This window comes from Strongylocentrotus purpuratus, unplaced genomic scaffold (assembly GCF_000002235.5).
Source record: "Strongylocentrotus purpuratus isolate Spur 01 unplaced genomic scaffold, Spur_5.0 spur5_scaffold_7, whole genome shotgun sequence".
Classification (NCBI taxonomy): domain Eukaryota; kingdom Metazoa; phylum Echinodermata; class Echinoidea; order Camarodonta; family Strongylocentrotidae; genus Strongylocentrotus; species Strongylocentrotus purpuratus.
Window position 1 is genome coordinate 28,360,944 of NW_022145613.1, and position 121,043 is coordinate 28,481,986.

At 37.7% G+C, this 121,043-nt stretch overlaps 2 protein-coding genes and 1 long non-coding RNA gene across 4 annotated transcripts; all 3 read left to right on the forward strand.

Moving 5' to 3' along the window:
- Nucleotides 1-1,837: 1,837 nt before the first annotated feature.
- LOC590403 (sorting nexin-17) lies at nucleotides 1,838-19,267 on the forward strand. The gene is made up of 12 exons (XM_030974220.1): nucleotides 1,838-2,024; nucleotides 3,485-3,683; nucleotides 4,315-4,490; nucleotides 9,038-9,131; nucleotides 9,786-9,870; nucleotides 10,642-10,711; nucleotides 12,069-12,161; nucleotides 12,742-12,945; nucleotides 14,576-14,800; nucleotides 16,013-16,129; nucleotides 16,754-16,813; nucleotides 17,449-19,267. The coding sequence occupies exons 1-12, from the start codon at nucleotides 1,965-1,967 to the stop codon at nucleotides 17,539-17,541; spliced, it is 1,476 nt and encodes a 491-aa protein (XP_030830080.1). The 5' UTR covers nucleotides 1,838-1,964; the 3' UTR covers nucleotides 17,542-19,267.
- A 533-nt stretch (nucleotides 19,268-19,800) lies between these two features.
- On the forward strand, nucleotides 19,801-22,699 carry LOC115919826. Its single transcript, XR_004062029.1, has 2 exons — nucleotides 19,801-20,828; nucleotides 21,199-22,699. It is a non-coding gene; the product is annotated as an uncharacterized LOC115919826 (long non-coding RNA).
- Nucleotides 22,700-48,735: 26,036 nt separating this feature from the next.
- On the forward strand, nucleotides 48,736-119,097 carry LOC585768 (mucin-5AC). 2 transcript variants are annotated; one of them, XM_030974082.1, is made up of 58 exons: nucleotides 48,736-48,978; nucleotides 53,368-53,423; nucleotides 56,173-56,271; nucleotides 57,358-57,547; nucleotides 59,226-59,575; nucleotides 59,914-60,062; nucleotides 60,875-61,052; nucleotides 61,527-61,773; nucleotides 62,201-62,247; nucleotides 62,510-62,823; nucleotides 63,209-63,353; nucleotides 63,828-63,995; nucleotides 64,637-64,804; nucleotides 65,740-65,983; nucleotides 66,415-66,702; nucleotides 67,404-67,450; nucleotides 68,261-68,461; nucleotides 69,149-69,333; nucleotides 70,224-70,331; nucleotides 70,743-71,028; nucleotides 71,917-72,336; nucleotides 73,162-73,400; nucleotides 73,614-73,815; nucleotides 74,165-74,488; nucleotides 74,836-75,009; nucleotides 75,593-77,425; nucleotides 79,962-80,021; nucleotides 90,598-90,958; nucleotides 91,998-92,020; nucleotides 92,355-93,023; nucleotides 93,358-93,942; nucleotides 94,277-94,721; nucleotides 94,839-94,861; nucleotides 95,195-95,639; nucleotides 95,841-95,863; nucleotides 96,197-96,865; nucleotides 97,199-97,867; nucleotides 98,201-98,869; nucleotides 99,203-99,787; nucleotides 100,120-100,788; nucleotides 101,123-101,791; nucleotides 102,126-102,794; nucleotides 103,127-103,795; nucleotides 104,128-104,796; nucleotides 105,131-105,799; nucleotides 106,134-106,886; nucleotides 107,220-107,888; nucleotides 108,223-108,807; nucleotides 109,142-109,726; nucleotides 110,539-110,541; nucleotides 111,101-111,505; nucleotides 111,578-111,715; nucleotides 112,401-112,418; nucleotides 113,136-113,531; nucleotides 114,150-114,429; nucleotides 115,160-115,299; nucleotides 116,794-116,948; nucleotides 117,494-119,097. In XM_030974082.1, exons 1-58 carry the CDS (start codon nucleotides 48,899-48,901, stop codon nucleotides 117,659-117,661), a joined length of 20,277 nt encoding a protein of 6,758 aa, XP_030829942.1. In that variant the 5' UTR covers nucleotides 48,736-48,898; the 3' UTR covers nucleotides 117,662-119,097. The 2 variants fall into 2 exon arrangements, with proteins under 2 accessions (XP_030829942.1, XP_030829943.1); XM_030974083.1 differs by lacking the exon at nucleotides 75,593-77,425 and having other exon boundaries at nucleotides 48,737-48,978; nucleotides 111,101-111,715.
- Nucleotides 119,098-121,043: the final 1,946 nt, after the last annotated feature.

Here is a 121,043-nt window from a genome sequence, read left to right on the forward strand (position 1 = left end):
AAACACACAAATATATAAAAAAAAGTTTATAAAATAAGGGCACTTATATACGTAAGGAAGAGAACCCATTCAGACGGGAAAATGAGATGGCAGCCTTTCTGCTTATTCACATTTATACAAATCATTTTGTTGCAGTTTGATGTTAGTTCTTCATGATAAGCCAATTGCTCTTCTTCCGGTGGCTTCGTGAGTCCCTTAAATTATTTAGTGAAAACAAAGTACTCGAATGAAACGGAGTGTTTTGCACACTAACATATATATATTAAAGCTACATACACTTAACTAAAGGAAAGAAACCTTTAGAAAATGGACTGGATATTATTGGAAATATTATTCTAAACAAGAATGTACTACATGATTGTATTACTTTACGTTTCAATTTCACGAGAGAAATAGAACTCGAGAGGGGGAGCAGAGAAGAAGTGATGGAAATGAAAGAAGACTAATAGCATGAGAGGAAAGAAAAGAGCAAAGAAGACAAGAAAACGGTGTAAACAGGAAAAGGAGGAGCATGGGAGAGAGAGAAAGAGAGAGAGAGAGAGAGATAGCCTTGAGCTTTGGATCAGCTAATGAGTAATACATGAAGCAGATTTTGAGCGGAGTAATTATCTTTCGCCGGAGAACTTGCGTAAGGAGCTATAATTTTATTTTTTATTTTTTTAAATCAAACATTATGGGGAATAGCAAAAAACGGTTGTCTTTTTTGCTCTTTTCTTTCCTCTCATGTTATTAGTCTTCTTTCATTGAGGTAATTTCAGGTCTTGCATATTGATGAGCTGTTTGAAATTAACTAGGAGGTATGCGCGTATTGGGGAATGTGGCTTGCTGCTCTACTTTAAAAAAAAAAAACTTCCCATGACATGTAATGAGTGTTTAGTGTACATTATGTGGGACGTACAGTGATAGATGGAAAGTTATTTCAGTATATTCGAAATGACTTTTAGGCAACTGCTTTTTCCTCCCACATTATCAACATTCATTCATTTCATTTCATTTACATAATGTCATGAAATGCATTCAAAAAATGAAGAAAAAAAGAAAGAAACAAAAACAACCCGTGAAAAAAAAATATTGTCGGCGAAGCATTTGTCGTAGTACTAGTAGCATTTGTATTTAATGGGACACTTTTTGTCGGCGGAGCAAATGTCGTCGGAGCAAATGTCACCGGAGCAAGTGTCGCTTCATGCGGAGCAAATGTCGTCGGAGCAATTGTCGGTGGAGCAATTGACGGCGGAGCAAATGTCGGCGGAGCAAATGTCGGCGGAGCAAATGTCGGCGGAGCAAATGTCGGCGGAGCAAGTGTCGCTTCAGGCGGAGCAAATGTCGGCGGAGCAAATGTCGGCGGAGCAATTGTCGCGTTTTGCGGAGCAATTGACGGCGGAGCAATTGACGGCGGAGCAAATGTCGGCGGAGCAAATGTCGGCGGAGCAAATGTCGGCGGAGCAAGTGTCGCTTCAGGCGGAGCAAATGTCGGCGGAGCAAATGTCGGCGGAGCAATTGTCGCGTTTTGCGGAGCAATTGACGGCGGAGCAATTGTCGGCGGAGCAATTGTCGGAGGAGCAATTGTCGGCGGAGCATCTGTCGGCGGAGCAATTGTCGGCGGAGCAACTGTCGGCGGAGCAACTGTCGGCGGAACACCTGTCGGCGGAGCATTTGACGTCGGAGCAAATGTCGCGGAGCAAATGTCGCGGAGCAATTGTCGCGTTTTGCGGAGTAAATGTCGGCGGAGCAATCGTCGGCGGAGCATGTGTCATGGAACCCCCGCGTGTGTACTAGTAGTCCTGTCCTGCGATGGTATCCGGATTGGACGCATGCAAACTAAGCTCGCGCACAAATAGGTAGAAGTAAGCTATCTCTTCCTAATATATTCTGTAAGCAATCTATTATCATTGATGCTTTCCTGGAGTGCATAAAACCAGACACAGTTTTCGTCTTTATTTGTATGCAACAAACCTAAAGCAAAAATGCATTTCTCGATACCTGACACCCAAGAGTGCAAGGACGAGCAAGGATCAAGTTATAGGGTAAGAATGGTACAACGTGATTTATATCCCTTTCATGTATTTTTTTTTAGTGGGAGGTTTCCCATTTTTACTGTTCGGTCCCATTCCTTAAGTTTTGTGTTTCAGTTGAAGAAAAAAAAAAATGGGCATAGCCATAGAGAAAGACCGCCAAACTTCGGACACTCAAGACAAAACGGGGGAAAACATTAAATTCTTTTTTAATTATTGAAAGATCAAATATACTATTATTGTGCAAATACTGTTTATGTATGTCATGTAAAAGAAAATGAGTAAAGGAAATGGAAAACTAGAATTATTTACTTACCCACCGAACCTTTTTTCACGCCAAGCTTCGGACGCACTTGCCAAGCTTCGGACGTTCATGTGTAGCGCACGTATAGCGCACGTATATCGCACGTATAGCGCGCGCGCTAAAGTGCGCATTCATCAGGGGTTTGGAAACCGGATCGAAAATCGTAAGACGGGGGTAAGTTTAACTGCGTTGATTTCATGAAAAAAAACATTATTTTCTCGTTTTGGGTAGATTTAAGTTCGGTAGAACTATCAAAAAGGTGTTTTTCACAATACTCACACAATATTTTGGTGCTAAAATCTTACGAAAGCGCTATTTTTTGTAGTCATAATGACACTCAATGTTGCCTGTCCGAAGCTTGGAAGAGCGCCATCTTCCGGTAGGGGTACCTGTATACTACCCCTAGGTCCGTGGTAACGGCCGCCATTAGAAAATTTTCGCGATAGAGTGAAAAAGTATCTCATAAGCTCTTATAATTTTGGCAGAAACCACCTGAAATATGCCAAGGATTTGTTTGTAATCGATATATTGGAGGCTCTGCACCTTAACTCCCCTGTTAAGGGACTGTAAAAATCTAGGTAACCTGAAATCTGTCCCTGAATTTGATATTTTTTGTGAGTTTTGCAGATGGCTACCTGCCCTAACTTTCTGTACTAACGATATAGGTTAGTAGTAGTATCAAATGCATGCAAGTTACCCACCTGAGCTAGGCTCATATTTTGCGTTCGAGCCGTTAAAGTAATTTTTGTCCGAAGCTTGGCAACGTCCAAAGTTTGGCGGTCTTACTCTAAATCATTCGGATGGAATTTTTTCAGTGCCAGGTTTTCTATTATTGGGCAAAAGGCATGGATTCCAAAACAGTTACCGGTAAACATTCTCTCAAAGCGTTATAGGACCCTCACAACTATCTTTTTGATCATTATCAAGTTTGAGAAGGAAAAATATCATCTGTAATATTACAATCAATCGGGTTGCGTGAACTGTACAGATTCTCATAAAATGACATTTCTTCAAAATTATATCTATGGCATCAGTTTTATATAACATCTGTGTGAATGAGGTCACCCCCTGTTCTGCTGTTCCCTTCAATGTTGGTTCAAATATTTATGCGTGAAAAGGTCTTCCCCATGGTTACTTCCTACTCATATGTATATTTCTCTCTCCTCAGGTTTATAACGTCCATGTGAATGGGGTCTTCCACTGCTCAGTTCGCTACTCGCAGCTCCATGACTTCAACGAACAAGTCAAGAAGGAATTCAGCAACAGCTTCACAGGATACCAGAAGTTTCCCCCCAAGAAGTTCCTCTCCCTCACCCCGTCACAGAGAGAGGAGCGAAGGGAGAAGCTTGAGAAGTACATCCAGATTGGTAAGGAATAGTCTCTCTTGCATTTGTATTAAATTAAATAATAATAATAATAATATGGAGTATTTGTAACGCCCCAACTCCACATGAATAATCAGTTTGAGGCACAATGGAGGAGAAAAATTACACAAAAAAAAGAAAAAAAAAGAATAACAACAATGTTAAAGTAAATCTACTGGAATGCTGCTTGTTTATAGGAATTCTACAGTGCTTTCCCCAGTAAAAAATTGAGTGTTTACAGTTGGAAAGAGTCTCCTCCAAAGAGATTTTTCAACAAAAAAAATAAAATCAGGTTATAAAAATATTTTAAAAAACCCTGTAAAGGTACCTTATTATACCAGAGTGATTGAAGTTATATGCCATCTCCATATGTGTCATGTCAATATCATATCGAAACAAAACGATTGTATATGTGTCTATATATGTTTATATGTCATGCTTAAATTAAACAGCAGAATTTCACTATCCAGATTTCTCATTGCATAGCAGTTTGCTTGATGGTAATCTTGAATCTCTACAGAATACATTCTTTATAAAACGATTTCTTGCTACCTTGGGGATTTCATTTACCTCTAAAAAAAAAGGAGAAAATGTGAAAAAAATTATAATTTTGTTTATTATGTTTTTCATACAGTAAGCCAAGATCCGAGGATAGCGAACAGCGATATATTCAATGGCTTCCTCCTTACATCACAAAAAGAGACGAGACAAGAAGAACCTGTCGACGTTCAGCTTGAAGTCTACATGATGAATGGTAGTAGGGTCAAAGTGGACATCAAATCAACAGACCAAACAGATGATGTATTAGAGGTGCGTTGACTGTCTTTTCTTCTGATATACTGCGATTATTATTCGCTTCTACTTGTATACTGTAACCATTGCCTTTGGATTTGTGATAGAAATGAGAACATGTAAGGCTTACAGAAAGCTAAATATTGGGAGTGCCAATCGATTTGTGTATGCCCTGCATGCATGACATTGGCAAGACATTGATCTACATTTGCCACATTCAGCAACCCAGGTGATGTAAATGGGTACCTGGCAGGAATAAATTCTTTGGAAAGCTAGAGCGCCGTAATGGCAGCACAGCTAAAGCTGGGGTGATAATCTCCAAGTTTGGAAGCGCTTAGTGATTGTAATAAGCGCTATAAAAACTGAGTAGTATTATTATTATTGAAAATAATATCGCTAGTGTTATTTGTGTGTCTCGCAATGTTTGGTTAACAAGGGATCTAAAAGATCACACCGTTTTCGTGCGCCGCTGCAACACTTCGTCATGAAATTGAGCTTCAGACCTGCTTGAGAAATCCTGTAGTCTGAAAGGTGTGTCAGGAAAAAAAAATAATTTAACAACTTCGGGGGCTACTGTTCAAGCTTTTTTTCCATGAAAATAACACTTTTTAATTTGTTTTGCATTGAACTCTATGCAAATTTTTTTTGGCTCTTTTATGACTTTCGGGGGCTCTTTTTGGCATTTCGGAGGCTAATAACCACAAGCCCCCGTGTATTTTTTGCACTGAGGTGTGTAGATGGTATATACCTTGCCCTCGTAATCTAGGAGCCATGGCTTCATCCAGAAAATTATGTACATGTAGCTCTGAACAAATACACATCTATATTACTAATACGCAAAATCGCCGCGGGGGGTCCAACACGGGCCAAAACGGTTCCTCAAAAACGTCTTTCCTTGACCCCGCCCGCCTCCGCCGTGGCGCGGGGAGGGCGGCACAATTCCACGAGGCCTGTCTCCCGTAACCCGCGTGCCACGACGACCCCGCGATCGACGTCCATGCCGTTAAACGCGGTTTCGGGGCGGACGAGAGCACGGCGGGCGTCGCGGATTGCGAGGAGGCGACGAACCCGCGAGAGCGAGTCGGCAAGCGTGCACCCGCCCTCTGTCTAATTATCAAAGAGAGACGAAGAGACACACGATGGACGAGAATCCACTCGCGTCAACGGGTGTAGCAAGTCTCATTGTAAAGGCTGCGGCATATCCCGAGTAAGGCCTCTTGCTATAGGATTTGCTTTGTAGCATGTAAGAGAAATACACATCAACAGACGATTCACCCGGGTGAGGGGATGTAGCCAATATGTACGCTCAACGGGTTGAGCTTACCCGTGTTATGCGTCTTTCTTTAGGATATGCTTTGTAGGCCAGGCGGACCTGCTGTGTGTACGAACGTACGTGTATAATGTTTGCGATGATTCTACGCTCACCATCACACGCACAGCTCAGTCGGTTCGACTCTGATTCTATGATGATTGCCGTGATTTGTATATAGTTTACGTGAATAGAGGTATGCAGGGTTACTTTGGTATTATCTGTCCATGTTTACTGAATTGTGATAATCATTCTTCAAAGTAAAGTTTTCACAAGAAATTCATCGTAACTGACAGTTCAGTTGCAAGCTAGCTGCCGTGAGGCACGGGCGGTGCAGTGCGCCACTGCTGCCGAGCACTGTCGGAACTGTGACTGTGTGTGAGGTGAGGTGAGCTGAGCTGAGCTATTATAGAGTAGACTGGACAACATTTTGAAATTGCTGTTATTGCCGCTATTTCAATATAGTTTCGTGACTATAGAGGTATGAAACCTGAGCTTAGATTGTGATTATTCTGGCCATGTATAGTTGTATACTGAATTTCGATAATCATTTTTCAAAGTAAAGTTTTCACAAGCAAGGTAAAGTTTTCACAAGAAAATCAGACGGTCGTCATGGTCGTTTAAAAACATGATAATACTTTTAGTATGATACAGTTCTTGCATCAAATCAATTTTTAAAGTATGGGGGGGGGGGGTCAGGTAACTCAAAGCGATTTGAGTGCAGGCGTGGTGTCCACGGGTACAAAGGGCTGAACCCCCGAAAGCTCGGGGTTTTTCGGCATTTAATTACGGTCAGATGAGCATATTTTTAATACCTTATTTGTGACACAGCTGGCAGGTCATCACTAATTGGCGTGGGGTCTATAGTAGAGTTGCGTACCAACTACGCTGAGCTGAGAGTACGCTGGCCTACGTTACTATACCCTGAGGGACGCAAAAAAAGTACGCAAGATGGACACAAACAATTTAATATGTTTAACAAAATTCGCGCACTTTCGGCGTAGAAACTTGACGCGGAAAGTACGCCTTTTTTTACGTAACACTATGCTACTAAACTAAACAAACTGCATCTTTAAATGAATTAATGAAAAATTAGCCCAAGAAAAATGAGCCCCCGAAAGATAAAAAAGTAGCCCCCCAAAATTTTCCCAAAATTTGATATAGATCGAGTCCCCGAAAAAAAAAAATCTTTCACTGGATTCTACGCTCACAGTCCCACACACAGTCGAGTCAATTCATGCACAAACCGTTTGATTTTTTGCGTAAAATCTTTACTTTGAAAATAATTATACACATTTTGTGAACAATGCCAACATAATCATAATCCAAGCCTCTGCATATGTAGTCTTTTCATGAAACTACATTGAAATCACAACAATAATAATGCAAATAAATCGTAATTATCGAGATCCTTTCTGACATAGTTTGTTTTACGATGCGCCATTCATGGTCAAACAGCATATATTATAAAAATTCTCTATATAAAGATAATCTAATTTTTTTTTGGATAGCACATAGGCCTCTATCTATATATCTATTTGGCCCCCTCCCCTAGAATCCCGTGGATTTTCCACGGGTCCTGCTAGTACATGTACTAATATTCAAAGAGACAATTCACATATTCCTTCGATGTGAACAGTTGAGCTAGATATAATTGTTATCTGGAAGTACAAAAAGATTACCTACAGCCTGTAATGCTACCTGGACAGAGAAAAAATAATAGCATGATATATTCTTGTTCTTCCTTTTTTTGCGTAAAAGCATTTGATGGAAAAAAAGAAGTATCACAAATTCATCTAATGTTTGCGATATTTGTGCTGTAAATCACTCATAATGAAGCTAAAACGTTTGGGGGTAGAGTCACTGCCCGGCAAGCAGTAGTAATAAATAATAATAATAGGCATTCTATGGAGCCGTCTAGCAAGAAATTCTATTCTCAGGCGCACTGATTATTATCCCGGCTTCAGCCTAGCTGCCATTACAGCGCTCTAGAATTAATTCCTGCCAGGTACCCATTTACCTCACCTGGATTGAGTGTGGCAAATGAAGATTAATTCCTTGCCAAAGGACATTAGTACCACATCGGGACCAAATCACGACCTTTGAATTTCAAGTCAAGTACTTAAAACCACTCGACTATGACACTTCTACAATAGATGGCTCATTCAAATCCTGCTGGTTCCAAGATTTTTCTGACGCGATCAATTACAGATCAAGGACGCAATCTTTATTTACTGGATGTAAGCCAAAAATGTGTTTAAAACAATTAAAATGTTTTTGTATTACAAGTAGTTTAGGTATACCTGCATAAAGTAATTTAGGGATCATACTTGGAATCAGATACTGTAAGATATAACACATTTCCAAAACAAATCCCATTCCATGTAGTTAACAGGGGATCATTAGTGAATGTTCCCCTATCTGGGTTAGGGTTTGAATATCAGTGACCTCAATTGTCCAAAGTCTGTGTAAAATGGTGAACAAAAGTAGGTATCAGTGTCGCATATATATTTCACATCTTCTTTTCGTCTCACTGAATATACAGTGGAGTGCTATGTTCTCTTGACATCTATGTCTGGTACTTTTGTGCAAATTAATGGTTGATGTTAGCCAGGGCTTTTGCTTATCTTTGGTTTTGGTACATTAATTTATAGGTGTACAGGAGAAGGAGAGGTGCATTAGTTTTAAAATTAACAAAATGCTAGCAGTGAGACAATCTTTTTTCAGTTATGACTTGCATGAACATGTATGTCATGTTTGCAATGTACGATGTTTTGGTAACAAACTTATGCTTTCTCAAAAACAAACTGTAGAAATTGTGAAAAAGTGTTAATAATCAGCGATGGGAAAGTTGATAGTTGTACAAAAAACACAAGCCCCCTTGCGGAATTGTGTATGTATACCTACACTGTTGTTACCTATTGTTAACTGTAACTGTATAATTGTTTTAAATGGGGGCACGCTACAAGAGTCCTATCTCGCACCCCGGGGCAACGTGTCTGACACGGCCGGTTGTAGCAACTACTCCGAAGATCAAGATTACAGTAATCTTGATCTAAGGAGACACGAACGAACGAACCTACACTGTACATGTATATGTTTGGGTTACTGAATTTAACATCCGCTGGTGATTCAGATCGGAGTGCATAAAACACAGAAACATTGATAATTAATTTAATTTTGTTAGATTGTTATCGAGGTATTAAAAAAAATCATAATAATTGTTGTTTGTTTTTTTTTTTAAATTTAAATCCAGAGAGTGACATCAGAGATTGGTCTTCATGAACAGTTCACCTACTACTTTGCTCTCTTCCTTGTTATCAAAGACAAAGATGAGGAGGCAGGGACAAGTAAGAAGCCTTTAAATATTTCCTTTCAAGCATATAGGCCCGAATTCACAAAGGAGGTTTACCTCAACCCATGGTTTAAACCCTCATTCACATAACCCATCGTTTATAAGTTAGCGCAAAATAAGCTTACCTTGCCTTGCATGCATCTAATATTGGACCTCTAAGTGTGTCACGCTTATTTGCGCTAATTTTAGACCATGTGTTATGTAAATGAATATTTAAAACATGGGTTAAATTAAAATTTCTTTTGTGAATTCAGGCCAACTAGTGTGAACACAGAATCATGTCATTCGTAACCATAGTGCAGAGTTAAACCAATACAGACAATTTAGATTAACAGTAACATTGAGAAAGACAACATGATCAACAAAATAACTTAAAACAAGAATAAAAATTCTTCGGCCAAATCATATTTATAGGGAAAACTTTTGAGGCATTTTAGAAAGACATGCCCTAATCAACCAAAGTTCTATGTATAATTACTCAGCATTTTACCAGTTTTTCAGTTATCAGTACGGTAAGTGTAAGTTGTGCTTGATTTAGTAAGAATTGAACTTTTTCTTTAATTTAAAATGTTACTATAAAAGTTTAAGTATTTCTTTTTATGCTGTGATTATTATCAATATATGTTTTTTGAATTTTTAACTTTTTCAGTCATTAGGAGAATTCAAGATTTTGAATCACCCTACATCTCATTGAAAGCTGCCACAGGAACATGTAAAATAGTCCTGAGAAAAAAGTGAGTATTGATAAAATATTTTTTGCTTTGTCTACATTTAATGGTCTACCGTAAAAGCAGAACTTTCGCTTGCATGAAACATTCACATTTGCGAATTTCATGAGTGGTTCACATTCATAAAGTTTCATGCAGTACAAAAATTGAATCACAATGAACACAACGCTCACTTTTGCACACTGTATAATTTCCACTCATATCTGGATAATTTTTTAGGGAGGCGTAATTTGTTTGCAATCTAAATATTGGTCTACATGTACATGTATATGCCATGACCTCGTGTAGAAAGGGTAATTGATCCTTAAGATCTAAAACATCTTGAGATTTAAAGCCATTCCAGTAACGATGAAGCAAGCAAAGACCAAAGTCCACTTTAAACATTCCAGATATATACAATAAACATGGTTCTTTGAAGGCTAAATATTTACTTGTTGAGTTTTGTCTTCAATCAGGCTTCAAACCTGGAGATACATTGCATTTGCAAGCTACCACTAAAATTTATTGTGGAACAGTTGTTTACTAGTGTGGTTTATATTGAAAATGGTGATAACATTTACAGTGTACATTTATGCACATATTTATGTTTTTGCTTTCATGACAAAAGAAATGGTAAAAACAAACATAGTTAACAAAGATCAATATCATACTCTACCAGAAATCCTTTATAGTCTCTGTTATAAATACAAATCAGGCAAACCTTTGCAACTTTACAGCACTCCTTTTAAACCTTGGCGCTGATGTTTCACTGATCATCTTTCTTTTTTAATCTTTCAGTTACTGGGATCCAAGCTTTGATAGTGATCTTCTGGAGGATAGGGTCGCACTTCAATTACTATACGTACAAGTAAGAGATACACATAACTTGTCTACTCTGTCAGATCAAACCTTTTGTTCTCACTTACTTGTAATTTCCAGTTAAATTGTTATGTCTGCCTAGATATCTACATGAAAGTTTCAGGTGAACATTTACTGGTGGAGCCTGATGGCATAGCAATTACACACTGCTTGGCTTAACTTCATTACTATGTAAATGGAGAAAAAAATAGCAAGCAAGAGTACAAAATGTATTGATCATTGGACTTTTTCAGCGTGACAAAAACCTCAATTTTTGTATCTCAATATTTTGATCTTGCACATACCTGTAGTATTACTTGTCACCTCTTGAAATAGATGTAAAGTCTAGCATAGAGGTGATTAAATCATTACAAGGTACATGTATACGTAATCAGACAGATGGGAGGCAAGTGTTTTGGGATTAAAGATACTATGTCCCTTTTGCATCTATTTTATTCATTGAGTAAAAGAAAGCTAGTATAGCTTGCAAGAATAGAAAGCGAGTATCGGTGGATTGCAAGACAGAATGTCATGCAAGGTGTTACTTGGTAGAAGTCACCAAAAAAATCAACACAATTTAAAAAAAAAAAAAAATCATTTTTTCCTACATTTACCCTGAATGCCTGAAACTTTTGACAACCCCCCCCCCCTATTCTTTTGTTATTACTCTGGAATTGACGAATATAGATATTGTTCTATGGTGGATTATTTGCTCAGTTTATGAATTTCTCAATAATGAATCAATGTATGAATTTTCAATTCAACACTTTTTGAACTTCATACTGATGAATACCTAATATAATCACAAGTTTAGAATTCTGAAAGTAGAAAAGGAAATTTGACAGGAAGAGAGAACTGTCAGCATGGGCATGTTTGATGTTATTCTTGAACAGCACAGCAACAGGTTGCCAATTTTCTTAAAGTGACCTAGTTAGTGACATTGCCTCAGATTCTGAAACAAAATTCCTGGATTTAGCTCATGCTGCAATCATAATTATAAACTTTGGTAAGTCAGGAATCCCATGACTTTTACAAACCGATCGCCCGTCTGATTATCATGATATTTATGATTGGAAATCAAAATTTTCATTTTTATTTTCCCAAAGGTTTTTATAACACTACAGTCTTTTGGAGAAAATGAGTTTTGTAAAACAGGTCACTCAAAGATTTTTTACTTTTTTGAGGCACTTCATGATCATTTTGAAGCACAATTTTTTTAGGGCTTCAATATGACACCATATCACAGACACTTAACAAGTAGGGCCATGCATCTCAGATTTAACATTGTTAAATGATGCCTTTAAAGTCATGAGACCAAGACAGAACTGAAGATATGATGTTATTGTTTGGGTTTCTCCACACTGTAGACCTTGAGCGACGTGAGTAGAGGATGGGTTGTCGCTTCAGAAGATCAGATGGCAAGGTTACAATCTCTCAAGGCTAAGAATTCTAAGAAGGAGGTAGGTACTTGTACATACGATTAACAAATATATATTAATAATAATAATAATAATAATAGTTCAGTTCTTGTATAGCGCATAATAGGTTATGAAATAACATCTCTATGGGCTTCCAAAGAGCTTTGGAAATTATTACCATAGCTTTAGCTCCGGCAGCCGTTATCAGTGCACAGTGCATTTCAAGAAATAACCCTACCAGGTACCCATTTACCTCACCTGGGTTGAGTGTGGAAAATGTATATCCATGTCTTGCCAAAGAACATTAGTGCCGCAGCAGGACTCAAACCGCTGCCCCTAGTGATTGACAGTCCGGTGACGTATCCACTCGACCACAACAACTCTACAATTCATACCCTTACTAAGTTTTGTAATACTTGAAGTATGTGAAGAATTGATTTGTCCTGATATATGTTTCTTGAGAATGTGAAATATTATAGCTTACAGCTAAAAGTATTCAACAATTGACCTTATTCAATGAGTACACCTTCCATTTTTGAGTTACGAAAAACACAAAAATTGTCAAACTTACACAGAATATGAATAATTCAGTTAACTGTTCATGTTCTTTCTCTCTCTGTAGTATATCAAGTTTGCACAAACCCTGAAGTACTATGGAACGCTGCAGTTCAAGCAGTGCACGGTCAACTACCCCGAGCCGGAGACAAAGACAGTCATCAACACAGGCAACAAAGAGCTTTACTTCCGGGTCGAGCTCCCAGACAAGTCCACCAAAGAGGGCGTCTTCCGAATCACCAGAATGAGATGCTGGAGGATAACAAACAGTGTAAGTCATTAATATATTACTAACAGGCTGGTTCAGTGGTTGAGTGGATATGTCACCTGATTGTGGATCACAAGGTCCGCGGTTCAAGTCCGGCCGAGGCACTAATGTCCTTTGGCAAGACATTGATCTACCGCTCTCCACCCAGGTGTTAAACGGGTTCCTGGTAGGATGCCAAAGTTAATGTGGTTAGATTAGCAAGTGTGCGCTTGTAAAAAATGATGCCTAGCTGGAATGCTCCCCATGGAGTGGAGAATGTGCTTACATTGTGTGAGGGTAAGCCTGAATCCGATGGCCAGGGTCCTGAAATGCGCTATATAAGAACAAGCTATTATTATTAGTAACAGGTTGGTCCAGTGGTTGATCAGTGGTCCTGGTACCATGACGTCCTGGGTTCAAAATCAGGTCGATGTGTTTAGTGGTCTTTCTTGAGGCATTAAACTTTACTTACAAAGTCCTTCCGGTAGGATTTAGAGCTGTGGGTCTACTTGTTGCTTATCTACAAGCATTAACTTGCTTCTTTAGCAGTCAGGTAAAATGTTCCATCAGTCAATCACACAGACATGGTTTCTTAAGGTGCTATTTCACATTTGAAATCAATTTGAATGCAAAATAGGTCTAGGGTATCGTGCATGTAGAACAAAACAACAACAAACAAAATCAGGGATATAATTACAATTAGCAGGGAGCGTGGATGAGGTTATCTGGTGGCATAGATAGTTTTCATTATATCCCACATACAAAGAATCTTGCTCTACGATTGGTTAAAGGTAAATCACGTGAGGAAAGATAGTTCGCCCATTATTGATGGGAGAAGCAAAAAGATTGTTACACTGTGTAGATAGTACTACTATCTACACAGTGCAACGCACTTTTATTGAAGATAGAGGTACTATCTACAAAGGGCAACGCACTTTCACTGAAGATTATCCAAACGCGCACTAAAACAGGCGTAATTAAGTGCGCATTCCCAATGAGCGCAATTAAAGAAAACACATGCGCGCACCGTACCCTCAAGGGGTTGGGTTAAACTTCAACTTTTTTTTGTGTTAATTTGGGTCTAGGTGTCTTTTATGTAGATGCATACACGTCCTTTTCTTTTTGTAATTAAATTGTTTTAGATGTGGAATATAAAGCAAATAATCACCTTTTGGTTTTCAGGCGATGGCAAACTATTACTTCCTCGTCGATCAGAATGTATACGCTATCTTTCCTCAGCTTCGCTTCGGAAAGATAGCTACATCCAGATCGCCTCGGAAGTGATAGTTTGTCCCATCACCTTCACCAACGGTAATTATTTGCTTACTATCAAAAGAAGACATACAGTCAGATAGGACTTTTTATTGTGTAGATAGAGGCTTTAGAGGTTTTCCAAATTTCTAATGATAATCAGTATTGTGTTATTTTATGTCAATGAGGTAGACCGAGTCTGTGACATTTCTTGTACTAAGCTACTTGTGTTCGATTTTGATCATAATTGGCTACATCTTTCGCCTTTCTGAAAATATTTGTATTTATGACAGATATTTCTCCATTTGAAGCTTACACAGTTATGTATCTTACTACCCTTTGAATAGCAAATATTGACTGCTTTCCACTAGAATATTCTATCATTGAATTTTCTATTGTACAGGCTGATAAAGAGGCTAGGAGGTTGTCCGGTGCTGAACCCATTGTGGTTGATAACAGTCCAAAGAAGAAAGACAGTCAGCTAGAACTGTCCTTCGAGTACCTGGTGGCCAAGAACAAGCTGCAATGGGTGACCATTAGAAGTCAACAGGCCATTCTTATCAGTCTTTGTCTACAGAGCATGGTGGATGAACTGCTTCTGCAGAAGAAAGGAGGACACATCAAGAGGGTAGGTTTCTTCCAGAGAGAAAATGAAGGTCTATCATCCTCCCCAGAGCCATCTATACACAGAGTTCGGCCAACCCGGTTCGAGTTGGACACAATATGGCCACTACTGCTTTGTTGGGCAAGCACAAAACAAAAGTATATACGCCATGTTGTGACCCAGTAAAACCAAGTTGGCCAAACTCTGTATATACATGGCTCTGATCCTCCCCAGTAGCCCATTATGGCCTTGGAAATTGAGAGGTACATGTAATCAAGGGTAGTTCACATTACATGAGGCAGCCAATCTGAGCTTGTTGTAGTTGTGTGCTTTGCACCCCAGCGTTCCTGTTTATGTTGTTTGATTTTGACTTTTTACTGAATACATGTGTTATGTTCTAGTGAGTACATGATTAGAAACAGAAATATATTTGTATCTAAAGTTATTCTACAAAGTATATTTTGAGAAATGCTACAGCAATCTACCTTTAACATGTCAGGTCTGGTTTCTGGGTGTGAGTTCGGCTGCTTGTAGTATTAAAAAGGGACGAACTGAACATGTCTGTTTTTATTCCTTTGTTCCTTAGTGCTTATAGGCAATATGCAATTTGCAGTATAGAAATATCTTATTATTATTATTATTATTATTGCAATAATGATATTTTGATGCAAGTGTGCCAGTTAATTGCTGAAAGGGATTACATGAAGAGCTATTTGAGCATTAGGGATGTATTGGATTAAAATTCTTTTTTGTTGTTGGTTGTATTGCTCTTTGATCGCTAACTGGTAGCAACGTAGGGATGGCTGACTGCCACTTCAGAGGTGTCGTGGTTGAGTGGATATGTCACCGGACTGTGGATCACAAGGTCCGTGATTCAAGTCCCGCGGCGGGACTAATGTCATTTGGCAAGACATTGATCTACATTTGCCACTCTCCACCCATGTGTTAAATGGGTACCCGGTAGGATGCGAAAGTTAATGTGGTTGGATTAGCAAGTGTGCGCTTGTAAAATGGCCACTGGCTGGAATGCTCCCCAGGGAGTGAAAAATGTGCATACATTGTGTTGCGGGTAAGTCTGAATCCGATGACCGGGGTATTGATATGTGCTGCGCCTAGAAACAAAGTATTAGGCACATTATAAATGTGAGCTATTATTATTATCATTCAGGGATGACATGAACCAATCACATGCCTTGACGATCGTTGACCAATGTCTCTTCTTGTTTTTCTCCTCAGCCACATGACAGGGTCAAGGGTCCCACAAGGCAGTTCAAAGGTCGTGACGGTCAGGTGATCACATCCATCTCTACGTCGAGTCCTGTAGTCAGGCCGGAGCTACCCAACGGCGCACCGGTCAGTACATGTATATCTTGATTGAACTATCAAAATAACATACAACTATAGAAACAAAGTAATATAAATATACTCACTGGATGATTAACAGTATTACCCCCCCCCCCCTCCCCCAAATATTTCAGTAAAAGTCATGTCGTAATCTGCAATGTATCTACTGCTTGCCCTCTGAGCAATATAAAACAATTAGACAGTTAGGCAGGCAAGAAAGCAAGACTTTGTTCTCATACGGTCCCAATGGAAATCAGTCTTGTATTAAACTGTTTGGGCTTGTTTAACCGTGTATAAATACAGTTATCAATTCAATTCAATTCATTTTAAGACAACAAAAGATTTAGAATGACAAGGAAATGGTCGAATGAGTAGATGTTCTGATTGAAAAACAAGTAAGGAATGCATACATTTCTGTTGATAAAGATAGAGTTTAAACTTTTAAAACCCATATATTGTCAGTACTTTGATAAACACAACTGAATTTAGTGAAGAATACGTTTATGTACAAGAGAAGGAAGTATGAGTGTAATAACAGGGTGGTCAGAGTGTACATAACGTGAAACTCGGAATTTACCCTGTACATAGATGTACATGTATAACAAGAGCTGTGTATTGTTTTGTTGTTCACAGAGCCCGACAGAAGAAAACAAAACAGCATCTAAGGCGATAGACTCTGTCAAAAAGATATCGGTGAGTGGTCATTTTTCCTATTGAAGTGATAACTACTATAATTCTAAATCTCCCACCAAAAGCTGATACCTTAAGACAACGTTTCAGATATTTTCCAGTCAATTAGAGGACCCTACCCCATGCATAATTTATCCCTAAAAAAACTATTTCCTGCTCAACTACCCCGGGACATTTAACCCTCAACTACTACCCGTTTAACTATTATAGATATATTGACTGCTATGAGAGGCATGGATATTTCTATAGGCTCAAGGGGATGTTAAATCCTGCTATGACCTTGAGGCGCTCCAGGAATTCTTTTTAGATTTTGTTGTGAATTCGGTATACAAAAGATATATGGACTGCTTTAAATGGTCGAGCATCAATTAGCAGTAGTTTAAACCCCATCACACCAAACTAGTTCTCACTACTTTCTGGAACCGCCCTAGAAAATCGTAAAACGGGTTATGGTCGGGGTAGAATGTGTGGATAATGTCAATAATACGATTCCAGTTCGTTCATAAACAGTCCTCAATACATCCATCTCGTCTGTATCCCGTCCAGAGTCACTTCATATCATACTCAAGCTATATATTGTTTTTTAAATGTCTGAATTGGGATTTAATGTATTGAATTTCTTTCCATTTCACTTATAGGACAAAATTCATAGTGCGAGTGCAAAGGCACAAGGCCCATCAGCTGTTGTGGAGAATGAAATCTTTGAAGGCATCGGTGAAGAAGACCTTTGAACCTTGGGTGCCCTTTGAACTCTCTTCATTTTCTTTGTAAATGCTCTGATATATCATAGCATTAAAAAACACCTTATAGTTTTGAAACAGAGAATGACGTGTATGGATCGCTGGATCACTGTAAGACTGCAGAGAATCTGAAACAGGTTGTAAAAAGACCATGTCTATGTTTATTAATTCAAAAAAAAAATCTTTCTTTGAGCTTTGTACACATGTACATGAATATATGCAAACTTAACACTGTCTTGGCAAATTGTGCTCTCTACTGCTTTGAAAAAAAGTTTTATATTATTATATACAAATTATTGTCAGATTTTAAAGGTTTTAGACTTTACAATAGATACTGTAATTAGAAAGAAAAAAAGTTTTGTTGTTGTTGAAAAGTGCACAATACAAAGGAGAGGATATAGCATACAACTCCTAACTTACAGTCTGTAGTCTGTGATATTCTTTATGATAACTGTTGCATGTTTTTATTGACATGAACATTCAGGCATGAAAGCAATACAAAAGTATCATACTAAAGGCCGGCTCACATAGTAGCGGCAAACGACGGAATCACAACAAATTTTTTTGCCGCCACAAAATTTTCAACATGCTGAAAATTTGCTGATGAACGCGACTGATAACTTCGGCCGTCTGCAGTCGCAGGCGGATTCGTCAGCGACAATTGGAGGCAACACATGATGATTGGCGGAAAATTCAATATTGCAATTCGCAGCTTAACGTAGCTTGCGGTACCCCTCTATTTGTCATAGTGTGAGCCGGCCTTAAAGAAGATTATGGTACATGTAATTGAATTCATTGAATAATTTAATTAGAGGCACATGGTGTCATATATATAAAAACATAATGCACATTTACAGAAAATTTCATATTATTATTCTTCTTGACCTGTTTTCTTCAATCTTTCATTTTGCTAAGAATATATTCTTTCCATAAATCATTTCATATTGTTTTTCTTTCATCAAATATATCACTTTATATGAGTCTCTTTGTAATTATGTACAGTTTATCACCATTTCAAAAGTATTTGAGGCTTATTTGTACATTATATTATCGAAGTCGAAATCATCAAATTACTTGTATTTAATAATCAAATTATAAAAGAGCGACTCCTTCTTTGAGTGTACTTGTGCTTGTTCCAAAGCATGATGATTTCAGTACCCTAAAAATGACTTCTGTGAGGTTAAATTCCTTCAAATTTTGCCTAAGGTATGCAATTACACTATATTACTCACTGTAATTTCTTTGGAGATGGAAGTAGATTCTGATTTATTTTTAAAAATATTTTTATTTAATTTTATTTTTTTCAAATGGTGCACCCGCAAGCCTACTGCATATATTTTTTTCTTTTAATTTTTTTTTCTTCTTTTAATTTTTTTTTAGGGAGGGGGGAGGGTTAAGAGACCCAACAGACTTTTGCTCTATATGTTTGTGGTATCCTATATTCAGAGTACTGTTCACCTGTAGATATTACTACTGGATAGAGATTGCACAAGTTCACACGCCAAAAATAAAGGTGAACTGACTAGTCGATGCACTGGAACAAAGTTTAGATACCCTGAAGTTAATTCCAAGGTCGACTTCTGTGTGCTCATTAATACACTTTTTACAGGAGCGGGTTGGCTCCTGTATTAAACCTTGAAATGATATCCCTTTCAGCAGCTCCTAGAAGCCATCACAGGGACCTGTTTCACATGGCCTTTTTTAAAATGACAAATGACCAAAATCAATGACAAATCTGCTGATAACCAATCAGAAGCAAGAATTTCAGTAGCTTATAACAAAGACTGTCATTTGTCACTGATGACAAGTTTTGTGAAATGGGGCCCAGGATAATGATATGCTGTGCGTCGGTGTGAGATGCCACACTGCAGTAAACGATTTTGTCATCTGTACAATCAAAGGTGAGTGTGCTCTACAAATTCAAACATGCCCCTGTGTTAGTAGCATACAAGATCCCAACCAGAGGGCTGCATCACAGAATGACTGGTAGTACAGCCTCTCTAGGTTGGGGATTTTGACAACTGAGGGATGTTTCACAAAGATCCTAAGTTGCACTTATCTCTAAGTTGGACTTAACAATCATGGAAAGCCGTCAGCCTCTATGAAAAATATTTTGTAAAAGTTATTTTAAAAGGCATAAAATGTTGATTCAAATCATTCATATTTTTTTATTATCGAGGAGATTTCATGTTCTTGATGTGGATTTTATAAAAAGTCTAAAATACTTGAATTTTTGGCTTTTGAATATATTTTATTTTAAGGCTACAAACGGCTCTCCATAATTTTGAAGTCCAACTTAGAGTTAAGTTTGACTTATGATCTTTGTGAGACACGCCCCCAGGTCCTGGTAGATGGTTCCAGGGTCTAACAGTGCGTGGAAAGAAAGAGTCAACGAATTCAGTAGTCAATGGGTTGATAGAGAACATTTGGTTTTCCATTTGTGATCTTTCATCTTTGTCCATATGCATGTCTCTTTTTACAATGCACAAAGTTTAGTTTAAGATAATTAGTCACCTTTTAGAATTCTCTTTCGTTCATCTCACTTCAACTCATTGTGTGAATATACATATTTTTGTGATGTGTTACTTTCAGATTTTACTTAAAATTATAGAAGAGAGAAAAACAAACAAACAGCCTGGCAGCCTTAGATATTTTCAACTGCTTGTAGAAGTTTTAAACTCCTCTTCCTATTTATATTTTAAAATTCATGTTTGTATATCACTGCAGGTCAGTATATTTATGTCATTCCTAAAGACTTGTTTGCACGCAATGCTGCAGTAAGTCAACCCAGCAGACTGCCGCAGTAAATTATAAATCTGTTTAACGTTTTAATGATTGTCAACTGGGGTGTGGAAAATCATCTGTTACACAGGCCCCTAAGCGTACTTCTCTTTGTGCTGGAAGATATATTAAGTGCTATGCCAGTGTTAATTTACTTTGCCTTCTCAGTTTTGACAGTTAACCTTATCTGCCGAGGCTTCATCTTAATCCAATGTACTTCCAAAATCAGTATAAAATCATGCCAATGAAAAATAAGAAATAGAAATGACGTGCCTAGAATATTTAGCAAAGCTTCATACTAAAATAGTCTTTTTGATGAATGAAAATGAAAATACTGTATTTTGCAAAGGGAAAGCACCATACAAAATTTTGCATCATAGATATATTTTCTGTCAGCAAATACCACATGTATTTTTGCTTCAATATAAACATGTACATGCAGTGCCAAATGTGTGATAAGTACTTCACTGTACCATGCCAGTTACATGATTTTAAAGGTAAAGACCAGTTATGGTCATGCGATTGCATTGTGAAAGAAACGTTGTGGAATCGATCAGAAAAGGTTGATCATCTAGCATCTAGCATCTGCAAGGTTCTGGAATCATCAAAATGATAAGAAATTTGGCCCATTCTTCGTAAAGTTACAAGCACTATACACAGAAAGATGTGTATGGGACTACCCTATATCTCTCACAGACCATGAGAGAAACAAATTTACCAAATATATGAATTAGTAGGCGGTTTCCCGGCAAATTTGTTATCATCATGTATTAGTCAAAACATATTCTTTCACATGATTGGTAATGAGAGCTTCCATTTCATTTTTTGAAATTGGGGCATTTCCAATACTGGTCTTTACCTTTAAAGGCCTGTATAAGAAATCATTTAGTATGTATAGAATAACACATGTTTTATTTCATACCCCTCAGAAATTAAAAAAGGTTTTTGGACCTATATGTAACTCTATTGTCATTTTAAGGTAAGTGCAGACATGTACTTGTATGTCATCCACTTTTTATTCAATGCTGTGTTAAAGACATATATAGTGTATTTCGGAGTAAAAAATTGTATGCAGTTCCATCTTAAGATGTATATTTCATATATATATATATATATATGAAAGAAAAATGCTCAGTATTACATTGTATTATAAATGTAGATAAATTCATGTTAATGATTGTATCTTAAGCACAGGTGAATGGGTTACAATGTAGATAGAAAGTTGTATGAAATCGCTTTAAGTCGGGGTGAAATTTGTATAGATAATTAAATGAAAATATATGCCTAAAATTGCCAATCAGTTTAAAACAAAATGAGTTAGTGATATTCTGTGTAATCTAAATATGTATTTGGGCCCCTTCAAGCACAGCTAACTTTTGGACCATGCTATACATGTATATGAAAATGTCAGAATTTATCATTTAACACCAGTATACCTGCCTTTTTTAGTCCACATCATGTGTTTTAATATAATTTATTTTAGACAATGTGTATTGTTATAATAGACTTTTCTCCTGTATGATATGCTACTGTTAAGTTGAAAAATTAGCCAGAGTCTTAAAATGCGTTCTTATATAGATCATTATTTAGATTTTTTTTGTTAATAACTGTAAAGTAAAATATACTTAACGTTAGACTTTTCTCCCATCCATATCTTGTTTCATAATTATCATCCCCAAGTCTTCCATTACATTACTTGTAGCATCATTTTACAGGGTCAAAATACATATTTATGCAGAAATTTGCTTTTTTTTGTAATGCAGAAGTTTTTCTGACCAAAGTGAAATCAAGACAACTTTTTTAATATGACGTACAAATGGTCTCTCTCTCTATTACTCTTTCTCTGCTCTCTCTCATTATATTGCATTTAAGACTTGGGATCTTGCAGAAACCATGTTAAATAGGAGTATTTAACAAGTCTTAGTAATGGTGTACTCACCTCTTGGTTAAACATATATATTGAACTGCAAGGGAAACAATGAATACATTGCAATAGGCCTTAATGAAGTTGCCCCCTTAAACAAAATGACGATTAACAGTAACACCAGTTAGAATTAGTGTAGTTTATGTAGATTAGAGAGTTCATACTTCCCTGGATGAGAATTGTAAATATGCCGCATTTATTTTATTTTCCATCATATTATAGTGACAGACCACCTGTTTTAGCATAACTGTAATTTTTAATTTTTTATTTTGTTCTTTGTATCATTGTTATGAAGGAGACACTAAGCAGCAAGCCTCTTGTTTATCCCTCACCAATTGTGTAAATGCCATCATTATACTAATATATCATGTCAAATTGCAAGTTAATGTACCGAATTATATATATTCACAGATGATATTGAAATAAATGGACTATTTTATAGAACTGGGATGACTGACAATAGTTCTCTTTTCTATCCGTATGTATGAAGGTTAGATGCTGCTTGTAAGTGTCGGCTTGCATGGTAATATAGATATACAGTAGGCTTGCGGGTGCACCATGTGCTATAGTTCTCCTTAGAACTATAAGCTAAGAAAGATAACCAACAGTCTTTTTCAAGACTATACCAAACAGTCCTTTTCAGGACTACAAAACCCTCAAGAAAGATTACCGAGAGTCCTTCTCAGGACTCCTCAATCCTCCCTCTCTATGTATGTGTACGAAGGTTGGCAAAGGATGACGATAGACATCGAGTATTTTGACATTTGATTTGCTGGGTGGCGGCGGGGGGGGGGGGGGGGGTGATTGTCCAGGGGGTAATTGTCCTAGAACCAGCAACTTTGCCAATTTCTTAAATTTTGGAAAGGTTCCTAACACAGTTAATTCGAATGATTTTGTGTTTTTTCAGAGAGAAAAAGATGCCCGTACACCTATGAATGTAATACATTCCAGCATTGGTAAAGAGGTCCACATTGAGTCCTACACTGATGTAATAGCACATGATAGCTGAAAAATTATCTCATCTTACTTAATACTAAAAGGACCTTTAATCAACCTTGCTTTTAAATTTAAACATATCAAAGAGGAATACTGACGAACCACGACATCTTCAACTTTAACGCGCTCTTTAATCTTCTTATTGCATCGATGTTCGCTCGCTACATTATGCCCAGATACATTAAAGGATTTTTATTCGCATAAAGGTGCGGATGTAATTTCGAATCTTTGATGCTTGCACTTGCAAATGGCGCAATCCTTTTCAGAAACCGGAGACAGAATTATGTCGACGGTAGGCATCAAAAGGATTTGTTCAATATAAGTCCAACGTTCGTATCAATTTTGTAATATAGTCCTATTGATCCCGAATAGAACAAATAAAACGTCTGCTAGTCATATTGACATTTCCATCTTCGAATCCATCGTTGACAAGTTATCTATAGTAAAACTTTGCGAGCAAAAAGCTTTCGGTGACAAGCATTTTATCATCACGGTTCTGCCCATTAATTAAAGCGTCGGCAACCATGTAGCAAATAATGTATTATAGAAAATTCTCTCAGAAATTGCACGTTTTCAAACTCTATCTTAATCAGACAATTTAAATCTCACGATGCTTTCAGAAAATGACCTATTCATTTCTTTCTTTAATCAAAGAGAGCATTTCTCTCTGTTAATATAGATTTATGTCATAAAGTCATAAACTTGGTCCTTTGAAAGAAAAGAAAATATGATTTGAAAAAATACATCGATCTGGCTCCTAAAACGGGTACTTTACATTAAAAAAAAATATATTTACAATGATGCAAAGACTATACAAACACGTTTTCTTTCAAAGACATATCTTAGGTCATTTTATAATAGTATTACCTAATCGTCCTGTGAATTTCAAAATACTTAAAGCATGAATAACAAGTTATGATCATTTTGGTAAAACCTAGCATTTTCAAATGTTACAAGAAAGTGCTTTAAATAGCTTCAGTGCACAATATACGTATGCCTAGCGCCTGAAAATTTCGTGGCAAGCCCTTAAAGTATCAATTATTAAGACAAAAGGGGGTTATAAATTAAGATTCATATGATTTAGGTAATTCAGCGTCTTAGGTATGTCTTTTATAAAGGCATAGCGACCGTATCAATACAAAATTCGAAAACATTCTGGAGAAACCTATAGGGCATGTTAAGCAATGTTCATAAATCTTCTGAGAATGGATATCATAAAGTCGTTATTGCATATCTTGAGGTGAATATTTGAGTTGAAAAGGTAATACATTTGTTATTTCCACTTAAAACAATAATTCGTGTTTCCTACAGTATATTGCTCTTCTCTTCTTCGAAACCTACTTAATCATTTAGGTTGCTTCTTGTTCTCGAAAAACATTTTGAAAACATGTTCATGAGTGACATTTAACAAATGTCAGCGATGATTTTACCAAGATATTATGGGTAAGAATGGAAATTGAATGTTGCGAAATGTCAACAGGTATACGCTCATTGTGCATTGATGCTTTTCAACGCGCGCTCCTTGCACAATTTGAAAAGTGATTCATTTTACACAAAGCGATCATTACTCAAGATACTGTCAAAATCTCGTTGCATTTTTTTCCTCGAGACACCCCATATATATATATATATATATATATATATATATATATATACAAAGAGGGAGAGAGAAAGAGAGAAAGAGAGAGAGAGAGAGAGAGAGAGAGGGAGGGAGTGTGTGTGTGTGTGTGTGTGTGTGCGTGAGTGCGTGAGTGTGCGTGTGTGTGTGTGTGTCTGTCTGTCTGTCTGACTGTCTTTGTTCAACGCACTGTTTTATTCCCCACCCAGTAACGTGGCGCAAGTGAGATCTGGCAGTCTTGTAAAGATTGTCTGATGTTCAGTCCTGCATGCAGAGATTCAAATGAAAATGGTGCCTACATGTACTGGGAGGATCTATCAAGACATATTATGAAACCCATGATTCAATATTGATACTTCAAACAATACAACTTTTAAAAAGTGGGACATTTTTTCTGACTCACTCTGTATAATCATCATCTATTCAATAAGCCATGTCATGAACAACTCGATTAGTTTAATTGTTGAAAAACGAATTTAATTCTACTATGAGTAGGATAATGGGGGTGTTCATAAACGGATGAATGCAGTTGTGAGATAGCGCAAGCAAATGAAAATGTAGGCATAGAGATGTGTTTTAATTATTCAAAAACAATTTCCGCCAATAATTTATGTCAAAATGCAAAGAAAGAAAGAAAGAAGAAAATGGCCTTAGTTGAGTTCTTGTTTAAAACCACAAATGCCTGAAATTATTTAAAAAATACTCTAACTTCATTAAACATCAACCTAAGACCCTTACAGGGGATGAATTTCAAAATGTTAGGCCTACCATGATATTTCAATGTACTGTCTTTATTAAGTATAATAAGATACACCTATCCACATATCCCTCACGGCATCCATATATTATCTCTCTGGTTATCCCCCCTCTCTCTCTCTCTCTTTCTCTCTTTCCGTCTCATTGTCTCTGTCTATCTGTCCCTCTTTCTTTATGCCTTCTCTCTTTCTTTCTGTCTCTCCCCTCTCTCTGTATGTCTGTCTCAGTGTCTCTTTTGCGCTTCCACCTACGAATCCCTTCCTCCCTCCTTCGAATTCCCTCTCGTCATGTTCCTCCCCGCATCATGCTCTCCCATCTTCACCCTTGGTCTTTTATTCTTTATCTATATATTATCATTCATTATCTTGTTTTATTTTCTTCAACCTTTTCTCTTTTTTAATAATCTCGGTCTTTTTTTCCTTCTCTTTCTTCTTCTTCTTCTCTAGGGTCTTCCTCTAATTGGAGGCCATTCTCCCCCTTTTTTTCATTTCAAGTTCATGTCTATTTATAAACTTAAATAAAGTGATATTTGATATTAGTATTAGGTTGGACATAAATGGAGCTTTTTAATGAAATAGTGACGTCGTCAACTATAGAGGCCATTTTTTTGTAGATTTGGTGTCCTCTCTTTTTTTAATTTACGCATTACATTTTGCTCTCGAATGGCAAAAATTGTTTTTTGAATAATTAATACACATCAATATGCCTACATTTTCAATTGCTTGCGCTATCTCAAAACTGCATTCATCCATTTATGAACACCTACTTATCCTAATCATAGTAGAATTATATTCGGTTTTCAACAATAAACTAATCGAGGTACTCATGACATGGCTTATTGAATAGATGATGATTATAATATGTCATGCACGATGCATTGCACTTCAGGTCGCCATGGCGATCATTCTTCTCATCTCATTTCCATTTGTTTCTTACCAATGCTAGGAAATAATCATTTCATTTTGGCAGGTTTTGTAGTTTAGTAAAAAAAAAAAAAAAAAAGATTATGGGTATTGTATGTCTTTCCTTTTCTTGGGGGGGGGGGGGGGGTAGCCGTAAGTAAAACAAGATTAATCATATTATTTGTATACGATAGTGGATTCAGTGGAAATTATCACAAACCAAATACTTTGATGGTCATACAATATTTAGAGTTGCACTGTTTGCCTAAATATGTCATAGGATGAATCCCCCGAACATAATGTCGATAATCAGAGAACATTGGTGAGCATTTATCATCTCGCGCTATCAATATTTTTGATTTATTTAGGGTGTATTTCGGTATCTACATTTACAATATTTCTTCACAGAAAAAACATTAAAAGTTCATCAAATATTGTACAGCCATGAACCCATAAACATATGGAACAAAGTACTGTTTGGAAATCATTCCTCCTTGCTAACCTTCTTCCAACCGCATCGCATTATTTGGTTTCAAAACATAATGCACACTCATCACAATGGATTCTGTCTTTTAAAGTGTATCACGTGCATTTTAATTGGTAGGAGTGAAAGCTATCATGTAGATGTACAATTAAAGATAATCTGAAAGTTTCAGTGAAAACGGACCATATTATTAACGATAACAATTGGAAAAGCTGATCTGATCGATTCCTTAATTCTCCCAACTATATTATTACAATTTAATTACATTTTAGGTGAATGTAAATCGTCACAAAGCAATGAATTGGCTCTATATACCATTCCAGACATTTAAGTGTTGACAGATTTTTATAGCCTGTTTTATGACTTATTTTCAAGGAACAACGGTTAGGAAAATTTAAAAATGCCGGGTTGGGAGAATTTACTGTTAATCACTGTTAGAAGGTCTTGCACAGAGACACCTTCATAGAAAACCATACATATCTTTGCGGTTTGAGGATTTTCTCAGGATTTTTTGCCTGTTAGAAAGTTAGTACAGTAGAAGGAATATAATAAGTAACATTTCTTACGAAAATTACACAATTTTTTCATCAACCTTCAACAATGTTACCGAGTCACTTATATATATATATATATATATATATATATATCAGTGATGGGTCCAGGTGGGGGCCGATTCCAAAAGAAAGGGGGGATAAGATTGGCCCTTGGTCCCCATCAAGAAGGGCTAGCGCTCAACGAGCTGGCAGTGCGCTTTGCGCAGATGTTGGTTGGTTCCCCCCCCCCCATCCCCCACCCCCATTCGGAAATCCCAGATCCCCCGCTGCATATTATCTTAGATAGACCCTATATAATGTTAATATATATTGCCCAATCGATGTACACATGAAAGTTAGTAAAGGCACGCACTATGCAGCTCTTTGGATGGTCCAATGGTATACAACATCTACCACACACTTTGAGTCAGCCATTAATTGTCTGCAATGCTCCTTCCAGCAAGAACACACCCGCTCTACAGCACCTCAAACAGAATTCAATTTCAACCAGCCGCCAAATTGTAGTGTCGTTTATTAAATGAACCACACGAACCCATTGCACTTGGGCATTTTCAAGCTATCGTGTGTGTGCAAATAAGCACCTTTCACGCATTTCAAGATAAGAGCAGAGGACAATTTCTATTAAGGTAAGACTTATAAAGGGTCAAATGGGGTTTCATCAAAGAATTCTATGAGGATGATCATTTGTATTGGATAACAAATTTATAGAAAACTGAATGTTATACATGTATATTTCAAAGAATTACAGCTCACTTGAATCTTCTTATTTTTTTGTTGGGGGGGGGGGGGGGGAATTTTTAATAAACTTTTCTAATTTCTTAGAAGTTTCAACTTTGTAATGTCTACGTAGAACCCATTTAGCATGTTTGGTTATTAAAAACATTAACCATTTGGCTCCGGTTGTCTCATTTTCGCTCGCTGCCAGCACATTGCCAGCACAAACCACAGACCTCTACCTCCTGGACGGATCATCGCCCATTCCCATTCACTATACGTTACGTACTAAAAGGCTGTATTGTCTGACCTTTCATGAATGTTCATGTTTTTGCTTACTTCGGCAAAATGTTTGCTTTTACTAAATGGAAAAATGACGATGGGGGGTTGGATGAAAAGGACTAAATGAACTAAGCAGATGTGATCTATGATAATTCATGCTTCTTATCCTTCGTGTGCTTGACCTATAATCTTCAAATCGCTTGGCAAACTGAGTCCAAAGTTCGACTTGTTTCACATGTGTATTATAGGCAATGACGAGCTTGCAACCTATTTTGATCAAGAGACGGTGGGTGAACTTTCAAAAGTCAATGGGACATGAGGGTTCCAATGAAAGAGCTAGTGATTACGTACGTCGGGGTGGATGTGCTTTTCGTTTAAACAAAAAAATGTATTTTTAACGATTTTTTAAAAATTCCATAGGCTAACATGTTAGGCTGCTGACTCTGACGATAGTGGGCGTTGTGAAATGAGACTAAACGGAGCAATATGACATCATTCACAAAGCGTTTCATCTTCATCTTTTTACATAATTGTTCGTAAATGTCAGAAAACGGTATTACTTTTACAGTGATGATCGAATCCCTTACTTTTGTTTCTTTTTCAATATACAATAGATGCAGAGACATAAATCCATTGTTACCCTGATAGACTTGTTCCTACTTCTCTGCACTTCATCCGTCATTGGTAAGTTATAATGAATTTAGTCTTTTATTTTAAATAATAAGGAACATAATCGCTGGCTAGATCAGTTACATCTGTGCCAAAAGCCTAATTTCAGGGTTTTGAGACATTGGATATTGTAAAAGATTTTTGCTGCTGACGTCACGCATAGTTCCCTATTTCCCTCGGGATGCGCTTTCCAGGGAGCGTACAGGATTTCAAATGCCTCCGCACGGCAACTCGCGCGGTGTCACGGCGCTCAAGCCATGCAATTTACGCTGTGCGGTAACTGCACTACACTGCACGCCAGCTAAACATATTTACATCCTTCGATGTTTCATTTGAGCCGTGCAATTTTCTTTTATTTCTTTCTGATCTGAATGTAAGATGTGTATGTGAGTATAAGGTTCATGTTATTACAGAAGTGTACAAGGAATGAAACAGATGGAAGGGAAATAAAACAAATATAAAATGACTCATTCTCGGAACAAGCTAAACCTATTCGCACTCAGGAACATCATAGTACTTTTCTCCCTCGGGTCGATGGCCCTCGGGAGAATAGTACTAGTTGATGTTCCTTCGATGCAAATAGCTTCAGCTAGATCCTGGAGTGTCGTTGTATATTTGTATAATAGCCGTCATGAGGAGGTAATAGGAACTTTTAGATTTGCGTGGACTGATACGTGTGACGTCCATTCAAGGCAGTGCATTAAAAGGACGTCGATCGTAGCAATCCACGTTGTCGTTGTGCAAATCTAAAAGTCCCTAATATTAGATAGCTTAGACAGATACCGAGATGTGATCGGTCCAAAGCTCGTCACGTGATATCAATTGCGAGGATTCATTTTTATATTTTCCTGGTCGGTCATTTTCCAGTGTTATATTAACCAGCTGGTGAAATGATTTTTTTTTTTTTAAATCAATGCATGTCGCCCTCTAGAGGACTGTATGTCACCGATTACAAACATTATACACCATTACCGAGGGTCTTTTTTGTAATCAATATTTTTTTCCAAAAAATGCTGCATTTGTTTCTAGTCGGATCAATATCATCAATAACATGATACTTACTCAGTATTAGGTGCACGTGGGTTTAGTTTACTTTGTTATCCTTAGAATGGATGGACTTGGAAAAGAATGGATTTGATTGTGCCCACGACATGTACATTATATCAGATGATGTAACTTTGGGTATTCTATCCACAATGACTTATTCAATCGTTATTCAGGTATGTGTTTACCAGCAGATATTCATTTGAGGTATGAGGTTGTATATTTAATGACGTAATTCTGTATATTTGTATATAAATGTGTTTTAGCTCACGCACAGGGGTCTACAAACATGGCCGATGAAGTGTTGCATACGGAGGATAATCATTGCCAGCCGATTCCTGTCAATGGTGAATTGATGCCTACAGTGCCAGAGTACATGCCCTCGTTTCCCGTCTCATTGAAGGGTATTAAACGACATTTCGTTTGCAAGTTATCTGGTGAGTTTGACATTTATAGTAAGATCATAACCATTATGATTTGTCAGTCAAACTTGTTGACTGATTAAAAAAATAATGAATTGTTGGAGTGAAGGGTAGGCATAGGAAAATTATAATTCTTGAGCAATGAGAGTAATTATGCAATTAAGGACCTATTAACGACTACAATATATGCATGATTTAGGAAAATGAAACCTTTCTTAGGTGAGAGAGAGGGGTCAATGTCGAAACTTTTTCAGACGTAGAAATATGCAATAGAAAACGAAAGATTGAACGAGGTGGTACAAAAGGTTAGGCGTTAAGAATCATGATTTTTTAAAAATTAAATTCTCTCTTTCTCTCTCTCTCTCTCTCTCTCTCTTGTATGTGTTGCACTTATCTGTTTCTCTCTCAAATCTAATGATCACGAGTGGAAATCAACTTCCAAGGAGTCATGAGAGGGATCATTTAGTTTGGATTAGAAGTAAAGCTTAACACAATATACATATAATATAAATATATAGGCGTAAAGAAAATGGTCTAGGAACGTGAGACGTAGCTGTGCTTTACAATTTTATTACGAGCTTACGGCTTGTTCAGGTTCTGAATTGCAAACACATACAGAAAAAAAATACATTGTATGAACATATATACATGGCATACAAACTTAATATCACTCAATCATAGTCAAGCATCATTAACATAGCAAAAATTAGTACGAAAAATACTTTGGGATAAATTTAGAAATGATTATGCAATATCAAAGTGTTTTACCTTGCTTGTGATGCTTGACTAGCGATAAAAATAGAATATCAAAATTTAAATTCTATCCAAAAATGTCATTATTCAAACGAAATTCCTATCATTCTTTTACCATGGAATCCACCCAGGGATAGTGGTAAATTAATATTTTGAGAGTAGATTCAACGATATATATATATATATATATATATACAGTGTTCTCTTTCTCTTTTCTTTTCACCATGCCTATTCATTATAATTATTTTCTTCTGTAATACTGACTCCCCCTCTCTCTCTCTCTCTCTCTCTCTCTTTCTCTTTCTCTCTATGTATTCCTTCCCTATGATATTTTACTCTATCTCATCTATCTTATCTTCTCATAACTGTCGGCATAGGGTTATGTGTGTATATGTGTGTATGTGTATGCTAAGGTGTTTGTATGTCTGTGTGTGGATGTATACCGGTATCTGTCTATTTATAGTAGCTATTAAGTAGATCACAATTTCCTAATTTATATTTAATTTTGCTGTTTTATAATTTTCTCAAAAGTTTAGATATTTCTCTAACAAAGTTGTAAATTTCATATTGTATACCAGGGCCCTGCCTACAAGCAACCTGCTTATTAAGGGTATCCCTCCATGTTTATGTTTATATTGTTATTTTGATACAATGTGTTAATACAATGTTTTATTTGTTCTTTTTTTAAAGATGGAAAATAAACTGAAATTGAAAAAATTTAATTGAGAGTGAGTCAGAAAAAATGTCCCACTTTTAAAAAGTGTTACTGTTTGAAGTATGAATATCATGGGTTTCATGATATGTCTTGATAGAGTTATCCTTCCAGTACATTTAGGTACCGTTTTCATTTGAATCTCTGCATGCATGGGTGAACATCAGACAATCTTTACAAGACTGCCAGATCTCACTTGCTCCAATGTACAGGGTGAGAAAAACAGTGCATTTAACAAAGGCAGTCAGACAGACACAGACACAGACACACAGACACACTCACACACACACACACACACGCACAACGATTGATAAGGCCTAAAATAAAAACTTGTTGTATTGCCCTTTTCGACCGACCCAAAAATCTGAAAATCTACGGTCGGCATTTAATTTTTTTTTTTTTTTAAACCGTTTTTTAAGATTTTTTTAAAATTAATGAATAAAATAATATGTATTTTGTTGTTTAAATGGGATACAAATGCATGAAATCAAATTATTCCAAACTTCTCACTCGTGCAAACCATGGATAATTATGAAATGAGAAAGATATCAATGGAATGATGACGGTGTATTAAAGCACTAAAAAAACTGAGAAATATCAGCCAAAAGAGGGCGGGGAAGAAAGAAGAAGAAAAAAAAAACACAATAACATTCAAATCTGAAAAATATCGGCCTAAAGAGGGTGACAAAAAAAAACTTTAAAAAAAAAACTTTTCTGACCGACCGACCCATGTTTTTGCAACCAACGGGCAATACAACAAGTTTTTATTTTAGACCTAATGTACCTACGTATTGAGATAGCACATTGGATTCATGTGCACTTCATGTTGATGATGATGATGATAACGATGAAGATTAAGACGATGATGATGATGATGATGGTTATGATGTGATGGTGGTAGTGGGAAAGATTGTCAGGGAAATGCCACTTAAACATTCAGCGATCCTGATAAAAATGAATGCGTAATCAGAAAAGGGTAAATTATGAAACAATTGTTACCGTGTGTGTTGTGTGTGGATGCGCGTGCGTGTGTGCGTGTGTGTGCGTGAATGTTTTTTTTGTCTGTCTTGCTGTCTTTGTTCAAAACGCTAATTTATTCCCCACCCAGCAACTTGACGCAAGTGAGATATGGCAGTCTTGTAAAGATTGTCTGATGTTAAGTCATGCATGCAGAGATTCAAATGAAAATGGTACCTAAATCTACTGGGAGGATAACTCTATCAAGACATATCATGAAACCCATGATTAAATATTCATACTTCAAACAATACAACATTTTTAAAGTGGGACATTTTCTGACTCACTCTGTGTATATATATATATATATATATATATCGTTGAATCTACTCTCAAAATATTAATTTACCACTATCTTTGGGTGGATTCCATGGTAAAAGAATGATAGGAATGTCGTTTGAATTATGAAATTATTGGGTAGAATTTAAATCTTGATATTCTGTTTTTATCGCTCGAAATCTAAACGTCTTCGTTCAACATAAATTCGTTTCAGCATCCACTACTTCTCTTGAAGCAACAGCCAATTCTATATCGGACTCGACCTCACCAAATCCCACTGCAACTACAAGTAAGCATATTACCTGTATATATATATTTATATATATATATATATATATATATATATATATTTGTATTGAAATATCATTGCGATCGTAAGGGCTGAAGAAATGAACTCAAGGGGAATAATGTATTTCTATTTTATAACTCAAAGAAGAAAAAAAATCGGATTACGTAATATTCGCATTTGGCAAAGGGTATCAATTATGAGGGAAAAGCTTCTGGCATTGCCCTAGGTTGATGATATTTCAAAGTATTTGCGATCGTGTTAAACTTGCATTAGATGATTAGTCATCTTAACTCTAACACCAGCACCACCACTACAACCAAGGTTGAAACTACGTCACATTCTGGAACATCACACACAATACCAGTCAGAGAAACTAATAGTCCTTATGAACTTGCTACAACAAACAACGTCTCTAACACTGACATCAGCTCAGAGTTCAGCTCAAAGTGAGTCTGAGAATTATTGGATATAATAGCATACATTATGTGCGCTCCCGTTGTTTTCGAAATTTTAGGCAACCGGTCTGCCCTTACCTTCAACTTGGTATATTGGTGAAGGCTCTTTACTCTCATGCGAGATGTGGTAACAATAGTTGCCTTCAGGAAAAGCAGAACCAATACTGACGTGGCTACCCTGGGTACAAAAAAGACCAGGGGGTGTTTCAAAAAGACTAAGATCGACTTTAAGTTGGCAAGCCGTTCATGCCACTGGTTGCTCTCACTATTGGTCTCTCAATTATGATCTTTAGACAATATTTGTTCCTCCAATGATAAACTATACAAAATATGAATTATGTAAATCTGAGACCACGATTTAAACGTCCCTTGACAAACCAATGCCAGGAATGACTAAAGGAATTGCTGTTATACTTGTTAATACTACCGTCTATTTATTGTTTGCAGTTGAAGACAAGATCATCACCACTGAATTAAGAACAGATGCTGTAAATAAGCTGTCTCTCACGTCAATCACTGCTGCACTAACTATGCTTAAAACAGAACAAACAACATCATCAACAACGTCAACATCAACACAAAGTAATAGTAGAATTGTGTTTTGCACATAAATCATGCTATGTGGTGAGAGTTTTTTTCCTTCTTTCTTTCGTGTTTTAAGGCATTTTCGTGCAACAGTCCGCCATTATGTAGAGGTGCCGTGGTCTTTAGTGGATACGCCATTGGACTGTGGATCACGTGGTTCGCGGTTCGAGTCCCATGCAGTCCGGCACTAATGTAATTTGACAAGATATTGATCTGAATTCGCTACTCTCCACCCAGGTGTAGTAAATGGTCACCTGACAGGATGTTATTCATTGAATACTTTCAGCGTCTTGGGGAAACGGGGCTAATAACCATGGTAATAATTATTGTACTTTAAAGCCTGTCTGCACTAGTTTGGCCAGGAAAGATTAGACGTCCCTGCATGGTCACTGACAGGTGGTTATCTCATCAAATCAGCTCCCAATTAACATCAGAAAAAGGGAATCATTGGGGACCAACGGGTACCGCTTAGGCAATGTTTGCTATATAGAGGGCGCAAGTAGCTACAAGTAGTGCAGACAGGCTTTAACTGTTGGCACATTGAGTCTCCCCTATGATGGAGATGCACACAGAGTAAAAGTAGCCATTATTATCATTTGTATGCTACAATGTCATATCTGCCACAGATTATGTCAACAGTATCACCACCGACTTAACAGCAGAGGCTGTAATGTCAACAATCAAAGACACGACTAGCCCTGCTGATGTTTCATCAGATCGAGACGCGACTGTACCAGAAAGCACCACTGCTGCTGTAACTACACTCGGTCAGTTCAAGAAATATTGTTAACATAAAATGAACTCATAATATCTTAATTTGTGAGCGACTTATTATTCATTGATAAGCCAAGATGCAGTCCTTAAACCCCACAGTAAATTGATGTTCCCGTTGAACATGGACATCTATTGAAATGACAGTGACATATTACGTAATGTGAACATGATTTGTATTCATTAGAGGGTAATGAAATTCCAGTGAGTTGATTTCTCGAAAGTCTATGTGATCTCGTTTATATAATTCCTGCCACATGTAGACGAAGTCATCAGCACCTCCATTGACTCAACAACCGAGGCTGCAACTACAGAAACATTGCAGACAACAACCATGATAACAGTCAGAGAAACGGCTAGCACTGCTGATGTTTCATCAGATCGAGACGCGACTGTACCAGAAAGCACCACTGCTGCTGTGACAACACTCGGTTAGTTCAATAATGTATTTTAATTATTTATTATTTATTCGGCTATTTCACACAAAAAATATAACAATGTAAATATGAGTAAACAAACAATTAATTATATGTCATTTTTTATGCAATTATAAATGCACGATCTTACTAAAGGTCCTGTGAGTGCATCAGTTGGCTGCCGGGGAAGAGGAAAGCAAACTTAATCACTGTAACCGTAATGGTCCCTCTTCCCTACCATCTGGTGCATCCAGAAGACCTGTCCTATAGCATGAAGGTAAACAGAATTGATGAGAGAATAGTTACTTTGTAATGGACTAGTAATAAATGGGCTGACTCTATAAGATGCTAGAGTATCGTTGAACCACAAATCTACTTGCCCTGTATCCAATTCATGGAACCATCCCTCGAACAAAATCCCTGCATTTCCCATTTCCAGACTACCTTATAGCTATGAATACAATATAGGCCTATAGTGACATATCAAGGGGGTCATCTACCCCCCCCCCTCCGTCTCAAGAAATAAAAAAAATATGTGCAATAATGTCATAGACCCGTGAAACTCTACATTACCTTAAATGTTCACAGATTTGATGGAACTTTCACAGATACCCATGGTCACAATTACAAACGTTAGTAGTGTTCTTTTAAATGGAGATGATATCTGACAAGCTTTCTATGATTTGTTTATATTTGCTTGTTCAAAAATATCCATCTGCTATTATCCACGTCATAAATGTTTAAACACGGTGTTATACTATGCAATACATTTTAACGCCAACGCCCAAGATCATCATGCTTGTAGCCGCGATTTTTTTCTCATCATAACCATCATATTTTCTATCGCCATTTTGATTTCATATCCGTCAAACCGTGACAGCCGCCGATAAATCGTGCGTGGGAGGATGCACATTTGACCCTACCAGGCAATGTCAATGCATTGGTCAATGTATAACATACGGGAACTGCTGCGTAGACTACCTGATTGAATGCCCAGGTAATCAGAAAGTGGTTTCATTGTGAATGATAATGTATATACCACTTGGAAGGATTTCTGCATCAAAGAACATTATACAGTTTTTGCGAGCCCGAAGAATTGTTCGTCCTGTACTGTATGTAACCGTAAAAGTAGATCCATGATGTAACCATGTATAAAATATATGACACACGGATGGTGCTTCTGTGACAAAGGCTCCACAGTTATTAGGCACTATAACCGAAGTCCTAACTCTAACCCTTGACCAAACACAGTAGCTAATATTAGTAGTCGTAGTATAGTATTAATAGTAGTAGTAGTATTAGTAGTAGTAGTAGTAGTAGTAGTAGTAGTAGTAGTAGTAGTAATAATATAGTAAACAAATATACCATGCACTGAGAGGCTCTACTTGAAAATTTGGATCGAGGTGGCAGGAATAGCACTATTTTTTGAGGGGCATAGCCCCGAAGAAAATAGTGCCATTTCTGTCGCCGAGAAATCCGTAATTTTAACTTGTGGCTTGAAATAGTGCATGATATATTTGTTTTACATTTTTCAAAGCAACCTTCATAAAAATGATACTAATAATGATAATTATGTTAACTGTCACTGAAGTATTGTAGCGTGCAGTGAGAGCAGCGCACACGACAGTACCGCGACCGCGACCGATAGCACATTGATCTTGATCGATCGCATATATATGACGTCATCCATGGTAAAGTGCCATGATATAGTGCCCTATACCATGGATGACGTCACGGTTACATCATAGCAATGTTATGTTTGGTCACATGATGCTATGTTGACCAATCACTGAACAGGATTTCATTGATCAAAAATATAATATAGTATAGTACTAACAGTAGTAGTAGTAGTAGTAGTAGTAGTAGTAGTAGTAGTAGTAAAAGTATAGTATTATAAATATTAGTAGTTGTGGTAGTAGTAGTAGTAGTAGAAGTAGTAGTAGTAGTAGTAGTAGCGGTGTGGTGATGGAGGTAGTAGTCAGGCGCGGATCCACGGGGGGGGGGGGGGGGGGGGGACCCGACGGGCCCCCATTTTTTTTTAAAATTATTCAAAAAAATAAAAAATAATATAAATTGTTGTAGTGACCACACTACCCTCCCCCCCCCCCCCCCCCCCCACCTGGGCGAAAAACGGTCTGCTTAATCAGCGGCCGGCTAAGTCGAAATTTTCTCTCAAAAACTGAAACGAAATTTTGGTCGGCGCGATTTTCAAAATTTAGGCCGCCCCTATCGGCAAATCCTGGATCCGCCACTGGTAGTAGTAGTAGTAGTAGTAGTAGTAGTAGTAGTAGTAGGAGTAGTAGTAGTAGTAGTAGTAGTAGTAGTAGTAGTAGTAATAGTAGTAGGAGTAGTAGTAGGTAGTATGTGATATGGGCTTTGCAAAATGAATCTATTATCAGTATCATTATGTAAATAGTTTTATTTTTATCGTATTTCTCTTTGACGCCGCAGGTGGGTCTACTTCGTGCAGCTCCCGATGCGGTGACTCATACGACTCTGCTATCCCCTGCCAGTGTGACATTCAGTGTATTGCCCACAGTAACTGCTGTTCAGACTACTTTACTTTGTGTTTAATTGGTGTCTGAATTCTTAACGAACACAAGTAGTTAACACAAATCAAACTAAGGCAATTCCGGTGGCCTTGCAGTACGTGACCTTTTGAAATTTGATAATAATATAATTATATACTATAATAATATATAATAATCCAAACATGATTTCCACGAGACATGCATTTATAGGGTATACATGAAATCGCCTTTGATTTTTTTTTATTTTTATAATTTAGTTGCGATCATGTTTTTTTAAATAACCTCTGCAAATGCAACAAAAGAGGCGTAGCTAAAGGGGGCACGGGGGCACATGCCCCCAATTAAATGGTGAAAAAACAAAAAGCGAAAAGAATCAAATGACTGTATATTTTGCTTCCTAAGAAGGTAATTTAAATAATAAGCCAAGATAGGTTATCACTGTAAATAAATTGTATAGAATAGTCATTTAACAAGGGACTACAAGAAAAGAAAGAGAAACCTATTTCCCCCAAAGATATTACCATGAATGTATGGACGTCAGTCTTATTTTATATATATTCACTATTTCTTCACATCTTTATACACATAGATCTACTAGACCAGTAATTTTCCACCGGGGTGTCGCAAACCATCTGTTAGTGGTGCCGCGAGATAAAATGTATTTTGGAATAACGTCATTTTCGTGAAAACGAACATTGGTAAAAAGCTTTGTGTTTTCATTAGTCGATAAAATTTAAAGATGATATAGTGTCTAAAATGTCCGGTAAAGGGGTACTTTCGACGCAACAAAGTCCGGCTCGTAACACACACAAAAAACGGCCCGTATTGACTTAACGAAAACTGGAGGAAAAAAACTGTGGAAAGAATGTTATGTTTATTTTTGTTGAATACATGTAGTTAAATGTAACGTGAAATCAATGTTATATTGATAAATAATTACATAAGTATTCGTTGTAATAACCAGGAATAACAAATAAAGTGTCGATATTTTTTATTATTCTCATTAATTTGATCAGATCATATGATCAGATTATGACTTGCTCTCTTAAATAGTTTATTTTCTATGACTCTAATCATTACCTGTCAAGGTAGATTTCTGCTCTTCTCTTCAAATACCTTCTCCTTTAATCTTCGGTTCTTTCTGTCACTTTCCCCATTTTTCCTCTTTACTATCTTTCCTATCAAAAGCATGTCATCCCCCTTCTCTCTCTCTCTCTCTCTCTCTCTCTCTTCCATTGACTCGAGTCTACCTACCGCCCTCGGTCATCAGTGCACTCAACATTACTTACCACATCATTTAATATAATGTTTTCTCCGTTTGATACATATTTCTGTAATGTTGATTAGATCATTATATATCATCTCTTTGAATTATGTATCAACTTTGCACAACTGTATCTTTTTATGTTTAGATGTTGGGCTATACGCCCTGCTTTGCCAAATCCATCGTATGCTACCGTGTAATATACGTTTGTACACTAAGTAAGGATATATTTGTACCACTGTCTATTTTGGTTATGAAATAAATGCTGACTATGCTCCTCATTGAATTGTACATAGGTATTTTTAAAGCAAAATAAATTTTCATGGAAGAGGATTGCTGAGTAAAATGATAAGTATTGCTCTGTGGTCTGAGTACGTGTTTTACAAGTCAACTGCAGATTACATCCTGTGAGAGGAATCATTTTATACGGGTATTTTTTTAATTTTTACGGGTTCTAGGACAATTAACCCCTGGACAATCACCCCCGTCTTTCGGATGGTGACGTTAAAGGTCGGTCCCCAGACGTAAATAATCATAGCTGATTGATACACATCTGTAAAAACCCAATTACACACACCTACCCCCGGATAATCACCAGTGGGACAATTACCCCCCCCCCCCCTAAAAAAAAAAAAAAAAGCTTTTATTAAAACCAATGTATTATTAGGGTAGACTTCCCCTTTAATGCACAGACGGGAGGTGGTCATTTTCGGGGGGGGGGGGGGGTAATTTGTCCTCAGGGGTTGTGGTCCTTGGGGGTAATTTTCCGGGGGGGGGGGTACTGTCCTTGGGATGTAGATTTCCGGGTGTAGTTTTCCGGGTGTAGTTTTCTGAGGGTGATTGTCCCGGGGGTAGTTGTCCTGATACGAGTATGAGAAGACATGAGCCCCCGAACACCGGAATACTGATGGCGAGGGGGAGGGGGGGGGGGGGGGTTAGGGGAAGGGTAGTTGCCCCCAAAATAAAATTCAAACGTGGTTTATTTCTAATTTACATTTACAAATGTTGCTGAAATAATATAATTTTCCGGGATTTTTTCTCAATATCAAAAGTTTTTGGTTTTGAAAAAGTATTTTATATAGAAAAAGAAAGAAAGAGAGAAAGAAAGAATGAGTGAACTGCCAGTGTCACCAAATAATAAGGTATCAAAATATGCTCATCTGACCGTAGTTAAATGCCTGAAACCCCTGAGCTTCTGGGGGCTCTGCCCCCTGGACCCCGCCAAGGGCCCTAACGCGGACCCCTGGAAGCTCATCTGACCGTAATCGAATGCCTACTCCTGAGCTTCCGGGGGCTCCGCCCCCTGGACCCCAGCAAGGGCCCTAAGAGATGCCTAAAACCCTGAGCTACCAGGGGCTCTGCCCCCTAGACCCCGCCAAGGGCCCTAAGGCGGGCCCCTGGAAGCTCATCTGACCGTAATTGAATGTCTAAAACTCCTGAGCTTCCGGGGGCTCCGCCCCCTGGACCCCAGCAAGGGCCCTAAAGCGTGCCCCTGGAAGCTCATCTGACCGTAATTAAATGCTTAAAACTCCTGAGCTTTCGGGGGCTCTGCCCCCTGAACCCCACCAAGGACCCTAAGACAACCCCTCAAGGCTCATCTCACCATAATAATGATACTACTACTAATTCTACTACTACTACTACTATATGTACTAAAACTACTAAAAATACTACTACTGATAATAATAATAATAATAATAACAATGTTGATAACAATAAATCTAATGCACTATTGCGTTAAATCATAATTTTTGTAATTAGACCCCTTGGTGATTAGGTGGCCAAATGATAATAGGACGAAATAATTATATACCAATTGGTAATACATCAAAATGGTAAAAAAATCGCTTGCAATAGTTTGATGAAAATTTGAGTGCATGGAATTAAAGCAGGAAGGTATATAACCAGTGCATCATCCCAGCAATCTCATACGCTGCAGAAACATGGACGCTAACTTCAAAAATGGAAAGAAAGCTAGCAGCCTCGCAACACAACATGGAAAGAAGTATTCTAAGCATCACATACAAAGACAGAAAAACAAACAAATGGATCAGGGAACAAACAAAAGTCCAGGACATCCTTAAAACAGTGAAAAGAAGGAAATGGAATTGGGCAGGCCACATCAGCCGCAGGAAAGACAATCGATGGAGCTCAGCAATCACTCATTGGACACCATACGAGGGAAAACGAAACAGGGGACGTCAAAGAAAAAGATGGCGAGACGAGCTGCAACAGTTCTGGGGACAGACAAATTGGCACCAACAGGCGTTGAACAGAGGCATTTGGAAACATCATGCTGAGGCCTTCATCCTGCAGTGGATTGACAACGGCTGATAAAGTAAGTAAAGTAAGTAATTAAAGCATAGCGCATGCAAATCTAATAAGCGTCTTTGTTCATACATGAGAATGGGGCCCGTTCCTAAAAACCGTCATAAGTCTAACTTCTTGACTAAATCAGCGTTAGTGGGCTACTTGTCCGCTACGTGTTTCACGAAGCCCTCTTTGTCAAGATCAACGACAGCATCCTGACTAAGGAGTTATGACGCCTATGACACCGTCGTATCTCTGCTATAACTTTTTAGTCAATGGGCAGCGCCATCACATGTCATTTATTGGGTAGACTATGGCTGGCAAAAAAGGACAAGAAATCTTCCAGCTATGATCTTTCTCACTTTAACTTAAACAGGGAGTTATCGTTTTTTAAATATTTGATAACCTTTTGAAAATATGTATTGATTATATCTAAGGCTTTTTCTACTTAACTAAACTGATTATACGCGTTTATTTTCACATTGTAGGCAATACGATAGGCAAGCAATAGTTAGAAGTGTATTCTCTAGTTTTCAGACCTAAATTAATTTTGAGGTAAATTCTATCTTCAAATGTGTAAACTGAATATTTTAAACATATGTTTTAACGTTTGGAATTTTGAAGTTTTGTAATATTGATGATGTGCTGACGCCTAAAATATTGGAAACAAATTTCATTACAATGTATTTTTCTAAGAATAATATATTGGTGTATTTTTATCAACTATCAAATTAAAATATCCGGGGGGTACCCATCTCAAGAACAAAACTGATTAACCGCTCATGTAATGAAATACTCACAATTATATTTTACAAGTACTTTTATTGTTTAATCTACACAAATTTGGAAGTATATTGTATCTCTTATTTCCTGGTATCATTTTCAATCTTTTTTTATTCCTAATTCATTTAAATAATTGCATTTTTCCTAATATTAACTTCTTTAATAATCCGGTGGTACTGCGACTAAGGCTATGGCTTGGCTCTTTTTACCAGCCGTTAGTATCGATTTCACGAGATACTAGCTAGTAAGCTCTTCGTGAAACGGTTTAGGTAGATCATAGACATCTCCGTAGTTGGTGGATAAAGTTATGACTGTCTTTTCGTTGGTTTCTAGGAACAGGCCACAGACTCCGTGTCTATTTTCCCCTTTAATTATCTCATTGATAATGGAGAGAATTGGGTTCTGAACTTTGGTGAAATGAAAGACCATGGCTGGAGAATGCTAAAACTAAAAGAAACTCAAAATTGACTTTGGACGCGATTTTAGGGGGGAGGAGGGAGTAGGAGGGGAATCGTGCCACTTTGTAAATTCAGCGACGAATTTCGTGTCCTTTTAACGATTGCATAAAAGAAGTACTGCCCTCTACGTACGTTTGCAGGCAGAGGAAACTTTAAGGCCTCCCAAGAAACAAAAGGTTTGATCATTAGTCATCATTTGACTTAGTTATATTGTTTTAAGTTTAGGATTAGGGTTAAGTTCAGGGTTAATACACTAATTGTTATGATGTGCGGTTACTGTACCACGTAGGGTTATATATATATATATATATATATATATATATATATATATATGCCCGGTTAATGTACCAAGTTGGTATTAATATAAATATATATTTGAATATGCATTTTTATGTGTGTGTATTTAAGTTGTCACTCTTTATGTAAATCAATATACTATTATTGTTATTTGAATGTTTTATATTTGATTTATCAATAAATGCAGAAACATCTGTTAAAAAAATATATATATATATAAAAAGTTTCAAAATCTTCGGGCGGGACAGGGAATGGGGCTGAGCCTACAATAGCGTCCCTACCTCGTACGCCTACATTCTATGAGCCGATAATTTTTCCTTTGAAACATCTGATGGAATAATTTTTAATAGATTATCATGGAAATGGATGACCAGACAGCTCTCTCAGCTCTCATACATATTCAATACTGATAGTTCGGATTTAAGTTTGAAAACAATTACAATCAGGTTCCTTTGTTTACCATTTCACTCTTACTGAAATGTCAACCACACACGGCTTTGAATTTGAGCAAATATACCTTCCCAACCCACCCAGACTGGCAAAATGTCAAAAGCAAGTAGTTTATCTGGAAGTGTGTGGGAGATACTCAAACTTGAGTGGAATCTCGAATACCCACACCTATTGCCACTCGTTGGAGGTTAACCCTCTCTATACCAAGCGCAGAAAGCTGTGTGTTGTGTTAATGGCATTGTGGACTATGTGGGAAAGAAGACGTTATTGAATAATCACAGAAAAGCAGTGACACTGTACGTGCAGAAGCTGACTGCTATTCGGGTCAGCACTTTTAATTACGATCGTGTGTTGCAATGACTGTGGCTCAAAAATTAATAAACAAAACTTTGATGAGGTTTATATGTTACAAAGCCGGAAAATGTTAGGGGCTATTTATTTGTTGTATTGATTGCATTTCTTGTTATCTCATAAAAAGATCAAATCTGTTTACATTCAACGTATACAATTTTAAGATACACATTTAAAAATGTTAATACTTACCTAAGTTATGAAAATGTAAAATTTGAAGAAAACTATTGTTGTTTAAAGATAAAGTTGTTAGGGCCATGTATTGATAGAAACAGTATGGAATCGGTCAAAAAAAGTTGATCGAGCAGCATCTAAATATTGGTGTGTACTGCAAGGTTCTGGAGTCATCAAAGTGATAAGAAATTTGGCCCAGTCTTGGTAAACGCAGAAAAATGTATATGGGACTACACAAACACGTGGCATAAAATCGGGAATCACTTCATATTTACAATATAAAAGCATTTGAAGAGCCATGCTTTTCAGGGGGAAATGGCTCTGATGATGTTCTTCCACACTTGCATAGTAACAATGTCTACGCTCACAAATTGTTTTTAACTCTCCCTAGAACTCAATTTTCTGTTTAAGCTAATTTTAGTTTACAGAAAGAGTACATACATGGTAGTATGTCTGCAAATAAAAGCCCACTGAATGTCATCCAAAGTATACATGTACTTCACAATACCACCATCAACATCACTAACACGATCATCATCACCATCACCATCACCCTTACCAAAAAAAAAACCCAAATGGTACTACCAAGGTATACCATGGTACCACTATGATACAAACAGTACGACCATGGCTCTATATTAGTAGTGTATCATAATGATTGTAATGGTAGTACCATGGTATAGGCGCGTACGCAGAGGGGGGGGGGGGGGGGGCGGGGGGGTGGTGTTTTGGGGGTTTAAACCTCCCTCAATTTTTTTTTTGGTAAAAAATAAGAATACTCCTTAGTCCTTACTACAATCACCATTAATCTAACCCCACTATCATAATCACCGTCACCATCACTATAAACATTATTATCACCACTACTAAAACCCTCATTATCGTCACCACTATCACTACCACCATCGCCAATACCGTCTGTATTTGTTAACATTTACTTTTGAACTTTTCTATTTAATAAGATAAAATTTAAAAAAATTAACTTTCGAAGTACAATTAGATTAATTCAGTGTTAAAACAAGAATGGTATATCTTCTTCATGTTAGCCTTCTTGCTAAATTTACGAAACACTTGTCAGGCATGTATACTGTCCGCTTTGAAACTTTCTGTAATTACCTTTTTGTTGTTGTTGTATGTACCTTCCTCTGTCAATCTGGTAAGGAGGGCCATTTTCATCTAAGGTTTGTTTCTGTCTTCATATTTATCTCATGTTTAAAGTTGTTTTTTGCCACCTGCTATTGAATATGCCCCTGGATGGACAGAACTCCTGAAGTTATGAACCGACATCAAACACTTTACAAAGAATACTACGTCATACGTGCCAACATTTGACAGATGAGGTCTGTCGACTGCTTGTAAAACAAAGAATATGCAAATATAAATCGCGTGTTATCACCATTAACAACTCTTTTGTTTTAAGGAATGAAAAAGGGGTAGATCGATCATACTTCAAAAGTGTTAATTGGTGCCACGAGATCAAATAACTGTCTGAGTGATATATAGACATGTCGTTGGTGTATGATTAAACGTGATGTCGCAATAGATCCCCAGGTTTAGATCAGAAAGTTAAATTGGTAAAGCGGTTCGAGTGAGCAGGTATTTCAGAAGGTTTAAGATTCAAATGACGTTTGTATATATATATTTTTTTCTATAATGCAAACTGTGCAGAGAAGTCAGCGGTTCATGGCTAACTAATCTTGAAAATGAAGAAGTATTTTTTTCTTTTTTAAAATGAAAATTAATATAATTTACCAAAGAAGAACATGCCGCGCGGGTGTGTTAAAAAATTCTATATATATGTTTTTTTTGTTACATTGAAGTCAAGTCAAGAAGAAGTACCATAAACCATTTCCGTTTTCGATAATAATTCAGCTTTCTGATAATGTAAGTATTCATTTGAAAATATTCACCTTTCTGGAGAGATACTAAGCTCTGGTTAATTTAAGTCGGACGTAGATTTAAAAATGAATCGTAGAGGAGACTAAGGTGTCTTGTTCATGTTTTTTATCGAAATGCCCTTGAAAAACAACCATCTTGGACCAGCTTGAATAATCTTTGGAATTATAATTAATTAATCGTAAGTTACATGTATGTCAAATCTATTATACACTTTATTCAATAAATTGTCCATCAAAGTTGAGGTTATAATAAGTACTGTGATATAAAGTTTGTAAAGATTTCTTTAAAAACATATTTCCATTTATCTAATACAAAGTCGGGAGAAATTAATTAAAAAAAAGTTTACTTTTATATGACACTGTATCAGTTTAAAATATCTTGCTTAAATGTTTGTATAGTACTCTTTTAAGTGAATATATGAATGTTGCTTATGTCAAGTAAACTGCAACTAAAAATACGAAAAAGAAAAATATTGTATTCATGATAATTTTATGACTAGGCATAACTGTAACAAGACTATTGATAAAATTCTAGCATAAAAAATAAGTTATGCTTATTGGGATATTAACACATTATGGCGCAATCTTCCTGTAACACTCCCACACACGCACACCAATGCAGCCCATGCACAGGTTTTCCCCTCCTCTCTGTCGCTCTCGTTCTATCACTCATTTAATTATTTTCTCTGTTTCTCTCTCTCACCATCAATAAGTCATACACTCTCTTTCTAACACACACACACGCACACATCGATAATATTTTCTAATTGTAGAGTTCGCGGAGAGACAAAACACACTTAGTTTGTTTTGCTTCATGTCAGTACTTACGCATTTCTTTTTTTAATGAACAAGTAAAGTGCAATGAAAACAATTTCAGTAGCTGTCTGAGAGAAACATCCACGCAACGACTGCGTGATAGGAGATGACACGTCGGGATAATTTACTTTTTTTTATTTCGGTAATGAAAATCACTTTGATTGAAGGACATCCCTTCCCGGACTAAACACTAGCACAAACATAGGAACTTAGCAGTGGACGGAAACGATACCAAAAATAGAGGGGGGGGGGGGGGGGGGGGGATTGACTAGATTTATCCTCTAAAATGTTTCTACTTATTAATTAAGGACAATCTCAGTTTTACGTCGATCCATTAATCTCCTATTTATTCATGCTTTCGTCATTATACATATTCTTTTTCTTCTTCTCCCTTTGCTTCCTTTCCTTTATTATTATTATCAGTATCATTATTGTTGTTGCTATTAATATTACTTTCATTGTATTTATTATTATTTTTATTTCTATCATTATTACCATCATCATCATCATCATCATCATCATTATTAATATTATTATTAATTTATTATGACATCGGCGGTTGAAAATGGTGCTTCGGGTATCACTGAAAATACTTTATCATATCCTTGTTTTGTGTAATATATCAAATGTCCCGAGTCTCTTTTTAAACCTTAAATAAATGTAGACCTATAATACATGTAGGTTCTTTTGTTTCACTTCTTTTACATTATCTTCCTGTATCTCGTTTTATAAACTTCTAATGTCATACATTACCCGTTATTTTTGCATGTTAAGCACTATTAACGTTAAATATTGATTTACATGTTTTCTCATTGCTGGAGAATGCCATTCTAGATAGAATAAACTTAAAGTATGAAAAGGATGATGTATAACTTTAAATTCCTAATCATGCAATATTTTAATGTTGGATTCCTTTGCTATGGAAGACTATCTTTTAAACACTGCTATTTATCAATGACATTCCACCGTTAAAAATAAAATTATGTCAGTTTCAAAAGAAATTACACAAGAAGAAAACCTATTACGCCATCATTCAAAGAAGGAGAAAACTGTGAATTAAACTTCTACTTTTAGTCCAATCCAGCTCTATTTGACAAACCGAGCATGTAAATGGAATCGACAAACGATGTAATCTGGTATCAGCTCCCGTTATGCTAATAGACAAAGCCACATAATTACTTAGTTACCGATAAACCGCGCATCCCAGGCGCATGGATATCCTTAACCAGAACATTTTATCACCAGAGGATTTTTTGTTGGTGGTAATGCGTGCCCTTCTCTTTGCCAACCACTTGGCTTAAGTAAACTGTTTGGTGAAGTTTATCTAGGGGTGTTGTGCGCACCCTTCTACCAACCAAGCTGCTACCAATTACCCTCAAACAGGGGTATAAAAGGCCCACGCAAACCCCTCTCCAGGTGACTTGCTCCTTCCTAAAGCCCGAGCCTGGACTCCGACTACGTTAATGTGAGAACGCGAAACGGAGCCCAACAATTAATTCTGGAAGTCAAGACTGCTTGAAACTTTAGACAAGTTTTCTCTTTTCTCGTGGCCTGGCCACCGAAGTCAGCCAGCCTGAAAGAGTTAACGAAATCATGGCTCGTGCAATATACTGCCTTCTTCTTCTAGCCGTGGTACTCGGGGCCATCGAGGCTCACGTTACCTACAAACGGCGGTAAGTCAATATATATTTTTTGCTATCTGATATGTGATAAGTGGTAGATGAATATCTTTAAGCAGTCTTTGTTTATTAGAAAAAGAGTGGCAAACGTCAAGCATGTTTAGTGACATAAGTCGTTCATTAATGTAACAATTATAATTTGCTTTATTTGTAAAATTACCATTTTATTTATTTCTATGCGATGTGTGTTCTGACAATGTACAAAATGGCTTTAGCTGATTCAATCATTTATTACATTCTTGGGGAAAATGTTTATCATCGGGTCATCAAATTTTATGTTAACTTGTTCACAATGATAAGAAATGGTAAATTATTGCTAGTAAAATTGAGATCACAACGACAATGATTCCAATAGTTATATTCATGTCGGTCAACGTTCAAGGCGCCAAAATATCACCACCCTCGCCTTCGTGGAAGCATCCATCTGGTTTTGCTCCTCACATTACCAATACATAATACAAGACAGTTTGGATGAAACAAGATGAAGTAAAAGAAAGAACTAGGTAAAAAAAAACAGGATTGGAGCATGTGGTAGCCATAGAGTACCGAAGCTGTGACGTCATAAAAATATATTTTTAGAATTTCTCAACTTTTCTTTATTTTCCGAAAGAGCATCAAAGATAATGTCCAAATGTCAAAAATCAATTGAATATGTTAAGTATTGGCTGATATATGACCAACTGAATAAATATATTTCCTTTAGGAACTCAGTGTTATTTGCTCTGGCTCGTAATGGTTAGGACACGTCACACTTCACCACTCTATTAATTTCCCTATAAACGAGTTATTTTGACGAAAGAATATAACGGCCTTTTCAGTTAGGCTAGCTACCATTTGGTGTTAGCGAAAGTTTCCAATCGTGAATGATCAAGGCATTGTTTAAAGGTACTATGTCCCATTTGCAGCCAACATCAAATTTTGTAGAACTTTGCAGAAATTATGAATATGTCACGTATGTCCTATCTTTTTAGCATTATCCTAGTATTCAAATTATGCAAGGAAACCCGTTTACTTTCTAGACTTCACTGTCAGACACTATTGAGTGACTGATTGACTTCATTTTTTTCTTTGGTAATAAAATACATAAAATGAGCTGTAAACGGTACATGAGCATTTGTCTACATCAATAACCCACTTCTTGCAATGGCCAAAATTAAACTGATTGAATCTTTGCGCAGCACAAAACGTATGACCGATCGGTACAAAGGTCTGAAAATCAGAGCATTACTAAAATTATTGCAATCACTAAAATGGATTCTAAAACTAAGGGTCTTTATTTCCCACTCAAAGAAATCTTCAAGCCCTTCTGTTTTAAGGGAAGTTCTAATTTAGTATTATCTTTCAAATGCCGGTGAAATTTAACCTTTTAATTTTGTTTGGCCTGCACATGGGACATAGTACTTTTGATTCCACAACCACCGGGATAAAAACTTAAACTCAATTGATTCCATAACTTTATCATCATACCATATTTGTTGGAAACCAGTAAAATTGATATGTAAATCGGCCATAGCCTTATTGTAAAGCAACTCAATGTTTTAGCTACTCCATCAGCCTGTTGGACATGCTAGATTTCACGATATAGCAAATAAGAAATAGATTGACCTTTACATGGCTCCCGAAAATACCAGTAATGTCGAAAAATCGATTTTGATTCACGGTATATAAATAAAGAAACGTATGACTTGTGCGTTATTGTTAGCAGATGTTGATCCTTGTTTGTACTATAAGAGTCGTTCTTGATAAAAAGAGATATTTCCTATATCCTTATGTCCTGTAAATTCTTCCACTCAAAAACAAAGTATAGAATTTACAGAAATTAAAAGCAGATGCAACCGACCTTAAATTGATATTAAGAAATTATATCAAGTGAGAGAAATAGATAAAGATAGATAGACAGGGGAAATGTGTTAGAGAGAGAGAGAGAGAATCATGCTGCAGGCATATTCTTTATGATTTCCAAAACAAAATTAAAAATATTACAGAGAGAACAATAATCGGAATTTTTTATTTTTTATTTTATTATAAATGGATATAGATAATTTTTAAGATGTCTTCGTTTTGATGAAATATCGATTTAGTAATATCATGATTTTGACTGGAACTCTACTAAACTTCATTAAAAAACTATTTTTTCCTATGAGGAAAATAATAAAATCTGAATTTCTTTTGGAAATGTAGAAAAGAACTTCAAAGTTTTGTCCAAAGATATTTTCTTCCAGAAAAGAGCAATAGTGTGAAATATGTTTTGGGTAATTTAAATTCCTATCGAGCTGAATCAAGAGAATATTGAAACTAAATTACTTAACTATCTAACTTAGTAATCCAAACTTGAAATAAGATCAACAATATTTATTTAATTTAATACCAGATTCTAGAATAAAACCCATTTGGTTTTCAATTTAACAAGTGGTAAATTTACAAAAACGATAATCGACACTATACTCAAATTCATCCGTCAATTAATAGAGAACTCATTTTATTACGAGTTTTTGTTAAAAAGTGTTTTTTTGTTAATGGCGGAATTTTGTAAACTTACTTACTAAAATTATAAAAGCATAGCTTAATTTGAACTACATGGCTTTCTAATGGTGTTTCCAACATGGACGTGACAGTTGCCATGTCATTAAAGAAATAACAATCCCAGGCAGTTTTAAGTAAATCAGTTGATTTCTCTAAAAGATACTCTTACCATTCTTTTCAATACATACTATACTATGACATTATCTTGTCTTAAATTAAAACAAAGATTGTGCTCTAGATTGCACGTTATGCCTTCATTTATTTGTTTCTAAAACTTTGGCCAAAGAAAAACAAATATATCTTTTAGAATGTAAGTGGATCCGCAAAGTTTAAGTTTATCGGCATACCAGACATCTTATGTAAACTTGTCTGAACTACAATAAGCATGAGCTGGTTTGTCTACCCGAATTGACAACAACTATTTAGAATCGGAACGATTTCAAACTTACACTGAAAATGAATGGAAGTGTTGCACGTTTTGTTTTTCTTCTCAAAATTAAATCTACAAACTAAGAATTTTTGATGTTAGATTGTTGAAATGAATTGTCGAATATATTTGAACGGCATGTACTGTAAATTGCTCTTGCGTTTATGCGATTAATTACACAAACACTCCAGAGTTTAGTTTAAGTCTCATTTGGTGGTGCTCAATTGAAGCAAGGAGAATGTCAAGTGTATTTGTTATTTACCCAAGAATCCACATTCTTTTATTGCAAGCCCACACAGTTTATTACTCTAGCAAACACTTATATCAAAGTTTATCCCAGTGTTAAACAAACCTTGCAGAAAAAGTGGCTACAATTATGTTGTTACGATTAAATGGATCTGTCTGTCAAAACAGATAGTGACAATATCAAACACGGTAAAAGAAACTTCGTTAAATTCATATCGTTGTAATCTTCACGTTATGGCACATCAATTTGATAAGCAATTTATTTATGTGTTTATGTGATACTGCTTCACAAAAAGCAGAACAGAGTCACAGGCTCATGAACTTGTAAATCTGGTAAAGTAGCATAATTATAGTAGCAGATGGAAACAGAACGAATCTCCTTGTGAGGAAAAAAATGTTTCCAGATTAGCCCGTGATGACATCACTAGAGTAAATTCAATGAGAAAATAGTTTTGATATATTTTATAGAATAAAATGCAGATAAACTCATTGATTAGAGGCAAATTTCGATAATTAGAACCCCAAAAAGGTTTCAATTAAGCGACGATAGATTAGGTACTACATTTCTCTATCAAGTATTAATATGACAGTTTTTTAATATCCTATTGTACTATATATACTTATTTTCTGTTTCTTAAAAGTATAGTTTACAATCGATCAAGCCTATACTTTCAATTAATTGTAAAGTATATTTTCTGTGGATGGTTTTAGGTTAATCTTAAAATGAACATATTTAAACTTAGATAGAGCATTTAGACTAAAACGTAAGTAAACATATAATTTTCTTTATGGCAAATGCATTTATATGATTTAATTTCATTCTATTTTTGATAAAAATGCTTAGTTACAAAGACGATCAACAGAGATTTGTTTTTGAAATTATAAATGCATGACGTATAAATCTGTAACCCCTTTATGTTGACATATAATTTGATTGATTACTTTTAAGTCAGCGTGAATACAAATATCTCAGATGCGCTCCAAGTAGATTTGATGACAAACTAAAATTCTAAATGTTTTTTAAAAATCCAAACATATAAACTGGGTATTTATCGTATTTTGTTTACAGATCGGAATACTCGTTCTTAGAAGTGCTGACATACGATTCAATAAGTACTTAAAGTATGAATGCTCTAGTTTTTTTTAAAGATTCGAAATAAAAGTTATTTATCTCTTCTGTTTTACAGACCGACATACTCGTTCTACACCAAAGACGGGAGCCACAATCCGATACTGAACCATCGTAAGTAAATCCCATATAATCGTCTCATTTTCAATAATTTGAATACGTTAAAGGAAGACGGAATGAATTCCTTCAAAATAGTTTATAACTTATCAAGACGAAAGAACTTAATATTTTGATGAATGTAAGAGACCAAACGTTTAAATGATTTTATCTAAGTATATGTAGAAAACCTTCAATACATAAAACCTATATTATTTAAATAAATGAAAATGAACAAATTCTGTGTCTTAAACTCATGGAATATATTTATTTATATCAATAAATAAAAAAAGCTTTATTAATGGCGATAGGCCCCTCTGTCTCTCATGTGTAATGAAATGTTTCTCTGATAAGTTTGAGTTCAAGTCTTCATATATCATCAGTGCATCGTTAAGAAACATTTAAGCATACAGAAAAAAAGCATGCCTGAAGTATCTAGATGAAACAAAATTAAGACAAACTAATGAAAAATAAGGTTATGAGAAATATTGTCACCACTGAGCGTGATAACTTGTATAACCATGTGTATGCTTGTAATTATGTGTCAATTTGATTCACATTTACAATAAATAGGAAAGAAAATATTCCATACTGGACCCAAATGCACGATATTTGCATGATTCTCTCTCTCTCTCTCTCTGTATTACTTTTCATTGGGTAATATATTTTGTTAAGCGGTTACGATGAAAATTATCAGTACATATCCCTAGTACATAGCGATGAAACAAATAAACAAAAACACATTAACATTCTTAGGGCTACTCGTATTACGTCAAAGCAGTTAGGAAAAAATGTCTAGAAATGGTTAAAATAATCATTCCACGAAATACGTCACAGGAATTCTGCTATATACAGACTGAAACATATTAGCCTTGATATTGATAAGAGAGGCGCTGGACGGATCTTATCATTCAATTAACATGTAAAACACACTCTGGATCTATTTGTTGTCGCAATGACGATAAAGACAACCTCTTTAGCGACAGAACGATATGTGGTTGTCAGGCTTGAGAGGGGTAAAGGGGGAAATGGCGCATTTGTCCCGCATGCATGCAACTAGATGCAATTGTTTTAAATGAAACTGAAAGAAGCTCATCAGGAGCAAAGATTGCAGGATAAATAATCTGATGATTCGGGAAGGGGGAGGGGGGGGGGGGGGCTTTATAACACATAAATCTTGTATTTTGTAGTTTTTATTAATTTTCAAATTGGTATGTACATTTTGCATAAATTGCAGCCCAGAACCATGCCAAACATTTTAAAAAACTAAATTTGCAGGAGTTGATCTGTTTGTTAAAAGTGAAACACATAACTGCCCAATTTTGTTTTAGTCAGTATTGAGACGGAATTCCTACATATCTCTGGGCGACGGTAATACCAGCTTTTTATTGTCCCACTCTTTTTATTTCTATCACAGACTGTTTTAACTTAAAATCAAGTATGTTATTATTTGTGTGTTTAAATTTAACTTAAACTGCTCCAATTATAGAACAGTCTACAGCAATTAGGCTTTGTGTTTTTCAAGTATCATAGCAAAGCATTCAAAACGATGTGATATGTGTAACCATGACGTACATAGAATGAACATATTACGCAATAACAAGGTTGAGATATCCGGGTCATATCATGGACCTTCATGCAGCAGCAGAATGGAGGGGTATGGGAGTAACCGGCCCGTGCCTCTTAAAAAAAACTAATTAACATATAATTATACCCAATACTCAAATGCGCCCTTTTCATTTTTTGGCGCCAAAGGATTTTCTATTTGTTCTTTTGCTTTCAGATATTTTCGGTATTGTGCCCTATACCATTAAAAAAGAATCCGTGTTACGACCCTGATATAAAAGTAGGTCGTATATTTAAATAAGGAAGGAGAAATACCGAGAAGAAAAACAAACAACTGAATGTGTCTATTACTTGAAAGAGCATACCTTTTAAAGGTCGTCAAAATTGGGGGATAAACAAATTTGAAACACATACTGAGAATTATCTATGAGGTATGTGGCGCGTAGGGCTACCTATGGATAAAATAATCGCACAATGCGCACATAAATATACTTGAAATTGGGTATTTTATCAAATATATTACTATAGTGCCAGTTTTTTATTTCTAAAAAGATGAGAAATTGAAAATCTCTTCTAGTTTTCAACGCGTCTCATACAACATTTTGATATGCGTTATGGATCGCTCTTCAGGGCTTCTCCAATATATGAATGGCCTATTCATTTTAAGTAAATGAATTTATTTTAAAAAGTTCGAAAAATTGTTGTTATTGTCTTTTTCGTTCATTCAGCATGGAATTCGACATGGTGACTCTTTGCCAGTGTTCTTCTATTTACAAGTAATGCTTTACGAATATGTTACAACATTACCAAAATAAATCCGGTACAACTTTTCAAAGCAACGTTTTGACATATCACACACACACACATATATATATATATATATATATATATATATATATATATATATATATGTGTGTGTGTAGATATATATAGATATGTTTCTATGTATTACATATTTGTAGAATAGCAACGAATACAGACCTACTAAAGCTGGCGATCTATATACGATGAGTGCAATACGATAAGCTTTAGTAAGTCTATAATCATTGCTATTCCCCGATGTATATGTATTTATACCCAATGTAATATATATTCCTTTATGAAACTGTAAAATCCAATTAACCCGGAAATCTTGAGGGAAAATCAAGATGATTATTTTTTCTTTTTTTCAACAATACCACATTATCCTCTCTTATTACAGCTGCTCACAGACGAGCTGCCCGAGCGGCCATGCCGATCCCTAGACGACCCACGGCAGCCCTGCCGGCTTCGACCATTCCGCCTGCAAGTCAGGTCCCATGTAAGTATCCTGGCATACCCCAGTCACAACCAACAAGACCGACATTACACCTATAAATGGACAAACCTAAAAATTACATTACCCCGAACGGTCAATAATCTCGAGTCAGTTTGGCAGAGTGACCAATACCTCAGTCACAAAAAGGAGACCGATAGCACACTGACAACAGACTGAACAACTATAAATTATACCCTGAACGGCAAAAAAAAAAAAAACCCGGTCGATTTATATTCGGTTTGATGATGTGGCCGAGGAATTGTCACGAAAAGTATTTATGCGCCTTACAGTCATTAGCCGATTACCTTGCTATATTTGTATTAAAATCCTGTTTTATTTGCCTGCCACATGTTGTCCTAATTTAATTTCGTAGACTGCACGACTCCTTCATGTTGACTAGGCCTATACGAAATAATTTGATTGTCTTTTCAGAGTATGAAACTGGTTTATAGGAATACTATACTGGAAAAGAATCATTGCCGTTTCCAATGGAAATTAAATTAACAAAAAGTTTCGTATTTTGTTGAATATCTTTGCACAGCTATGAAATTACACTATGATTAGATGGCTGGGAGAAGCCTTTCAATGTCGATCTGTAAAAAGTAGGTCCTGTACTTCATGCCACAAGATTGCAGTAAAAAAGACAAAATGGAAGGAAATCTATATGGACGATTTACATGGGCGTCAGAATCGGTGGGGTTGGGAGGGGATGTAGCCTCCACTTGTTTGAGTAGATAAGTTTCATTTTTCTTATGCCAGTAGTAGACTTGGATGTATTCTTGCTAGTTCTAAATAATAATAATAATGATAATAGTGGGTTCTTGTATAACGCTTATGTCTGTCAGACTTGACACTCCTGGCGCTTCCGAATCATGCGTAACTTTTTCTTGCTTTTCGAAACTTACTCTAACCGGTGATTCTTTTAAGTAGCCTATATGGGTCATTAAAGAATTTCTTGGCGACTGATTCGTTATCAAATTCTCTTTTAATAATTCAACCGTCGACTACCAACCTCTCTCCTTTCATAATATGTAATATTCTTCTGCATCACACCTCGATCTCTACATTGTTTTCCGTTCTCATCAACAGCCATTGACGAGAACGGTTATTGCCAGGCCTGGTCCCAGCAGCACTACCGTTCCTTCGACGGCAAGCTCTTCAGCTTCCATGGGGCGTGTACCTATACCCTGGTCACAGACTGCCTGGACTTTTCCTTCCATATCTACGTCGAGAATGACCTTAATTGTCAAGAACAGAAGGAAAACAATACTTGCTCCAGGTTAGTTGTACCCCACTCATATATACCGATAAAACCAACACAATGCAGACCGACATACATTCACAGACCGAATATCACATTATATCTCATACAAAACTACGATAGCGACACCAGACCGACAGTTAATAACAAGGATTTCTGGTTAGACCCATGTGGCCATACGCGGCGTATTTATGATTTTTGTTTCGATCATAGATGGCAGGGAGGGGGAGAGGGGGGGGGGGGCAACGCTAGTCTGCGTGAGCACATTATTATGTGAATGAATTTAGCGACCGAGGCAGGTCGTGGAAGCAAACAGATTGGCCTTTTTGAAACTCTGCTTACGTGGACTGCTAGTATGACCAGCTGTCAACAACTATTTGCCGAGTCATGAAGTGGCCATTCAGATGTATTCACGTGCAATTACGTTATTGATTTTTATTTCCAAATAAAGACCAAATGTTAATTACTATCTTGATTGTCTATATTGAAATAAAATAGCCTATTTACAACCAGACAACACGGCGACATTGACATTGAGGTAAAATGGGGGGGGGGGGGGGGTAGATAAAGTGGGCTAAGGGGCTTAAAACCAAAAGTATAAACCAAATCTAATTTGACAGAAAGACAGGCCACGATCGAGTAGGGAGTATCAACAAGAGGAGAAAATGCCGTGTCGGTCTAACTTAGAGAAAGCAGAAAGAGAGCAAGAAAGAAAAAAAGAGAGAGAGAGAGAGAGATAGGGGGAAAATGGGGGGAGAGCCAAGTGGAGGAAGGGAGAGAGAGAAAGGTTATTTTTCCAAAAGAAAATTAAAATAAATAGACAGGGAAAGAGAGAACAACAAAATAGAGTTTCTGAAAACAGGCAAAGGTGACATATAATGCTGTATATGAAAAAAATATCGATATATTGAAAGACAGAGCGAGTAGAGTCAGAGAAAGCTGCGGTGTGGCTAAGCGATATGAATATAGGAAAATCAATGACGGTGACTATATCGTTAACAAACCATATTGTTCCCAGGCGGACAAATATTGTGAGTCAGAATGCATTTTTTTATACACCTACCATTAACCCAAATCTAATACTTACCTTAAACCTATCCATACCCCTGAGACTTACCATCAGAATATGCCTTCGCGTCAGACAAACAATATTACAAATACAATTCCTAAAAGCGTAATGCGTCAGCCATAGATTTTAACTGTTTAATCAAACAGAAAATAAACAACAAAACCACCTACACAAATCTACTACTACTACTACTACTACTTCTGCTACTACTACTATTACTACTACTACTACTACTACTGCTACTAGTATTTCTAAATCTGCTTTTACTACTAATACTGGTACTTATGCTGTTACTACACTTATCCTATTACTACTACTACTAGTACAGACTGGGAATTTCTTATTGAGATACTTGTTTCCAGAGAAGTATGTGGCTCTTTGGTTTCCTGTTAAAGTAACGTTTGCTCAGTAACAAATTAAAAAAATGTTTAAGAAATATACACACATTATTCGAATAATGATTTAAATAATCTAACATTGTGCATTCTTCGGGTTTGATATAAGCTAATGACCAGTTACATAATTCCTTTTTCTTAAATTAAATTGAGACACTTGCGAATGTTTTCGATTTTGTTCTCTTGTACCATCGCGGCTCGTTACCTTTGGCTGCTTATATCTTCTCATCAGGTCTGTCTTGATCGACAACGGTAACCCCTCTGACATGATCTATCTCCGACCCGGTGGTGTCGTCACCTACAAGGACGTGGAGCAGACCCTCCCAACCAAGGCAGGTGGAATGGTCCTAGAGCGCATCGCTCACTACACACTAGCAACCAGTGGACTGGGTTTCAGCATCCTCTACGACGGAGGGGAAGCCATCACGGTTTACGCCACCTCGGATTCACTGAAGGGCAACACATGTGGTCTCTGCGGAGTGTACGACGAAGATCCAAGCAACGACTTCCGTACCCCCAGTGGCACCGTCGCTGATGATGCCTACAGCTTTGGTCTGTCCTGGAAGGGCATGGACGAGAGAGGTAAGAATAGTTATCGGGAATACATGCGGTCCACAAATCCCGTTACTTGAAGTAGCCTAGAGAAAATAAAGGAGTAATTTGACGGCATTTTTTGAATGGATGTAGATAGAACCGTCTGCTGTATTTAACGATATTAGATAATTAATTCATGCACAATTACCTTTATCATGACTCTGGTATGGCGGTGTCTTAATACTTATTAATATCCCCGTTGTACATTACGTTTCGTTTGAATACCCGAATAAAGCCGGCACCACCTTTCAGTTCTACCCCCAGGTATTCACACTTTTATATTGGCGTTTTAATACCATGCACTTTGCATAATTACATCTTCATAGATCCTGCATATTGCCCGGATGTACCAACTGTTCCACTCCGATGCACACAATACTCCAACTTCGAATCGACAGCGGCAGAGACGAAAGCTCAATTCGCCGAATCCGAATGCGCTCAACTACGTCATGGCACCTTTATGGCTTGCCACCAGGTCAGTTATTGTCTCACCCTCAAACATCTGTCAATCAAAGAAATCATCCAATCACAAAGTTTCGCACAGAACGCATGCGAGGGGATGCGTTCACTTTTCACCAATCCTGACGAGTGTGTCTGGACAACGATAGAAATTGGCGACTAACATGTTGAGTAATATCACTATCTAATCGAATTCATATCGCGCTTGATACTAATGTTTCAAAGCGCTGCAGTATTATCAGAGTAATATCCACGCATTAGCCGAGCTATGTTGATAAGGCGCTATGGCATTTGAGGAACATTGTTCTACCTGGTACCAGGTGCAGAGTGACATATGTAAATTAATATCTTGTCAAAACACATTAGTGTCGCCGTGGGACTCGAAACGCGGATCATGGGATTCACAATCCGGTGACGTATCCACCAGACCATGTCACCTCTACATTACTGTTACAGGGTTGGCCTAATCGGCCATTTTCGTAATGTAACCAAATTTAATGCATAAGTGTTTGTGAAGTGCCTCAATACAAATTATTTCATTCACCTGATAGGAATAATAGTATTTCAATAGTCAGAATGCAACTGCATATATTAAGTGTTGCTAGGTAGGTCAAGCCATAATGTTTGTCCAACCTGGCAACAACTAATGTATGCAGTTCGGATTCTGTCTATGAGGTTATTCCATAGCGGTTGTTGTCCTAGTGGTAATTTCCCCCAGGATATTTAAACTGGAGGGGTAAAGACGGGGTATTGTTAATGATAGAAGGGCAGTTATCCGTATGGAAATTTAAATAAACTATCAAATCTTGATTTACCTGTCTAAAACAGGTTGTAGATCCTGAGCCATACATCGTCGCCTGTGAGCAGGATGTCTGTGCATGCGAGATGAAGGCTCAAGAAGATAACACGACAGGGAATGACTGCAAGTGTGCTGCCTTCACGGCCTATACCCAGGAGTGTTCTCGACGAGGCTTCCAAGTCTCATGGAGGGCCTACGACTTCTGTCGTAAGTATAAACCATGTTTCTTTCCTCTGTGCTAAATAAATGGCCTTCCGCAGATGAAAGTGTAGTCTTGTAGATATTGCGAACTATGAAACGGCGGGTCCGTGTTCTTATTCCAGGTATGAGAATAACGTCAATTTGGCAGTACCTTAATTTACATGTTCAACTCTTTATCAAAAGAAGAATCTTAAGCTAAAAGTGAAAGACGTATAAATGCAATAGCGCAAACAATGGTTGCTGTTAGGGGAGTAGAGATTGTACGCATAGGCTTGTTACACATACATTGAATAGGGCAGTAATTGTTGTGAAGTACTTGATTGAATAGTCTAAAGCATTAAGATAGATAAACATTGACTTGAATGATTCCAGAGAAAGGTTGATATTTGGTGATCAAAATCGTCCTGCTCGGTAACACATGTCTGCGTATACCGACCTACAAACCGTGATGTAAATTATCTTTATTAACTAACCCTGCAGCTTTCGACTGTCCCGCGGACAAGGTCTACGACCAGTGCGGATCAGCCTGTACCCAGAGGGGCTGCAGCACCGCCATAGCTGACTGCGAGACCGATGAAACAGTTGGATGCATCGAGGGCTGTCACTGCCCAACAGGGACTTACCGATCATCAGCAGGCACATGCGTCAGTGCTAACCAATGCTACTGCTCATGGCAAGGAACGGAGTACGAGCCAGGAAAACAGATCTCAGATGGATGCAACGAATGGTAGGTAGTCCACAGATCATGCCAAGGAGTTTCCTTGAAGAATAGCGTAAGATAGTGATGTCACCTATGATGACCTGCTCTCAAGTGGTCTGTTTTGAGAAGAAAAAACCCACACCCACCACACATTCGGTGTGATTCGTGACATTTCGTTTGCCTACACATTTACCTATCCTTCATTTTTCGTCAGTTGAAATTTAATTATTTTTTCCAATAAAATGCGCTCTATACATAAATATGTATCGCAAGGATGGATGAATTTCGAATAGCAAATTTCTTCATATCTTTGTCAATTAAGTTGTAATTGTCGTACGGTTAAACATGAAGAATACAACACCTTAAAAAGCGAGTCTTGGATTGGAAACGCCAGTTGTCAATTTCCGGTCTCAGTCGACTAACATCTTTACATTTTTTTCCTCTTGATTTTCAGTGAATGCGTTGATGGAAAATGGCAGTGCTCACAGAATGACTGCGGAGGTATGATCTTGGTTAACATTATTTTCCTTGAGTTACAGAAGTCATTATGACACTTTTTGAAAGTCTATGAAAGCTTTCGAAAGCAAATAATTTCTCAAGATATGTAAAAATCTGTTCATTTCAATTCACTTTTTTGAAAACTCTTTATTTTAGTTTTAACATGTGGAGTATTTGACTCGAAACCGATATAGAATGACAAGAGTTATGTATATTCATATCCATGCACTGTAATGCAGAGAGTAGCAATACCCTTTACTTTCAGGTATGTGCCAGGTCAGTGGATATGGCCATTACCATACCTTTGACAACTATGACTACGATTTCGCTGGTACCTGCTCCTATACTCTTGTCAAGGACTGTTGGAGCTTGAGCAGTATCTACATGGTGACCATCGAAAATGCCGCATGCGGCATGGAGGGCGCCTCCTGCGTCAAGGCGGTTGTTCTTGAAGATGGAATGAACGTTGTGCGCCTGCGCAGAGGTCATCAAGTACTGATCAATGGGCAGGAAGTAACGGAGTTCCCCAAGACGATTGGCAACATATTTGTGAACCAGCCAACTAAGCATCAAACTGCTGTAAGTTAGAGTCACTGCGTATTGCGAAAGTGAAATAGATTTTGCAAAATTCTTCCTCAAAGGTGAAATTAATTTTCTGGAAAATTAGTCATTTACATAGGCATAAGCATCAAAATAAAATTTAGGTTGCAGAGCAATGAAAACTACGATTTCAATTACCCAAACCACAAATTAAACAATGACAAGATCTTAATATGTTCCATATATTCTAGGACTTTGAACTTGATAATCTGAATTAATATACGTTGAATTAAACCCAATGCTTTGATGACTTTTTACAACTTACTTGATGTTAATATTTATTCTGATAAGCTTTTATTCTTTAGATATTAGTATTCAGGACCTCTAACAATTGCTTTTAATTCTATTACTTACATGCATACAGGCCGTTATGGCTAATGGCCTGACCATCCTTTTCGATGGCAACAACAGGGTAGCAGTGATGGCCGATGAAAGGCACCTCAATGCCACTTGTGGTCTCTGTGGTACATACAACAACAATCAGCGTGACGACTTTTACACCGAAGCAGGTAAACACAGCTAGCCAAAACACGCTAATATCCCACAGTGTGTGAAAATGTTATATAGTGTGGGAACACGGCTTAAAACAGTGTAGATATACTGTTTTTAGATTAATAATAATAATAATAATAATACGAAGAATAGTGCTACTACTTCTTCTACTACTACTACTACTACCACAATTAATAAAAATGATAAACATGATAGTGATAATAATAGTTATACTACTGCTACTAATAATGACTTATTAAAAAAATACACTGGTATTGGAATGCCAGAGGCTTGCAGAGGAATTATCCATTAGGAGAAGAGTTTTATCTCATTTTCATGTAACTCTTCTGTCGGAAAAGCAGCAAGGTGGGACAGATGATCTAGTGGAGATGTTAAAGTAGTATCAGATTTTGAAATCTGGTTTCTGTAGATTACGAGTAACATACATGCCCTGATAAAACCCATCTTTCTCTGATTTTTTCCCTCTAAAGGTGACATCGAATCGAACCCAGCTTCATTTGCGAACAAGTGGAAGCTTGGTTCATCCTGTCCCGATGCTAGTGACGATCCAGGCGCTGACCCCTGTGACCTTTACTCCCAGAAGGCTCTCACTGCTGAGTCAGAATGTAACCGACTCTACGTCGATGATGCCTTTGCTGGTAAGGACCAAGGAACAAGTTTAAATCCTTGGCATTACTCATGGATTCCTCAGAGTATTTCTGTATAAGTGTCGTAGTATAGTGGTTTCTTCACTTTACCTTCAATCTAAGGGTTGAGGGTTCACATCCCAGCCCGGCACTAACCTCGACTGGCAAGACAGGAATCCACATTGGCCACTATTCACCCAGGTGAAATGGGTACCGGGTAATAATAACTGTGTAGGGTCCGCATGAAGAATATCATTGATGCTTCTGAGGCTTCCCTGGGTAAACAACATTATTATTATCATCATAATATTAATAATAATCATAAGTTTCGCTCTAAATTTCTGAAAACTTACAACATACAACTTTTACCAATGACAACAAACCTAAGGATAAATACCTTAACATATATATATATGGTGGTAGTCAGATTTCCTAGTCTTAAAATGCCCTTGTTGAGCAAACCGTAAGTTCATAGCAATAAATTCCTTACCTTGTATGTTATTTTATATTACTATCATTTTTTTGTTTGTCACAAGATCGATTTTCTCTTCTCGGGTTTAGGATCTTTTTCTTCTTCAAATGAAAAGGTAATATCGTAACATAATCTATCATACTACTCCAAACTCTTTCGCTTTACTCTCATTTGTCTATAGCTTGCCGGAATTATGTTGACCCGGAAGTGTTTTATGATGCCTGCCGACGTGACGTTTGCAACTGTGAAACCGGGGACACCTGCAAATGTGAGATCTTTGCTATGTATGCTACCCAATGTGCTCAGAAAGGTGTCATCGTCAACTGGCGATCAGAAACACCCGGATGTGGTGAGTTTAAACTTTGTTTATTGGCTTGACTTCTGAATGTGGAACAAACTAGGCTTATACAAGTGACTATAATTTATCAAACCTTATAAACTATATAAATCCGTTTCACGCCATTAAAACAAAAACGAAATCACAACATATTCCCAAATTAGTTCTTCAGTATACTATTATGACTACAATGACCAGGCTCAATCTACTGCTGGTCATGTCAGAAACCCATTGTAGGGAGGGATCAACTGGAGGTCGGACTTGCAGAATTAAATCTCTATTTTTTGATAATTTGTAGTCTGATTATACTCTTTACAACTTTCTTTGGCTTCTGGAAGCATAAATTTCCCAGTCGTGCATGTTTCTTTATATGATAATTTATGACCCTGATATCTAGGGCCCGTTTCACAAGCCCTTTTTCAATGACAAATGACAAAAATCAGTGACAAATCTTCTGATAACCAATCAGAAGCGAGGATTTCAGTAGCTTATAACAAAAACTGTCATGTCACTGATGACAAGTTTTGTGAATCACCCCCTCAGTACGTCAACATCTAACGCTGATCTCGTCTAGACATATTGTAGGGGTCAGCTGCGAGGTAGAAATGATGTATAGTCTTAAATCCTACTTTAAATTGCATTTTCTAGTCACTTCCACATCTTGAACACTGTCACTACCGTCAGCACTTCGAAACGCAACATTTCTAGTCATAAATGTTTCTTTCCATGATAATCTAAAACCCCGATAGCAATACGTCAACATCTGTTTATATTGTATTATAGGGAATAGGTATGAGGGTACAGCCCCGAATCCCAATCTTTAAAGTAGTATGTGAGCGTTTTGAAGAAAAAAAATAGTATCCTAATATGCATGCTTTACATATTTTGTCATGATCCCAAGATAATACGTGTACCTCTTTTGCCGATCTTGTCCAAACCAATTTTAGGGATCGACTGCGAGGGCGGACTCGTATACAGCGCTTGTCATCCCATGTGCGAAACAACATGCAACGCCCTCTCATCCAATTCGGTCTGTGATGAGACCTGCGTAGAAGGATGCGCATGTCCCGATGGTTCCGTCATGGCTCCACATGGCGCATGCGTGGCTCCTGAAAACTGCGGCTGTGTAGACCCTGATTCCGGCGAGACCTATGCCCCAGGGGAGAGAATAGAGAAGGGATGTGGTTTCTGGTGAGTCTAGGAAGTCTAGGTAGTGAATTTTATATGACGAGCTAAATTAGGAGAAAGAAAACGAATGCTCCACACTTTTGGGCCAAATGTGGACTTGAGATAGAGAGGTAAACAAATTATCTAAATTGTTCGGAGCTGTTTTTTTTTTTTTTAAAGCGATATGTTATTTTCGAAAAATGCTAGACTAAAACTTTGAGGTTGTATCTTAAATATTGAAAAAGAATTGTCGTTGTATTGTGCTTGTAGCTACCAAATATATATTATAGTAGTATATTTGTAAACAATTTACTGGAAAATATATACCCTTTGTAAATTGTATATCATATGTAAATAATGTCGCATGCAACGTTGAAGAATTATTCAATGTGGATCTACCGCCATATCAAAACTACAAAAAAAAAGTTAACAACGACATTTTTCTTAATAACTAGCCTCTGCGACTCCGGAGCCTGGGCATGCGAAGAGTTGGACTGCCCCATGGATGCTTGTCTCGCCAACCAGGTATACGTCCCCTGCGTCAGCCCATGCGTAAAGAGCTGCGCCAACATGCACGAGTTCGAATCTTGTTCAGCCGCCACGTGTTACGGTGGGTGCGAGTGTGCTGAGGACTCGGTCTGGAACGGAACGAGCTGCGTGCTGCCGACCAGCTGCCCCTGCCACCATGGAGGTCATAGCTACTCCGAAGGTTACATCATCCAAACTGATGAATGCCACTCTTGGTAAGTTCCGATATGCTTATGAATGTGCCGTGAATGTGGCATTGCGTAATGACAGTTGTACAGTTGTTGTGGTCGCCTCGGTACGTCTCTGGAATATACATGCTTTTCTGGTCGAGTCCCACCGCGGCATTTTATTTTTATTCTTTGAATGCTCTCAACGCCTCTAAGCAGCTGGGCTAAAGCAAGGGTAATAATGGTACATTGTAGGCGCCTTAATTGAGCATCGCTGGAATGGATATTTGTAGCTATAACATCATCACCATCATTATTATTATTATTATTATAATCATTATTATCATTGTTAATTTCAATATTATTATCACTATTAGTAGTAGTAGTGGTAACGCTGTTGTTGTTTTTATCATGAGAGACCAACTGTGAGAGTAGACTCAAATAGCAAGTGAGCATAAAAAAACGGTGCACAAATAATGATGTTGGCGAATGCCCTAATAGCCTTCATTGGGTAGGTTACTACGTAATCCAAACCGACAGCCACTCAAGCATTGGATACAAACCAGTTTGGGGGTTGAGAGACAAAATACTACAAATCTTTTATTCCGTTTTTGATATTTAAATTAGCAAGTTATCTAACTCTGACACGATGTGCAATAATGTATTTCATCGTTTTCATTAAATTATAAAAGTAACAAACATTTTATTATCTGATTACGACATGTTTTAACATTTCATTTGGTAAACAGCACCTGTACAAACAGCAAATGGGAATGCCGCGAGAAAGACTGCAATGGTACGCATATCCTTCTTCATAATATCTTCTTCATTTTCTCTTTTATTTTTAAATTTTACTGATTAATGTGATCATGTTATATATTCTTAATATTTACTATAACTTAAATCAATTGAAAGGATTGCTTTTACAGTGCTCCAAGACTATACTTCATATTGTCATTACCAAAATAGCATTCGTTTAGATAAATACACTAAAACCTTTTTGATTCACTAAATCAGTGATTGAAATAAAGCTTATTGGAATAGAGGTAAAGTCCGTTCATGAAATGAAGGTTAACATATTCAACCCGCATACATTAGCAATCAAGGAGAACAGACATTACAAGTAACAAATAATCAGTTCTGATGCCGGTATAATTGAATGAAGACCGTATATCGAATTGTATGGAATTATATGACAATGTTGTTTAAAAGGTTGTCTGGTAGGAATTGCTAAAAAAAAAAAGTGTACAAAAGGAGAAATAGGATTGATTTAACACAAGCTAAAGCTCTAATTTCTCATCAATTAAAAACAAAATAGATGTGTCCCATACGAGATGTGTGACACGATTATATTTCATTCCTGAATGAAAAAAAAAACACTTTTGATATGACTATGACTAATGTTAGTAATAGAAGAAAGCACTATTATCCATCTTTAAGAGAGCTTTATGTTTGTCTGATGTATGGGGACAAAATATGTCGGAGAGGACACAGAGCACGAAATCACCCAATTTGGTTTAACAATTTGTGAAAAAATTACAGCCTTAGATTTTGTTAAACCAACAAACGGAAATTTGAACGGAATCACCTAAATGTTGTATTTCAGGTGTGTGTACGGCATGGGGAGACCCTCACTACAAGACATTCGATGGAAAATTGTTCGACTTCCAAGGGGACTGCGACTATGTTATGGTGACTGACAGTGTCAGCCAGGCTTCAGGAATCCCTTTCTTCCACATCGTCGTCTCAAACATTCCATGCGGAACATCCGCCGTTACCTGCACCAAATCCATTACTTTTAGTATAGGTAAGCAAGTCCATAAAAAGCTTCTTTTTTGGAGGGGGAGAGGCGATCAAGAGCTCTCATTTTTAGATGTCATTCCGGTTGAAAAATCGCACATCAACTCCTTCCCCCAAGGAAATATTCCGTATCATGATGATGATGAAGGTGATGATGATGATTATTAATATAACTATAAACAACATCATCATCACTTTCATGATCATCATCAGCTTCATTAGTTTCACTGTTACTATAATCATTTATATTATTGCTTTGTCTTCAATTTATTCAGTTCATTGAATTATCATTATTATTATTATTATTTTTTGGAGGGGGGGGGGGGGGGGTTATGTCCCTCAAAACCCAAGAATCTCTCGTTTGTCTGGCCTTCGATAACAGACAGTAATTATACAAAGCATTATTTCCACTAAATGTAATAAGGCTTTCAAAAATAGGGTGGAAAACATGAATAATCAATTGTACAGACTTTTTTCTTCAATTCTTCTTTAAGTGCTATAAAGCGTATATCATACAATAATACCATGCTGTTCAATTCCTTATTAAGTAGTAAACATATATCTCAAGAACATTTTAAAAAATTCTCCTCTTCTTAATCAGAGGTAAACTGCCAATATGTTAAACAAATTTATTTATATATGAATAATAAACCGATGATGACGTTGATTTCTTTTCTATGCGTAACTAAACCAGGAACGGGAAGCAACCAGGAAAAGTTGATCCTTGTCCGGGGTAAACCGACTCCAGCCTCAGCCGGTTCATTCCGATTGACTGAAGTTGGAAACTACGTCTACGTGCACACAACCCACAGAATAACACTGATCTGGGATCGAGGTACGTGGATCCAGGTCAAACTTGATCCCATGTACAAAGAAAAGGTAAACAAAAATAAGCTATTTCATGTAATTTGTTTGCAGTACAATTCCAACCAGTTTACTCTAAATTCCATTTTCCCTAGCTGTCCCCCTTCTCTTCCCTTCTTGTCTATTCTTCTCTTTCCCTCTTATATCTATGTTTTTATTGCTACATACAGGTGTACCCAACACAAGCCTATGCTTTAATGGGATACACGCCTTCTTCATTGTGTTACTATGCTCTTCAAACCATAATATTTACGTCCTTTTTATTCATAGGCTTATGAATATTTTGATAAGAAGTACGACTAAAAATTGAAGAAACTCGATGTTACTTTTCGAAAGGAAAGAGAACATATTTATATAACTGACTTTTATTATGAGGGGGAAAAAAGTCAATTCAGTGCAACTTTAGATTAGTTGGAAAATAGGGAACAAGATGTATTGCATTTTGAATGCATTTTGGGGGTTTTAAAAAAGAAATCATTGAATTATACAATAAAAGAGACTGTATAGAAAGTTATTTTAAATGGTTGATTGGATAATAAAAAGGAAACTTGTGACTGGATAATTGAACATTATGAAGTTTCTTTATTCATGACTATTGTGACATATTGAATAAATCTTTCAAAAAAATACGAATAATGAACAAAAAAAATCGGGCACAGACATGGGTAGACCTACAAGGGACTACACACGTTGGATGACTTCCTAAACATATTCCTGGTCATGTTTAACTTTAATAAACTTAAATAAAGAGCAATCTCAATCACGATACATCTTTACCACATGATTCTTCTAGAATGAAATAGAAACTATGAGAAGCTTTCAAAGTTATTTTTCACTTTTATTAGAACTCGAGCCTCTTTAAAAAGTATTGTGCTTGATACCTGGGTTTCGTTGTATTTCAATAGGTTGGAGGTCTGTGCGGTAACTTCAACGACCTGATTAGCGACGACTTCTTATCACCAGCTGGAGGTCTTCCAGAGACGTCCTCAATCGATTTTGGAAACAGTTGGAAGGTAGGACAACAAAAATACAAAGACACCGATTAGGAGGGATGATTTATGGAAGTGTCAGCCACCATAACTGGTGGGCCATCAAGTATGCTAAAATACATGCATTCCCGTTTTAGTTCAGGGACGGCCGTGCACCTGTCAAGACATTGAAGCATTTCTATTGTTATGCTCTTGTATGCCCCCAGTGAGGTGGGTTAAGCAATATACTGTGCACCCAGAAACCATGTAAACCGAATTAGTGTATCTTTAAGGTGAAATAATCTAACCGTGTTCAACTTAGTTCTTTGAGTTGCGTGAAACTATTTAGTGCCACGAAACAAAGTGCTTGATCGTGGTGGTTTTCTTTGCCATGACAGTGTCCCACACAATATTTGCTTGGAGAAAGCCAATACACAATTTTTTTTCTTCATCTAGATCCATGACTACTGCCCTCGTCCGGAGCATATCATCCACCCTTGCCTCTTTAACCCGTTCCGCCGGGCCTGGGCCATGCGCCAGTGCAGTGTACTAAAATCAGATACGTTTGCAGCATGCCATAGTGAAGTCAGCTACCTACCCTACTACTCCCGGTGCATCTTTGATACCTGCGGCTGCGACTCCGGTGGCGATTGCGAGTGTCTTTGTACTGCCATCGCCGCGTACGCGCAGGAATGTAACGCGCAAGGCGTTCACATCCCTTGGAGATCAAACGACTTCTGCCGTAAGTATAAATCTTCATAGGATTAATGATTTTTTTTTTTTTAATATATCTCTGGCCCCGTATCTTTGACGAAGTAAAGCCCGAAACAAAGTGCCCTAAACCACATGAAGTCTCACCTCCACGTGTTTATTCGTTGATAGGACTTTTAAACCTATTTTTTTTTTTCAGAATTAGTATTTTCACGTTTCAAACCATATTATGTTCATGAAAATGTATGATGTAAAAAGAAAAAAAAAAGATGCAGAAACCAATAAAACAAAACAAAACAAATCAATATAAATGATGTTACCCTAACTAAATAAGTGGTAGGCGTCCACTGCTCTCTTTCTGTTATTAAATTTAAATCGAAATTCTAGGAGTAAATAAGGATGTCTGATTACATAACTTATCAAGAGAAATAGTTAACCTCTTCATCTTTAAGACACTCGATCAGTAGTTAGCTCTCATGTGGAATTCAACACCGTTCGGGTGTTTACCCCATAAGATGTGCTGTTAATCACCAGAATTAGCGTTCAGTTTCATGATCAACAGGCCTTATGTAACGTACTGCGTTTTTCACCCATTCCCCCACATGGTAAAGTCATTATCTCACTTTTCCCTCATCCGGAGATCTCCTATAGACGAGGGGGTATTTCTCGATTGGCCTACTGGTTCGCTGTGTGCAGACCTAATACCTGTACACACGTTTATGATTATTATCCACCAAGTCTGGTGTCAGCGAATTATGGTCTTCTGCGCATGGAAACTGACGAGTGACTCCCTTTAAAGACGAGTGGAGCATTCGTGTATATCATTTTCCCTGTATCTAACATTGTGTTGTGGAAATTAAAAAGAAATCCAAAATGAATGTTCACTAATTTTTCGCCTGTATTCTTCTTCCATCTGCAGCAATGCAATGTGATGATTGTTCGGAGTACAATCCCTGTATCCCAGTCTGTGATATGTGCGGGCACGAGGATCGATGGGATGAGAACGGAGAATGCCCCGACACGTGTGTAGAGGGATGTAAATGCCCCGATGGACAGTTCTACGACGGCGGCGAATGCGTGGATGCGTGTCCTACCACCACACCACCTACCACCTTACCAACTACCACCCGCTCAACCACACCATGGGATTATTCAACCCCTCCAACTACACCTACAACTACAACCGAAACTACACCCTATTGGGATATATGGACTACTGAAGAGACAACCACTGAAGAGACAACCACTACACCTAAAACTACAACCAAAATCTGGACTGACGATTTTACTCCTACACCTAAGTTTACACCGCCACCTTACACACCGCCGTATAACACATGTAAGTGTTTTCAACAGGAGTGTGAACGGTACTCTTTACGTTAGCTTAACTTTAATCATCCACTCGTTGATTTTTCTTTAATATCTTTCTGTTCTTTAAAATAAAAAACACAATAAATTAGTATTTAGATATGAACAAAAAGCATAAGGTGCCTGACAAGGAGAGATTTAAAAAAAAATCAGCCAATAGTCGATCGTTACTCATGATAATACTAATGTCAAACAAAACATGACATTTTCGGGTTGTCAAAGACATTTTGATTTCATAATTTTATATGATACTAGAAACGAAACAATCCCCCTTTATATTGTTCCACTTCTGTTCATTCAATACATTTTTTTTTTTATAGTATGTTAGTTACCAGGCTGCACTGCAAAAACGCGTCTTAATTCATTTTTTTGTTCAGTACACTATTGGTCAAAATTATGAAATATCTGGAGTTTAATTTAGATGGTAGTGAATTAAGGCAGAATGTCATTTGAATGCAGCTCAGTAGTGATGTGTTGTGGTCCGGTGGATAAGTCATGGTACTTTTTAACCACACGGTACAGGGTTCGTATCCCCGCCACAGCAATAAGTTCCTTTGAAAAGATATTAGCCTGTACTTGCCACACTTTACCCACGTGAGGTATATGGTATATAAATGGATACCTGATTAGGATAATCCTTAAAATGCTCTTTGCGTTGAAATCGGTTGCCAGAGCTATGGCCGGGGCTTTACTTTCCACAGCTCTGTCATAGCTGTTAGGAGGTTTGTGATATGCATTGTACAGGAACAGAATATTAATAATGAACTATTGGTTTCTGATTGATTTTCTCATGAAGGTTATTGCCATGGTTACGGCGATCCCCATTACACGGACTTTTACGGAAACGACTTCGACCATCAGGGTAACTGTACATACATCCTCAGTCAGGATACGTCACACAATCCCCCGCTCTACACCGTGCTTATCCATAACGTCGAGTGCGAGCGATTCCCAGGGACAACTTGCCCCAGAGATCTCGAGATTATCTACAATGGGACCAGTACTATCCTCCAGTCCGAGTTCTACATCGACGGTGTAAGTGATTGACATTTGAACCTATAGAGTAAAAACATTAAGGAAAAAAACAAACAAACGAAAACCCAACAACACCAATATCAAAAGTAAACGATATAACTAAAATACGATCAAAGTCTGCTTTTAATCGCTAACCTTACTATTGGACACAAATTGTTGAATTTTGGAAAAAGTAATTATACTAAAAAGTAATTATGCTTTCATTTCATTCAGTCGCATCTGGTAGTCATCGACGGCGTGCAGTATGTAGCACCTATGGAGCTCCCGGCTTTCCGAGTCATTTCTTTAGGATTTTACCTCATCTACCAAGCCCCGGCCATCGGGCTCGAAGTCCGTTTCATCCCGCTAGACAACCACTACTTCAGCGTGGAGGTACCCGAGGCTCTCTTCTATAACTACACCGAGGGCCTGTGCGGTGAGTATTCATATGCCATACAAATGATCTCACTGTGCCACATTGCACTTATCATGGGGTGAATTCACCAAAGGCTTCAAGATTATTAAAATGTTTTAAGTGCAAGATTGATCCATACCGATGTTACAATGCTTTTCACGGAGCTAATCAACAAAGGAAACGGGTAATTTTGCAAATACATTGTGTTGCACAAATTAAAACGATGTTAATAAATCAATGGAAATGACATGTGCAACGGGCTTACGAAAAACGTAAATTGAAGCCAGGGTATCTTTTTTCTGCATTCGACAAATTGCAACATGTGAAAGAAACACATCTCGATAAATATCCTCTATGTTCTCACTATCAGGTAACTGCGGAAAGAATGAGACAACATGTGAAGAAGATAGTGATTGCTGCGATTTAGTTCCTCCTGAACATAGGGAAGACTGTGGTTGTGACGATACAACGACACCATGTCCCCCTACCGATTCAAGTCGGGAGTGGTGTCAACACATCTACGATCCCATCTTTGACGAATGCCATGCCGTCATCGATCCCGCGCCATACTTCCGAGACTGCCTCTATGACGAATGTTACGCCAATGATACGACGTGCTGGGCTTTCGAAGCCTACGCCACGATGTGCGCCAACAAAGGAATATGCCTCGAGTGGAGACATGAAGACTTCTGTCGTAAGTTTTAGGAAATTTCTGCTTATCTTCGTCTGAGTCCACTAAAATTCAGAAGACATTAGCTACCGCATTGGATCTTATTTCCCTTATTTTGAAATATGGTTCAACTCAGATCCAATTAAATTAAGTTTTGTGTTATAACTAACATCAGAATACGGGTCTTCATTAAAATGTTCATGGACTATCAATTCTTCGGTTAGGAGAAGAAAAAAAAACCTGATTTCTCCCACTATTTATTTCAATGAAAATAGTATGAACAAAAAGTATTTTTTTTAATTTGAAAATCACGAGTTTAAAAATATAATTGTGATGTGTTTTCCTCACCCGTGTCTCTTCCCACTTTGCAGCTATGGACTGTGTGGACCCCTTCGAGTACCGCCAATGTGCTTGTCCGACTTTCGAGTTTCCTAGCTGCGAGAAGTTCAACCCTAGACATATGCCTTGTCGGACCGAGCCTGTCAATGGATGTTTCTGCCCAGAAGGCACTATGCCTGTCAGCAATGATACCTGTGTACCATGTCGTAAGTCATCACATCTTGTTATAATTATCAAGTTATTAAGAATTCGGTAATTCAAGGATGACTCCTGTCCCTCTCCCCTCAAGGCACCATATCCGTCATAGGTTATGTTTGGTGTGTCTTGTTGTAAGGTATCACATCTTGAAATTATCAAGTTCTTAAGATTCCGGTCAGTATAGCGGGGACAGGGGGGGGGGAAGGACATTTCTCCCACAATTGAGTAGAGAAAACAATAAAAAGAAAGACAGAAAAAAAGTAAAGGGTTGCAATTACGAGAAAAGAAGACGGCTGGACCACCTCCCCCAATCAAAATGGTTGTAAATTCGCATTTCATCTCACCGTATTACCGGTCCCCCCAATCGTTTCAGTACCACTCGATAACTGAACTCCACTGCGCCACTGAATTCGGTGATTCTAAGACGATTTTTGCCCCCACCCCTTCACGGCACTATGATAGTCAGCAGAGATATTTGCGTGCAAGGGCGTGCCAGGTATTACAATAATGCACACGAACCACATTTTTTCTCTTGAAGAATAAGAATATTAATTGATCCATTTGGGAAATCGCTTTTCTATGTTTTTTTAGCTTCAACTACTCCACTTTACACAACATCCGAGTTTTTCTCAACCACCCAAGAGCAAACAACACATATTACAACCCCCACTTCGGAGACTACTACTGAAGCAACAACCTCAAGCGCAACCACAACGAGTCCAACCACTTCACGGCTTACCACCACAACCTATCCAACAACAACAACATCATATACTACGACAGAAACGACAACTACAACAATACCCACAACTACTTATCATACAACTACTGAAGGCTACACTACATTACCTGAAACAACAAAATCAGCTACGACTACTGAAGTAACAACAGAAACAACTACAACAAACCCTACGACGACTATACCTACAACATCCCCTACAACTACACCTCTTATTACTACAGAAGGCTTAACCACATTACCTGAAACAACAAAAGCAGCTACGACTTCTGAAACAACAACAAAAACAAAAACTACAACAAATCCTACCACGACCATACCGACAACTTTCCCCACAACGACCCCTCTTACTACAACAGAAAGCTTATCTACGTTGCATGAAACAACAGAGTCAGCTACTACTACTGAAACAACAACAGAAGCTAAAACTACAACAAACCCTACCACAACCATACCAACATCCCCCACATCTATCCCACATACTACTATTGAAGGCTCCACTACGATGCCTGAAACAACAGAATCAGCTACGACTGCTGAAACCACTACAGAAACAGTTACTACAACAAATCCTATCACCACCATACCAACAACATCTCCTACTACTACAACACCACCAACCACACCACCTACTTTACCGATTACCACGACTGAAGTTTTAACAACACTGTCACAAACATCAAATGCAGCTACAACTGCTGAAGAAACTACAGAAGCTGTAACGACAATCAGACCAACAACCACCATAACAACCACATCCCCCACAACGATCCCTCTAATTACTACAGAAGGCTCCACTACGATGCCTGAAACAACAAAATCAGCTACGACTGCTGAAGCCATGACTACGCAAGCTGTAACGACAATCAGACCAACAACCACCATAACAACCACGGAGAAAATTGTTACAACTGCTTCAGAAACAACTGAGGCGGAAACTACAGTAGTTTCTACAAAACCTATTACAACTATCTTTGAAACAACAACCGAATCAATAGAAACCACAACGGAATTATCCACTGCACCCACCACTGTCCAAACTACAACACTTCCGACCACGATTCCCCCAGAGACTACTCCCTATGAAACCACTGCTGAAATCACAACAGAAACTATTTCAGAAACAACCACAAAGCAACAAACCACGACCATGAAAACCACCACAATGTCAGAAATAACCACTGAACAAGAAGAAACCACCACTGAAACTACAACTAGAGAGGAAACAACAGTTTCAGATACTTTCTCAACAACTGTATCTCCAACAACTGAGTCTGAAATTACCACATTACTTCCTACAACATCGTCACAACCCACTTCTCACTTCGCACCAACAACACCATTACAGACAAAAGAAATTACTACCACACTTTTACCATTCGAAACAACACCTATGGAAACAACGACAGAGGGTTTAACGACAGAAACGACAACGACATTGCAGACAACATCTCAGACCACTCAGGAAGAGATTACCGCAGAAGGAACAACTACATCAGAGTCAGCAACTACCTCAGAATCTAGAACCACACCATCTTCACCAATGGCAGAAACGACCACTGCTGGCTTTACAACGCGCGAAGAAACAACTACGGCAACTACAGAAGTACCGTATACAAGTGAAGAAACAACTGCCGCAGCAACAACTGATACTTCATCAGAAACGACGGTCGTGACAACTGAAGGTACCTTCATCAAGCCACGCTCATCTCTCATACCAGAAACCATTCAGATATCATTTCGATCGACCATGAACATCCTTTCAGTCATTCATTGGTGTATGGTATTTCAGCATATCTGGGTATATGTATTCATCCATACAGTAGTGACTGTTGCCTCCTGCTCCAAAACTCGCTGACAAATATGGTGCGCTATGAACTCGACTGAAAATAAGAAGGACTTACATGAGAGAAAAATATAGAAATATAGTATAATAATATAAATCCAGCCAATCTTTTTATTGCAATTTTTATTTCGAGAAAGCGCACAAAATTGAAACTCTTCTACCCAAACTGCGAGAGTCATATATTTAAAGCTCGTTTATTTCAGCTGATATATTTGTCTTTTCTAAGAGATTGCTCGTCTTCTACGAAAAGTGTTTGACCTTGCACATATATTAAATCATTTGGAATACACTTAAAAGAAGGAGCATTGCAATAATAAGTTGAGTAAGTTTATGATTTACGCGCTAATGTTGGAGATATCTTTTCAATCAGGTACCACTTTCAAGTATAGAATTTAGATGCCGATTCAAACTGGCTAAGTACTCACTCTGATGATAGTGCAAAGCTTAAGAAGTAATACAATTATCGTTGCAAATATCAACGTGGACGCGGTGTAGTAGGGGTGGGGTGGTGTCCACTTAAGTTACGTAAAAGGAGTCCGTCACGTTTCACTTCAAACCCAGCAACTCAAGCAACATTTACATTGTTGTATTGATCAACGCATCGTAATTTATATTGCATCTGTCATCTTGGATGAATTTAAACCAAGCAAAAATCGAATGCCATTTTCTGAAGGTGTGCGTTCACCAATGACAGAAACTTCGACATTCTTTAGTGGAGGAACAACTGACGCAAACCAACCAACCGGCCAAACTTCACTGGCAAGCGGGCAGACCCAAGCGACCGAGATAATGACTGGCAGCGCGTCTAGCACTGTTCCGTCTACGGAAGAAGTTACTCGACCCGAATGTTGTCCCGAGGAATGCACAGAAGGTGAATTCATCGTCAGGATGCATCATCGTCATCGTGATCATCATCATCATCATCATCAACGTTACCATTGAATATGCAGCCGGTCATCTATTAACAGATCATCTCGTTCAAAATTAAAACCGTCACCACATGGACAACACCCTTGCAATTTCATCCCTTTGCGCAATATCTGAATTTATATTTTAATTGCAACATGTCATGTGCACATAATATACCTCATTGTTACATTTCATGCACCGATGAAAATATATAGTTTTGGGGGAATTTGTTTACAACTTGTACCCTAATAATTATCTCAAACAACACTGTAGATTGACCAACACGCTATTAAGTATTATACTAGTACACAACTTTCATCACAGCATTTACCTATCATCACCACAGTTATGAATGCATTAGGACAATTTCATGAGAATGGCTTCTCTATTGTCACCTTAAAGATGAAGTTGAGTTCTGGTCATGCGATTGCATTGTGAAAGAAACGGTGTGGAACCGACCAGAAAAGGTTGATCATCTAGCATATAAGAGTTTGTGTGTATTGCAAGGTTCTGGAATCATCAAAATGATAAGAAATGTGACCAAGTCTTGGTAAAGTTACAAACACTTGCACAGAAAGATGTATATGGGACTACACGAACACGTGGCGTAAAAAGCCGGCCCCCCCCCCGATTTTTACGATGTTACATGCATATTTAGAATATGAAGGCATTTGAAGAGCCATGCTTTTCAGGGAACATGTCTTAACTGATGTTCTTCCACACTTGCATAATAAGAATGAGTAATGCTCACAATTTATTTTTCACCTCTTCCCAGAACTCAACCTTCTCTTTAACATCCCACTTATGTTGCTCTAATTTCAAACGTCCCCGTAATACCATTTACAGTGCATTTCACTCTGTCATATAATACACCCCTTCACGTCGGCGCATGCGCACTCTTGTACCGTGAAAGGGTGTATTATGCGTTTCCACAAACACCTTCTTGTCATTAATACATTGCGATCAGAAGTAGCCACACTAATCTATAAATACGGATTTTTCTTTTCTTTGTGATATCATACTTTGTATAAGTTAAGTAGTTGAATGAATACTTCGATTTCATGGCGAGACCTAACACAGCAATATCCTTGTTTGTTGCGTGTACAGAACTGCGTAAATTTGTGAGGGTAACATTTGTATTTCTTGTCCCATGCCAAAGTCAAAATTTTTTAAAATATTTAATGCTAATATGTTCATGATGGGCTCGATTCGAAACTACTTAGTTCTTTATACAATTCTCTTCTCCGTTGTTAAAAAGGGCGTTACTTGTGTCAAAATGATAGCAGCATTTTTTCGCTGCAAATTTACAGTTTGTTTTCCCTGCTTGAAAAGACACTATAACGAATGTGTTCACATACTGCACCACACCGGCGTATTTTCAACGCCCTGAAATATTTGAGATGAATAAAACCATTCTCCAAATGACGGAAACTTTATTTCTCCTCTTAATGTTTGTAATCATACAGCCACTCCAACTGTTCCTTCTACACCTTCTACACCTTCTACACCTGAGACAACTACGGAGGGTAAGTCTTCTAAACAAACTTATTTTTTAATTTCACCATGCTTTTGTTCATTCATTCTATAATTTCTTTTGTGAACATCCACAATTTCTGTGGATCGTTAATTCAAACATTGGTGGATGCTTGTTTATTTATAATCAATGTGTTGATGTAAGGCACATTGGGTAATATTCTGTTTGTTTTTCATTATACATTAATGAGAATCATTTGTATGTGTATGTAATATATATATATATGTGCACGTATGTATAATATTTAGACTATGCGATGTCTGCCCATAACCCTGAAAAGTCGGGGAGGAATAGACATCTCGTATCTTTCTTTGTATACATAGTGTAGTCAAGTCCTGCCTCTGGGCGATAGTTGAGTTATCTTGGCCCTATGTTTCTTTAGCGGCCTCGTGACTCGGGACTACATGCCCCGACTACATCAATACTAAGCATACGTGTTATAAGTTTTGACATCAGAAAGTCTAATGGTGGATCCAGCATAGAATGGACCTGAGCTACCCTAAGTAATATTGGTCCAGCGGTCGATTCGCCTATCTGTATATCAACTTCTGAATACGCCACTGGTACCCCTCATTACGTCATACGTTCATTCTGTGTTCGGAATTTTCCGAATATATATTCTATTCATGAATTATGTGTTTATCTTGTGTTTTGAGCATAACTTATTCTAATTTTATATTCATGGAATTTGAATTCATCTTGTCGTGTGAATGATGTTGATGAAGGCTGATTTTATTCTTCCTTGATGCCATCAGTGGGATGTCTAAATTTCATATTGGCACATTATCCAGTGAATAATGCGTATTTCGTTTTACTTGAGGTCATTTATTATTGTCAGTATTTTTGTTGTTTGATTTTTTTTTTCACATGATAAACACTTCAAAACATGTTGTTACCCGCTACGCAATAAATGTGGCTGTTTAATTAATGTAATCATTTCAAGCTCAGTAGCTGTCGAATATACATGTGTTATCTCCCCCAATCTGTTGTCTCTGTTCATATTCTCTTGAGGATATCGTATTTTCATCGTACGTCTATCCGCATATTCCGTTGAATAAATCCGTTGCGAATACTTCTTCCCCTTACTTCGTATCGAATGACAATTTGTTATCATAAGGAGAAGCGCATCTTATGGGTTTGATTGCTATCATAGCCTAATCCTCGTCCGTTCGAACAGTATATCTGAGTTTCACAAAAAGAATGTTTAAAGCTTAAAAAACGGGAAAAAAAGTTTAAAAAGGCCCTGATTTAATATCGATCATTCTATAACAAGTACGATATAGGGCAGCGTTTTTCAACCTTTTTACAGTGACGGCACCCTTTTAAGATAAAACAAGTTTGGAGTCACCCTCATGTAAAAATCATGACAGAACATTCATTTTCCATCACTCAGGTACACATCAAGTGCAATCTTGTTCCTAAGCAATGACATTTTTAGTATGATAAAAATGTTATTTTGTAAAAAAAATAAAAAAATAAAAAATAAAAACCATAAGATAACCTCGCTGCCAAATACATGAATACAAAAGTCATATATTCGGTCACCTCGATGCATGAAGTAAAGGAAACTCGGGTATTTCGTTGTCCTGAATCATCCTGTATCTAAATGTTCGTAAAAAGATGTTTTTTGGGCACCTCGCTGTCAAAGATATATCCTGGCACCTCTTTGACTAATGATGTGGGTATTCAGGCACTTCCCTGCCTGAAATCACACTGTTTCTAAATGCTGCGAGGTAGTGAAGCGAGCGACAAAAAACAAACACCTAATTGTCTTTAAAATGTTATTCCTTCACGAAAATACATAGCGGTTTCAGATATTTTGTTTCCAAGAAATTGACGATATTATCAAAAATTGATCCAAAAAAAAAGTAAAGAAAGATTTTTAATTAAATTCTCTCGCGGCTTCCCTAGACATGTCCTGCTGCACTCTGGTTGATAAACGCTGATATATATAGGGCATGTCGCAAGCGACCGGTGTCCTTTTTTGCACCCTCCATTTGGTTGTACCCCTTCACAATTCCGGATTTTCCTGGAGGCCATTCAGTCACACCCGCATCGAACAATACATGAGATTGTCGATTCCATCATGCTTTCATCACATGATCATGACGTCAGTTGTCTTCCATGAATGGTGTCTCTTCATTTCACATCAGGTAACATTCCATTCAGACTTTTATCAATCATTCGGTTATCAGAATCGTAATAAGATTATCTCGTTTCATATCCATATCATTAATGTCATTTATATTACACGAAATATGATATACTTTGTTGAGAGTAAAATATGTATCAGTAGGGATGACGTTCTCCATCTGCTAATTTGTGGTTCTATTGTAATAGATCTAGATAAACATATCTCAAAGTCTTTAATTTCCCCCTAACTAATGCTAAAGTAGACATAATACAAATTATAATACAACCTTTCAGAAATGTTATCGATCACTATTAGGAATATATAATTTGTCATTTCAGTTACTTATTACGACAAAGAAGAAGTTGAACGTTCGGCTTAAAGAAATTATTGGTGAAATTGGCATGTGCCTTCCTATTGGCAAATGTTTTATAGGTTACATAAGTCATGTACGAAATACTATTCTAAAATGCTAGTATACCTTTTGCTACTTTGTAACATTCCGTTTCAACAATAGTGTAGATTTGACGTTTCATAGACTCTTCTGCTTAACAAGTTTAATCAAAGGACTGTCTTAAACAAATTTATCCGCAAAGTCATATCTTGTTTAGGATGTGTAGTTGTGTGTTTGTTGGAAAGCTAGCTTTTCTGTTGATACTGATTGCATTTGAAGTGTTCTTACAACATTGGATCAGGACTACACACCCTCAAGAAAGATAACCGAGAGTCCTTTTCAGGACTCCTCAATCCTCCCTCTCTCTCTCACATGGTGCACCCGCAAGCCTAATGTATGATATTGGATCTATATACTTAATTATGACAACGAGTTATGGATTCGTAATGAAATTCTTTTCCACACAGGTGGATGTGAGACAGTAGAGGTGTGCGAGTGGACGTCGTGGTGCGATGACGAGGCTCAAACCGGCGACAAACTAACGACCGACGACGACGGCGAGTACGAACTCATTGAGACTTGCCGAGAACTCAACCACGATGTGTGCGAAGCCCCGATCGACATCGAGTGCGAGACGGCGTTCCCACCCCATTACGGCGCCGGAGAGCTCGGCCAGACACTGACGTGTGATAAGGATCTGGGTCTGGAGTGCTCTTTATCGAAGTCGCAACCTATATGTTTTGATTACAGGATTAGGTAAGCCTCTCGCCCGTGCTCCTTTAAAACAATGATCTATCTTTCGTCATAAATCAATCCACTATATGTGGACCCTTCGTTCCCCTCCAACGCAAGCATTCTGGAAAAAAAAGGACAGAAGTCTTTTATATAGTCAAGCGCGCATAGAGACCATTTTAAACCAGAAAGGCACCTGAAGAATATAATGGTATTTGATATATTTAATATCTTTTTCGTCAGAAAATCTTTGGACCACAAAAGCATATCAGAAATATGTTTTTTGTCCTGTGCGAGAGATTTCTTCCCCTTTCTATCTTGACAATAATCTTAAATCATCTCGACATGCTTGATGCGCCTGGAAAAGAATTGGCAAAGGTCATTTACTTGCTCGATACAGGACACATCGTGTATATATATGTTTTTTTTTGTAAAACTCACGTCCTCGCATCGAAACAAATTGATCAAATATTCTCATATGAACAAATAACATCAGATTTATCTAAATCTCTAGAGAATTATAAAAACCCCAAAGATAGGCGCCTACATAAAAAGAAGCATAGGCATGATTGGTGCCCAGAACTGATATGTTTCCTATACACAATGGACTGCCACAAATTTCTAGGTTTTCTTATTTCTATCGTGGTTCTATTAAAGCTATAGTTTTACCTGTAAATTTATAGACCCGATGAAGATACATATACAATACATAAGCAATCGGAATTGCATGAAAATCAGCATTATTTTATCCACTGATTATGACGAATGAGCCTTTTTCATTAATTTTTGTATTAAATATTGACTAGCGTTGTAATTTTGTTCATCACCTTACTCACTTAAATCACTTTGGTCAATTTCTGTCATCCTGAATTAGATGACCGACATAGTTTATCATAATGAGAACGAAACATGTTAAAGTAAAATATTTCTTCCGGTGAATGATGTGTGATACTCGTGCTGTTTCTTTAGATTCCTATGTTGCCGCAATGTTCCTAATGCTCCCAGCTGTCTTACGACGACATCTCCAACAACTATACAAACTACACAAGAAACAACTACCAAATCAACCACACCGATGGAAACTGAAACAACAGCGAAACCAACAACAAAGACGGTTGGGACTACAAATTCAGGTAATGTCTGTTTACAAAACACCTTTCATTTGATATTGTCCTAAGCCAATTAGACACACTTTCCACAGGGTCTATTCATGAAGCTATAAAAAGTTAAAAGCAGTGACTCAGAGATTATGCAGAAAATGTATCACAATTGTATTACTATCATTGGAAAATGCGGAGGAAAACTAAAGTGTGTTATTAGTTACAATCACGCAAATGGTATCCATGTCCCTGAACAAGAAACAATGGAGCTTGAGAGACCACTGTGGCATTATGTTTAAAAAAATTGATGGTCATACGAGAAGTCCTGGGTTTGGAACTTGCTCGCTGCTTACATCCTTGAACATGTGGTTTGTCTACATGAGCTCTTCTTGACCCAAGTGTATTGAATATGTACCTGGCAAGACTGGGGGTAAGAATGATTGTAGGGTTCACAGGAAAAGCAATATTAATACTGTGATACCTGCCCCGGGTTTATTGGTAATCATAATTTGGCCTTGTTTAACGAGTGTATAGCAACATTGCACATTCATATTGCTCTTATTGTGGAATTCCGGGTACCCATTTACACTTGGGTGAAGAGTGGCAAATGTAGATCAATGTCTTGTTAAAGAACATAAGTGCTGGGCTTGGACTCGTACCCTAAACGCTTGGATTGAGAGTCAAGCGAATAGACCACTATGTACCACTACCATAATACTCAAACATTATCAGAAATTAGTATCATTCAGTATATATTTGCTCAAAGTTTGCAATTTTCTCTTTCAGCTGTAAAAAACCCAACCTTGCCAACGGTCACTTATCCCACTCACAGCGGATGTGGAACGGCTCAAGGAACAATACCTACTATCATATCATACAATAACTGCACAGCACCAGACCCCGTCTATCTCAACGAATGCCGAGGAAAGTGCTCCTCCTCTCATACTTTCACCAAGGTAAATTGAATACCTCTTATTTTGTTCCACTAGTTCTTTTTTAAATCAAACTTTGCCTTTTCCAATGTTCTGTGAAATTTTGGTTTCTGTCTACCAGTTTATAATCATTCATTTCGGACTTCGGATTTTGCGTATTGGAAATACTTTATATTCTAAGTTATTATTACCATTATCATCATCATCATTTTTGATATCATTGTGATTATTATTACAAATATTATTATTTTTAGTAGCATTATTATCATTATTATGAACATTATTACCATCATTATCCTATTTTGGTTCATGTTTCATTGTAATTTGATTAAACTTTGTTCCCACGGCTACCTACTAGAATTAGACTCCTTAACATTTGATTTGAAGTATTAGCCCTGCATTGTTAATAATAAAACACGACTTGGGCTTCTTCTCTTTTCTACTTTTATATAATTGTTGCTAGTATCTAACAAACTCTATGTTCTTTTACTTCCTTTCATAATAATCATGATTGTTAATAAAGTGATATTAAAACAAATAACTGCCATGTCAACGATATGACTCAAACGACATGGCTTTGCTTTCTATGTTTTTAAGCCTACTTTTAATGCTCTTTATTGGATTTTTGCAGATCATTGATGGCCAGATGATAATGGATCAGAACTGCTCATGCTGCAAACCCGAGAGCGTCATCGAAGACGTCGTGGAGCTCGAATGCCCTGACGGGACAACGACAACGGTCAATGTCCCATTCATTCAAACATGCACTTGCAACGAAGTCGACTGCTAAACCTAACGATAAAACATCGCGGTAGAGCAAACACAACGTGATTTCAAAGACTCACTGGAAATGAACTTGAGGGCAATTTCACTATTACCTTACATTGCCTATTATGTCATTTTCATGTTCACACGATTCATAAGATGACGCATAAGTCTAATAAAAATTGCTTTCAGTTAATTCCTTGACAGTCTTCGCAATCATATACGCGTTGAAGTAGAAGACTTACATCCATATTGATGTGCGAGTGAAGATGTTACATTCCCATATAAAGGATTTCCCGGCCAAACTCGCGAGTTTGTCATTCAAAGGAATTTGTCTTGCGTTCAAATTCGACGGTTTTAGTGCAGTCAGGTATATCTCAGGTTAATATTCCCTTTTCTAGTTTTCAAATCTATGGAATTTTCGTTAGAATATACGTATGTTTCATTCAAATTAATGAAACAATGTGCTTCTTTTGCTATTTGGTCATTCGATTTGGCGCAACACGATTTTCAGACAACGCGACGGTGTACTTCTAGCAATCTAATTCATTTGTAGCATTCAAATTAGCACTTTGTGCACTTAAATTGATGGTCAATATACATTTCTCGTTTATTACACACTCTTTATAGCTCATTCTTTTTCTTTCAAGATTGTTTTTCATGTGTATTTCATCATATTTCATTCTCTTGCATTTATTCACGTATACTTTGAAACTCTTTAAGAAAAACAAAGGGGTGTGCTGGGTATAAGAGACGATGTGAATTACTTTTGTAAAATTCCGAGTCTGTAGTAAAAAGGGGCGATTGAGGGTACCCCCACCTTTCCCGGGTATATGAACATGTCCGTGCAGAAATGCCATATTCCTTGATTTCGCCCTTCTTTACTTTATGTCTGACTACACCCATCTGCATTGTCCTGAAAATAAAGAAATGGAATAACAGCTTAGACCACAATGGCAAATCATGCATTTTAACTGCATTATTTAAAAACAGTAAAAGTTTGTTGCAATTCTTCCCCCTAACATTCCTAACTTAAATAAAACTATTACGAATACGAATGACAGGTGTTAATTTAAATGATAAAAATTACGCTTCGACAAGTGAATATTAATTTGAATGCTAGTTGAGCAGTTTTTAAATTGAATGACGGACCTATGAAACCCTTCGACCAAAATCCTAAATTAAATACAAAAACTGGAAAATTGAATGATAATTGGCATGGCAAAGCCGATCTGCGCTAACTTAAATGCAAAGTAAATGAATTCGAATAACAAACACGCGAATTCGGCCGGGAAATCATATATTATTTACGTAATCCTAAATTCGATTCTAGTTTTAAAATGTGTTCATCAGTATGATGATATGATTTTAAGCGCTTTTGTCTGTGTTATTATGAGATATGGTAGCATGTAAACTGCTTTCTAAAGGAGGATGCAACTCGTCCGTCATTTCTACGGCTTTTGTAGATTTTGATTATGTTTTAGAATGTAATTTTCGCATTATTGGCTCTGCATTATCTATTTATTCCGTCCATTTTTGAAAATAAATATCTTTCAGTCGATATTTGTTTTACATAATCGTATAAGAACTGACCTAAGATCTAGTTACCTGAATTAACTGGGATAGTAGAAGGAATATAACCTAAATTTATCGAAAAGCGAGACCAGGCGCTGAGAGGTTAGATAGGGGGGGGGGGGGAGACACATTTCGATTTTCCTCGTAGTTCCCCCCCCCCCCCTCTCGAATTGTTAATGAGTAATACTGATTTACCCATTTAAAATGTTTACCTTCATATAGTCTAGAGAGAGTAAAGATATGTTAATGGGATGTTATAATTTCCATCCCCCAAAAGGTTCAAAATCATACTCGTAGACGTGTCACGTTTTAAGTTAAAAAATGATATTTTGAGTCAGCGTATTCAAGGGTATGTATATATACACTATTGCCCATAGCATTTAACATTTTTCTTTATCTCTTTTCAAGCGATTGTGAATCCGATTTATTCGTAATGAATTTTTCTCAATAGATAAAGTTTTTAACTTCTAAAGAACTCTTTTTATTAATAGGTGTGTAGTGATGGTTATTTTACCTGACTGCTAAGAAAGCATAAATGCTTGTTTCAATAACATCCAGAGGACCGACGGCTTTAGGTCCTCTCCGCGAGACCTGGTAATGAGGATTAATGCCTTTCCAAAGGACACTAGCACATCGCCTTGGTGTTGAACCCGGGTCGCCGTATTACGAGACCACAGCTCTACCAACTGAGCTATCGCGCCTCCCCATTTAAAGATTCATAGAGATTGATTGGCAAAGTTCTGAACAAAATATTACAACTATATAAGCAACAGTGTATTTATATATATATATATATATATACATAATGCGTATCAGGGAGTCATTTTTAAAGTATTGTGTGTATGTACATGTTTGTGATATAAATGCATTGTGTATGCAGAAAACTAATATCAAAATGTAACTTATGAAAGTAAAAATTCCTTTCAATCCCTTTAGAAAACTCCTGAATAATCATCAACTCAATATCAATTTCTTTGTGTGTAAGTGATATGAATTAAATCTTATGTTATAGAATATATATATATATATATATATACACATTAGGGTGTATGTATGCGTGCGTGTACGTGCGTGCGTGTGTTGTGTGTGTGTATCTGTTGGGAAGTACCAAAGGGGGAAGTAGAAGGACAAAGGTAATGACAAAGAAAAAAGAGAAGCCGATGTAAAAATGTACACAAGAAAAGTTTGCGGAGAAATAGCTGCTGAGTGAAATAATGAAATAATGAAGTTAAGCACGTGACATATTAATGTGGATTTTATCCGTTGATCGGATATAAGATTTTATGTAATACGAATGCCTGGTTATTATACTTATGGTAATGTAGCGTTTATTTTTGTTATTATTAATTAAAGTCATTAGAATACACCTTCGTTCTTTGCATGGTATGTTCTAATGCTTACTACATTAGTGGGTTCGCACTACTATGCAACATTGAGATCAAGAGAAATAGAGAGAGAGAGAGAGAGCGAATACGGAAAGATATACAAAAAGAGAGGTGTGGGCGGGGCCGAAAGGAGATCTTTGTGTAGAACTTCTTTATACTTTTTTTTTGGGGGGGGGGGGGGTATTGTTGAATATATAATATGTACCTGAATGTGAGTCATTTATCTTCACTAGTAATGTGCACTTTGCTATCGAGTGTTGTTATGTTTTAATATTGATATAATGAGCTTTATAGTTGAATGGGCTCGCTGTCCTATTTTTTGCCTTTTTAATCATCTTTAACTGTAAGTACGTTCCGTTGTCTACACATCGTCTCAAATAGCTACTGGATGTAAAACTGCGACATTTCTCAGTTAAGAGAGCAGAATTGTAGACTACAATAGTGTTTGTTAGCCGCGGTGTTACATTCGCTCAAGCGGTTTACAACAATATGCTAGTATCGAAGGTCGAAGGTCAGGTTTCTTATCAAAGATCGATATCTTGCGGTGTTCCTCAAGGATCTGTTATGGGTCTTCGTTATTTGTTATTTATAACAAAATGACTCCCAGTATTCTTTTGAAATCAGTTTTTAAATTATTTTTACTGACGATTCTGAAATATTCTATTAGCATCGAAACCTACATACCCTTCTAAACAAATAAAAATCAACACAATTTTGGCATCCACAGTGACATTGACCTGTCATAGAACGTACATATTATTTACTTTTGTAAATTATTTTTCTACAAAACACATGTATTAAAAAACAAATACTTGATTTCTTATCCAATATCATATTACCCTCAAGTTCTACGCAGATATAACCTTACCTAACTACGGTATCCTTACTTGGGGGGTAACGGAACGAAATTCGACTGAAAAGGATCCATTTGAATCTTTGCATGAGTCCAAACGTAATTGATTTGCATTTATGTGCTCTTCGTTATGAACAAATCATCCATTTACATCCGATGCCCACATAAATAATACTGATTTATTTGCATATTTCCAAAATTTTTTTTCTTCATGTGAATTGCATTGATTCCTTAAATCGGAAATAATAGAAGGAAGCTAAAGTAATGAAATATATTATATTACACCAAGTATTACAATACGCACACCACCAAAAACAACACCAGAAACAACTAAAGTATCAGAGCCGCCAACAACAGTATATTACGTGACCTTCTTGTTGTCAATAATATGTTAAGCTTCCAGAATACAAAGTAGTGTAATGGGAATGAATTTTTGGTATAATGCTAGAAGACGTGAAACCGTATCTGGATTGATAGAAATCAAATATAAAATATGGTACCTACTGTGGTGACACACAGACCTTATATTCATGTTCGTTTTTTATTATGAACATAGAATTTAAAGCTTGAAATTGTGTTTATCTTTAGGTTTTGGGGTTTAGGGAAAGACGAATGATAATAATATTCCCTTTGTGGACTTTTGCATATCTTAATAATCATAATTTGTACTCTATATATTTGTATTTCGTTATTTTGTCCAGAATGTGTTGAGAAGTATGTCAATTACTGCGTGTGGTATGGCTGGATTAACCAGAATTCCGGTCTTCAAATTGAGCAAGATGGAGATGAAGTGGAGCTACTAGAAGATGCTAAGCACATCCCAGGATTCCCTGATGATTGTGCTTTCCCCAAAGACGTGGAATGTCGAACGGCTGATACACACATCTTCTCCAATGAGACTGATGATGATGTGACATGCGACAAGAGTACAGGTCTCCTATGTAGAAACCATCCTAATATGCCTCGTTGCCGTGATTACGAAGTCAGGTACTTGTGTTGTGGTCGACACTACACAGTAACCTGTAGTACACCAGGTACAACACCTGAAACAACAACAGAAACGACCACAGCTACAACAACGGGAACAACAACAGGTACAACAACGAGAAAAACAACAAGTCCACCAACTGACACAACAACAGAAACGACCACAGCTACAACAACGGGAACAACAACAGGTACAACAACGAGAAAAACAACAAGTCCACCACCTGACACAACAACAGAAACGACCACAGCTACAACAACGGGAACAACACCGGAGACAACATCGGGAACGACTACAGGTTAGGTCAAGTGCTCATAATAAAAAAACAGGATGTACTTTCAACAAAACCTTGTTTAAGGGGATTCATTTGTTGGCATATTGCAAAAAACTATGAAACTGTTTTTGTGATAATAGAAATCATATATATATAATTACATTGTATACCGTGGTGATACACAGATCTTATATTCATAAGCGTTTTAAAGAGAATTTAACGCTTGAAATGAGAGTTTGTAACTTTTGGTTTGTGGGTTGAGGGAATATCAAACGATCATAATATTCCCTTTGTGGGTGTTGGCATATCTTAATACTTATAATTTGTACACTATATATTTGTATTTTGTTATTTTGTCCAGAATGTGTAGAGAAGTATGTCAATTACTGCGTGTGGTATGGCTGGATTAACCAGAATTCCGGCCTTCAACTTGAGCAAGATGGAGATGAAGTAGAGCTACTAGAAGATGCTAAGCACATCCCAGGATTCCCTGATGATTGTGCTTTCCCCAAAGACGTGGAATGTCGAACGGCTGAAACGCACATCTTCTCCAATGAGACTGATGATGATGTGACATGCGACAAGAGTACAGGTCTCCTTTGTAGAAACCATCCTAATATGCCTCGTTGCCCTGATTACGAAGTCAGGTACTTGTGTTGTGGTCGACACTACACGGTAACCTGTAGTACACCAGGTACAACACCTGAAACAACAACAGAAAGGACCACAGCTACAACAACGGGAACAACAACAGGTACAACAACGAGAAAAACAACAAGTCCACCACCTGACACAACAACAGAAACGACCACAGCTACAACAACGGGAACAACACCGGAGACAACATCGGGAACGACTACAGGTTAGGTCAAGTGCTCATAATAAAAAACAGGATGTACTTTCAACAAAACCTTGTTTAAGGGGATTCATTTGTTGGCATATTGCAAAAAACTATGAAACTGTTTTTGTGTTAATAGAAATCATATATATAATTACATTGTATACCGTGGTGATACACAGATCTTATATTCATAAGCGTTTTAAAGAGGATTTAACGCTTGAAATGAGAGTTTGTAACTTTTGGTTTGTGGGTTGAGGGAATATCAAACGATCATAATATTCCCTTTGTGGGTGTTGGCATATCTTAATACTTATAATTTGTACTCTATATATTTGTATTTTGTTATTTTGTCCAGAATGTGTTGAGAAGTATGTCAATTACTGCGTGTGGTATGGCTGGATTAACCAGAATTCCGGCCTTCAAATTGAGCAAGATGGAGATGAAGTAGAGCTACTAGAAGATGCTAAGCACATCCCAGGATTCCCTGATGATTGTGCTTTCCCCAAAGACGTGGAATGTCGAACGGCTGATACACACATCTTCTCCAATGAGACTGATGATGATGTGACATGCGACAAGAGTACAGGTCTCCTTTGTAGAAACCATCCTAATATGCCTCGTTGCCGTGATTACGAAGTCAGGTACTTGTGTTGTGGTCGACACTACACGGTAACCTGTAGTACACCAGGTACAACACCTGAAACAACAACAGAAACGACCACAGCTACAACAACAGGAACAACAACAGGTACAACAACGAGAAAAACAACAAGTCCACCACCTGACACAACAACAGAAACGACCACAGCTACAACAACGGGAACAACAACAGGTTCAACGACGAGAAAAACAACAAGTCCACCACCTGACACAACAACAGAAACGACCACAGCTACAACAACGGGAACAACAACAGGTACAACAACGAGAAAAACAACAAGTCCACCACCTGACACAACAACAGAAACGACCACAGCTACAACAACGGGAACAACACCGGAGACAACATCGGGAACGACTACAGGTTAGGTCAAGTGCTCATAATAAAAAACGGGATGTACTTTCAACAAAACCTTGTTTAAGGGGATTCATTTGTTGGCATATTGCAAAAAACTATGAAACTGTTTTTGTGTTGATAGAAATCATATATATAATTACATTGTATACCGTGGTGATACACAGATCTTATATTCATAAGCGTTTTAAAGAGAATTTAACGCTTGAAATGAGAGTTTGTAACTTTTGGTTTGTGGGTTGAGGGAAAATCAAACGATCATAATATTCCCTTTGTGGGTGTTGGCATATCTTAATACTTATAATTTGTACTCTATATATTTGTGTTTTGTTATTTTGTCCAGAATGTGTTGAGAAGTACGTCAATTACTGCGTGTGGTATGGCTGGATTAACCAGAATTCCGGCCTTCAAATTGAGCAAGATGGAGATGAAGTAGAGCTACTAGAAGATGCTAAGCACATCCCAGGATTCCCTGATGATTGTGCTTTCCCCAAAGACGTGGAATGTCGAACGGCTGATACACACATCTTCTCCAATGAGACTGATGATGATGTGACATGCGACAAGAGTACAGGTCTCCTTTGTAGAAACCATCCTAATATGCCTCGTTGCCCTGATTACGAAGTCAGGTACTTGTGTTGTGGTCGACACTACACGGTAACCTGTAGTACACCAGGTACAACACCTGAAACAACAACAGAAACGACCACAGCTACAACAACGGGAACAACAACAGGTACAACAACGAGAAAAACAACAAGTCCACCAACTGAAACAACAACAGAAACGACCACAGCTACAACAACGGGAACAACAACAGGTTCAACGACGAGAAAAACAACAAGTCCACCACCTGACACAACAACAGAAACGACCACAGCTACAACAACGGGAACAACACCGGAGACAACATCGGGAACGACTACAGGTTAGGTCAAGTGCTCATAATAAAAAACGGGATGTACTTTCAACAAAACCTTGTTTGAGGGGATTCATTTGTTGGTATATTGCAAAAAACTATGAAACTGTTTTTGTGTTGATAGAAATCATATATATAATTACATTGTATACCGTGGTGATACACAGATCTTATATTCATAAGCGTTTTAAAGAGAATTTAAAGCTTGAAATGAGAGTTTGTAACTTTTGGTTTGTGGGTTGAGGGAAAATCAAACGATCATAATATTCCCTTTGTGGGTGTTGGCATATCTTAATACTTATAATTTGTACTCTATATATTTGTGTTTTGTTATTTTGTCCAGAATGTGTTGAGAAGTACGTCAATTACTGCGTGTGGTATGGCTGGATTAACCAGAATTCCGGCCTTCAAATTGAGCAAGATGGAGATGAAGTAGAGCTACTAGAAGATGCTAAGCACATCCCAGGATTCCCTGATGATTGTGCTTTCCCCAAAGACGTGGAATGTCGAACGGCTGATACACACATCTTCTCCAATGAGACTGATGATGATGTGACATGCGACAAGAGTACAGGTCTCCTTTGTAGAAACCATCCTAATATGCCTCGTTGCCCTGATTACGAAGTCAGGTACTTGTGTTGTGGTCGACACTACACGGTAACCTGTAGTACACCAGGTACAACACCTGAAACAACGACAGAAACGACCACAGCTACAACAACGGGAACAACAACAGGTACAACAACGAGAAAAACAACAAGTCCACCACCTGACACAACAACAGAAACGACCACATCTACAACAACGGGAACAACAACAGGTACAACAACGAGAAAAACAACAAGTCCACCACCTGACACAACAACAGAAACGACCACAGCTACAACAACGGGAACAACACCGGAGACAACATCGGGAACGACTACAGGTTAGGTCAAGTGCTCATAATAAAAAACAGGATGTACTTTCAACAAAACCTTGTTTAAGGGGATTCATTTGTTGGCATATTGCAAAAAACTATGAAACTGTTTTTGTGTTGATAGAAATCATATATATAATTACATTGTATACCGTGGTGATACACAGATTTTATATTCATAAGCGTTTTAAAGAGAATTTAACGCATGAAATATGAGTTTGTAACTTTTGGTTTGTGGGTTGAGGGAATATCAAACGATCATAATATTCCCTTTGTGGGTGTTGGCATATCTTAAACTCATAATTTGTACTCTATATATTTGTATTTTGTTATTTTGTCCAGAATGTGTTGAGAAGTATGTCAATTACTGCGTGTGGTATGGCTGGATTAACCAGAATTCCGGCCTTCAAATTGAGCAAGATGGAGATGAAGTAGAGCTACTAGAAGATGCTAAGCACATCCCAGGATTCCCTGATGATTGTGCTTTCCCCAAAGACGTGGAATGTCGAACGGCTGATACGCACATCTTCTCCAATGAGACTGATGATGATGTGACATGCGACAAGAGTACAGGTCTCCTATGTAGAAACCATCCTAATATGCCTCGTTGCCCTGATTACGAAGTCAGGTACTTGTGTTGTGGTCGACACTACACGGTAACCTGTAGTACACCAGGTACAACACCTGAAACAACAACAGAAACGACCACAGCTACAACAACGGGAACAACAACAGGTACAACAACGAGAAAAACAACAAGTCCACCACTTGACACAACAACAGAAACGACCATAGCTACAACAACGGGAACAGTAACAGGTTCAACGACGAGAAAAACAACAAGTCCACCACCTGACACAACAACAGAAACGACCACAGCTACAACAACGGGAACAACAACAGGTACAACAACGAGAAAAACAACAAGTCCACCACCTGACACAACAACAGAAACGACCACAGCTACAACAACGGGAACAACACCGGAGACAACATCGGGAACGACTACAGGTTAGGTCAAGTGCTCATAATAAAAAACAGGATGTACTTTCAACAAAACCTTGTTTAAGGGGATTCATTTGTTGGCATATTGCAAAAAACTATGAAACTGTTTTTGTGTTGATAGAAATCATATATATAATTACATTGTATACCGTGGTGATACACAGATTTTATATTCATAAGCGTTTTAAAGAGAATTTAACGCATGAAATATGAGTTTGTAACTTTTGGTTTGTGGGTTGAGGGAATATCAAACGATCATAATATTCCCTTTGTGGGTGTTGGCATATCTTAAACTCATAATTTGTACTCTATATATTTGTATTTTGTTATTTTGTCCAGAATGTGTTGAGAAGTATGTCAATTACTGCGTGTGGTATGGCTGGATTAACCAGAATTCCGGCCTTCAAATTGAGCAAGATGGAGATGAAGTAGAGCTACTAGAAGATGCTAAGCACATCCCAGGATTCCCTGATGATTGTGCTTTCCCCAAAGACGTGGAATGTCGAACGGCTGATACGCACATCTTCTCCAATGAGACTGATGATGATGTGACATGCGACAAGAGTACAGGTCTCCTATGTAGAAACCATCCTAATATGCCTCGTTGCCCTGATTACGAAGTCAGGTACTTGTGTTGTGGTCGACACTACACGGTAACCTGTAGTACACCAGGTACAACACCTGAAACAACAACAGAAACGACCACAGCTACAACAACGGGAACAACAACAGGTACAACAACGAGAAAAACAACAAGTCCACCACTTGACACAACAACAGAAACGACCATAGCTACAACAACGGGAACAGTAACAGGTTCAACGACGAGAAAAACAACAAGTCCACCACCTGACACAACAACAGAAACGACCACAGCTACAACAACGGGAACAACAACAGGTACAACAACGAGAAAAACAACAAGTCCACCACCTGACACAACAACAGAAACGACCACAGCTACAACAACGGGAACAACACCGGAGACAACATCGGGAACGACTACAGGTTAGGTCAAGTGCTCATAATAAAAAACAGGATGTACTTTCAACAAAACCTTGTTTAAGGGGATTCATTTGTTGGCATATTGCAAAAAACTATGAAACTGTTTTTGTGTTGATAGAAATCATATATATAATTACATTGTATACCGTGGTGATACACAGATTTTATATTCATAAGCGTTTTAAAGAGAATTTAACGCATGAAATATGAGTTTGTAACTTTTGGTTTGTGGGTTGAGGGAATATCAAACGATCATAATATTCCCTTTGTGGGTGTTGGCATATCTTAAACTCATAATTTGTACTCTATATATTTGTATTTTGTTATTTTGTCCAGAATGTGTTGAAAAGTATGTCAATTACTGCGTGTGGTATGGCTGGATTAACCAGAATTCCGGCCTTCAAATTGAGCAAGATGGAGATGAAGTAGAGCTACTAGAAGATGCTAAGCACATCCCAGGATTCCCTGATGATTGTGCTTTCCCCAAAGACGTGGAATGTCGAACGGCTGATACGCACATCTTCTCCAATGAGACTGATGATGATGTGACATGCGACAAGAGTACAGGTCTCCTATGTAGAAACCATCCTAATATGCCTCGTTGCCCTGATTACGAAGTCAGGTACTTGTGTTGTGGTCGACACTACACGGTAACCTGTAGTACACCAGGTACAACACCTGAAACAACAACAGAAACGACCACAGCTACAACAACGGGAACAACAACAGGTACAACAACGAGAAAAACAACAAGTCCACCACTTGACACAACAACAGAAACGACCATAGCTACAACAACGGGAACAGTAACAGGTTCAACGACGAGAAAAACAACAAGTCCACCACCTGACACAACAACAGAAACGACCACAGCTACAACAACGGGAACAACAACAGGTACAACAACGAGAAAAACAACAAGTCCACCACCTGACACAACAACAGAAACGACCACAGCTACAACAACGGGAACAACACCGGAGACAACATCGGGAACGACTACAGGTTAGGTCAAGTGCTCATAATAAAAAACAGGATGTACTTTCAACAAAACCTTGTTTAAGGGGATTCATTTGTTGGCATATTGCAAAAAACTATGAAACTGTTTTTGTGTTGATAGAAATCATATATATAATTACATTGTATACCGTGGTGATACACAGATTTTATATTCATAAGCGTTTTAAAGAGAATTTAACGCATGAAATATGAGTTTGTAACTTTTGGTTTGTGGGTTGAGGGAATATCAAACGATCATAATATTCCCTTTGTGGGTGTTGGCATATCTTAAACTCATAATTTGTACTCTATATATTTGTATTTTGTTATTTTGTCCAGAATGTGTTGAAAAGTATGTCAATTACTGCGTGTGGTATGGCTGGATTAACCAGAATTCCGGCCTTCAAATTGAGCAAGATGGAGATGAAGTAGAGCTACTAGAAGATGCTAAGCACATCCCAGGATTCCCTGATGATTGTGCTTTCCCCAAAGACGTGGAATGTCGAACGGCTGATACGCACATCTTCTCCAATGAGACTGATGATGATGTGACATGCGACAAGAGTACAGGTCTCCTATGTAGAAACCATCCTAATATGCCTCGTTGCCCTGATTACGAAGTCAGGTACTTGTGTTGTGGTCGACACTACACGGTAACCTGTAGTACACCAGGTACAACACCTGAAACAACAACAGAAACGACCACAGCTACAACAACGGGAACAACAACAGGTACAACAACGAGAAAAACAACAAGTCCACCACTTGACACAACAACAGAAACGACCATAGCTACAACAACGGGAACAACAACAGGTTCAACGACGAGAAAAACAACAAGTCCACCACCTGACACAACAACAGAAACGACCACAGCTACAACAACGGGAACAACAACAGGTACAACAACGAGAAAAACAACAAGTCCACCACCTGACACAACAACAGAAACGACCACAGCTACAACAACGGGAACAACACCGGAGACAACATCGGGAACGACTACAGGTTAGGTCAAGTGCTCATAATAAAAAACGGGATGTACTTTCAACAAAACCTTGTTTAAGGGGATTCATTTGTTGGCATATTGCAAAAAACTATGAAACTGTTTTTGTGTTGATAGAAATCATATATATAATTACATTGTATACCGTAGTGATACACAGATCTTATATTCATAAGCGTTTTAAAGAGAATTTAACGCTTGAAATGAGAGTTTGTAACTTTTGGTTTGTGGGTTGAGGGAATATCAAACGATCATAATATTCCCTTTGTGGGTGTTGGCATATCTTAAACTCATAATTTGTACTCTATATATTTGTATTTTGTTATTTTGTCCAGAATGTGTTGAGAAGTATGTCAATTACTGCGTGTGGTATGGCTGGATTAACCAGAATTCCGGTCTTCAAATTGAGCAAGATGGAGATGAAGTAGAGCTACTAGAAGATGCTAAGCACATCCCAGGATTCCCTGATGATTGTGCTTTCCCCAAAGACGTGGAATGTCGAACGGCTGATACACACATCTTCTCCAATGAGACTGATGATGATGTGACATGCGACAAGAGTACAGGTCTCCTTTGTAGAAACCATCCTAATATGCCTCGTTGCCCTGATTACGAAGTCAGGTACTTGTGTTGTGGTCGACACTACACGGTAACCTGTAGTACACCAGGTACAACACCTGAAACAACAACAGAAACGACCACAGCTACAACAACGGGAACAACAACAGGTTCAACGACGAGAAAAACAACAAGTCCACCACCTGACACAACAACAGAAACGACCACAGCTACAACAACGGGAACAACAACAGGTACAACAACGAGAAAAACAACAAGTCCACCACCTGACACAACAACAGAAACGACCACAGCTACAACAACGGGAACAACACCGGAGACAACATCGGGAACGACTACAGGTTAGGTCAAGTGCTCATAATAAAAAACAGGATGTACTTTCAACAAACCTTGTTTAAGGGGATTCATTTGTTGGCATATTGCAAAAAACTATGAAACTGTTTTTGTGTTGATAGAAATCATATATATAATTACATTGTATACCGTGGTGATACACAGATCTTATATTCATAAGCGTTTTAAAGAGAATTTAACGCTTGAAATGAGAGTTTGTAACTTTTGGTTTGGGGTTGAGGGAAAATCAAACGATCATAATATTCCCTTTGTGGGTGTTGGCATATCTTAATACTTATAATTTGTACTCTATATATTTGTGTTTTGTTATTTTGTCCAGAATGTGTTGAGAAGTACGTCAATTACTGCGTGTGGTATGGCTGGATTAACCAGAATTCCGGCCTTCAAATTGAGCAAGATGGAGATGAAGTAGAGCTACTAGAAGATGCTAAGCACATCCCAGGATTCCCTGATGATTGTGCTTTCCCCAAAGACGTGGAATGTCGAACGGCTGATACGCACATCTTCTCCAATGAGACTGATGATGATGTGACATGCGACAAGAGTACAGGTCTCCTATGTAGAAACCATCCTAATATGCCTCGTTGCCCTGATTACGAAGTCAGGTACTTGTGTTGTGGTCGACACTACACGGTAACCTGTAGTACACCAGGTACAACACCTGAAACAACAACAGAAACGACCACAGCTACAACAACGGGAACAACAACAGGTACAACAACGAGAAAAACAACAAGTCCACCACCTGACACAACAACAGAAACGACCACAGCTACAACAACGGGAACAACAACAGGTTCAACGACGAGAAAAACAACAAGTCCACCACCTGACACAACAACAGAAACGACCACAGCTACAACAACGGGAACAACAACAGGTACAACAACGAGAAAAACAACAAGTCCACCACCTGACACAACAACAGAAACGACCACAGCTACAACAACGGGAACAACACCGGATACAACATCGGGAACGACTACAGGTTAGGTCAAGTGCTCATAATAAAAAACGGGATGTACTTTCAACAAAACCTTGTTTAAGGGGATTCATTTGTTGGCATATTGCAAAAAACTATGAAACTGTTTTTGTGTTGATAGAAATCATATATATAATTACATTGTATACCGTGGTGATACACAGATCTTATATTCATAAGCGTTTTAAAGAGAATTTAACGCTTGAAATGAGAGTTTGTAACTTTGGGTTTGTGGGTTGAGGGAAAATCAAACGATCATAATATTCCCTTTGTGGGTGTTGGCATATCTTAATACTTATAATTTGTACTCTATATATTTGTGTTTTGTTATTTTGTCCAGAATGTGTTGAGAAGTACGTCAATTACTGCGTGTGGTATGGCTGGATTAACCAGAATTCCGGCCTTCAAATTGAGCAAGATGGAGATGAAGTAGAGCTACTAGAAGATGCTAAGCACATCCCAGGATTCCCTGATGATTGTGCTTTCCCCAAAGACGTGGAATGTCGAACGGCTGATACGCACACCTTCTCCAATGAGACTGATGATGATGTGACATGCGACAAGAGTACAGGTCTCCTATGTAGAAACCATCCTAATATGCCTCGTTGCCCTGATTACGAAGTCAGGTACTTGTGTTGTGGTCGACACTACACGGTAACCTGTAGTACACCAGGTACAACACCTGAAACAACAACAGAAACGACCACAGCTACAACAACGGGAACAACAACAGGTACAACAACGAGAAAAACAACAAGTCCACCACCTGACACAACAACAGAAACGACCACAGCTACAACAACGGGAACAACAACAGGTTCAACGACGAGAAAAACAACAAGTCCACCACCTGACACAACAACAGAAACGACCACAGCTACAACAACGGGAACAACAACAGGTACAACAACGAGAAAAACAACAAGTCCACCACCTGACACAACAACAGAAACGACCACAGCTACAACAACGGGAACAACACCGGATACAACATCGGGAACGACTACAGGTTAGGTCAAGTGCTCATAATAAAAAACGGGATGTACTTTCAACAAAACCTTGTTTAAGGGGATTCATTTGTTGGCATATTGCAAAAAACTATGAAACTGTTTTTGTGTTGATAGAAATCATATATATAATTACATTGTATACCGTGGTGATACACAGATCTTATATTCATAAGCGTTTTAAAGAGAATTTAACGCTTGAAATGAGAGTTTGTAACTTTGGGTTTGTGGGTTGAGGGAAAATCAAACGATCATAATATTCCCTTTGTGGGTGTTGGCATATCTTAATACTTATAATTTGTACTCTATATATTTGTGTTTTGTTATTTTGTCCAGAATGTGTTGAGAAGTACGTCAATTACTGCGTGTGGTATGGCTGGATTAACCAGAATTCCGGCCTTCAAATTGAGCAAGATGGAGATGAAGTAGAGCTACTAGAAGATGCTAAGCACATCCCAGGATTCCCTGATGATTGTGCTTTCCCCAAAGACGTGGAATGTCGAACGGCTGATACGCACACCTTCTCCAATGAGACTGATGATGATGTGACATGCGACAAGAGTACAGGTCTCCTATGTAGAAACCATCCTAATATGCCTCGTTGCCCTGATTACGAAGTCAGGTACTTGTGTTGTGGTCGACACTACACGGTAACCTGTAGTACACCAGGTACAACACCTGAAACAACAACAGAAACGACCACAGCTACAACAACGGGAACAACAACAGGTACAACAACGAGAAAAACAACAAGTCCACCACCTGACACAACAACAGAAACGACCACAGCTACAACAACGGGAACAACAACAGGTTCAACGACGAGAAAAACAACAAGTCCACCACCTGACACAACAACAGAAACGACCACAGCTACAACAACGGGAACAACAACAGGTACAACAACGAGAAAAACAACAAGTCCACCACCTGACACAACAACAGAAACGACCACAGCTACAACAACGGGAACAACACCGGAGACAACATCGGGAACGACTACAGGTTAGGTCAAGTGCTCATAATAAAAAACAGGATGTACTTTCAACAAACCTTGTTTAAGGGGATTCATTTGTTGGCATATTGCAAAAAACTATGAAACTGTTTTTGTGTTGATAGAAATCATATATATAATTACATTGTATACCGTGGTGATACACAGATCTTATATTCATAAGCGTTTTAAAGAGAATTTAACGCTTGAAATGAGAGTTTGTAACTTTTGGTTTGGGGTTGAGGGAAAATCAAACGATCATAATATTCCCTTTGTGGGTGTTGGCATATCTTAATACTTATAATTTGTACTCTATATATTTGTGTTTTGTTATTTTGTCCAGAATGTGTTGAGAAGTACGTCAATTACTGCGTGTGGTATGGCTGGATTAACCAGAATTCCGGCCTTCAAATTGAGCAAGATGGAGATGAAGTAGAGCTACTAGAAGATGCTAAGCACATCCCAGGATTCCCTGATGATTGTGCTTTCCCCAAAGACGTGGAATGTCGAACGGCTGATACGCACATCTTCTCCAATGAGACTGATGATGATGTGACATGCGACAAGAGTACAGGTCTCCTATGTAGAAACCATCCTAATATGCCTCGTTGCCCTGATTACGAAGTCAGGTACTTGTGTTGTGGTCGACACTACACGGTAACCTGTAGTACACCAGGTACAACACCTGAAACAACAACAGAAACGACCACAGCTACAACAACGGGAACAACAACAGGTACAACAACGAGAAAAACAACAAGTCCACCACCTGACACAACAACAGAAACGACCACAGCTACAACAACGGGAACAACAACAGGTTCAACGACGAGAAAAACAACAAGTCCACCACCTGACACAACAACAGAAACGACCACAGCTACAACAACGGGAACAACAACAGGTACAACAACGAGAAAAACAACAAGTCCACCACCTGACACAACAACAGAAACGACCACAGCTACAACAACGGGAACAACACCGGAGACAACATCGGGAACGACTACAGGTTAGGTCAAGTGCTCATAATAAAAAACAGGATGTACTTTCAACAAACCTTGTTTAAGGGGATTCATTTGTTGGCATATTGCAAAAAACTATGAAACTGTTTTTGTGTTGATAGAAATCATATATATAATTACATTGTATACCGTGGTGATACACAGATCTTATATTCATAAGCGTTTTAAAGAGAATTTAACGCTTGAAATGAGAGTTTGTAACTTTTGGTTTGGGGTTGAGGGAAAATCAAACGATCATAATATTCCCTTTGTGGGTGTTGGCATATCTTAATACTTATAATTTGTACTCTATATATTTGTGTTTTGTTATTTTGTCCAGAATGTGTTGAGAAGTACGTCAATTACTGCGTGTGGTATGGCTGGATTAACCAGAATTCCGGCCTTCAAATTGAGCAAGATGGAGATGAAGTAGAGCTACTAGAAGATGCTAAGCACATCCCAGGATTCCCTGATGATTGTGCTTTCCCCAAAGACGTGGAATGTCGAACGGCTGATACGCACATCTTCTCCAATGAGACTGATGATGATGTGACATGCGACAAGAGTACAGGTCTCCTATGTAGAAACCATCCTAATATGCCTCGTTGCCCTGATTACGAAGTCAGGTACTTGTGTTGTGGTCGACACTACACGGTAACCTGTAGTACACCAGGTACAACACCTGAAACAACAACAGAAACGACCACAGCTACAACAACGGGAACAACAACAGGTACAACAACGAGAAAAACAACAAGTCCACCACCTGACACAACAACAGAAACGACCACAGCTACAACAACGGGAACAACAACAGGTTCAACGACGAGAAAAACAACAAGTCCACCACCTGACACAACAACAGAAACGACCACAGCTACAACAACGGGAACAACAACAGGTACAACAACGAGAAAAACAACAAGTCCACCACCTGACACAACAACAGAAACGACCACAGCTACAACAACGGGAACAACACCGGAGACAACATCGGGAACGACTACAGGTTAGGTCAAGTGCTCATAATAAAAAACGGGATGTACTTTCAACAAAACCTTGTTTAAGGGGATTCATTTGTTGGCATATTGCAAAAAACTATGAAACTGTTTTTGTGTTGATAGAAATCATATATATAATTACATTGTATACCGTGGTGATACACAGATCTTATATTCATAAGCGTTTTAAAGAGAATTTAACGCTTGAAATGAGAGTTTGTAACTTTTGGTTTGTGGGTTGAGGGAAAATCAAACGATCATAATATTCCCTTTGTGGGTGTTGGCATATCTTAATACTTATAATTTGTACTCTATATATTTGTGTTTTGTTATTTTGTCCAGAATGTGTTGAGAAGTACGTCAATTACTGCGTGTGGTATGGCTGGATTAACCAGAATTCCGGCCTTCAAATTGAGCAAGATGGAGATGAAGTAGAGCTACTAGAAGATGCTAAGCACATCCCAGGATTCCCTGATGATTGTGCTTTCCCCAAAGACGTGGAATGTCGAACGGCTGATACGCACACCTTCTCCAATGAGACTGATGATGATGTGACATGCGACAAGAGTACAGGTCTCCTATGTAGAAACCATCCTAATATGCCTCGTTGCCCTGATTACGAAGTCAGGTACTTGTGTTGTGGTCGACACTACACGGTAACCTGTAGTACACCAGGTACAACACCTGAAACAACAACAGAAACGACCACAGCTACAACAACGGGAACAACAACAGGTACAACAACGAGAAAAACAACAAGTCCACCACCTGACACAACAACAGAAACGACCACAGCTACAACAACGGGAACAACAACAGGTTCAACGACGAGAAAAACAACAAGTCCACCACCTGACACAACAACAGAAACGACCACAGCTACAACAACGGGAACAACAACAGGTACAACAACGAGAAAAACAACAAGTCCACCACCTGACACAACAACAGAAACGACCACAGCTACAACAACGGGAACAACACCGGAGACAACATCGGGAACGACTACAGGTTAGGTCAAGTGCTCATAATAAAAAACAGGATGTACTTTTAACAAAACCTTGTTTAAGGGGATTCATTTGTTGGCATATTGCAAAAAACTATGAAACTGTTTTTGTGTTGATAGAAATCATATATATAATTACATTGTATACCGTGGTGATACACAGATCTTATATTCATAAGCGTTTTAAAGAGAATTTAACGCTTGAAATGAGAGTTTGTAACTTTTGGTTTGTGGGTTGAGGGAAAATCAAACGATCATAATATTCCCTTTGTGGGTGTTGGCATATCTTAATACTTATAATTTGTACTCTATATATTTGTGTTTTGTTATTTTGTCCAGAATGTGTTGAGAAGTACGTCAATTACTGCGTGTGGTATGGCTGGATTAACCAGAATTCCGGCCTTCAAATTGAGCAAGATGGAGATGAAGTAGAGCTACTAGAAGATGCTAAGCACATCCCAGGATTCCCTGATGATTGTGCTTTCCCCAAAGACGTGGAATGTCGAACGGCTGATACGCACATCTTCTCCAATGAGACTGATGATGATGTGACATGCGACAAGAGTACAGGTCTCCTATGTAGAAACCATCCTAATATGCCTCGTTGCCCTGATTACGAAGTCAGGTACTTGTGTTGTGGTCGACACTACACGGTAACCTGTAGTACACCAGGTACAACACCTGAAACAACAACAGAAACGACCACAGCTACAACAACGGGAACAACAACAGGTACAACAACGAGAAAAACAACAAGTCCACCACCTGACACAACAACAGAAACGACCACAGCTACAACAACGGGAACAACAACAGGTTCAACAACGAGAAAAACAACAAGTCCACCAACTGAAACAACGACAGAAACGACCACAGCTACAACAACGGGAACAACAACAGGTTCAACGACGAGAAAAACAACAAGTCCACCACCTGACACAACAACAGAAACGACCACATCTACAACAACGGGAACAACAACAGGTACAACAACGAGAAAAACAACAAGTCCACCACCTGACACAACAACAGAAACGACCACAGCTACAACAACGGGAACAACACCGGAGACAACATCGGGAACGACTACAGGTTAGGTCAAGTGCTCATAATAAAAAACAGGATGTACTTTCAACAAAACCTTGTTTAAGGGGATTCATTTGTTGGCATATTGCAAAAAACTATGAAACTGTTTTTGTGTTGATAGAAATCATATATATAATTACATTGTATACCGTGGTGATACACAGATTTTATATTCATAAGCGTTTTAAAGAGAATTTTACGCATGAAATATGAGTTTGTAACTTTTGGTTTGTGGGTTGAGGGAATATCAAACGATCATAATATTCCCTTTGTGGGTGTTGGCATATCTTAAACTCATAATTTGTACTCTATATATTTGTATTTTGTTATTTTGTCCAGAATGTGTTGAGAAGTATGTCAATTACTGCGTGTGGTATGGCTGGATTAACCAGAATTCCGGCCTTCAAATTGAGCAAGATGGAGATGAAGTAGAGCTACTAGAAGATGCTAAGCACATCCCAGGATTCCCTGATGATTGTGCTTTCCCCAAAGACGTGGAATGTCGAACGGCTGATACGCACATCTTCTCCAATGAGACTGATGATGATGTGACATGCGACAAGAGTACAGGTCTCCTATGTAGAAACCATCCTAATATGCCTCGTTGCCCTGATTACGAAGTCAGGTACTTGTGTTGTGGTCGACACTACACGGTAACCTGTAGTACACCAGGTACAACACCTGAAACAACAACAGAAACGACCACAGCTACAACAACGGGAACAACAACAGGTACAACAACGAGAAAAACAACAAGTCCACCACTTGACACAACAACAGAAACGACCATAGCTACAACAACGGGAACAACAACAGGTTCAACGACGAGAAAAACAACAAGTCCACCACCTGACACAACAACAGAAACGACCACAGCTACAACAACGGGAACAACAACAGGTACAACAACGAGAAAAACAACAAGTCCACCACCTGACACAACAACAGAAACGACCACAGCTACAACAACGGGAACAACACCGGAGACAACATCGGGAACGACTACAGGTTAGGTCAAGTGCTCATAATAAAAAACGGGATGTACTTTCAACAAAACCTTGTTTAAGGGGATTCATTTGTTGGCATATTGCAAAAAACTATGAAACTGTTTTTGTGTTGATAGAAATCATATATATAATTACATTGTATACCGTGGTGATACACAGATCTTATATTCATAAGCGTTTTAAAGAGAATTTAACGCTTGAAATGAGAGTTTGTAACTTTTGGTTTGTGGGTTGAGGGAAAATCAAACGATCATAATATTCCCTTTGTGGGTGTTGGCATATCTTAATACTTATAATTTGTACTCTATATATTTGTGTTTTGTTATTTTGTCCAGAATGTGTTGAGAAGTACGTCAATTACTGCGTGTGGTATGGCTGGATTAACCAGAATTCCGGCCTTCAAATTGAGCAAGATGGAGATGAAGTAGAGCTACTAGAAGATGCTAAGCACATCCCAGGATTCCCTGATGATTGTGCTTTCCCCAAAGACGTGGAATGTCGAACGGCTGATACGCACATCTTCTCCAATGAGACTGATGATGATGTGACATGCGACAAGAGTACAGGTCTCCTATGTAGAAACCATCCTAATATGCCTCGTTGCCCTGATTACGAAGTCAGGTACTTGTGTTGTGGTCGACACTACACGGTAACCTGTAGTACACCAGGTACAACACCTGAAACAACAACAGAAACGACCACAGCTACAACAACGGGAACAACAACAGGTTCAACGACGAGAAAAACAACAAGTCCACCACCTGACACAACAACAGAAACGACCACAGCTACAACAACGGGAACAACAACAGGTACAACAACGAGAAAAACAACAAGTCCACCACCTGACACAACAACAGAAACGACCACAGCTACAACAACGGGAACAACACCGGAGACAACATCGGGAACGACTACAGGTTAGGTCAAGTGCTCATAATAAAAAACGGGATGTACTTTCAACAAAACCTTGTTTAAGGGGATTCATTTGTTGGCATATTGCAAAAAACTATGAAACTGTTTTTGTGTTGATAGAAATCATATATATAATTACATTGTATACCGTGGTGATACACAGATCTTATATTCATAAGCGTTTTAAAGAGAATTTAACGCTTGAAATGAGAGTTTGTAACTTTTGGTTTGTGGGTTGAGGGAAAATCAAACGATCATAATATTCCCTTTGTGGGTGTTGGCATATCTTAATACTTATAATTTGTACTCTATATATTTGTGTTTTGTTATTTTGTCCAGAATGTGTTGAGAAGTACGTCAATTACTGCGTGTGGTATGGCTGGATTAACCAGAATTCCGGCCTTCAAATTGAGCAAGATGGAGATGAAGTAGAGCTACTAGAAGATGCTAAGCACATCCCAGGATTCCCTGATGATTGTGCTTTCCCCAAAGACGTGGAATGTCGAACGGCTGATACGCACACCTTCTCCAATGAGACTGATGATGATGTGACATGCGACAAGAGTACAGGTCTCCTATGTAGAAACCATCCTAATATGCCTCGTTGCCCTGATTACGAAGTCAGGTACTTGTGTTGTGGTCGACACTACACGGTAACCTGTAGTACACCAGGTACAACACCTGAAACAACAACAGAAACGACCACAGCTACAACAACGGGAACAACAACAGGTACAACAACGAGAAAAACAACAAGTCCACCAACTGAAACAACAACAGAAACGACCACAGCTACAACAACAGGAACAACAACAGGTACAACAACGAGAAAAACAACAAGTCCACCACCTGACACAACAACACAAACGACCACAGCTACAACAACGGGAACAACACAGGAGACAACATCGGGAACGACTACAGGTTAGGTCAAGTGCTCATAATAAAAAACAGGATGTACTTTCAACAAAACCTTGTTTAAGGGGATTCATTTGTTGGTATATTGCAAAAAACTATGAAACTGTTTTTGTGTTGATAGAAATCATATATATAATTACATTGTATACCGTGGTGATACACAGATCTTATATTCATAAGCGTTTTAAAGAGAATTTAACGCATGAAATATGAGTTTGTAACTTTTGGTTTGTGGGTTGAGGGAATATCAAACGATCATAATATTCCCTTTGTGGGTGTTGGCATATCTTAAACTCATAATTTTTGAGTATATTATTGAATATAGATTTATAGTTTAATATTAATGAGTATAACATTTAATTTTCCCCTTTTGAGGTTTAGAGTAATATATTTTCTTAAAATGACAACAAGGAAAACAAAATTATACTGCTGTTCTTTGAGAGAATTATTGTAAGAAGAGAATCAATTTCCGTGAGGCTGACTGATCACATATCGCAGAGAAAGTGCTAAGTATCAACTATTGCAGATATATTTTGTGATGGATTTAGATAGGTGTTACTCTGAAATTATTTGATTTGATTATGTTGGTACAGCAAAAAAAAAAAGCTGGGCCTATAGTAAAAGGCCTCAATATTCTCTGTATTCAAAAGTTATTCTTCTCTCCTTCTCTCTTTCTGTCATTGGTAAGTTATGCCACGAAAACGTTTCCCGGTATAAATTAACGGATGTAATTATAATTTTTCTTTTAAACTCCCGCAAATGACAACACGACACCTGACTGTACAACTCGAATACCAAAATAACCGCTACTACTGAAGAAGGTAAGCATGACGAGTGAGTCTCATACCGCAGTCACAACAAGGAGCCCGACAACAAACCGATCAAAATATTTCATTATACCGAATGGAAAATAATCGGTTTGGCGGTGTGGGGTATAACCTATTCAGTTGATAATTATATTCGTTTCCATAAGAACAGGTTTGTTATTTTTTCAATCGTTCAAAACTATCTTATCAATAACGGAAACAGGTTAGTATAGGCGCAAGGTTCCCTAGATTCTACACAAAATTCCAATAGACTAATATGACGGGAATGAGAATTAAACAAAGCAACATAAAGAGTTGGAAACGTTATATTCCTATCATTACAACGATATATCTACATAGAACAAACAGGAAATAAGTAAATCATCATTCCCTCCGTACTGTATTGATTCACTTCGTCAAACGCATGTGCATACGTGTCTTATATCCCCTCTATAGACTCTGCACACAAGAGAGATGCATATGCTATTATCTTGTTATGTATATGCTTGTCATATCTTCATAATCATATTGATAATTTGCAATCTATAATTTCATTTATTATTTTTTTATCCAGAATGTGTTGAGAAGTATGTCAATTACTGCGTGTGGTACGGATGGATCAACCAGAATTCCGGTCTTCAAATTGAGCAAGATGGAGATGAAGTAGAGCTACTTGAAGATGCTAAGCACGTCCCTGGATTCCCTGCTGATTGTGCTTTCCCCAAAGACGTGGAATGTCGAACGGCTGATACGCACATCTTCTCCAATGAGACTGATGATGATGTGACATGCGACAAGAGTACAGGTCTCCTATGTAGAAACCATCCTAATATGCCTCGTTGCCCTGATTACGAAGTCAGGTACTTGTGTTGTGGTCGACACTACACAGTAACCTGTAGTACACCAGGTACAACACCTGAAACAACACCAGGAACTACACCAGGTACAACACCAGGAACTACACCACGTACAACACCGGGTACCACACCTGAACCAACACCAGACACTACACCATTTATAACACATTGGCACACACCTTCAACATCACCAGGAACTACACCAGGTACAACACCGGAAACAACAACAGGCACTACAACACGCAGCACTACACTACCTGATCACACACCTTCATCATCACCAGGAACTACGCCAGGTACAACACCGGTTACAACACCTGAAACAACACCAGGTTAGGTCAAGTCTTGTTTGCGGTTTAAAGCTAGATACCGTATTGTATTTCTAAGGATTTGGGTTCTCTAGACGTCATTTTGTTATTGCCTCTGTAAGCTGCTTTGAAAATTTGTCACATCTAATATAAGTCTTCTCCAATGCCAATCAGCAACTGATTACCAAATAAATTAGGCGAAGCATTATTGAATATAGATTTATAGTTTAATATTAATGAATATTACATTTAATTTTCCCAATTTGAGGTTTAGAGTAATATATTTTCTTAAAATGACAACAAGGAAAACAAAATTATACTGCTGTTCTTTAAAAAAATTATTGTAAGAAAACAATCAAATACTGTGAGGCTAACTGATCATATATCGCAGAGAAAGAGACTAAGTATCAACTATTGCAGATATATTTTGTGATGGATTTAGATAGGTGTTACTCTGAAATTACTTGATTTGATTATGTTGGTACAGCAACAAAAAAAGCTGGGCCTACGGGAAAAGACCTCAATATCTTCTGTATGCAAAAGTTATCTTTCTCTCTGCCTTTCTCTCTCTGTCTTTGGTATGTTATGCCACGAAAACGTATCCCTCTTAGAAATTAACGTATATGTTGATCATTTTTCTTCCAAACTTCTGCAAACGTACAACACGACGCCTGACTGTACAACTCGAATACCCTAATAACCGCTAAAGGTACAACTACTGAAGAAGGTAGGCATGACTGCAGCGTAATACCGCAGTCACAACAAGGAGCCCGACAACAAACCGATCAAAATATTTCATATTACCGAATTGAAGAAAAAAAAACTGTTGGTTTGGGACCGGGAATCGGTTAGGCGTTGTGACTTGGGTATTCCATATTAAGTTGATAATTATAATCGTTTCCATAGGAATAGGCTTTTTATAATTCATTCAAAGGTTTATTATTAATTACGGGAACAGGTTAGCATTGGAGCGAGTTCCCCTAGATTCTATACATAGTTCTATTAGAATGATATCACGGGAAAGAGAATTAAACAAACGACATAAAGAGCTATAGAAATGTCATATTCCTATAATTACGACGATATATCTACATAGAACACATATGAAAGTAGTAAACCTTTATTCAGAGGCAGGCGCGTACGCAGGCGCGTACGCAGGGGGTGGTTTTGGGGTTAACCCCCCCCCCCTCGAGTTTTTTTTATGTGTTTGTTTTATGTATGTTTTTTTGGAAACCCCCCCCCCCCCCCTTTTGATTTTAAAACTCCCCCTTGAAAAAAATCCTGCGTACGCCACTGTTCAGAGGACATACTCTGATAATCTGTAAAACTGTCCAAAAGAAATAATAAAGTTCACAAATTAGCATATGTCTGTAGCAGAATTAATTCACCCTTTTATTTAACTATGATACTTACCCTCGTACACACTTTTCAATTGTTCCCCCAGTGTGCGTACCTCAGTGGTTCAACTATTGCATTTGGACTCCCTGGTATGACGATGAGTTCGGCACGGTAAAGTCGGCCTACGCCCCAGCTCAAGAAGTTGAACTTCTTGCAGACGCCCAGCACTTCCCAGACTTTCCCGACGGCTGCTCCAGACCGCGTGACATCGAGTGCATGACCGTAGACACAGAAGAGTTCTCGAACGAAACCGCGGACGCCTCTACCTGCGATGTGAGTACGGGTCTGAGCTGTGCCAACCGACCGGGGACACCGCTATGTGCTGACTACAAAGTGCGTTACTTCTGCTGCTCAAGACGATACACAGTCACATGCTCGACGCCCCAGCCACCCGAGACTACTACTGTAGTACAAACGACAACTCCTCAATCCACAACCGAAGGTAATCATGGCGCCCATTTTGTTTCGTTTAAGTCACTCCAGACAGAAGGCCTAAGGGACCGGTCCAATATATCGCCGATAACGAATATTAAATCAATTTGGTTTCTTAGTTTGTTTCACCCGAATTCTAAGAAAAATATGTTTGGTTGTACTTAGGCCTACGTACGTCAGCAAACAAGGGACCGACGCACACACACACACACTCACTTCCTCTCACTATCTTTCTCTCTATCTTTCTGTCCTTTTAAATCGGCATATATTGTAATCTCGCTTGCAAATTCGTACATTATTCATTGCTACTATAATTGTATGTTTGAAAATAAAACTCAATACTATGAGTCTGACGTAACTAATCATTGGGCATTCATGCTACCAACATTGTATAGCATGCCTTTCCATTTCAATGAATTTAGGTCATCAATGATCCATTATTTATTCATCACTACAGTTCTCGTTTGGTTGATGTCTGTTTGATGTACAAATCTATTATATTATTTTATGTCGACCATGTGTACACTTAACCCAAACGAACTCATCAATAACACCCAATCACTTTTCTATTCGAGCTTTCACCAAGTTTATCTTCTATCTGCATTTAACCATGAACAAATAATGACAGAATGCCATATTGAAGAGATCTGTGAATGGACTGAGTGGTGCGACGACGAGGAGGGTGGCGGAAAAGTGACCCCTTTCGATGTCGGCGAGTTCGAGATCAAAGAAGACTGCAAAGAGAACTTCGAAATCTGCGAGGCACCGAAGGACATCGAGTGCGAGATGACTGCTAACCCTCACCTCAGTGCCGCCATCCTGAGTCAGGACGTCACCTGCGATGTCGATTATGGGTTGGTCTGTCTCCACTCGGACACGCAGCCAATATGCCTCGATTACCGTATCAGGTAACGGAAGGGTCTTGTTAGTAATAGTAATGTCAGTATTATAGTTCTTGTAACCATTGTTAATATTGTCGATATTATTATTATCATTGTCATTATTATATTTGTTATCATCATTATAATTATTATTTTCATTATTATAATATTTTTGTTATCATTTATTGATACTATTATCATCATCGCCATTATCTCATCTTCACATATAAAGTTAGTCGTACTTGTATAGTAGTAGTTGTGGTGGTGTTCAAGTGGTAGGTATTTTGGATGGGTGTATCTGGGAGGGCAAAAGCTACATTTTGGGAACACGCATGGTATCCCTCCTTTCTCGGAGTGTGTGTGTGGGGGGGGGGGGGGTGGCCGGGCTTCAGGTATAAGTCTGGGTTGGATTAAAACACATACCTATTAAGGAAAAAAGGAATTGGGGGGGGTAGAAGAGGTTGTGAGGCTGAGTCTATTTATCGGTAATATGCCACCCAAATCAATACTTTAATTCCTCTTTCATTATTCAATTTCCCTCAAAGGTTTTACATATGCATGCTCCTGCAGGAGTAATCGGTCCGCGGCCAATTTCCTGTCTCCTATCTTCGTCCCTCGTTCAAACACAACACCAACACTGACCCTAACCCTAAAACTGATCTAAACGTCAATACAACCCGAACCCTAACCCTACCAATGGTTTGTTATCTTTACGAGAACTTAAATCTTTTCTTTAAATCAAATACCCGCATTTTAGGTTCCTTTGCTGTAGAAACGAAACAGTTGGGCCAAATTGCCCGACAACCGAGCCACCAACAACTCCGCCTACGACGTTGTCGACGGTGATTGACACATCATCACCCCCCACCAGCAAACCAACAACTGCTCCGACCACAGGTAAAAAATCTTTACAAACTTACATCGAATTGGTCTTAAAATCAATTTTTCCCATTGATATCACATTTATTGACTTGAGTGTGTACGCATGATATTAGAAATTTAGTTTCAAAGTAAAGGAATCCGTGTTTGATACGTTCGAAGGAGAGAGCCCAGTTTAAAACAGGGGGACTTTGGTTGAATCAATAATAATGTAATCTATTGAAGGCAGTGGTGTTACAGAAGGATTAGATATGAACATTTAAAGATGCGAAATCGTTCTAATTGAAGGTCCAATAATATACACAAGCATTTTAAAATCGAAATTGCGTAATGAATAATTACGTAATATATTTCAGTAGGTGAAAAGGCAAGGGTCGGCTCCATATAAGGCCGGGGTAATGATATGATTGCAGGGCCCTCAGGGAGAAGAGTATGTATACTGATGAGGCTATATAACCTGGGTAAAGTATTATATTATTATAAGTATAGTATTATAAGTATTATTAGTATTATTAGTATTATTATTATTATTAGTAGTAGTAGTATTATTATTATTATTAGTAGTAGTAGTAGTAGTATTAGTATTATTATTATTATTATTAATAGTAGTAGTAGTAGTAGTATTAGTATTAGTATTATTAGTATTATTAGTATTGTTATTATTATTATTATTATTATTATTATTATTATTATTATTATTATTATTGTTGTTATTATTATTATTATTATTATTATTATTATTATTATTATTGTTATTGTTATTGTTATTATTATTATTATTATGTTAATTGGCTCCGAATTGAGGCAATCTCAAACATACGCTTTACGTGTCTAACTTCATTCTCCAGGAAATGGATGTGGGAAATGTAACTGCTATGCTACTTCTCGATCTTTTTTTCGCCTTCCACACCGTTATTAAACCTAACTATTACAAAAAAATATTCTTATGTCAGGCTCTCGGCATTAAAGGTCAAATCCTAAAAGATTGTTCAGATCATACCCGTCATGTCATTCCATTAATGAACGCATTGTTTTTAAAATCCCTTTCCTTTGATTTCATTGTGTCCACGGCTCTGCTCCACAGTACATTATTAGTTTTGATAAATCATTCAATTCCGTCCAGATCTTCACGCTCTCTAAACTCCGGATTTCCTGTTCTTCCAATAAGCTCAATACTAATTGAGGGAATGAACCTATGCTCCTGCAGGGCCTTCGCTGTGGAAGTGTTTACAAATAATTGTAAAACCTTTCTGTTTAATTCGGCATATTTAACAGTTGCTCTGCAATTTGTGTAGGTTCTATCTTACTTCTGCTCCTTTGTTTATCATGCAGATGCTTTTATGTGATCTCGTTTTTTGTTTGTCTTTCACATGTGTGCCTTGAGCATTTGATTTCAAGTGGAAAGATTACAACGCCATATGAATCTCATTTATTATTATTATTATTATTATTATAGATATCCTATATGTATGATTACTTATTAACAACATTCACCTGTTCTTTCTTTTCAAGTCGCTTCATCCACTACGGCCCCAGCCAGTGGTACATGCGGCCCTGTAGCGAGACAAGAACCGACGACGATCAGTTACAACAACTGTACCACAACTGAACCAGTCTTTATGATGGAATGTTCTGGGAAGTGTTCATCTTACTACGGTGTCGGCAAGGTAAGCATTTCCAACACCAGGCGAAAGATTATGGCGATAGACACCATGTGATGATAGAAAATGATGGTTGATTAAAATATACATTATCATAATTTATAGGCCTACACGGTACGTTTTTCTTCAGGGGCGTTTCATGCAAATCTGAGATACACGGCCCTACGTTTTATCAGTGTCTGTGATAATTATGGTGTAATATTGAAACCCTAAAAAAATTGCGCTCCAAAATGATCAAGAAGTGCCTCAAAAAAGTAAAAAACTTTGAGTGACTGGTTTTGCCATACTCATTTTCCCCAATAGACTGTAGTGATAGCCAAACAGTTTTCAAAATTTGTAATTCCAATCATAAATATTTTGATAATCAGACAGGCGATCGGCTGGTAAAAATCATGGGGTTCCTGATTATCATTGCAGCATGAGCTAAATCCAGGACTTTGTTTCAGGATCAGAGACAAAGTTACCGGATCCCTTTAAGAAATGTCAATGAGTTAATGGCCAGTAAGCCCATGATTTTAAAAAAAAAAAACTTTTGTGATCACCTTTTTCAGATCGTGGACGGTGTAATGACGCCGGTGGAGTACTGTTCGTGTTGTAAGCCATCGGAAATGAGGGAAGACCAAATCGAACTCTCCTGCCCCGACTTGTCGGCCTTGGTCATCTCTGTACCCGTCATCACCTCCTGTTCGTGTCACCAAGTCGATTGCCAGAATCTATAATAAGACTACCACCACCACGACCACAAAGTCAATGTCGATCTCGTCGTAACACACTGGTTCCTCTCAAAAGTAGTCTATAATCATTGTCTTATTTTTAATTAAATGTTAAATATCCAAAGTATTATTTAAGAAAATCTATTCTAAGAGTAGTGGTGAAGCTTGGGGAGGGCTCAAGGGGAATTAAGTTCCCCACATCGAATCAACCTCCTCCCCCCCCCCCCCCAAAAAAGGGGGGGGCAGTAAAGAATACGAAATGAAGAAGGGAGAAAAGATTGATGATGGGATCCCTTCCCGCACCCTACCCTTTATCCCTTTATCAGTGGCTTTTTTAATTCGCCAAAGTTAAGTTACCGAGTGAGGAACCATGCTACATCACTGCCAATGGGTATTGTTAGCGTTCCCGTAAAATTACCCCTCAATCTTTCGTGATAAAAAACAATGTCAAGCTAAGCATTTCATGGAATAAGTCCATATTGTTGAAAATGAGCAGTTATTTCCCCTACCATTGTGAGAAAAGAATTCTCACTAATATGATTAAAAAACACCTTTTTTTTTCGTTTTTCAAATCATTTTGCAATTCTATTCCTATAATAAACAGCAATTCTGGAAAAAAAATATTTTAAATGTCTGTATTAAATTCCATTATAATTGCCTCTCTGGATAAAAATAAAATTACAAAAGAAACATGTGATTTCAAGACAGGTTGCTGTTGTTACCATGTGTTGCCCGACGAGGTTTTCTTTGACATGACTTCTTCTGACCATGACACTTGTTAGCGATTCATTCGCTTAGTCTGCTTAGTTACTGCTAGTTTTTAACTGACGTGAACACGTCTTGCTTGATTCTTCTATTTTTCGTGTTCAATGAACAGTGATTTTCTCTGGTTTTCCAGATTTCTTCCAATATCAAAAGGACTAATTCTTTAGAAAAAAATAATTATACGCACCTTACTGGTGATACCATGGACAAAAGAAAATCGAATTCGATAATAATTTTCAGATTTGGTATATGTTTTTGAAACTATATAAGCTGCACACGCAATCGCATCCCATTTGTACAGTGGTTCCGTGCTATGATCAGGAAACAAAAAATGAGGTATTTGTCGGCAGGTGGTCTTTTTGTAAAGGCACCTGAAATAGAAACAAAAACATTCGTGAAGCAGGTTTCACTGTATTGGAAATGATGGTTGCAGATTATCAATGCTTCAGATATTGTTACCAAAGACTTATTTTATCAATGACATAGGCTGAAAAAAATTGAGTTTGAGTGTCTTATGCTATCTTCGTGTAATAATAAAAAACGTGCCTTATGAAATATCATATTTATTTATGTATCGTGTTTAACTATTTATTTTACCGGCTGATTCCAATATGTCTCTTGGTGCAATGGTTACAAATTAAAAAGAAGCTCTTTTTAGTGCTACTAGAACTGCAAAACATCAATTTGGAGAGTGTCATTCTTCATGTGTTTAATGAAGGCAAAGAGTGGAAATAGAGTAACAAAAGTGGTGGTAATTGGTATTATGGTGTCAGGCGTGGTCGCAGCATACAGTGATTGGAAAGGAGAGAGAAACTATTAGAGGACAGAGAGGTGGAAAAGTATTTGACAAAAGAAAGAAAAAGGTGGTGAGAAGGAACGGGAAAAACCTTAATATGATTTAGGACGAAGCATAAGACTGAATGAATACAAAGACGCCCTGGATATGCAGCCAATACAAATTAACCGCATCTACATTTACAGATGAAGGCATATTAAACAGATAGAGAAAAGGAGACGGACAAAATGAGACTAAAAGAGAAAGGAGGGGAGGGTGTGTGTGAGAGAGAGAGAGAGAGAGACAGACAGAGAGCCATATACTGGGGAGTGAAGGTAAGGAAGGATCTTCGGGAGGGAGGATTCAAAACTGACCATTTTCCGCGTATATGTGTGCGTGCGTGTGTGCGTGCGTTTGAGAGAGAGAGAGAGGGAGAGAGGGAGATAGAGAGAGAGAGAGAGGGAGACTGAGAGATAATGAGAAGGGGGGATAGTGGGGGAGAGATATATGTTCAGTCTTAGGGAGATGAGAGACATATGTATTCAACACTGAACAGTTTGTGTGCGTGTGTGTGTGTGAATGTGGGTGTGAGTGAGAGAGGTGAAAGGGAAAGTGAGGGAGAGGGAAGAGAGTATGGAAAGGAATGACATGACGAACGGAAGAGTATTATAAACATATTTATAGAAATGAAAGAACTAATAGCGAGTAAGGATGAATTTCAATAATTCTCGATCAGTCAGTAATGAATTCATGAGATCATTTTTAATTTCATTAAACAGCATTAATATATACACAATGTATTTATATTACATAGTACTTAACTCATGACGATGTGACGTCATATCACTAGAGAGGTAATCAAAACAAAATACATCATAAAAAGGTAGCATACACTACACGTAGTAAACAAAATAAGTATTATACTAAATGAGAAAATATTACTTTTTCAGCTATATTCGCTGGGTAATCATTAATATGTACTTCACAATAATTTAGTATATTCGAATGAAAAAGTACTCAAAAGCTCTTTCATTGGGTAGTATTGATTTTGATAAATAGAAGTTTTACGAACATAAATATATGGCATAAATAACGGGTATATTAGTAGGGTACGGAGGACACATCTACAGAATAGGTCGTATAAAGCATATTTAAACCCAAAACACCTGTATATTTAATCGCTCATTGTCTCAAATTGACATACCGGTACTTCGATTTCTGGAAACGAAAATTGTTGCCAATAGTGAATGATAAGATTCGTACTTTTTTTTAAAGAAGCTGAAATCAATTTTCCTCTCCCCCCCCCCCCCCACCCAAGAGAAAAAGCACAAATAAATAGATAAATAAATGATTTCATGAATAAATGAAATAAAATAAAATATTATGAAACATATAAATGAAGATTAAACAAACTTTGCTTTTACTAGGTCATCTTTCTTGATTGATTTTTCATTTAAGATTTAAGCAACATCTATTTTGCAGAAATATAACATCGCCTTCATTAATTTTATATTCGTAAATTGATCATTACCAGAACATATACGTGTATTTCCCCATGCATAAGGTATAACTTACTTAATATATTACAGCAGCACTGCATATGAAGTTGCTTCCTGTGCTACCAAATGTAGATTGGTATTTATTTATTTATTTATTTATTTCTGATATTTATACAGGATGGCACATATCACCAATTTGGTGGTCTTCCATGAGGCCCTGTTTGGTAATAATAATAACAAATAACAGCATCAAAAACAAAATAGATAAATAAACAAGCATATAAACAGGTAAAATACAAATTAATTGGTATCCCCTTGAAATAACTGATCATTCAAAAATCATCCTTGA

Coding starts and splice junctions, on each gene's coding strand:
- LOC590403 (XM_030974220.1), top strand. CDS start 1,965: ATGCATTTCTCGATACCTGACACCCAAGAGTGCAAGGACGAGCAAGGA. Junction 2,025..3,484: donor AGCAAGGATCAAGTTATAGG/GTAAGAATGGTA, acceptor CTCTCTCCTCAG/GTTTATAACGTCCATGTGAA. Junction 4,491..9,037: donor AAACAGATGATGTATTAGAG/GTGCGTTGACTG, acceptor ATTTAAATCCAG/AGAGTGACATCAGAGATTGG.
- LOC585768 (XM_030974082.1), top strand. CDS start 48,899: ATGGCTCGTGCAATATACTGCCTTCTTCTTCTAGCCGTGGTACTCGGG. Junction 66,703..67,403: donor ACTGATGAATGCCACTCTTG/GTAAGTTCCGAT, acceptor TTTGGTAAACAG/CACCTGTACAAACAGCAAAT. Junction 116,949..117,493: donor CTTACTACGGTGTCGGCAAG/GTAAGCATTTCC, acceptor CACCTTTTTCAG/ATCGTGGACGGTGTAATGAC.